The sequence below is a fragment of the Myotis yumanensis genome, unplaced genomic scaffold (genome assembly GCF_028538775.1).
Source record: "Myotis yumanensis isolate MYYU_CA2020_CCGP unplaced genomic scaffold, mMyoYum1.0.hap1 SCAF_5, whole genome shotgun sequence".
NCBI classification, from domain to species: Eukaryota; Metazoa; Chordata; class Mammalia; order Chiroptera; family Vespertilionidae; genus Myotis; species Myotis yumanensis.
The window spans coordinates 75,025,206-75,144,756 of record NW_027223756.1 but is presented as its reverse complement, the minus strand read 5'-3'; the positions used below and the strand labels follow the sequence as shown (position 1 = coordinate 75,144,756).

At 40.2% G+C, this 119,551-nt stretch overlaps 1 protein-coding gene and 1 non-coding gene across 2 annotated transcripts; both read left to right on the top strand.

Annotated features, from left to right (window-relative positions):
* The first annotated feature begins 5,110 nt into the window (after nucleotides 1-5,110).
* Nucleotides 5,111-97,558, top strand: ELP3 (elongator acetyltransferase complex subunit 3). The gene is made up of 15 exons (XM_070415539.1): nucleotides 5,111-5,192; nucleotides 8,474-8,573; nucleotides 10,924-11,062; nucleotides 18,610-18,680; nucleotides 19,464-19,527; nucleotides 21,508-21,576; nucleotides 23,717-23,871; nucleotides 40,511-40,672; nucleotides 43,656-43,782; nucleotides 51,115-51,308; nucleotides 61,410-61,500; nucleotides 64,385-64,450; nucleotides 65,910-66,137; nucleotides 67,329-67,410; nucleotides 95,860-97,558. The coding sequence occupies exons 1-15, from the start codon at nucleotides 5,174-5,176 to the stop codon at nucleotides 95,937-95,939; spliced, it is 1,647 nt and encodes a 548-aa protein (XP_070271640.1). The 5' UTR covers nucleotides 5,111-5,173; the 3' UTR covers nucleotides 95,940-97,558.
* On the top strand, nucleotides 65,552-65,685 carry LOC139011930 (U11 spliceosomal RNA). The gene has a single exon (XR_011471740.1). It is a non-coding gene; the product is annotated as a U11 spliceosomal RNA (small nuclear RNA).
* Nucleotides 97,559-119,551: the final 21,993 nt, after the last annotated feature.

The following is a 119,551-nucleotide window of genomic DNA, read 5'->3' as shown; positions in this document are numbered from 1 at the left end:
TTGTTCCACTTATTTATGCATTCATTGGGTGAATTTTGTAAGTGCTTTGACCAAGGATTGAACCCAAAATCTTGGTGTATTGGGACCATGCTCTAACCCAGTGGTTGGCAAACTGCGGCTCGTGAGCCACATGCGGCTCTTTGGCCCCTTGAGTGTGGCTTTTCCACAAAATACCGACTTCTGCGCATGGGCCACGAAGTTTCAATCGCACTGTACGTGCGTGCCCACACGTGGTATTTTGTGGAAGAGCCACACTCACGGGGCCAAAGAGCCGCATGTGGCTCGCGAGCCACAGTTTGCCGACTACTGCTCTAACCAATTGAGCTACTCTGCTAGGGTCCCACTCCCTTTGACCCATGTTTCTCTGCCAGCCACTACTTCATTTCTCTGTAGTTCTTTATGGCAAAACCCTTTCAAAGAATTGTCTGAACCCACTGTCTCAAAACCTCTTCTCTCTATCATAAACCCACTCCAGTCAAGTCTTCAGTTCTACCATCCCATGAAAATGTTCTTCTTTAAGTCCCCAATGGTCCTAGCCAACTCTCACCTTACTTGACCCATCAATTGCATTTGACCCAGTGGATCCCTCCCTCCTCCTTAAGACAGTTTCTTCACTTGGCTTCCAGGTTACCCCACACTTACAGTTTTCTTCCCACCTCCCCGGAGGCGCCTCCTCAGCCTTCTCTGCTGGTTACTCCTCTTCTCCTCCATCTAATAATAATAGATTGCCCCAAAGCTTCGTCCTTGGTCTCTTCTCTTTCTTTTCCACATTCACCCTGTTTCATAGGTTTAAACTTCCCCTCTGACCCTCAACTGGTATCTCCAGCTCCAACCTTTTTCATGTCTTACTCCTCACTAGGCTTCCAAACACATGTCCAAACACACTGGCCCCTCATCATCCCATCATCATTTCAGCCAACAGCAACATGGTTCCAGTCCCTTGGTCCAAAAGCTTCGGTGTCATCCTCGATGTTGATGTGTGTCTGCCAGGAAGTCTTGTTGAAATCTTCAAAATATATCCAGAATCTGAATACTTCTCACCACCTTCACTACTTACTATAATGATTCAAATCATAATCACCTCTGGCCTGGCTAGGTGGTTCCCAAAGTTTGCTGCACACTGGAATCAACCAAGGATCTTTAAAAAATGCGAATGGCTGGCTCTCACCCTTGACATTTTGATTTAATTGGTATGGAATGTGGCCTGAGCACTGGGATTTGTCACTACTCTCCAGGTGATTCTAATGTGCATCAAGGTTTGGGGATCACCTGCATTGGTATGATAATAGCCATCTAGCTGACCGCCCAGGCTCTACCATACCCTTTCACCACCGTCTATTCTCAACACAGCAAATAGATAGTTTAAATTATAAATCCTATCTCTGCTAAAAACTCTCCAATCGTTCCTCATGTCACCTGAGTAAACGCCAAAGGTTTCGCAATGGCACACAAGGCCTTATACACACTGCACTTGCCACCCCACCCCATCCCATCACTTCTCTGACCTCTATTAAACAAACTCAAAAAGTCTGAGGCTTTGCAATAAATAAATGGTAGAGATTTATTCAAGGGTCTTGAAGTTTGCAAACTAGAAACACAGCTAGGCAAAGCAACATCATCAACAAACAAACAAACAAACAAAAAAAACGAGGATAAAAAAATCCAAAGAAAAGTTAAAAGTTCTTATAGCAAAAAGTACATTGTTTAGTATGGTTGGTCCTGCAATCTTAGCCCAGGATTGGTCCCGGTCAGACATCAGGTAGTCAGGATGATGGATGACAGGTGGTCTGGAAGATGGGCGCCGGGAGGTCCGGTCACATCCCGTGGTCTGGATAATGGATGTCAGGTGGATATTTACAGAAGTCCTTCAGTAGAGCAATCAGATGGCCTGGACACACGAGTCCTTCAGGGGGTAATTAGAGGGTTACCAGGAGGTCTCGATGTATATCTAGGCATTGATGCAGGACTGAAAGGTTCAAAAAAGTTTAAGTTCCAAAGGCTGATTAGAACAAGAGTGGAGTCTTTCCTCATGCCTTAACCTTCATAATGTGAATAATGTTAGCAGCTTGGTTAATGTGACTCAATTTTATCTATTCCCTATCTGCACTCTTCCTTACCTCTATCACACTTTCCTTCACTCACTGCTCCTTTGACACTGGCCTCCTTCCTTTAACTGAACACACCAGAAACCCTCTTATAGGACTTCTGTGCTAAATGTTCCTTCTACCTGAAACTCTTCCCCTAGATATCTGCATATCAAGTATTAGCTCAAATATCACAGTCTTGATAAGGCTTGCCCTAACCCCTATTTAAAATTTACAGCCGTACTACCCACCCCCCTTTTCCTCCTGTGTGAAGTAAAAGAGTGATGTGGTAGATGATATTAAAAAACAAAATTCAACCAAGCCAATTTTATCTAATTGGCTTTATTAAGTGATTCATGAATCAAGCAGCTTCTCAACACTGGTTCTCAACCTTCTGGCCCTTTAAATACAGTTCCTCATGTTGTCACCCAACCATAAAATTATTTTCGTTGCTACTTCATAACTGTAATGTTGCTACTGTTATGAATCGTAATGTAAATATCTGATATGCAGATGGTCTTAGGCAACCCCTGTGAAAGGGTCGTTCGACCGCCAAAGGGGTCGCGACCCACAGGTTGAGAACCCCTAATTAGAAGGACTCTCACAGGAGTTGTACAAAATGGAAGGTTTTTATAAGAAGAAGGGTAGGGAAAGAGGGCTATTAACAAAAAATATTATTTTTAGACCAGGACCTCTACAGTTGGGGGGAAGGGAATGGCAAGGTTGTTTTTGTGTTTTAATTATTATTTATTGGAGAGAGAGAGGGAGAGAAACATGGATTTGTTGTTCCACTCATTTATGCACCCACTGGTTGATTCTTGTCTGTGCCCTGACCAGGGGTCAGACCAGCAACACTGGCCAATCAGGAAGATGCTTCAACCAATTGAGTGACTTGGCCAGGGCTGTTTTTAATTTTCATTCTGGACTGTAAAGCTGGCAAGGTTTTTATTATGCAGATTGCCTCTTCTTTCTATGGGGATGGAGAGGGCCCATGTAATAGATTCCTTTACTGGTGCTTGACAAGAATATTCCAGACTAGCTGATTAAGACTATATTTATAGGAAAAGTTGAAACAGCAATTAGGTCAGGCATTAAATCTTGGTTGGGTGTCATGGGCTTAGGCAAAAGTGATGCCATATTGGGCCCATGATAATTCCAAAAGAAATTTAAAAGAGTTTTATTCATATATGATTTGCAAGTCAGGGATGTAACCCCTGGTATGAACTGAAGACATCTTACAAAATGGAGGGGATACGTTTAGGATTTTAAAGGCAAAAGTTGAAAGGAGCTAATGATCAAAGAGATGGGTTGCTAGGGGAAACAAGGCAACAAACTTGCATTATTCATTTTCTGATTGGTGGGGACAACTGGACTTTTTAACCATCAGCTTACTCAGTGGTCAGCAGGTGGGGCTGTGCTACAAGAACAGTGGGTAACTGCCCAGCCAGCATGGCCCAGTGATGGAGTGTTGACCTATGAACCAGGAGGTCACAGTTCTATTCCCAGTCAGGGCACATGCCCAAGTTGCAGGCTTGATCCCCAGTGTGGGGTGTGCAGGAGGCAGCTGATCAATGACTCTTTCTCGTCATTGATGCTTCTTTCTCCCTCTCTGATATCAATAAAAATATACTTTTTAAAAAAAGTACAGTGGGTAACCCATGATTAGGCATTTATTAACATCCTAGTTCCCCTCAGGCTTGTAGAACAAAAAAGTGTTTGGGTTACTCATCAACAGAAGTCAAACAGCATGGACTGTTCTTTCCGCAGGCAGTTCCCAAGTCCAAGGAGCAGAGTCGTGCTCTGCAAGCAGCCTCAGAGTGCAAACTGCAGAAATACAAATGTTGAACCACAAATTATGATATTCAAGTTCTTCTAAGTCCTCATAAGGAAGCATAGAGAAAGCAGATTTGGAGTAAAATAGAATTCTGTTTCAGGCATGTCAGGTTTGAGATGCATTTTAGACACCAGGATCTAATACGATGGCAAACAGGGAAGAAGCTGGGACTGGACTTCCAGCTTCTGGAAGTAGATGGTATTTAAAGCTATGGTGCTCTGGGGATCACTTTGTCAGAGAGAAGGCTAAGAAGTGGCCCCTGGCACTGGTGCGCCAATATTTTTAGGTGAAGTAGAGGAATCCACCAAAGAGACTGTGAAAAAAAAAAAGAAAGAGGAAAAACCAGGAGAGCATGGAGCGTCCTATCATGAGAGACTTCTCCAGGAAACTAACTATGTCTGTTGGTACCAGGATGACAATAAGGCTGAATTGGCCTGATGGGGAGTCACAGAACTTGACAAGGTGGGTTACCTCACTTCTGGTGGGAAGGAACCGGAAACAGCGCGCATGTTCCTCTCTGTACGTTAAGGAGAGAGGTTCTTACATTTCGGTTCATGAATAAAGGAGATCATGGATTGGTTTCAGGAAAACTTATCTCAAACTACAAAAACTGCATGCGTGCATTTTCTGGAGACACCTCCATACTTTTCATGATGGTTATCACTGCTATGTGCCCGCCCAGCCTCCAGACCCTTATTTAGAGATCACCTACGAGTACATCCACACTCTCCTTTAGGCTTCCTGACGCAGCCTCTATGCATAAGCTTTGTCCTGTCTCTGCACCACCCAAGTCCAGCTTTTATTGATTTATTATTATTATTATTATTGATTTTGGTTTGTCTTTCTCAAGTCCATCTTTTATTGATTTATTATTATTATGATGATGATTGGTTTTGGTTTGTCTTTCCCAAGTCCAGCTTTTATTGATTTATTATTATTATTATTATTATTATCATCAACATCATCATTGGTTTTGGTTTTGGTTTTGGTTTTGGTTTTGGTTTGTCTTTCCCAAGTCCAGCTTTTTATGCCCAAGCATCAAGGCCAAAGCTTCCCCGCCTCCTCGGCTCCGGCTCCGCTAGGCGCTCGGCGAGGGGCGGGGCCGGCCTGGCGCGCACCGCCGTCTGGGAACAGCTTTACGACATATTGACTTTCATTTTACGACAGGCGGGGCTGCTTTGTGGCTGTCAACTTTCCCCGAGCTCCGAGCTGGGAGCCACATTATCGTGGAGGCTGCAGCGGCGACGGCGGAGCGATGAGGCAGAAGCGGAAAGGTGCGGCCGGGGGCGAGGGTGTGGAGGCGGCGGGGAAGGGCGGACGCCTTCGCGGTCAGAGGCTGCGCCCGGTCTCCCCCGCGGGAACCCGCTCCGGACCCCGAGCCCTCCCGCCGGGGGTCGGTCTCTCTCGGCGCCCGCCCCTCCCTTTTCGCTTTACCTATTGTGCTCGTTTAACCCGACCTCCCCTCCCTCTCTCCCTCTTCGGCAGCCAGTTGGTGGCTTTTGCATAAAAGGCAGGAAAAACTTTATTTCAAGGTGTGTTCTCTAAGTAGTTACCGTGGTCGGTCGATTTAACTCGTGCTCGGATTCTTTAATTGTTGAGGGCTTTAAGGACACGTTGCACGTGTTGTTTCTTTTTCTTTTTTCCTTCTTTTTCTCTTTTAGATTTCTTTTTCCAGCCGTAAGTTAAAAACAACCCCGAATTCTTCTTGGAACCCGTGGGACAGTTATGCCCATGTGTATTATTGCCTCCCGAGTTAGCATGGAGCAATTCCATCTTTAGTTCCTCCACTGGATGGGATCAGATTTCCAGTATTTTCTCACAGGTTTTATGATAATAGTAACTACCTTTTATTGAGCTTTTGCTAATCCTTTGGAAGTTGATAACCACTCCCATTTCACAAACGAAGCAGCGATTCAAAGAGTTAAATGACTTTCCAGCCCTAAATTATAATTAGGAAATGGAATTGGTGGGTCAGACTGTCTCTATGAACCCAAAAAACATTTTTAAAAAAAATCAGTTTTTAGTTACTATGCTTCTTGACATCAGCTGGTTTTTTGAAGCAACAAGTGTCCAAGTTACCTTCAGTTGTCTGGCATCCAGCCCTACATGCCCCAAATTAGTCATTTTCTTTAAGTTGTCCCTTAATCTGTCAGACGGGCAGCTTTACACTTTTAACTTCATCACCAAACCCTATCAGCTCTTAGAAATGCCTCTTGAAATAGTTTATCATCATTCTGGCCACCATCCTCTTAACTCAACCTTAATCAATAGCTAATATTGAATAGTACTTTGGCTTTTGTAGACATTATTTCAGTTAATCCTTACCGTGGTCTTGTGAGATGTGTATGTACTAGTATTATCCCAATTTTGCAGGTAAAGAAATGGAGCTTAGAAGTTATCGATGATCACTATCACACAGCCAGTAGGGGTTGAGAGCTGCGGAGGGAGGCTATCCAAGTTTTTTACTGTAAATCTTGAGGGTGTTGTGTGTGTGTGTGTGTGTGTGTGTGTATGTGTATGTATATTTGAAAGTATTACTTATGTCCCCTTTTTTCCCACTCTAGCCCACCTCTGCTCCACCCCATATTACCCAGATTTTATGTATTTTCACCGTCTGAATCACTTTTTGTAACCTCATTTTCTTCTGTAAACTTACTTTCTTTAAACACTACTTTCATATTTTTACACCCAAACTTGAGATTATATAATTCTCCATTATCTATTGCACTCCATTTAAATGTCTTTGCCTAGTAGCTAATGCGCCCTATAACCTAGTAGGGTACATCTTACTCCATCAGAAAGCCTGTACATCAGGGGTCCTCAAACTTTTTAAACAGGGGGCCAGTTCACTGTCCCTCAGACCGTTGGAGGGCCGGACTATAGTTTAAAAAAAAAACGATGAATAAATTCCTATGCACACTGCACATATCTTATTTTGAAGTAAAGAAACAAAACGGGAACAAATACAATATTTGTATTTGCATGTGGCCCGCGGGCCGTAGTTTGAGGACCCCTGCTGTACATTCTGGTTAGACAATGCTCCTTCGTACAAGGATAGGTAATTCCTCCTCCTAACATTGTTCCTTCTGGATTGCCATCTGTTTTGCTTGTCCAAATCCTGCTCTTTCATTAAAGACCCCTGTGCCTTTTCCTCCATGAAGCCTGTTCTTACTAATTTACTTCTCCAGCTAATTCTTGATACACTCAAGGGCTATACAGGTGGGTTTCCAATTTTTATCTATTTTTATCACCTGAATCCTCCTTTTTCCTCCAAATTCTTATGCAGAAATTAGTATTAAACAGGTGAAACTGAGCTGCTTTGGTTGAAATGGAGAAAGAGGCCCTCCCTTTCCATCCTCTCCCCCTTCCTTTACCTCCACCACCAGCCCTCCCTCTGTTACACGGCCAGTGAGGTGTCTTTCTAGGACTCTGAGTGCTGAGTTACATGGTTTGGAACGCATTTAGCCTTTGATTTTAGATGGACTTTTTCAACCCTTGCAGATTGTTTTGTTCGTGTTAGCCTTGCCTCATTAAATTAGAGGCAGCTTGGTACAGTGGAAAAAACATGGAAGTTGTTGAGAAAAGACCCGGATTTGAGTTAACTCTGTCACTTACAATCGCATCTTGCCTTAGTTTTTCACATCTGTAAAGTGAGCTAACGATACTTACCTTACAGTATTGTGAGGTTTCAGAGGAGATAAAGTAAATGAGAGGGTTCTATAACTGCCAGGCTTTCTCTCTATGCTTCTTCCTGGTGACTTTATTATCATGGAACACCAGCTTTCTGTGTGAACAGGAAGCATGGTTGCTAACAGCTCCCAAGCTGAAATCTCATAGTTTTTATCATTGGAGAGATTGTGTGTTTTTGCCTTGAGGGGAAGAGCTCACATTGGCCTGAGGTGGGTAGGTGCTGGTCAACTATAATTGCAGGGATGGCGTCATGTGAGAACATGTCAGCTTCCGCTGTTGCCTTTTAGATGAGAATGGAAGCCTCAGTTGCCATGAGAGGGTGATAATGGTGGACAGACTATATCTTAGAGATTCAGTAAGATCCTTAGTATAAACCCACAACTTTTTTGTTACAAAGTAAATTCTACTTTCTGCAAGATACCTAGGTTTGAGTTTCAACTTCACCCCTTGATAGCATTGTCATGGGACAGGCAAATATTTCTGTTCTATCTCACTGTGTTCTGAGAATCAGATGAAATAAGGCACATAAATAGAATTATAAATCTGGACATAAAGGGAAGCTATTTTAATTATTTTGGTCTTTTCCTGTGCAGATAGGTTCTTTCTCCTTGTGTTTGTCGCTTTCATTCTCGTGGTGTATGAGCTTGTAAAGCAAGCTCTTCCCATATATAGGTGAAGCCAGGTTTGTTTTAAAATAAAGAAACCAAAGATATGATCATCTTGTAAACAGAGGTTTTGTGTCTTACGAACTTGAGCTATTTATTTGGCATGGTTGGAATAATTTTGGAAGGAAAAGGGATAATACATAAAAACACCTTTACTGAATAATATGATTTTTTTACATTCTTAAATATTATCTTTTCAGGAGACCTCAGCCCTGCTGAGCTAATGATGCTGACCATAGGAGATGTTATCAAACAACTAATTGAAGCCCACGAACAGGGGAAAGACATCGATCTAAATAAGTAAGTGGATCTATAAAAAAGGTTTCGTAAGAGATCTATTACTCTCAGGTAATAGATCTCTTATGAAATTACTAAATTCTACTTGTTTCCTATCTCCAGCTTTATCTTTTACTTGAGAATTTAGCTTTTCTGCCCTGCCCAGCTACTCATGGCAAAATTGTCCCATAACTGATAATACTAACTTCTAACATTTATTGGGCGCTTACTATGTCCCAGTCAGTGCTAGTAGTGCATTGTATATATTAGCTCAGTTGATCCTTTCAGAAACTGTATGAGGAAGGTACTTATATCATCGTCATTTGATAGATGGGTAATTTGATACAGAAAGGTTAAGTAATTTGTCTAAAAATAAATTACTGTGATTGGCAGAGCTGGGATGTGGAAATATGTGCTCTGTCTTACCATATACATGACCTTTCTTAAGACCCTCTTCTCTGTTAGTTGAGATACTATAATGTTTTACCACTTCCTTGGAACATTGTGCGTATCTAATAAACATTTGCTAAAGGAATAACTATCCTTTTTTGACTATGAAGACATTTATTTATTTATTTATTTATTTATTTATTTATTTAACCTATCTATGATCCTCACCTGAGGATATGGTTATTGATTTTAGAGAGAGGAAGGAGCAGAGAGAGAGAAAGAAATATGGAAAGGTTGCCTCTCGCATGAGCCCCAACCAGGGACTGAACCCACAACCTAGGTCTGTACCCTGACTGGGACTCAAAACCTCAGTCTTTCAGTGTTTGGGACATTGCTCCAACCAACTGAGCCACACCGGCCAGGGCAAGACATTACATTTTAATCTTTTTTCTACCATGTCTTTGGCAGGTGTTTTTTTTCTGTCCTTGTTGGCTATACGACCAATTATACAACTCTCTTCTTTCTAGTGAGCATTTCTACTTCTATAAATTTTTATCATTCTCTTTTATTTAGACCTCTAAAGCTAAAGCTAGCGTCTCCTTAAAATCAGTTCCTACTCAGATGTCGTCTTTGATTAGTTGTGTTAACCTTCACCCACGCGTGAAACTAGTGTTACCTTTGAATCATTTTCCTTGGGTCCAATTAGGGTCTCATCTGTCATCCTGTCGTTTCCCTGTGCAGGAACTTCAGCATGTCCCCAGTTACTTATGGAGTTAAAGGCAGATTCCTCGGCCCATTATTAGTATGTAAGGCCACTCGGTCTGGCTTCAATCCACTTTTCCAGCTTTTTAAATTTCTGCACCTTTACATTGATAACCTTTTGCTTTCTGTCAAGTTGGTCTACCCATGTTTCTTAAAATAGGTGTATATTTGTTTTTGTGTCTTCACATAAGCCATCCTATTTGCTCTCGGTGTCATCTCTGTGTTTTCACTGCATGTCTGAAGTCTGTTCTTTTTTCTGGGCCCATTTTCTATGAACATCTCCCCAGCACACATTGAGTTACTCTCTTGAATGCTGGAAGTACTTGTGTGTGTGTGTGTGTGTTTTATCACACACATTTACTTTTGTTGATGCCTATCTGCAAACATAGAGCATGAAATGACTATGCCTTATACCTCCTGACGTACCAAGTACTTCTGTAGTCTTTGGACATTCCACGCACTCAGTTAACATTTGTAGAAAATGATGCAAACACCTCAATATTTTTTAGGTGGGTTTAAAATTAGAAGTTAACGTGACTGTTAGGGTTTGGCTAACGGAAAAGGAAAAGTTGGTAAAATTATAGAGAAGAGTAAGGGATTATTAGTTGGGATAAAGTTACTCCTGGGGGTGAGAGTAGGGTTATAATCGGGAAGGGGCAAACGGGTGTTCTGAAGGTCTTATATTCTATTTCTTGAAGTGTGGTTACGCAAGTGGTTGCCTTATAATTGTAAAAGTATATATGTTTTGTGTTCTGTTTTTATGCATACAGTCCTTTGTATACCTTTGTGTCGCTTTCTTTTGCTTTTTGTTTGTTTGGTCTAAGACAGTGGTTTGCAGCCACGTGTGACTCCCCTCGCTCCTCCCAATAGACACCTGGCAACATCTGGAGACATTTTTGGTTGTTACAACAGGAAGAGGAGTGCTAGTGAGTAGAGGCTAACGATGCTGCTACACACCCCACGACAGAATTAATCTGATTCCAAATGCCGCAGTGCCGAGGCTGAGAAAAGACAGAACCCTTTGAAGCTGGAGCACCATTTTGAATGAGACCTACATGGTGTCACTGTCCCGGGCCCCTGATATTTACAGCTGTTAAAGCCACTGTTGTCATCTGATGAAAGGGTAGAGGAGGAGTTGATGATATTATTTACAGGTCATTTCTTTTGGTAGCTTTTCTTTGAAATGCTGTGATCTCGATAATGCTAGATGTTTTACTTTCAGGGTGAAAACCAAGACAGCTGCCAAATATGGCCTTTCAGCACAGCCTCGCCTGGTGGATATCATTGCCGCAGTCCCACCTCAGTATCGAAAGGTTTTGGTCCCCAAGTTAAAGGCAAAACCCATCAGAACTGCGAGTGGGGTGAGTACCTCAATTCATGTAATACTGATTGTGTATCTGTCCTGCCAGAAATTCCTGCCTCCATGTAATGCCCAGGTAGTGAGGTAGAGATGGGGAATTTAGACTGATATAATCTGTATATTATGATATATGCGGAGTGGAACATGAGTACAGAATGCTAGGGGGGCCTAGAAAGGGAAAGAATTCATTGTGCTTAAAAGAGTAAATGATGTTTTGGTGTCTTTAAAAGTATAGATTGAGGCTTGGCGATTTTCACAGTATGATAGATATTGTTGGCCGCCATATTAAGCTTATGGCTCTCAAAATAATTGATATTTATAAAAGGTAGTTTTAAAAGGTAATTAATGGTGCAGTCATTCTACACATGGTGACTGTGAAGAGCTTGACACAGTAGGAAATGCAGTGCGAGTCCAGAAGACAGAGACATCCTTGCAGTAAAAGGGACTAGGAAAGCCGAGTAGAAAGTGTGGAGCTTAACCCTAGCTGCTTGGGCTCAATGGATAGAGCGTCGGCCTGCGCACTAAAGGGTCCCAGGTTTGATTTCGGTCAAGGGCACATGCCAGGGTTGCGGGTTCGATCCCCAGTACGGGGCATGCAGGAGACAGCCAATCAATGATTCCCTCTCATCATTGATGTTTCTATCTCTCTCTCCTACTCCCTCTCCCTTCCTCTCTGATATCTGTAAAAATATATTTAAAAAAAGAATGTGTGGCGCTTGCTTGACATAAACGATGCTCATATAAGCAGAAGAGAGCAGGCTCGATCAGTAACGGGAGTAAGGGCACAGGGAACTGAGGCGCAGAGATAGAGATGATAGAAGTGTGTGCAGGGAACAGTGAGTACACAGACTGCCTGGAATTGATCGTTGGTTTGGGAAAGTCTCAGGACATTGGATTGCAAAGTTAGTTTGGGATCAGCTTGTAAAAGTTCTTAAATGTCCCACAAAGAAACTGGACAATAGGAAACTGCTTAACGTTTTTGAGAAAGGGAGTGATATGAACAAAATAAATTTTCAGAAAATTACTTTGGATACAAGATGTAGGGTAGTTTGGAGAAAAACAAACAAACAAAAACCAAAATAAACTTGTTAAGATACTCTTGGCTTTACCTAGGTGTGAAGTGTTAAGAGCCTGAATTAGGGTAGGAGCTCTAGGATAAAAAGGATGGGTGGGAGAGATAGGATTTGGACCCTCTTAAAATATGGTACCCAAATTGAATTCTCTGTTCCTAATCTGTTCCTAATGTAATCTAGGAAGTTCAGTCTGGCCCTGCCTGGTTTGGCTCAGTGGATAGAGCATTGGCCTGAGGACTGAAGGGTCACGGGTTCGATTCCAGTGGCGGGCACGTACTCAATTACAGGCAGACTCAATTCTCGGCCCCAGCTGCCGGAGGCAACCAGTTGAGGTTTCTCTCTCTGTCTCTCCCAGTCCCTTCCACTCTTTCTAAAATCAATGGAAAAATATCCTCCAGTGAGGATTAACAAAAAAAGAAGTTCAGTCTGTTATTTGAATGAGGTATTATATTTCTAGTAATTGAAACTTGTATTGACTTCTTTGGTGGCTGTATATCTTGATTTATATTACATATATGGCTAATTAAACCCCAAAACTTCTACGTGAAATGTACCACCAATCCTGGTCTCTTCTTCCTTGTACTTAAGTGGTTTTGTTTTGTTTGTTTGTATCTAGGTAAAGGCTCTTTAAGAAAAACCGGTATTTCAAATCTCTTATTTCCTCCTCTTTCCCCCAAGGGCAACCACTTTTAACTCTTAGAGGATTTCTTAGCATTTACTTCCTTATCCCCAAATAATATGCTTTATAGATAAGTCTTGAATTTTTGGTTTTGCCATGGTTTATGAGCTTGACACTGTGGAAGACAAAGATTGAGCAACCTTTCAACCTGATATACTTGGCTTTATGACACCATTCTATCTGCTCCTCTGGTCATTTCTTTTCTTACTTTGAGGGCTACTCTTGTTCTGCTTGCATCTAAAAATTGATGTTTTCTGTGGTCCTGGGCCCACTGTATTTATGCTGTACTTGCTTTCTTTGGTGATCTCATTCATTCACATTTTAAGTATAGCCATATACTACTTACTCCCTGCTCCAGCCTCTCCCCAAGCTTCAGGCTCATTTCAGATGGCCTGTTAGACATCTCTCCTTTGACTCCATGTTGACCCTCAAGTGTATCATAACCCAAACGAACCTCAGATGTGCTCATCCATCTTTCTTGTCCATCTTAGTTTCCAGTGCCCCGCTTCACTCCGTTTCATCTACATCCTTTCCCTTCTCCCCAGGAATGAAATGCATTGTTCATTCCTATCACCGCTGGTAGGAATGTTTTATTTCTTGTTTAGATTATTTTAGTCATTTCTTAACCTGTCTACTTTGTCTTGCCTGCGCCAGATGTATTCTGCAATGTCACCAGAGTAATCTAAAAAATATCAGAAGTACACAGCTGATTTCTATGTGCTCTGCATCCTGATCTCCATGCTTTTATTTCTGCTGTTACTCTGGTGGTTCTTTGTTGTTTGTTTTTCGTGTGTGTGTGTATTTTTTAGAGAGCCGTCTTCAGGTTACAGAAAAATTGAACAGAAAGTACAGAGTTTTCATATACTTCCTTTCCCTTCTCCCCAGGTTGCCCTATTATGAATACCTGGCATTGGTTTGGAGCATTTGTTACAATTCATTTTTTTTTTTCACTGTAACAAAATTCAAATGTTTAATTTTTTCAAACTTAACTATATTAATAAAAATAAATTATATTTAGACCGTCTTCAACATTTGTGCATCATCTTTATAGAACTATGCTTTCAAAACACATTTTGTAAAATACATCAATTTCACAATTAAAACATGTTTTATAAATGGGGGAACATTAAAGAACATTAAGTTAATTGAAAATATACCTCATAATGCTGAGAGTTATGCTGTTCTTTATCAAATTAACTGTATTTGTATTCAAAATAACATGGCTTTTAACTAAAGACAATTATTTCTTGTCCCTTTCAGTGATTTCCTGAATCCAAAACAAAATTTGTGTATTTATTTCTTTGAAAACATCATTCGTTGACCGTCCTTTCACTGCCATGGAATGATTTGCCTTCTCAATCCAGTGGATTTTATTAGGAGCTTGCATTTTCTGTGCGACTTTCTCCAACAAGTTCTTTTCACACTATTATTAACTGAAGCTTACAGTTTTTACATTAGGGTCCCTCAAAGTGTTGTACATGGGTTTTACCAAATGTGTAATGTCATGTATTCACTATTAGCTGGATCATATAGGATAGTTTCACTGCCTTAAAACTCCCCTGTTTATCCTTTCCTCTGCTCCAAACCTCTGGCAACCACTGATCTGTTTACTGTCTCCATACCTTTGCCCTTTCCAGAATGTCATGTAGTTGGAATCAGTCTGTAGCCTTTTCAGATTGGCTTCTTTCATTTAGCAAGATGCATATGAGGTTGTCTTTTCAGTGGCTTGATAGTTCATTTGTTTTCGTGCTAAATAAACTGTGGATGTACCACAGTTTATCCATTCACCTATTGAAGGGCATCTCAGTTGCTTCCAGTTTTTGGCAATTGTGAACAAAGCTGTAAACATCTGTGTGAAGGTTTTTGTGTACTCCTAAGTTTTCAATTCATTTATGATTACTGGATCACGTGGTAAGACTATGTTTAGCTTCGTAAGAAACTGTCAAACTGTCTTCCAAAGTGGCTGTACCCTTTTGCATTTTTCATCAACAGTGAACGAGACTTCCTGTTGATCCACATGCCTGCCTGCAGTCAGTGTTTGGGATTTGGGCCTTTCTAATATGTGTGTGCAGTGGTGCCTCATTGTTGTTTCAATTTGCAATTCCTGAATGCCATCCGATGTTGAATATCGTTTCATATACTTATTTGCTATCTGCATGTTGTCTTTGTTGGGGTGTCTGTCCAGATCTTTTGCCCTATTCCTAAATGGGTTATTTGGTTTTTTATTGTGAAGTTGTAAGAGTTCTTTGTCTATTTAAGGAACACGTCTCTTATCAGAGAGGTGTTTAACAAATGTTTTCTTCTAGTCTGTGGCTTGTCTTTTCATTCTCTTAACAGTATCTTTCTCAGAGCAGGACTTGCAAATTTTAATCTAGTTCAACTTACCAATTTTTCTTTCATGGATTGTGCTTTTGAGTTGTATGTAAAAACTCATGGCAAAACTGAAGGTCACCTAGTTATCTTCAAAAAGTTTCATAGTTTTGCATTTTACATTTAGGTCAGTGATCCATTTTGAGTTTGTATTAAGGGTTTTGTCTGCTTGGTTTGCTTAGAACACCATGTTCGTTGTTATTCTTAGTGTCACTGTTAATTACAACTATAGCTACCACATGTTGCCCACCTGTTACATACCAGCCACTGTGCTGGTATGTTTTCTAATTTAATCCTCAAAACAGTTTTGAGGGATAGGTAGTATTGTCTTCATTTTCCAAAATAGGAAAATGCACAGCAAGAGGCAGAACCTACACAGCAAAGATTCAAACCTACACCTCTGGCTGACTCCAAAGTCATTGCTTTTTCTACTTTATCAGTAAATTTTAAGCAGTATTCAACAAAACTACAGGATTCCTTAGAGTTTTTTAGGAGCTGCTGAGGAGAATAGTATAGGGAAGCTGTGGGAGCAGGTCTCAACTCTACTTCATCCAGGGCTACTGCTTTTAATCTTATAAATTGGGGTTTTAAGTAAAACGTTACGAAACAAGAGTTCTGCTTTAAAAATGTTTGGAAACTACTGCATATTGCTTCCCTGGCCCTACACCTTGTTAGCTCAGTTAACTCTTACTCAGCACGGTTCTTAGCCCCTCCTGGAAGGCTTTCCTGACTCCCCTGGTCAGGGCTAATTAATTCCCTTCTTTCGGCATTCCCAGGATTTTCTGCATTCCCAGGGTTTTCCACATGCGTGTGGTTTTGAAATAGCCTATTTCTGTATGCCTAAGGCAGTTTTGCTAGGTACGATTTTAGAGGACGGAGGCAGTGTGTTCATATTTTTGTAGTCTCAGCCCCCCCCCCCCCCCCCCCCCCCCCCCCCTGTGGCTCTCGGTAAAACATTGCTGAGTTAGGTTGGCCTCATCGGGTATATATGGTTGTGTCTCCTTTTAAATAAAAACGTTTGTTTGAAACAATTAGTTTTGCAATCAGATCAGAATATTTATGTATTTATGTATTTTGATGTTTCTCTAGAGCAGAGGTTCTCAACCTTGGCTGCACATTAGAATCACCTGGGAATCTTTTTAAAATCCTGACTTCTGGGCCTCATCCTCTGGAAATTCTGTTTCTTTGTTACTAATGTTGTGGCCCCACCCCATAACAAAGAAACAGAATTTCCGGAGGTTGAGGCCCAGAAATCAGGATTTTAAAAAGGTTCCCAGGTGATTCTAATGTGCAGCCAAGGTTGAGAACCACTGCTCTAGAGATCATTATTGAATGTTTTACATTAAATTTTAATATTTTTTATTATGAAAAATAATCACAAGCTTACAGAAAAGTCGAAAGTCCAGTACAAAGAACATTCCTCCCCTCCCCCAGCCATTTAAGAGTAAGTTGTGAAACTCAAGCCTTTGAATACTTGAGTGCATATTTCCTACAAGTTAGGACATTTCTGTACATTGCCGCAATACAGCCATCCAAGTCAGGAATTTAACACTGATACATGACTGATGTCTCATCCTCAGACCTCATTCAAGTCTCACCAGCTGTTTCAAGAATGACCTACAGGACCCAGTTCAGAATTACGTGTTGCATTTAGTTGTCATGTCTCTTCAGTCTGGACACTGCTGTATTTCTTTGATTTCGTTACTTTGACACTTGAGGATGTCAGGCAAGTTATTCTGTAGCATGTTCCTCAATTTGGTTTAATCAGATGTTTCTTCATAATTAGATTCAGGTCATGTGTCTTTGGCAGGAGCATTAACAGAAGTGATTCTGTATTACTGCATCCCATCAGGGGGCATAATTTCATTTTGTTTTGTCATTGATGTCTGCCATGCTTCTCCTCTGTAGAGTTATTCTTTTCCACTTTGTAATTAGGAAGTTTTGTGTGGTAAAGTACTTTTGTAAATATTATGTAAATATCCTCCTGTTCCTCATCAGACTTCCAATTTACTTATTCATATATTTGTATGAGTGGATTCATGGTTTCTTATTAGGTGGGTTATAATCATTATTTTGATGCACAAATTATCCCAGGTTTGACCAGTGGGAGCCCTTTCAACCTGATTTCTGTCTTTTTTTTTTTTTTTTAAAAAGTTCCCATTATTCTTTGAGCAGTTTTTAGCTTTCTGTCATAATAAAATGTTCCAGACCCCTCTTGTACTTTCTTTGCCCGGGTTCTGGAATCAGCCTTTTCTCTCAGGAGTCCTGGCTCCTTTTAGTAGCGAAGGGCATTTAGAGGCCAAGATCTGAGCTCTAGGTATGCTATTAGGGTGTTGCTGCTTCCAGACCCCCTCAGTGGATCAAGCTAGGAAATATATATGCATGCATACATACATACATGCGCACACATATACATAACACATTTGCTTCCATATTTATTTGTATATCAGTCTGTTGAAAACTATGAGTTCACAATAGTACCTTCAATTCTATCCAGCACACAGAGTTCATTTTAGTTCTCTCCCTTTCCATATTTATTTATTTATTTATTTATTTTTATTTATTTTTAATATATTTTATTGGTTTTTTACAGAGAGGAAGGGAGAGAGAGAGTTAGAAACATCGATGAGAGAGAAACATCGACCAGCTGCCTCCCGCACATCTCCCACTGGGGATGTGCCCGCAACCCAGGTACATGCCCTTGACCGGAATCGAACCTGGGACCCTTCAGTCCGCAGGCCAACGCTCTATCCACTGAGCCAAACCGGTTTCGGCTCTTTCCATATTTATAACTTTCTTCTCTGACAGTAAGAAACCTGGCTTGCATTCACTTTAGTGTGTTCCTTTATTTGAGTAACCACTCCTATATGTAACCAGTCTCCTATTTCCACCATCCCCTTCTTTCTCAAGCATTACTCTCTTCACTCACCCAACTTGGGCTCAGAAAGACCCCTCTGAGAATATTTTGCACACACTGTGAAGTCTAGCTCCTAGTTTAATTGTCTCTGCTCTACATATTGAGATCTAGTGTGTCCACAAGGACTTTAGATGTAATTGTGTAGAATTGCATAAAGTAGTTTTTTTCTCCTAGGCTATTTTAGTAAAACAAATCAGAGAGAATAAGAATCACTGTGACTTTAAAAGTTATTTCTTATTTTTTACTTAATTTATTGTAAAGTCTAATACAAATTAGTATATACAATGCATATGTGCATTTTAGAGAGATCAATGTTATTTTCAAACAACATTGAAAAGAGATCACCCTTGTACCCACTGCTCAGCTTCAGAAATACAGCATTACCAATACCTGTGAAGCCCATGTGCCTCTCTGATTCCATTCCGCTCCCTTTTTCTGAGATATAGCCTCTCTCCGGGATTTTCTGTCAATTCCTTCATAATAGTTTTATATTAACTTTTCTTTTATAGATTGCTGTTGTAGCTGTGATGTGCAAACCCCACAGATGTCCACACATTAGTTTTACAGGAAATATTTGTGTGTAAGTATGATGATTTTGATAAGTTATGTGTGTATATATTTTAATTCAATTAATACGTCCCCTAGAGCCTTAACCAGTGCATGCTGGTAATATTTAAAACTTTGATTTAATAGATTCGTAAGTTAGTTCTTTGAAACAGCAACCATTGATAGGATATTTTGTTTTAAAAATGAAACAAAGATTTTAATTTGCTACAATATGCAATAAAAAATACATAGGTTATAGAACTCAGAACAGTATAAATTCTGTTAATTTCAGTAAACAGTTCTGTTAGCACAATAAATGAAACATGGAAATTCCAAATGTCAGAAATTTTAAATGAGTTTGGGTCAGAAAAGTATAAAAATAAAGTTTTTATAAATAACCTTTAAACTTTTAAAATTTAGATAATTGGAAAAATTAGCAGAAGAATATGCATGATTCCAAGTAAAAAGATTAAATGGGTGAGTGATATTGTTAAGTGTAGTTACCAAGAGGGCACTCTGAATATCATTCCAAAGTTAGGAAAACTTAGGTCCTGTTATTTGCCCCTAAAATCTTAAATCTTTGAAATAATAGTGATGGCAGAATTCTGAAAATGATTGTAATATTGTTCCCTTATATGTTCAACTCGTTTACTTGTTAGTAGAAAATATTATTTATAGACACTGCAAAGGTAAACTTTTCTCTTAGGATTTACAAGTAAAATTTGTTATCTGGATTTTATGGAGACAGCAATATTTGACCTCGACTGTTGAACTACGTTTTGTATCTGACATCTTCATTCTTCTGTTTTATTGGCAGATACTGCCCTGGTGGACCTGATTCAGATTTTGAGTATTCAACCCAGTCTTATACTGGATATGAGGTAAGTAATGTGAGGCTGTCCTGAGGAAATGTTACGTCGTACTTTGCCTGTGTGTGCTTTCACAAGTACTAGCTGTCTTGAAATTTTTATTTTTTCCTGATTACAAAGGTAATTTTTTCCTGACTACATATATTTTTCTAGTCATTGGAGAAGTACTTATGGGAGCATTTATTATTAAGATATGTCAGACAAGCATTTTATGACTTTGAATCTTACCAGCAGCATTTTGAAGGTAGATGCTACTATTATCCTGGATTTATGGATGAGGAAACACAAGCCTTAAACAACTGGCTCAAAGACTCACTGCGAGTCAGTGACAGAGCCAGGCTTTGGATTCTCACCACTACATTGTACTCCCTGTGTGTCCAGCAGTGGGAAAACTGACAAGGTCCCTTGTCTTGTGGAATTTACATTCTAATAGTGGGAGATAGACAATAAAGAAACAAACAAGAAAATGTCAGGTACTAGTAAATGCTAAACAGAGAAGTGAAATTGTAAGTTATCGCTGGGTGGGTAATTGAGCTGTGGTGTTAGGAAGGGATTCTCTGAGCAGGTAATGCTTTAACTGAGTCCTGATGACAGGAAGGGGCATTTCAAGAATTTCAGCAACGAGCATTTCCAGCAGAGAGAATAGCTAGAACAAGGAGCCATGTGAGGAATGACGGTGGGATGTTCTGGAGCATAGAGGGTAAGAGGAAGAATGAGTTTGGGGAGACAGATGTCATAGTGACTTGTAAGCCAGGACAAGGACTTTGGATTTTATTGTAGGTGACATGAGAAGTCATTAAGATTTAAAGGAATCGCCCTGGTTGGTGAAGCTCAGTGGTTTGAGCATTTGGCCTGTATACCGAAGGTTCTTGGGTTCTAGTTCAATTCCCGGTCAAGGGCACGTACCTGAGTTGTAGGTTCAATTCTGGCCCAGTCGAAGGTGAAACACATTGATGTTTCTCTCTCTCTGTCTCTCTTTCTCTCTCTTTCTCTCTCCCCCCTATCCCCCCACCCCCCTTTCTTCCTCTCTCTCAAAGAATCATTGGAGGAAAAAAATATCCTCCAATGAGGATTAACAATAATAAAAAAGATTTAAAGGAATGATATAATCCAGTATAGTTTTTTAAAAGATCATTTGATGGTAACAAAGGATTAGAGTGGGGGCAAGAATGAAAGAGGAGACCAGTGAGCAGGCTTTTGAAGCAGTCAGCCTCTTCAGAGGGGTCAGTAGCCAGCTAACTATGTGCCTTTTTCATATATATATATATACACATATACACACACACACACATATATATATATACATACACACTAGTATGTTTTTTAAAATTTTTACCTATCTTTCATAGTTCAGATTTTTGAAAATACAAAAGGAATTATTCAATGAAAAGGTTCCTTGTTCCTCTTGTCCCCTACTTGTCCATTTCTGCTCCAGCCCCCTCCACTCCCAGCAGACAATCAGTATTATCTTTCCTGTATATCCTTTAAAGATATTATATGGATATATAAGCACATAGTTATTCTTTATCCTACTTTTTTACATATGAGCTCCTGTATCAAAACCTTGCACCTTGCCTTTTTCATTTAGCAATATATTTTAGAAAACATATTAGTATGTTGTTTCTTGGTTGTAGAATATTCCATTGTATAAAAACATAAAGTCTTTTTTGTTAAGCCATCATTTGAAGGTTATTTTACCAAATAACTTTTGAATATGTATGTACATCTATGTCTGTGAGTAGTATAACAATTTGTGTTGTTTCCATAAGTGTTGATACAAAGATAAATATGATCTAAGAAGACGCTCTGCTGCTCAGATACTCATGACAGTGGGGGTGGAGACTAGCCAGATGCTACAGGACATTATTTTGAAGACTGAGAAAGGAAGAAAGGAGCACAGGAGAATTTTATTTTTAATACACCCTTTGAAACCATTTTTTATTTTTAATTTAGCATGGGCATAACAGAATCTTTTTCTCTTTTTTTCCTCAGCCAACCTCCATGCGAGCTATTCGTGCTAGATACGACCCTTATCTACAGACAAGACACCGCATAGAGCAGGTAAGTTTCTAAAAAGCAGTTTTAAATTAGATTTTTATACTTAGAGGTATTATTTCTTGATTTGAGTCGTACCTGAAATAAGCCCTAAAAGAGTATTTTTCCCCATTGTAAGTTTTTACTATCCATCTGAGGGAGGGAGACTATTTTGCAATACCTAGAAAATCAGAACTATCACTTCCTTTAGAGACTATTGTTTTCTTTAAATGTTTTATATTCTATAGATTTCAATTTGTAGGAAGTCATTTATGGTATGAAATTTACAGAATGTAGATGTGTGGAAACACTTAGGCATTAGGTGGATGGATTGAAGAGCTTTCCTAGGCCACATGAGTTTTGTGCTGTTTGGAGGAGTAGGAGTAGGGTATTGACTGCAAAGGGATGTGAGGAACACTGGGGGCTGTGGAATCGTACTGTATCATGATTGTCATGGTGGTTATACAACTCCAAACATTTATCCAGACTCATCCAATTTATCCTTAAAGTTAATTGTGTGTAAATTATACCTCAGTATAGCTGATTGAAAACAAGAACTTTGTAAATGGCCATGCTCTGTTCAGGAAAACTGAACATTAATACAGTTTTATTTTTACAGATTTTACAATTTTAAACTTGTCCAATTAAAAAAAATGTGAACACTGTGTGTAGTTTTCATAATAACATCTAGTAGGGCAACCACAAAATGTCAACTGGAAAGTAATATATACCATAGTCAGTAAGTCACTCTGTGTTTATCTAACTGTCACTGTTAGTGAAGACCAGCCGGTTCTGATTTCCACTTCACTGTCACCTAAGCATGTGTGGATTGGGATGGTCAGCTATAGGAGAGGACCCCACTGGGGGCAGGGAGCCTGCGTAGTTTGGAAAAGCATGTTCTAAACTGACCATTGCTTGGATTCCCTTTTTAGCCATGATATTTATATTTAATGTATTTAAAATGTTTTAATGCTGTGTGAAATGTTTTTGTTTACCAAAAAGGAGCATGGGTTTTAAAAGATTTAGAAACTACCATAGAGCAGTGATTTTTTTTTTTTTTAACTATAAATTACTAGAATCATCACAGCTTTTCCAAAACATGAGCCAGATCTTTACCTCTGGATGTTCTGCTTACTCTGGATGTTCTGCTTACGTCTGGTGTGGGGTCCTGCCAAGATATTCTGAAAAAGATATCAGGATGATTTTGTTGTGTATCCCTTGCAAACCATAGACATATAGAATGTTCTTTTAGTCTTGATTTAAATGCACATATATAAACATACTTATATATATTTAAGAGATATATGCATATGATATATTTATGCATATGGATATGTAAATATGTATACATACATAAAGATGTATATATGTATAAATTATTTGCCATTTTCAGAAACAAATATTAAGCATACACATCCTTTACTTAGTACATTCATTTGAATTCATAATTTGGTAGTAACTTAATCCAGTTTTTTTCAAGCCTAAGATATGGCAAGAAATTTAAATATTTGTTTTTGAAATTTAGAATCTTGGCTATTGTGGTTGATAAAATCAAAGATCTGTACCATTTGCATCTCTAATAGTAGAGGCATTGTATTTCATATTTTATCAATCAGATTTTTATTTTCCTCCCGGAAAGCAGGCTTGAGGTTCCACCTATGTCCACAGTCCTCACAATTGATTTAAAACTTTAAAGTTTTAATTTACAACTGCTTTCTTAATTTCTGTTTCTAATCTAGTGTTCCTTTTCTTTCATTTGCATCAAGTCCTGATTATGTTGCATGAATTATCTCCTTTGTCCCCAAGGCTTACCACAAAGCCTGGCAAAAATACATGATTGATAAATAGTTGCTTATATTTGCCTTTACTGATTTCTAGTTTATATTCTATGTGTTTTTAAAATTTCTACTCAACTCTGTAGGTATTAACATCAAGCTTCTTGTTTATTGTTTTTAATTCTCTCCCTCCGTATTTGAGCTATACTATTTTTTTTATTTCAGAATCTGGAGTCTCTTTTTTTAATCCACAGACTTGCTAAGTATGTTTAATTGCTTCTCAATTTTAAACTATACTGATGAAAACACTGCAAAATGAAATTAGAAATTTGCAGTACTCTCTTAGGGTAGTGATTGTATCTTTTTAATGTTGATCAATTTATGTCTTTCAGTTGAAACAGCTTGGTCACAGTGTGGATAAAGTGGAGTTTATTGTGATGGGTGGAACATTTATGGCCCTTCCTGAAGAATACAGAGATTATTTTATACGCAACTTACATGATGCCTTGTCAGGACATACCTCTAACAATATTTACGAGGCAGTCAAGTAAGAAATCATTATCTTGTCATATTCCCCAAAGTGGTTGTCAGTTTATCTTCCCAGCAGCAGCCTATGAGAATTCCTTTGGCTCTACATCTACATTCCTCTTCCTTTCTTCCTTTCTTTCCTTTTTTTTTTTTTTTTTTTTTTTTTTTGGTAAGGGGAAGGGCGAGAAATAGGAGATTTCATTATTTTTATGTGCATACTTTTGATGGATTGTAAGGTTAAATACATTTTTCCCAGTTTTATTGAGATATATTGACATATCACTTTATATGTTATGGTGTACATACAGCAAAATGATTTGACTTACATGATTACCACAGTAAGTTTAAGTTAACATGTATCATCTCACACATCCCTAGTTCTTAGAGTTCTGTTTTGTGGGAATGGATTATTTCTATTTAAATAATTCCTTTTTTTAAAGTGAGTATGGTTTGTTGACATTAATATTCTTAAGAGAAAGAGTGGTCCACAAGATCCCTCTGAAGCTCTTTTTAGCCTTAGGCTGGTCTAAACTGCAGGCAGGAATAGTTTTGATTGAGCGGGCTGAGTTTTTAGCCCACCACATAAGAGCCCTGGGTACTCTGAAACATTTAGCTGCTATAAAATCAACAAAACAAGTGACTAGTATTAAGTAACCATTATTTTCTTTATAAATAGCTACTTTTTAATAATTATTAAGTGATGTGTTTATGAATTGGTCATTTATTTATTCCAAAGTCTAGTTGACAAAACAGAATTATGCATTCTTTTGATACCTCATTCCTCAATTTTTAGCAAGAAGAATTCTAAAGTTTCATTTATAATTCAATGATTTAAGAAGTGAAAGTCGGTTTTTTTTTAATTTTTTTTTTTTAAATCCTCAGGGATATTTTTTCCATTGATTTTTAGAAAGAATGGAAGGGAGAGGGAGAGACAGAAACACCGATGTTGGAGAGACACATAGATTGGTTGCCTCCCGCATGGTCCTGACCAGAGTCAGGAGCCTGCAACTGAGGTGCGTGCCCTTGACTGGAATTGACCAGGACCCTTCAGTCCACAGGCTGACACTCTATCCACTGGGCTAAACTGGCTGGGGCAAGAAGTGAAAATCTTAAAATAATTTTTATTTTCAGAAGTATCAGGAACACCTGGCTAGTCCCTCTTATTGATGGGATATTTTTTGTTTTGTTTTGTTTAATATATTTTTATTGATTTCAGAGAGGAAGGGAGAAAGAGAGAGAAATATCAATGATGAGAATCATTGATTGGCTGCCTCCTGCACGCCCCCTACTGGGGATCAAGCCCACAATCCGAGCATGTGCCCTTGACCAGAATTGAACCCGGGACCCTTCAGTCCACAGGCCCACGCTCTGTCCACCTCTTGTTTATTATTTTATATGAGCCAAACCGCCTAGGATGACGGAATGTTTATTGAGGGCACACTAGATGCTATGCCCTGTTAAAGGCACTGGGAACAACATGGTGAACAAGACAGATACTGTCCTTGCCCTTGTGGTACTTAATATTTTACTAGTTCAACAAATAATCAACAGTAACTGCTATGATGGAAATAGACTACTGTGCTAGAGAATAAATAGGGTTACTCTCTAGACAACGTGGTGTTATTTAAGCTGAGGTCTGAAGTGTGAGGAAGACTCAGGCCAAGAGCAGGAAAAAATAAAATAAAGGCACTGAAATGGGGAAGAAGTTGGGCTGTTCTAGGAACAGAGAGGAGGCCAAGGCAGATAGATCCCATTGAACAAGGTAGAAAATGCCATGAGGTGAGCTTGAAAGTTAGGTATGGGCCAAATTTTATACACTCTAGGGGAACTAAAATTTTATTTGAAATGAGGTAAGAAGTTGATGAGTGGTTTTAAGCAGGAGAGTGACATATTCAGGGTGATAAGTAAGATGGCCATTCTGACTATTGTCTGCTTGATGGATTAGAGCAGTGATTTTCAACCTTTTTCATCTCATGGCACACATAAACTGCTAAAAATCTGTGGCACACCAAAATACATGTTTTTGGCCATTCTGAAAATAAAAGGTATAATTTTAAAATATATATATTTTATTGATTTTTTACAGAGAGAAAGGGAGAGCGAGAGAGAGTTAGAAACATCGATGAGAGAGAAACATCGATCAGCTGCCTCCCGCACATCCTCTACTGGGAATGTGCTTGCAACCATGATACATGCCCCTGACTGGAATTGAACCTGGGACCCTTCAGTCCGCAGGCCGACGTTCTATCCACCGAGCCAAACCGGCTAGGGCAAAAGGTATAATTTTGATTCATTCACACCAGATGGCTATTGTGTTGGCTGCTATCATTTTTTTTAATTTGATAATCTAAGGCAGTGGTCGGCAAACTCATTAGTCACAGAGCCAAATATCAACAGTACAACGATTGAAATTTCTTTTGAGAGCCAAATTTTTTAAACTTAACTTAATTAGGGAACTCCTAAGGCTTAGGAAGAGCCACACTTAAGGGGCCAAAGAGCCGCAGTTTGCTGACCACAGATAAGGGAAAAGAGGTCAGTGCTCCGGACTAAGTAGTCAGGTATTGCATGTTTTAAAAATCCTTGCAGCACACCTGTTGAAAATCTCTGGAGTAGATGGGGTACAAAAGTCAAAGTAGGAAACCAGAGAGAAGACTGTTGTGTCCATCCTGGCTCAGGTGAGGGTGGTAATAGTAATGATGGAGAAGAGAGGGTGGATTAGACCTGTATTTGTTGTTGCAACTGACCGGACTTTGGGTCGGGTTGGGAGTAAGAAAGAGGAAGGCGTCAAGGATGACACTCAGGTTTGGGTTGTGGAAACAATGGGTAGTTTCCACCAACGTATACTGAGGTGGAAAAGACAGAGGGGAGAACAGGTTGATGAGAGAAAATGTTTTGTTTTGTTTTTTTAGATAGGCTAAGTTTGAAATGCTTAGGATATATCCAATTGGATGTCAGGTAGGCTATACAAAAGATGCCTGGGCTAACAGTGCAAATTTTGGGATTATCTGCTCATAATATTTAAGGAATTGGTGCTAGGAATGTCTTTTTGTGCCCTCCTACTTCCCCTACCCCCCTTAACTTCTTTTACTCTCCTTTAGGTTTGTAAAAATGAAAGAAAGAAAAAAAGAGAGGCTTTTCATAAGTTGAAATAAATACCAACGATAGCTCGAGGGGCCTGTGTAAAGAGCTCAGCACTGGGAGAGAGTGTGTGAGCATCCTACTTTGATCGCCTCAGATACAGTGACAGGTTAATTCTGTATCCATGAATTTAGACTTAACAGCTGGCCAGTGTGATCTCTTCTGCCTGCAGGGGACATAGAAGCAGGATGAGATGGTGACCATATTTTTATTGCTCATTCAAAACCTTGATCATTCATGAATATGAGTCATGCTTATTATTAGTCAAGTGCTGAAGTCTTTCAAACTTTAGAGGAGTAATGATGTCATCCAACTCATTCTTAATAATACTGAAAATCAAATGATAGCTTAGAATAAGATGTAATTTGAGGAAAAAGAATCTTAATTCATTCAAGGCCCTGTGACATTGGAATAGGAACAGTACTTCAGAGGGTTAGTTACTAAAATTAATTCCCTAGCAGGATAATCTATCAAGACTATAATTTTTCTACCTACGCTTATATATTACCTACTTTTTCTTTTCAGTGCAGCTATTCTTGTGTTGCAGACCTTGCATATTAAGTGGAATTGAACTATAAAAATATATGGGATTTGCCTTGCCCCCCAACCCCCCACAAGTCCTATAAAAGCTTGCCACAGTGCTTTTCAGTCTACAGTTTGGGTCCCCTGAATCATATGAGCTAGGCCTACTGAAGAGCTGCATAATGAATTTTTAGGATGCACCTGGTTTGACATTTTCATCCATTGAAGCTTTAAAAATTTCTCTCTATTCTTGGTGTAAAGGTTAGCTTTATTTTTGCAGAAATGTTCTGATGCCTAGTGGTATTTGCAAATTATCTGTTATTGGGGTGAAAATGAGTTTTATATTACAACTAGCTAGCTTCAGAGCACAATATGTTTGTAGAAAAAGCCCTTTGGAGAAGAAAGCTTCTCTCTGTAATGTTCTAGGCAAAGATAGCATTGTTTTCTTTCTGTTCTTCAATTTACCTCAAGAGGGCAACAGACACTACTTTCAGATTAAAATTTATGTATAATTTGAGTCATCATTGCAACAAATCTCATGAATGGCTCTTGGGAAGTAAGAAAGTACAATCTGGGGGCCATTAAACCCTGCCAAACCATACTGGACGGGTTTTGCTCTTTTCTCCTAGTCTCTGTGCTTTTATGAGATAATCTGAAAAAAAAAACAAAACAAAAAAGCCGATTTGTGGCATCTTACTTGCTTTGTTAAGATAAATGTTTGTTATAATAGAGTTGGTATTTGTTTTTGAGGGAAACGTCATATAATTTGAAGAAACAGTAGCCTGGTTTGTGCTATAGCACTTAGAGCAGCGGTTCTCAACCTGTGGGTCGCGACCCCTTTGGGGGTCGAACAACCCTTTCACAGGGGTCGCCTAAGACCATCGGAAAACACATATATAATTACATATTGTTTTTGTGATTAATCACTATGCTTTCATTATGTTCAATTTGTAACAATGAAATTGGGGGTCACTACAACATGAGGAACTGTATTAAAGGGTCGCAGCATTAGGAAGATTGAGAACCACTGACTTAGAGATATAGAAAACTATTTTCAGATCTTAACATCTTTGTGAAATGAAGAGCAGCCCAGAGATACTGTGTTTTGGGCATAACGTGTTTTCTTCAACATTTTTAGATGCGATATTTATCTTGTTCTCTGTTATCTTGCCCAGAGCATATTCCTGAAAACTGGTTGGGTTACCCAGGGTAGCTGACCTCTCAGGTGGAAAGTGATGAACTTCATATTTCTTTTACTATTCCTTGATATTAGTTCTTTTTGCTTGCTAACTATACAGATGTAATAGTTTCATTCGCTTAGCGGAGATTTTTAGTTCAAAGATTAATTTTAAATTCAGTTAAAAATTACATATTCTGATAGATGAGTCAACAAGGTTTACAGTTAAAAGTCTGTTCAAATTAGGGTTAGCTTGTGTGTCCCTGTTTTGTTATGTGTCTGATCTGATTAAGTTTTGTTTCTTATCTAAAAGATTAAAAGTTAGAGTAAGAAAAAGCCTTATAAAGGTGAACCTAGTTATTATTGATGGCAAGTTAGTAGCAAAAAGTATGCTATAACCTTGCAGATGAAGAAATTGGAAAGCTGAGTGAATAGGAAGTTCAAGGACAAAGCAGGTAAGGTTTCTGTGCAGGCTTATTAAATCAAGCAAAGTGATAATCACTGATTTCTGTCAGCTAGACGGAGACTCTGCAATCGTCTCCAGAGAGCAACAACTGCTGGTGACTATCGTCCTCCAAAAGTCACAGCTCTGGAGATGAAAAGGACCTGCAGTGGGATCTGAGTCACGCATTCACCAAAATGCAAATTTTGCCAAATAACTCAGAACAACCTTTTAAAATAGTTTTATTCCTTTTTAATCAGCTGTGCCCAGAAGCAGTTTTACATTCAATCTTTAATGCTCCTTGGCTGTTTTCACAAGATGCAATTTAAAAGGGTAGTTACCCATCAAGGAGTGGGTGAGTCACACCTTCTCCCTGTGGAATTTTTAATTCCTTTCTGGTCCTTCCTCCCTCCCCCTCCGACCCCAATCAATGACTTTGAATCCTTCAACTATGTCTTACATTTATTAGAAAAGCTAAAGTGCTAGGAAATGCTGGGTACCAGGCCTAAATGATAATTCCAAAGACTTGCAGAGTTATGAAGAAAGCAAAAGCCCCCTAAGAATGTCTGAAAGTGCTGCCTTGCTGCCCTGGGCCGTGTTTCTGGCTGACATCAGAACCTCCTTCGTTTCTGGGCTTTGGCTCTAATACTTCCCCACCCCTCACTTGATATATTGACCACTTTTACTTCCTCCTTTGGTCAACCTGATTTGTATAGATGCTGACCTGGATCCTTGTCATTGGCAGCCCAACCTAGGATACAATCCTAGTCATCTTTAAAAGATACATTCGTTGTTTTTGTTTCACCATTTTATTGCAAACAAATAAAAATTGAATTTTCCAGTGAACACCACATACTAGTACATATGGTGGTGTTCTACAGTATTTGTTTAGCTTATCATATATTTATTCAACTATCCATTCTATTCATTCATCAGTTCCCCGCGCCCCCCCTTTTTTTGAGTTGCATTTCAAAGTAAGTTGCAGACTTCAGTACACGTCTCCCCAAATACATCATCATGTCCATCATTAACTAGTTTGCTGTTTGTGGTGTCTTTTGTATTTAGTATACATACAATGAAATGCAAAGATCTTAAATGTATCATTTGATGAGCTCTAGCAAGTACAGAAGATACTGGTGCAGCAAAACCCTTTTTAAAATATAGACCATTGCCATCATCCCAGAAAGTTTCCTTGTACTCCTTCCCAGTAAATTCCCCTCTGTACCTCCCAGAGGCAGCCATTGTTCTCTTTTTTTTTCCCCTCCTGTAAATTTGCTTTGCCTATTCTAGGACTTTATATAAAGTAGAACCATACAGTATACACCTCAGATATACTGTAGGTTTGGTTCCAGACCACCACAATGAAATGAAGAATATCGCAAGAAAGGGAGTCACATGCATCTTATTTCCCTGTGCATATAAAAGTTATGTTTATACTATACTGTAATCAATTAAATATGCAACAGCATTATATCTAAAAAAACAATGTACATACCTTAAGTAAAAATACTGACTGTCATCTGAGTCTGTTGGAAAAATGGTGCCAATAGACTTGCTCAAATCAGGGTTGCCACAAACCTTCAATTTGCAAAAAATACGGTATCTGTGAAATACAATTCATTGAAGTGCAATAAAAGGAGGTATGCCTGTACTCTGCTGTGTAAGGCTTTGTTCGTTGCACACAAGATTTTGAGGCTCATCAACATTGTTGGATATTTCAGTAGTTGTTACCTTTTGAGTGCTGAGTGGTATTCCATTGTCTGCATAGAGGTCAGTTTGTTTATTCGTTCTGTTGTTGGACACTGGGCTGTTTCCAGCTTGTGGCTATTGTGAATAAAATTTCAACAAACATACTCATAAGTCTTTTGTGAATATATGCATTTATTTCTCTTGGATGATAACTAGACGTCAGATTGTTACATCATGTGTTTAGTTTTATAAGAAACTGCCAGACGTTTTCCCAAAGTGGTTGTACCATTAGTACTCCTACCAGTAATATATGAGCATTCAGTTGTTCCACATCCTCACCAACATATGCTGTTGTCAATCTTTAATTAGCCATTCTAGTGGGTGTGTGGTGGTGTCTCATTGTGCTTTTAATTTGCATTTTTCTGACTAATGATGTTGAGCACATTATTATATGCTTATGTTTCTGTATATTTTCTTTGTGAAGTGTCTTTTAACATTTTCCTATTTTTTAGTCAGCTGTTACATATACCCGAGTAGCAGTCTTTTGTTAGATCTCCATTTTGCAAATAGAAAACCCAATTTGTGGCTTGTCTATTCATTATGTTAATGATAATCTTTGAGCAGAAACTTTTTATTTTGATGAAATCTAATTTAACAGTTTTTCTTCCACACTTATTGCTTTCTGTCTCATCTCTAATAAACCTTTGCCTATCCCCAGGGCAAGAAAATACTCTCTTGTTTTCTTCTAGTTTTTGTGTTTAGCTTTCATTTAGGCTTATGATCCATCTTGAAATAGTTTTTATGTGTAGTGTGAGGTAGGGGCCCATGCTTCTTTTCCCCTATATAGAGATCTGATTATTTCAGTATCACTTACTTAAAAACTTTCTTTTCCCACTGAGATTGTATTGGCACCTTTGTCAAAACTCAGTTGGCTGTATAAATGGAAACCGGGCTCTTCTGTTCCACTGGTCTATTTGTCAGTCCTTTTGACAGTTACCACACTGTCTTGATTACTGCAGCTTTATCGTGTATTTTAACGTCAAATAGTATAAATCTTCTCTGTCATTGTTATTCAAGATTGTTTTGGATATGCTAGGTCCTTGGTATTTCCATGTAAAATTTAGAATTAGCTTGTCCATTTCATTTAAAAAATGTGATGAGATTGGGATTGTGTTAAAACTTTAGAACAACTTGGGAGAAAATTGACGGTTTAACAATACTGAGTCTTCCAACCTGTGAACATAGTCCATCTCTTCATTTACTTAGATTTTATTTAATTTTTCTTAGCATTAGTCAGAATAGAGATATTATAAGCCTTTTGTTAAATTTATTCCAAAATATGTTTGTTGATGCTATGGAAAATGAAAAAATTTTTAAAAATTGTTTGCAACTAGTATAGTTGTTCTCAGTATCCATGGGGGAATTGGTTTCAGGACCCCCCTGCAGATACCAAAATCCACAGATACTCAATCCCTTATATAAATGGCATGATGTTTGCATATGATCTATGCACGTTTCCCCATATACTTTAAATCATCTTTCCTGTATACTTATAATACCTAATACAGTGTAAATTCTATATAAACAGTTGTTAAGGGGATAATGACAAGGAAAAAAGTTTGTATGTGTTTAGTACAGACATATCCAGCAATCATCATAGGCCTAACTACATAGTACATGTCAACAATAACATAACTTAAAAATTTTTTTTTTCAAATATTTTTCATTCATGGTTGAGTCTGCACAAGTGGAACCTATGGATACAGAGGGCCAACTGTATATGGATATGCAGTTGATTTTTGTATATTAACCTCATATTATATGATCTTATGAAATTCATTACCTAGTTCTAAAAGTTGTTTCTGTAAATCTAAGATTTTCTTTTTAAACAATCATGTAATCTGCAAATGTAGTGTGTTTTCCTTTTGGATTTGCCTGCTTTTCTTTTTCTTGCCTTATTGCAGTGGCTATGACATTCAGGACAGTGTTAAAGAGAAGTCGTAAGAGTGGGCCTCTTTGTCTTTTCACAATAAAATGGAAAACTTTTAATATTTTAGTATTAAGTGCAGTGTTACTTGAGTTTTTTTGTAGATACCTTATTAGATTGAAGAAAGGCTTTTATCATTAACTCATTTGTCTAATGATTTTACTGCATCATCTATTTAAATGATTATATGATTTTTCTGCATCTATTTAAATACTCACATGATTTTCCTTTATTCTGAAATGTAGATAACTTAGGTTGATTTTTTAAAATATTAAACTAATCTTGTATTCCTAGGATAAACCCTGTTTGGTCATAATGTATCCTCCTTTTTATATATCACTGGGTTCAACTTGCTGATACTTTGTAAAGCATTTGTGTCCATGTTCTTGAGAGATAAGTGGTCTGTAATACCCTTATTTGTAATTTCTTTGTCAGGTTTTGGTATAAGTGTTATGCCAGCCCCATAAAACAAACATGGGGGGTATTTTCTTTATTTTCTGAAAAGTTCCATATAAGATGAATGTTATGTCTTCATGAATACCTGTAAAAACTCACCAGTAAAACTACCCAAGGCTGGAATTTTCTTTATGGGAGGGCTTTAGATGATTAATTCACTGCTTCTAATACAGGGGTGGGCAAACTTTTTGACTCGAGGGCCACAATGGGTTCTTAAACTGGACCGGAGGGCCGGAACAAAAGCATGGATGGAGTGTTTGTGTGAACTAATATAAATTCAAAGTAAACATCATTACATAAAAGGGTACGGTCTTTTTTTTTTTTTTTTAGTTTAATTCATTTCAAACGGGCCGTAGTTTGCCCACGGCTGGTCTATTCTGTATTATTTCAGTTTTTTTTAAGTTTTTTATTAAAACTTATTTTGTGGCATATATGGTGTCTCTTGGTAAACATACTATACAGTGGGGCCTTGACTTACGAGTTTAATTCATTTCGAGACCGAGCTCGTTAACTCAAATTACTCTATCAACTCAATGCAAAAAATCAGCTGAGAGACAGCTGGTATCTCAAAAAAAGTTAGTCAGGACACTCGTAAGTCAAGGCCCCACTGTATGTATTTGCAAGAATGTGTGTTCTGCAGTTGTGGGATATAATGGTCTATAAAATCAGTTAAATCAAGGTGATTGCCCATATTGTTCAAATTATCTTTGGGCTTTTTGTTTTGTTTTGTTTTCTGTCTAGTTCTATCAGTTGCTACGAGAGGGATATTAAATATCCAACCATGGTTGAAGAATTGTCCGCTTCTCCAGCAGTTATATTATGACCATTTATTTTGAAGATCTGTTTTTAGGTGCAAATACACTTAGGATTGCTGTTTTCCTGATATCTGAGCTTTATGTCATCATGAGAGCACCTTTCTATCGTGTGAAATGTCCTTTAGTCCTGAAGTTTTCTTTATTTGATGTTAACTTAGCCATTACAGCATTCATGTGCTTACCGTTTTCCCTATGTATTATTTTTTCCATCCATACACTTGTCCCCATATATGTCTCTATAATGAGAGTGGGTTTCTTGGGACAGCATCATGGGTCTTCTTGTTGTTTTTAATCCATTTTTACAATGTCTGCCTTTTAGTTGTCTGCCTAAGTTTACTATAATTATTGATAAAATTTCATTTTCATTTACCAATTTAATAGTTTTAATGAATACTGTTATTGTCTAATTTTGTATAATGCTTTTTTCTATATCCCTTAAGGAAATGTCTTCTTGAGAGAGAAGATTCCTTAAGGGATCTAGTACGATGCCTTAAGAATACAAGGTGCAGCCCTGATCGGTTTGGCTCAGTGGGTAGAGGGTCGGCCTGCGGACTGAAGGGTCCTGGGTTCAATTCCGGTCAAGGGCATGTACCTCGGTTGCAGGCACATCCCCAGTAGGGGGCGTGCAAGAGGCAGCTGATCGATGTTTCTCTCTTGTCGATGTTTCTAACTATCCCTCTCCTTTCCTCTCTGTAAAAAGTCAATAAAATGTATATTTTTTTTAAAAAGAATTCGAGGTGTTGTTAAATGAGTGAAATGGGAAGAACTGTGCATTAAGAATCAAGAGACTTAGGTTCCACATTTACTTTTGTTATAGCTTACAATACGACCTGATTTAAGCCACTTATTTATTCTGTGCTTGTTTCTCCATCTATAAAAGTGGGAAGTGGAACTAGATTATCTCTAAAATTACTTCTTTCTCTGACATTCTGTGATTTGAAGATTTGTATTGGAATGAGAATTTCTATCTAAAATATATGTTCACAAGTTATGATTCATCTAGCAGTCACTTTCTGACAATGAAGAATTTCTATAATGCATTTTTATATATAGCCCTTACATTTGAATGTGAATATAATAGTAAAAGAATGTGTAATAACTGTGATTTTTTTCCTTTCTAATAATAGGTTCTTCAGATGTCTTTAGGAGTATAAAATTGTAGCATTCTTGTCAATTATTGAAAAAATCAAAACTCAGAATGTTATGGGTTGTTTTTCATATATGTTAAACCTTGTCAACTAGCATGAAAGAGGGAGCAGGGGCCCCTGATTAGTCCTTAAGCTACATTGCCACCAATTTGGTTTTTCATAGGTAGTACTCATTTAAAAATCAAAATTCTGTTTCTTTCTATTTCTACAGTTTGTGTTGGGCAGAACCCTGTTATTTTATAGGCCCTCTTGGCATAACTATCAATATCCAGGAAGCAAACTTGACTACCATCTCAAAAAAAGAGGTGGGGAGATAGTTATTTTTTAAACTTCTTAAGACACCAAACATTTAGCTCAATCATTCTTAAGTGTATAATATCACTAGCACAGCATTATCAAGAACATACAATTTTGAGATATTTTTCCAGATATGATTGATTATATAAAACAAATGTGTTCTTTGGTGCTACTTCTTAGGAAGTACACCAATAACTCCAGATGTTATTGAGCAGTTCAAACAAATCTTTGGCTGTCCAAAGAAGTTAACAAAATCTGCTTACTCATTCTGGGACTGTTGATGCAGGGAAGAGTTTGTACATTGTGACTAATGAAAATTAATATTTTACTTATTATCTACTTTAATGTTATTATTACTTCCTCTAGTTTTTTATTATTTAATTTAATAACGGTAAATAATATTTGCCATTATTATATATTTTGCAGTTTGGTTTGAGCAGATTGAGTTTGAGGTAGAGAGATGTCCACGTAGGAAACTTTCCACAAGCCTTTCATGAATGTGGGCTGGAGCTCCAGTGAGGATTCACACAGGACCAGACTGAGGCACATCCGACCTCTTTTATGACAGAGGTTTTTAAGGAGGTCTGCGGCATATTGATAGTAATGAGAAGTGCTCTTTGATGCCACAGCCTTCTTGAGTGAATCAAAGCACAGTTTCCAGATGATTATAAAGAGACTTAACATTCAATGTGCTGTATTTCCTCATGTCCCTTAGATCAAGGACAGAGGAAAACACTTTGAGAGGCCACTTTCTTCCTTTCTGAAATAGAAGTATGCTTCCCAAGAAAGAATCTATATCCATTTATATCTCTGCCACTTCTAGCTTTGTTCTTGGGCCTTGGTTTTATCTGCCTGTCTTATCCCTGCAGCTAGATTGTTAAGCATGTCTGGGATAGGAACTGTTGTATATTTACTTCCTGTAGCATATCTGACCTAGTAGGTATCTTCTAGGGTTGACTATTTGAAAGATGAAAGGTAAGCAGTGGAATTATCTAGATCAGCGGTTCTCAACCTGTGGGTCTCGACCCCTTTGGGGGTTGAATGACCCTTTCACAGGGGTTGCCTACGACCATCGGAAAACACATATATAATTACATATTGTTTTTATGATTAATCACTATGCTTTAATTATGTTCAATTTGTAACAATGAAATTGGGGGTCACCACAACATGAGGAACTGTATTAAAGGGTCGTGGCATTAGGAAGGTTGAGAACCACTGATCTAGATGCTGCTCTGGGAGTGAAGAGAGACCTCCTTTGTCCTCAGTTATGGCTAATTCATGTGTTCATTCTTCATATTTGTATTTTTTATATTGAAGGAGTGTTTTTGGTGCTGAAGCCTTTAAGCAGTTACCTTTAAATGTGTTGGAGCTTATACTGCCTTCCAGGAACTTCCTGTCACAATGGGAAGACAGGGGTATCCACAAATAGCGAGGCAAGCTGTACTTATGTGGACAAAGTGCTTTAGGAATGGAAGCACATGGTTGTTACTGAGAGGTGGTGGGAAGGTGTCAAGAGAGGGGACGTATTTGTCCTATGTTTTGAAGGTTGGGTAGCTTTTGATTTTTGTTTGCTTTTAAATTTACAGGTTATTGTCAATCTTCACCCCTTTCCCCAAACTCCCCTTGTTAAAAATGTTATCAACGTAAATTATTGGTTTAAGTTATGCTTTGCGGAGAACATTAGCATCTTTTACAGTTGGTGCCCCTCCTATGGCATACAGAAAAGTGTAGGATGCAATATAGCCGAGGTAGAGGCTCTTGAGATCCTGTACTAACCCAAAAAGAGCAGTGAAATTGGAATCAGGAGACCTGTGTACAAGTCCTGACCTTTGTTACTGCAGGCCTTGGTACCCATCTATTTGTGAGGCATGGTGCTTTCTGATTTCCTAAATGCCCAAGAACTTAAGAAGCCTGTGGCTCCTGGAAGGTGTAGGAGTTGAACTAGGTCCTTAAAGATAGCCATACATTGATGACTGTCTAAATGATATCAAGGATTATAACAGGCCATAAAATGTCAATTCAAATATTTTACTTAGATAAGACAAAAAGCTTATGCACATATTTGCATATTAATGAGCAATCATATTAATATGTCCACATCTCTGTTAAATGAAGAGGCAGATTCAGTGATATATAGGACTAAATATAATGTTAACAAAACATTCTAATAAAAATACAGCAATCTTATAGGAAAGAATACCTTATACTTTGTTCTTTAGGAAAATATTCCATTGTTTTTACATTCAAATTTGTTAAGAATTTCTGCTTGTTGCTTTTCAAATGCAAATAAAATTTTGAAAAGAAGATAGTAGTAAAAGCCTTTTATAAATAAAATAATTGGCTTTTTAAAACTTGAATTATTTTTTATTTCTCCATTTTTGCTCCTGCAAAGGGTAATGATATTTCTCCCCAGAAGAAAGACATTTTTGAAATGGAGTTAGATTATTGTTTGAGAATAAGATTTGCCTCTACGTCCTATGCTGTGTTCTATCTGTTTATGAAGAAATCCTATCATCCCTGCAGCAGTTTCCTCTACACGTCTTGGTTGGGCCTTTAACGAGCTGTGCAATAGAAGATTAGCTAGTGAATTTTCTCTGTCTTCTAGACAAATTCCATTTGTGCTATTGCCTACCCTCTAGTTTTTTCCCGGTGGTGCAAGCTACTCTTGTGCTATGAGCTTGCTAACTTCATGGTATCCTTTAAGTAATACTGTCAGCTTTATTAAAATATGGATTAATAGGAAGGTTATGATATGATTTTGGAATGTCTGATTCTGAGATGTTCTCATTTACTTAATTAAATATGCTCTGAGTTTTTCTGCTTTTTGTTTCTTAAAGCATCCTTCATGCAGTTTTCTTTCTCCATATGTGTTTGTTTTAATTTTAAAAAATAAGTTTTCCCCCAAAACAGTAACTGATATTTAAAGAAGGTGAGTTACATTTATCGTATGGCATTACATACCTTTGTTACTGCAGGCCTTGGTACCGTCTATTTGTGAGGCATGGTGCTTTCTGATTAGATTGTTTCAGAAAAGTCAAATGATTTAGTATTCTTTCTTAGACTATTTTATAAAATCTGAGCCCTTTTTTTGTCTTATGATTCTTGGACTAGTTGTTTGACTTTAGTCTTATCGCCCATATAATTCTATACAGAAGAACCTTATAGAATACAGTAATAAACAGTACAAAAGAATTTGAATGTCTATAATGAAAGACTTCAGAATCATTCTTCCAGTTCTGTAGTTCTTAACTTTCTTAATAGTTATTACTAATATTAACATTAAATAAGTTTTTATTGACAATAAAGGAGTAGTCTTAAATGATGGAAATTTTATGATTTTTTACTTTTCAAGGAAGAGCTATGAACTTCTTTGGAAAGGAGGAAATTAAATTTAATGGCAAAAAAAGAGGCTTGTCTAACCCTCCCCAAAGAATCGAGGAAGTTGAGAAAGGGTGCATCATGAAGAATTATTGGATTCTAGGACATTTAGAGAAGTTGAAAAGGAAATCTGATGTCTAATGAATTGTTTAAGCACTGTGATAAAATGAAATATAGAGCCTTGACCAGGTGGCTCAATTGGTTGAGAGGTTCGATTCACCATCACGGCACATACCTAGGTTGTGTGTTCAATCCCCGGGTGGGGTGGGTACAGGAGGGCAACCGATTGAGATCTCTTTCTCTCTCTCTCTCTCTCTCTCTCTCTCTCTACCTTCCCTCCCCCCACCTCGCCCCTCTTCTCTTTCTAAAATCAATTAAAAAACAATAGCATATCCTTGGGTGAGGATTTAAAAAAAGAAAAGAAATATAGAGCAAAGATTTTGAAGTCAGATAGACCCAACTTCAAATCCTGACTTGAATTTTATGAGCTGTGTACCCATGAACAAAGTATTTAATCTTAATCTTTGATTTTCAGTTTCTGCATCTGTAAAACTGATAATAAGACAAGCTTCATAGAGCTGATGCGATCATTTGATATGTATGGAGTATATATAGCATAGTGCTTGGCCACAATGGTCTCTGAATATTAGTTTCTATCCCTACATCAGTAGCTCCCTTAGCAGGTCATTTTTACTTATCTGAGTTTTGGCCAGCATTACGGCCATTAACTCATGCATCTTGCATCTAAAGTGGTACTCCCTACTCTGGTATGTGATTTTAACAGAAGAGAAAAGAAGATTCTTAATTTTGTAAATCATTGGCTAAGATTAATTGGCTTGGCAGAAAGACTTTTCTTGTATGTAGAAGATATTTCCCCAAAATTATTCCTACGATTATTATACATAACTTCCTTCCCTTCTTTAATTTAACATGACAAAAATATAGAGTGTGAAATAAATAATACAAGTGGTTTTCATTTATGAAAAATCGTTGCTAGGAATTGAAAAATAGGGTTTTGACCATTGAAATCACTGCTTTCAAGGAGAGTATGGTTGTAGCATACTGCAAAAGAATGATGATGATGATGACAACATCACTGTATGCTAGTTCAGTCACGTCAGTTCTGTGAGGCATAGGCCCTATTATCCTCATTTTGCAGATAATGACACCAAAGCACAGAGAGGTTAATAGCATTCCTGTTTGCATAGTTAGGAAATAACAGAGCCACGATTTGAATCTAAATAGTCTGACTCCAAAGCCCATGCTCTTAACCACTATCTTTTCCTGGGAGGACGAAAAGAATACACTCCTTTAAATCAGTGGTTCTCAACCTTGGCTGCACATTAAAATCACCTGGGAATCTTTTTAAAATCCTCATTTCTGGGCCTCATCCTCCGGAAATTCTGTTTCTTTGTTATGTATCGGGTGAGGCCACAACATTAGTAACAAAGAAACAACATTTCTGGAGGATGAGGCCCAGAAATCAGGATTTTAAAAAGATTCCCAGGTGATTCTAATGTGCAGCCAAGGTTGAGAAACTCTGCTCTAAATGGAAGCATAGTCCTAAAGCTGTGGCAGGTGGTTTACTTCCGGATTTGCTCCACAGGTATTCTGAGAGGAGCCTCACAAAGTGTATTGGAATTACTATTGAGACCAGACCTGATTATTGCATGAAGCGGCATTTAAGTGACATGCTGACCTATGGCTGTACCAGGCTGGAGATTGGGGTGCAGAGTGTCTACGAAGATGTGGCCAGAGATACCAACAGGTGAGACGCCACCAGTATATCCATGTTCCCTTCTTCCTACCACTCTTAAAGAAAGAGGTGTAGGCATTCCTCCTTTTAGACTCATTTTTCTATCTCTGCTCTACCCCGCTTTCCTTGACTTTCAGTCTTTGTCTGCAGACTTTTTCCAGCTGCCTATACACATGCTTAGTAGATCTCTTCCTCGTCTTGTCATAAACAGCCTTCCCAAAAGGTTAGCAGAAGTTAGGGCTCAAGGTCAGTAGTTAAAGCAAGAGAGAAGGCAAAGGAGAATGGGAACAAAGAAAAGAGTTTGAACAGAAATGAAGTCAGGGTGAGTTTTAAGAGAGATGAGTGTTTGTGAAGCAGATGCCAGTTGACAGGGTAGTGGGAGAAAGGTTGGTGAGGTAATGGGTGTAAACGTTGAGAAATTTGGGGGTGTAAGGAAGGAAAGAAATACAGGTTGAGAGAGCCATGTGAGGTTCTCTTCCTTCTAGAACAGTATCACTGAGTTGCGGGGAAAAGGTACAGATGAAAGGTTAGCCGTAGAAGGAACTTTGTGATTAATTGGTAAATTTGTAAAAATAGATTTCAGGAGTTTATTAATCAGCATTGATCACTGACCTAGGGTGGTGAAGGCAGGCTTGAGGGAGTAGGTTTGTGTTGATTTGGACCTTAAAGGCTACTTGAATTCGATTTGTGTAGACGTGAGTGGGGGCTGTGCTAGGAGAGGGAGGTAAAGGGGAACTAGGGAGACATGCATGGTCAGCATCTTAGAGCCAACCACGAAGGATGCCAGGCTAAGGAGGGTGGGGTCTTTCTGATAGGTAATAGAGGTCTGTTGAGTCTTTTTGAGCACAGGGGAGACTCTGATGGGTGTCAGGCTTGAGAAGATTAACCTAAATAGAATGCATTCTTGTAGGGGAAGGCTAGCCAGGAGCACTGGCTGGACTGCTGCAGGAGTGGAGAGCTTGCTGGAGAGGAACCTGTGGTGATGAAAAGTCTCTTGAAAATTAGGGGAGCTTTCTGAAGAAAAGGACATAAGCTGATATCTAACTTGAAGAGTATGACTTAGATGTGGAAGAGAAAAATTATTTCAGGCAGAAAGAAAAATATGCGCAAACTGCTGAGGATGGGAGCACATGACACATTTAGGGAATTCAGAGTGGTTTAGTTTGGTTAGAGGTGTAGAGAGTGAGGTAGGAAAGTAGTAAGAGGGGAGACTGAAAAGGAAGGCAGAGGGGCCAAATCAGGGGTCCTCAAACTACGGCCCGAGGGCCACATGCAAATAGAAATGTTGTATTTGTTCCCGTTTTGTTTTTTTACTTCAAAATAAGATATGTGCAGTGTGCATAGGAATTTGTTCATAGTTTTTTTTTTAAACTATAGTCCAGCCCTCCAACGGTCTGAGGGACAGTGAACTGGCCCCCTGTTTAAAAACTTTGAGGACCCCTGGGCCAAATTATGAGGAGCCTTCGAAATTAGGGCTGTAACCCAAGGACAGGTTGTAAGCTAAGTTGTGATACAAGCATATCTACATTTTAGAAATATTACTTTATGGGGAGCACAGTATGGGGATGGATTAAGAAGAAGCCAGAAGGAAGACCAGTTCACAGGCTGTTGCAATAATTTAAGCAAGAAATGATGCCCTGAAAAGTGAATGACAGTGTTTGGTGACTGAGTGGAAATGAGGGTAAGAGAGACTGGGTTGAAGAGGAAGCTTGGAGGAAAGATGAGTTTCATTTTACATATACTGAGTGTTAGATATTTGTGGAACATCCAGTTGAAGCTTGTTTTAGAGCAAGGCTGTCCAACAGAACTTTCTGTAATGATCGAAATGTTATTTACCTGTGCTCTCCAATATGATAGTGCAACTGAGGAACGGAATTTTTCATTTTAATTAATTTAAGCATAGACTTGAATAACCACATGTCCCTAATGAACTGCAGTGTTGCACAGTGCAGCTTTATAGAGTATTGGCTATCCTGGTGTGGTATCAGGAGAGAGGTCCAGCCTAATCACATTAATTGGGAGGTTATTAGCAAAAAGAGGTGAGAAGTTGAAGTCATGGAAATGGAAGAGACCATCAGCGCGTATGACGGAGCCCCTGGTCTCCAGGATTGCTTGGTGGTGAATGGGAACGTTTTGGTGGTGAAAGGATTGACACAGACTTCAGTCTTCGGTAGCTCCAAACTCTTAGTAGAGCTTGCTTCCTACTTGCCTAGGGCCCTAGAATGGTAAGATGATCGATCCACCTGGCCCAAATGATTCTGTCTCGTCACTAAATTATTATGTCTTTTCACTTTTTAAAGGACCCTCCAACCCAGCAGAGAGAAATATGTTTTGTATATAGGTATGTGTGTGTCTCCTCTCTTCCTCTCTCTCCCTCTCTCTCATTTCAAAAGATTTCAAAAGGAAAAGAAATAATAGGATGCTGCTTCTGCATGGTTTTGAGCTCATTAATGTGGTTTCTAAGTTAGATATTTACATTGGTAAGCTTATATTGCCTTTGTTGCTAAACCAAATAATTTTAGTGTCAGAACCTTTATTGGGTGCATAAGGGAATTTCTGAGAAATATCCCAAAAGTAAAAACGAGGCCCTGGCCTCATTTCAGTTGATTGGAGTGTTGTCCCACCATGCCAAGGTTGTGGGTTCCATCCCTGATCAGGGCACATAAAAGCACCAACCAGTGAATGCATAAATAAATGGACAACAAATCAATGTTCTCCCTCATTCCGTCCCTCCTCTCCTCCCCATCACTCCCTCTTTCCCTCCCTTCCTCTCTCTCTTTAAAATCAATTTTTTTAAAAATCTGAAAAATAAGTAGAAATGATTTACTTCCAGACTTTCTCAGAGGTGGAGATTAAAAATGACTGTCTGAGATATTCCCCTCCCTCCCCCCAACTGTATTATTCTTCATACATGTCTCAGAGATTGTTTTTTCTCTGTTCCTTGTGTTAACCTTGTTGCCCATTTATTTGTGTAACATGGGTTTTCTCTCCTCAGGGGCCACACTGTGAAGGCAGTCTGTGAGTCATTCCACCTGGCCAAAGATTCAGGTTTCAAAGTGGTGGCTCATATGATGCCTGATCTGCCAAACGTGGGACTCGAGAGAGACATCGATCAGTTTATAGTAAGTGTCACCTTACACCCGGCTAATTTAGAAGGCCCCTGCATGATGTTCTATCCCAGGGGTCCTCAAACTTTTTAAACAGGGGGCCAGTTTACTGTCCCTCAGACCATTGGAGGGCCGGACTATAGTTTAAAAAAAAACGATGAACAAATTCCTATGCACACTGCACATATCTTACTTTGAAGTAAAAAAACAAAACGGGAACAAATACAATATTTGTATTTGCATGTGGCCCGCGGGCCGTAGTTTGAGGACCCCTGTTATCCTCTCTGCTCTTTTTTATTATTGACTGTTGATTATTTTTCCCATAAAAAGACAGTGCATTCCCATTATAGAGCAGTGGGAACACAGTAGAAAAAGAGGGGTCACTCACAGCCCAACACCAAATAAAGCCCTAACATTTTCATTTACTCCCTTTTAGGATTTTGTTGGACTTCAGGTTTTTGGGGGGATGAGCTGGTTTATACATGTATACACACAGGCACAGTTATATATGTGATAAATAATTCTTTTAATAGCTTTTCCACTTGACACTATTACAGGCATTTATCCTGTTATAGCCTGGTCTCTGTTAAAATGCTTATACTGAAATATCTGCTTAATTTCCAGTGAATAAATATGCCATACTTTGCTTAATCACTTCCAAATTTTAAAAAAATTGAAGATAATACCAGTTTTTGATAGTGTAAATAATACTTCAGGTAAACAATTTTATGCCTATAACTTTGTGTAATATTTAGGATGATTTCTTTTTTAGAAAAAGTACGTTTCTGTTGATTTTGAGAGAGAGAGGGAGGGAGGAAGGGGAGTGGGAGAAGGAAGAGAGAGATAGAAGCATCAATGTGATATGAGAGCAGAATATCCATCGGCTGCCTCCTACTCACCCCTCTTGGGGACCGAGCCTGCAACCTCAGCATGTACCCTTACCAGGAAACAAACTAGTGACCTCTTGGTTCATGGGTCGACACTCAATCACTGAGCCACACGGGCTGGGCAGGATTATTTCTTTAGGATAAATTTCTGGGGTAGAATTATCAGGTGAAAGTATTAATACTTTAAGAATATCATCATATTTTTTATTTGCTTTTTAGAGGGTTGTAACAATTTACACTCATTTCAGCAGGGTTATCTTCTCCCCCAAACGGTTGTCTCCTGTTTATGTATTTTCTATATGTATATGTACATATAATATTTTTATATTTGCTAACCTGATGGATGAAAGTGCTATTTCAACTTGCATTTTATAATAGTAGTAATATATTTTTCAAATTTATATCTAATAATTATACTTCTTTCATCTTTTTGGAATTGGTATGTTTTTGTCCTCTGACTATTGGATATGAATATTTTTAAAATTAATTTAGATGAACATCCAGGGAAGGACATTATGGACTTAATTGTTCTTTATATTTTTTACAAATATTTTCCCCACCCTATCTTTGGCCTTTTACTTTTGCTCCTGTTTTCAGATCTTTTTCTTACTTGCTTGATGATTCCTTTAGACACTTCTAAGGTTAAAACTTCTATTCTCTTTTAGAATTTCATTAATCAGTGAAAGAAAATACTGTTTTCTTATACTTTTCTGTTATTTGAATTTTAATACCTAGTTCTGGGATTTGGTTGTGTGTGTTTTGGAGTTTTTTTTCCTTTTTACTCTATCGTATGTTAACTTAATCCATGTTAGCTTTGTTTTGGGAAACGAGATTGGTCAAAACTTTTCTTCAGATCCATAGACAGAGAATGTCTTAGGAACCTTTTAGAGAAGATGATGAAAATATTTATCAAGTTACTTCATCCGCAGAAATACTTTTATTTTGCTCTGTTTATAAAAGATAGAATTTACCATCCCTTATTTGTGAAGCTAATAATACTTTCCTTTTAAAAAGTTTATTATTTTTAAGCCAGTGAATTACAACTGAAAGCCTATTTATAAGACAGCATTAATTCACAGATGTCACTGTTACTGATTCCCCCTTATTGGCTGTGTAATAGATTTTGAAGCTGATACCCCTTAAGTAGTTGATAGCCAGGAACTCAGACTCCAAACCTAAAAGGCACCTGAAACACACTTTTCTTTAACACAGTTCCTAGGTGGGCAAGTGGGATAGCCTGCATTCATAATTTTAAGTGCCTTTGGAAAAAATGTGTCATGTTTCAAATAATAGCGAATATCTGAGTCTCGGTGTTCATTTCCTTAGTGTCTTCAAAATATAGTAGTTCCCCCTTAGCCATGGGGGATACCTTCCAAGACTGCAGATAGTACTGGACCCTATATATGCTGTGTTTTTTCCTACACATACGTACCTGTGATAAAGTTTAATTTATTCATTAGGCACAGTAAGAGATTAACAATCCTATATAATAAAAGTCTAATATGCAAATCGACGGAACAGCAGAACAACCAGTCACTATGACATGCACTGACCACCAGGGGGCAGACGCTCGTTGCAGGAGCTGCCCCCAGCATGCAGGCCCCAGGCCAGCCAAGGCAGGTTTCAGCGGGGGTCTCCCCCTCCCCAATTGCCCTGCCAGTCGCCCCGCAGTGGGAGGCAACCAGCAGCAGCAGCAGGGCGCGGGGCCGGCAAGTGGGGGGTGCCAGGCCGGCCAAGGCAGGTGCCAGCGGGAGTCCCCTGGTTGCCCCACAGATCGGCCCTGATTTCCAGCCAGGCCCAGGGACCCTACTCATGCACAAATTTCGTGCACTGGGCCGCTAGTAACTAATAATACAATAGAACAACTATAGTAGTATGCTGTAATAAAAGTCATGTGAATGTAGTCATTCATTTTTTTTAATATTCACCCAAGGATGTGTTTTTCATTGATTCTAGAAAGAGGAAGGGAGCGGGGAGAAACATCAATGTGAAAGAGAAACATTGATTGGTTGCCTCACATATGCGCCCTGATAGGGGATCAAACACAAGACCCTTTGGTGCATGGGACAATGTCCTAACCAACCAAGCCACACCGTGGCTTTAGTCACTCATTTTAAGGGATCCCTTGCTGGAATCTTCGTGTAGCCCCAGTGCTTTCTTGCACAGCACACTGCTGCCATTCTTTTTATATCTCCTACCCACAAATTTCTCTTTACTAAGCACTTATTATGCACTGTGGACCTAACTTTTGCAGTATGAGGTGCAACAGCAAAACCAGGATAAATTTCTTTTTCCTTTTTCACAATTTCACAGATAGGTCTCAGCAACCTCAGAATATGATTATTTTTCTTTCTTTATTAAGTAGAGAACTTTTATCTTTCATATGAAAGAAGCACTTTACGGCTTCTTGGCACATCCTAATTGCCAGCATCACTACTCTTGCACTTTGGGTCCATTATTAAGTAAAATAAGAGTTACTTGAATACAAGCACTGCAATACCTGGCAGTTGATCTGATAACTGTGATGGCCAATAAGTGACGAATGGGAGTGCATTGTATACAGTGGACATGCTGGACAAGGGATGAGTCATGTCTTGGCGAGAGATGGCATCACACTACTCAGAACAGCAAGCAGTTTAAAACTTATGTTTATTGAATTGTTTTGTGGAATTTTCCATTTAACATTTTCAGACCATTAAAATTTCAGACTGTGGGTAAGTGTAAGGGAAGCCACAGGTAAGGGGGGCAACTACTGTAAAGAATAGTTTAATAATAATATTGCAAAGACAGTCCTTCATGTAAGTAGATTTATCTGCTTGTTTGCAATCTTGAGAGAAACCTACAGGGAATATGAGCAGACCATATACCTTTTCTACCTGCATCCTAGCAAATGAGTGACAAAAGAGCTAAAATGAGAAATCTGATTCCTCCCTAAAGAAAAATTCTCTGCAAAATTAATTTATAAATTGCCTTAAAAGAAATAATTTCTACAAATCAATTAGAAAAAACAAATAGCCCAGTAGGAGAATAAGCAGAAAAACTTGAACAGATACTTCACAGATAGGAAATTCAAATAGCCAACAAACCTATGTTTTATTAAGAACCACAATATTGTTTTTAATCTTATATTCCTTATTCCTGAATCCTATAATGTATGTAATTTGGTTTTTTTCCACAGAGATATTTTAGGAAGTTCTCTTTATCCCATATGTAGTGCAATTTCACAGAGGTATATTTTGGCAAGAGTTTTAAAATTAATTGTGTTTGATATTAAAGGACCCTGTCATTGGGAATTTTCTTTGTATTATAGTGGTCCCTTGGTATTCTGGGGGATTGGTTCAAGGAACCCCTCTAGATAATGAAATCCGCAGATTCTCAAGTTCCTTATGTAAATTGTGTGGTATTTGTATATAACATGCACATATTCTCCCATCTACTTTAAATCATCTCTAAATTACTCATAATACCTAACAATGTAAATGCTATGAAAATAGTTGTTATATTTGTATTGTTTAGGGAATAATGACAAGAAAAAAGTTTGTACGTGTTCGATACAGATGCAACCATTGTAGGCCTAACAATACAGTACCTGTCAGTAAGAACATAACATTTTTTTCTGAATATTTTTAATCTGTAAATGTAGAATCCTCGGATACAAGAGCCAACTGTACAGGATAATGTTCCCCCTTTCATTTTTTTATGTTCTTTTTCTAAAACCTACTAAGAAATGTTGGATTTCCCAGACTGATAATATAAAATTCTTTTCTAGTTTTATCTGCCTTTTTTTCTGCTTTCTTATTTTCTCACCCTTATCTTTCGGCCTTTCTATTAAATGATTTTTGTTATAGTTTTCATTTCTAAGAGTTCTTTCTTTTATGCTGGCTGTTTGATTTCTCTAGTATCTTGTTCTTGTTTTACAGATTAATATGTCTTTTCTTAGCTCTCTGATGGAATTATTATAGTTGTTTTCTTTATGTTTTATTTTCCTTTATGCGTTGCTTTCCTCCCAATTCTTTTTTCTCCCTTTGTTTTGGTCTGCTTTTTATGTTCTAGGCTTCTAGTTTCTAATGATCCTTAGCCAAATGGTCATACTTTGAAAGTGAGGGGCTTAAAAACCAGATTGCAAGCTCTATGTAGCTAGCTGCCAGTATGCCTCACTGAAGGATGTTCATGTAATGTGCTCTCCTTTCTTTAGGGAATTTCCAGATGTCAGTATATGGAGCTCTTATTTAGAGCCATTTAATTGATCCAGAGATAACTCTCAGCTTCCTCCTTGGGAGTGGGTGTTGTGCGCACATCACAGGAAATTGCAGCAGGGAGTCCACCAGTCAGCGTGCTGGCCTTCACTTCATCTCCCTGTTTTCGCTCTGGGTCCTCATCCAGGCCTTCCTTTGTACCTGGAATCTCAGAGTCCAGAGGCTTTCCAGTCTCTCCAGCGAAAATCAGGCGACTGCCTGTAGGAAGGTGATAAGGGATAAGGAAAGGGACAAATCCCTTCATGTACAGATTTTGATCACGTGTTCTCTCCCACCTGCCCAGTTCCTGGTACTTGTGATCCATGAACCTTTCTGGGACGCGGGTGTGACTGAGCTGGCCTTTCATTAGTATCTGTCCCACTTTACAGATACTTTATTTGCAGTTCACGTCACTGGCAAAGTCATTTACCAATCTTCCATCCATTTTCCGTCTTTCAAAAATGTATTGCCATCACCTGTTCCCCTCCTGTCTCCTTTGATTTATACTTTAAAAAATTGTATTATTTCCTGTTATTTTAGCATGGTTTTGGAAGGCCTTGGCTGGTCTTCCAGACCTTGGTTGGTTGTAGCATCATCCTGCACACCAAACAGTGGCGGGTTTGATTCCCGGTTAGGACACATACCCAGGATACAGGTTCCATCCCGGTTGGGGCGTGTGCGGAGGCAACCGATAGATGTTTCTCTTTCTCTCTCTCTCTCTCTCTCTCTCTCTCTCTCTCTCTCTCTCTCTCCCTCTCCCTCCCCCTCTCCCTCTCTCCCTTCTCCCCTTCCTCTCTCTAAAATCAATTTTAAAAATTTAAAATTAAAACAAAAATTTAGCATGGTTTTGGAAGGAAAGAAACACATATTTAAATTCTTAGTGTTTAACCAGAAATCTAGAACCAATTTTACCTATTATTCTTTTTAAAGGAGTATGTCAGCCTATATATCTCCTAAATTTATTATACAAGTTTCAGAAGTATTTTTCTGAAACCCCATGTTTCAATACGGAATCAAACTAGGAAGAGAATGACTTGCATGCATGCTCTTTGTGGATGGCTATAGAATATTTATTAAAGACCTGATGAATCTTTACTATATAAATATTACAGGGGAATATCTTTAAGACCAAAGTGTGCACAAAGAATATAGCATTTTAAGAATATGACAAATCAGTGAGAGAGATCAAATACCCTGCAGTTACATTTCTTTGTAAAGCAAGTTAAATAATGGATAGCTCTGCAGGAATAACAGAGCACAAGATAAAAAGCATTTTACAGTTCAGAAGATATGGTACTGCTGGCTGAATAGATGCTAAAGCTAGGGTGGGGATGAAGGGAACTGTATGAGTCCACCTTCATTCCTCCACCATATATCCTGCAAAATCAAGATAAGAACAAATTAGGAGTGCAGAGTCGTGGAAGGGAGACTGCCTTATGTTTTCCTGCTACATCCCAAATAAAGAAATAAGGCAGCCAGCTGGGATGATATAGTCCAGGAAATGGCTATGTCACAGTAGATGAATTAGATGTATCGCTCAGTGTCCAGATAACAAATGGAGAGTGTATGTCCCAGGTTAGGAATGGTGCCAGTTGGTCTGAGGACAAAATAGTCCCATCCAGGGATCGGTACACTTTCTGCATAGGGCCATATAGTAAACATTTTAGGTTTGCAGGCCAGATGGTGATCTCTGGGACAATATGTTTGATTATTAAAAGATTATACAGTCTAGCGGTGAAGGTAGGCACTGGATAAATTGTCAGTATGATGATGTTAAGAAAGTGGTAATAAAGAACTCGATGGGATTTTTTTTTAAGTCAGGCAGTTTCTATTTGAAGGTCAGGAAGGCCTCTCTGAAGAACTGACATTTAAGCCGAGGCCTGAAGATTAGCCAGATGAAGAAAAATTGAGGGACTTTCCAGGCAGAGAAAATTGCCTGTGTAGGGGCGAAAAGGCAAAGTGGTGAGAGTGGCATGCGGTGACATTGCAGCAATGGACAGGGGCTGTGATGAGGGCCTTGGGTCCAGCAAACATGCTTTGCCCTAGTGAGGCTGTAAAAACAATGGATTCCTGTTCTGTCTGCATCTCCTCCTTGGGTGGAAAGGAAAGGCATTCTAAGGACCAGGCAGGTATGTGAGAAACGCTGGCCCAGGTTTGAAACTTTGCATGCATTTGTAATCTCTACGTAACTAATGGAGAAGTAATCTTCTGTTCTCTATTCACAGGAGTTTTTTGAGAACCCTGCTTTTCGTCCCGATGGTTTAAAACTTTACCCGACCCTGGTGATTCGTGGAACTGGGCTTTATGAGCTGTGGAAATCAGGACGCTATAAGAGTTATTCGCCTAGTGACCTGATCGAATTGGTGGCTCGGATCCTTGCCCTTGTGCCTCCGTGGACTCGAGTGTACCGCGTGCAGAGGTAGTGTGTGACCTTTTATGCCAGAAATAATCAGTGACTACTCTGTTCACAGTTTCTAATGAGAATAGTCTGCTTTCATATGGAGAGGTTTGAATTCTTTTAAATTAAAAAAGGGACACCTAGAATGCTATCTATAAACAGAGAGGGATAGAAATGAAAGGAAACCAGGTCCAAGCCACTTTGCCAGTGTCATATTTATTCAGGTATGCCCCTTTCCCTTCATCCATGAGCCAGGACGTGGAGTCATGAGGTGATAAATAGGTATGGTGCCTGGTTCCTGGAGCGTATGCTCTAGATCAGGGTTTCCTTCTCCTGGTTAACTTCGGTCAGGTGCAGAAGTCGGTGTGGGAGCTGGAGGTGTGGCCACGTGTCTGTTATCCCTGACCCAGAGCCTCTGAAAGTGAAACGAAGAGTAGCAACAATCATTGTTGGCAGATAATGTAAATATGGAGAAAGAGTGACATATTCCTGATGGCATGAAGGAAATCAATTGTTTTTTTTCATAGGAGAAAGAAATTATGATCTCATTTGTAGTTATGGGCCTTTTAAGAATTTTTTTTTGCTGGAAATAGAACATTGAAAAAATTCTAGAAGCCATAAAGTTACCTATTTATCTACAGTCCTAACAAAACCGTTCCTGTATTTGGTCATTGGGCACATTTCCACCACCCTGTCAAAAGCTGCCTGATTCCTGTATTATAGACACAGCTGTTCCCCTTCTCTGCGGGGGATTTGTCCCAAGACCACAGGCACCAGTGGATGCCTGACACTGGATAGTAGTGAACCCTATGTATACTGTTTTTTCCTACACACATACACCTGTGATGAAGTTTAATTTATAAATTAGGCATAATAAATGATTAACAACAATAATAAAATAGAACAATTATACCCATATACTGTAATAAAAGTAACATGAATGTGACATTATTAAGTAAAATCAAGGTTACTTGAACCTACTCACTACAATGTGACAGTCAGTCTGATAACCAAGACAGCTGCTAAGTGACTAGGGAGTGGGCAGCGTGTACATCGTGGATATGCCAGACAAAGGGAAGACTCATGTCCTGGGAGGAAGGGGATGGCACCGGCAGCGTACAGTTTAAAACTCAGGGATTGTTTATTTCTGGAATTTTCCATTTAATATTTTTGAATGGAGGTTGACTGCAAGTAACTGAAGCTGAAGAAAGCAGAGCCTCGAATAAGGGGGGAATTACTGTATAAGGTCAAAAGATGACAGCAAATACATAAACAGTTTTCTACTGCAGCTAGTATCCACTGAGCACAAAAATTGTGTTACTAATAGTATAAAACAATGACTACTGTGAACAGGCAGAATCACCAACCAAAGGAAAATTACCAAGGCTTTAAAATAATGGAGTTGCTTAAAGGTCAAAGGACATTTAAACCATACTTCTGCCACAACTTCTTAACTTCTTTACGTTATTGGCCCAAATTGCCTGGCTGGTGTGGCTCAGGGATTGAGCATCAACCCATGAACCAGGAGGTCATGGTTCGATTCCTGGTCAGGACACTTGCCCGGGTTTCGAGCTCGATCCTCAGTCGGGGGAGTGCAGGAGGCAGTGGATCGATGATGCTCATCATTTGTTGTTTCTATCACTCTCTCCCTCTCACTCCCTCTCTCTGAAAATCAATAAAAACTTACTTAAAAATGAAGAAGTATTGGCCAAACTTAAGGATCTAAATTGCCTATATGATCTGTGTATTTTAAAATACTTAAAGATACTAAGGAGATAGTGAGTAGAAAATTCAGCTGTCAGAATTGTTTGCACTGTCCTTCCCCTTTTTCTACCTTTCCAGAACAGTTGAGTTCAGAAGACATAAGGAGGTGCTGAACAATGCAGGCGTCTCACTTGGAGAAGTAGGGAGCTGCAGGGCCAGAGCTGGGGGAGAAAGAAGCGTGTTCTTGTGAAGGAGGCAGTGGTGTGGTGCAGGCTTTGACAGCCCAAATGTGGTAAAATGGGCATTCTCGCGGAGGGCTGATCTGGCACAGGCTGTCAGAGCTGAGCAGGGTGAGGAGGATGTGTCTGAGAGGGTGCAAAGAGGACAGCAGCAAAAGATTGGTTACTTGCAGAAGGTTGTTCTTATAGGTATGCCCTAATATTAAGGATAATGGGAGCTAGCTAGGTTTAAGGAGATAATTAGAATGTACTCTCCATAGTGTTTTGGAATAGAAGTGTGTGTGTGTGTGTGTGTGTGTTTATTTAATGGCCACATTTTGCATTTTTATGCTGTTTGTTGGTGACTGTACTGTTTAAAATGACCCCAGGTGTGATAATGAAGCGTTGTGTAATGTTCCTAAGTGTAAGCAGACTACAATGTGCCGTATGGAGAAAATATGTGTTAGATAAGCTTCATTCAGCCATGAGTTATAGCACCATTGGCCTCAAGTTCAATATATATGGTGTCCCGACACAGAAACGTGTATAAAACAAGTTATGTATTGATCATTTGATGAAAATGTTGCACATAGGAACCTAACCCTGTATTTCCTCTAGGAGCAATGTTATGATATTCACTAATTAAATGTTCATGGCAACTTTTTAGAACATAACTACCACAAATAATAAGAATTGACTGTACGTTGTTTCAAAGTGCCTCCCACAATGTCTTTATTAATTAAAGTAGAAAAGAGTAACTTGACCATGGAGAAGCCTGGCAGCTGATCAATGTGAATATTATTAGGAACAGTACAAATCCTGGTTGTGTGCCACCTGATATCACTTCTGTATTACGCAGCCAGAACTCCATAATCTGAATCTCATCATGAGGAAACACCAGACAAATCCAAATTGAGGAACTTTCTAAAAAAATACGTGGACTATAATCTTCAAAAGTAGGGGATCGAGGGAAGAGTTCCATTTTGAAGGAGACTAAGGAAACGTGACAGCTAAATACAATGCAGGGTTTTCCTGGATCCTTTTGGTGTAAAGGACAAAGATCTTGAGGCGCTGGTGAAGCTAGAATGGAGTCTAAGCTTAGACAGTAGTGAAGTGTCAGTGTTAATTTCCTGGTTTTGGTGGTCGTATTATGCCTATATAAGAGAATATCCTTGTTGTAGAAAATACTTAAAGTATTTTGGGAGTGTTGGGACATTGTGTTTCCAGTTTACTTTGAGATAGTTAAGGAAAATAATTATTTGTACTGCATTTTGGACTTTTTCTGTAACTTTAAGATTGTTTCAAGAAATTTAAATTAATACAATAGAAAATAAAGATGCAATAAGTATTATTAGCAAAGACAAAAGAAAACGATTATTTGCATTTAGCTGACTGGGGCAACCAGAGATCGGTGAAGAAACTTCTTCCCAGGAACAGAGTGTGGCAGTATCACTGTCGCGTGGCTCTCCGCCTGCTGATAATGATGCTGTCTGCTAGGAATGCCCGAGGTACTTGCTTGGCCCGATTACTTGTGGTGAGCTGGCACAGACATTTACCCCACTTTGGGGCAGGGGCTTGGGGGGAGGTTAATATAGTGGCAGGACCAGCCCCAGGCTTTCTGTTATGGCTGCAGGATGCGCTGCACCAAAATCATCAGGGAACTTTGAGGAGCAAGATTTATCACTCACAGGTCCTTGAGGGTACCCAGCAAGCCCAAGGGGCACAGCAGGTTTGGGGGCATGGGAGAGAGCACAGACCTAGAGCTCTGCCTTTGTTAGGGTTCTAGGGTGGGGTGCCTAGGTTTTTATGGATTCACTCTCTATTGGCTAATTTAAATAATAAGAAAGGGAATTAGGGTGCAGGAAGGGAGAAATGGGGCTACTCAAATGGTCAGTTATCCAGGTTACCCAGGGCTTTCTGGAAAAGTGAACTTCATGAGTGGGGCAGCCTAGTTCCTTGTGTGGTTGTTTCGCTGGTAGCTGTCATACATACGTTTATTCAGGATGGATGCCTTCGGAAATGGATGCCTTGGCAGTAAAAAACTTAAAATGTCAAGCGCTCATACTACAATCAAAAAGCTTAATGTCAGGCACTTATATTACAGGGTAACCAAAAGATGATACCTCCCAGCATGGTAACAAATATCACAGGATAGAAATTTCACAGCCGTAGACATCAAAGCTTTCTTATCAGAAATAACAAGGCACAGATCACACAGGCAATCAGATGGGGAATTTGCATCCTCCTCTTCATTTTGAGCTTTAAATTTCTTACTGCTGTAATCAGTGAGTCAAAAGCAACAGAGGCACTGCTATAACATTAAAAGCTTAATTTTGTAGACTTTATGAAATATCACTATAGGACATTATCCCAAGAGGATTTCAAGAAAACAGCAGCAAATATAGTCTCTATAGAAAAATTGTAAAGGGGTGATGACAGGAAGAATTAAGAACATGCACATTAGCCCTGACCAATTTGGCTCAGTGGATAGAGTATCGGCCTTCGGACTGAAGGGTTCTGGGTTTGATTCCGGTCAAGGGCATGTACCTTGGTCGCAGGTACACCCCTGGTGGGAGGTGTGCAGGAGGCAGCTGATCGATGTTTGTCTCTCATCGATGTTTCTAACTCTCTATCCCTCTCCCTTTCTCTCTGTAAAAAAATCAATAAAATATATTTAAAAAAAAAAAGAACATGCACATTATATTAGCCAAAAGGTTGTATGCTAAGAAAGGCATGATCATGGAGAACCCGCATGAAGCTAAAGAAACCTCCCTGTACTCAGTTCTCCTAGCATGACCCCACCACAGATCTCTCTCTGGAGAGTCAGCCTGTAGCAGAGTTCCCGGCTGTAATTCCAGAAGGCCAACTGCGTGCTATATAGGGTGTCCCCCCAAAATGTACACCCGCTTTGAATAATTATAAAGGCAGTCTTTATTAAAATACATTTCATTTTCAAAATTGAGCTATCCGCTGTTAAAGTGCGTATACATTTTGGGCGGACACCCATCTTTGAAAGGGTTCCTGTGGGCTTAACATTTAACTCTGTTACTTTACAGATGTGTGGGTGAATTAGAACTTACTGGAATACATACTGTAAAATAGGTTAAATCTCCTTAAAAATGTGTAGTTAGGAATGTCTTCTGTGAGTTTGAGGACAGTGTGTTGTTTGAAGATGGTGATGACTCAGTTCCTGACAATAAATGCCTTTGGTGGAGAGTCATCTGGCTGTGATATCAGAGTTTCGTGCTATGGGACTGATAATTTACTTAACTTTGAGATTATTCTCTAGGTTTCTTAGTATAAAAATTAAAATTTTATTATTATATTTTCCACTTTATATTTTTTGTTTTTAATACAGCTATGATATTGTTATACAAGTTTCCATTAGAATTCTAGCTTTTTAAATGTAGCTTGCTGTGGACAAATGTTCAAGTTAGCATTTGTTTTTCTATAAGCATGGGCAGAATTCCTTCAAGTGTATTATGTTACTTTGTTTTGCATTGAATATTACTGTGACTAACTGCATAAGAATTCATTCAAATTAATTATATTTTGCTACTTACTTTCTGCCCACTTTTACTTACATGCTTTCTTTATATATATTTATACTGCATAAAAATGATTCACATTTATTTTATACTACATGCCTGGTGCATGAATTCATGCACGGGTGGGGTCCCTCAGCCTGGCTGGTGATGGGGGCCGATCGGGGCATCTCACACAGTCCTGATCGGGGCTGGCCAGCCAGGCGGGGGCTGGGGGGGGGAGGGGCCTTGCGGGAGGTTGGCTGGCGGAGTAGGGGGAGGGAGGTTGGCTGTGGGGGTGCACTGACATCAGGGAGCAGCTCCTGCATTGAGCATCTGCCCCCTGGTGGTCAGTGTGCATCATAGCGACTGGTCGACCAGTTGTTCGGTCATAACAGTCGCTTAGGCTTTTATATATAGATAGATTGGCTTGCTTTTTGTTATTGGTAATCATTGAAATGTGTTTCTGCTCTCTGTACCACCGTTCATTTGTCCCAATAGATTTCTTTTTTATTTTGTGATTTTATACATTTTCCAACAGTTTGTAGAATATTACTAATTACCCAGAACTTACATTTTCTTAATTTCCAGTATATTTATATGGACAAAATAGTATTTTCTCTATAAAGCTACTTTAAAATCACTTTCAATGTATGTATTAATAACAGGCTTACATTATTTTTCCAAAAAATTCTTTGTATAATTGGGATGCATCTTTATACAGCAGTACATTTTATACATTGGCAAATATAGTGTTTGCATTTCTTGTTAAAGACTTAGAATAATACTCATAGTTACAATTTTAATGTAGCATAGTAGTCTAGCATTTTAATTTGGGAACAGTTTTATTCAGTAAACTGTTCCCTAATATTGGATATTTAGGTTGCTTCCAATTTTTTGTTTTCAATTTTTAATCATCCTGGCCTCTGCTACAGGTCAGAGTCATGTACACGGAACTTTTACTTATGTTGAAGTTATCTGTTAGAGCAGTATGATCTAACAGAGTAAGATAAAAGATCTAAGCTTATTTTATTATTATTATACTTCTGGAACAAGAGGAGTATAAATGAATGTTTTAATTTTCAGTAATTATATTGATACACTTTTCCAGAAGGATAATACCAGTTTAGAGTAAATAGTTACTGGTTTTACCACAACTCTGTACATGTGAATGATTAAATTTTTTATTTCATTTACGTAGCGGTATTAATTTGCATTTCTGTAGGTATAGTAAGGATTAACATTTTTCCATGTAACCGGTTATTTGTGTTTCTTCTTATACTGATTGTCCGTTTATATATAACTTGCCAGTTACAGAATTTGGATCAGAATGGAGATTCTTTTTTATTGAAATGGCTAAAAAAAAAAAAATCATAAATTTTACCTTTACCTTTGAGGGGTCTTTTGAATTGTCTCCTCTCTCCTGCACAAGTAAGAAGACCAGGGAACCCAAAAGCCATGTCCATGTTCACATAGTAACACTAATAATAGCTTGGTAAAACAGCTTCATATCTAACTGAGCAAGAGAAAGATAGGTGTTTAGACAGTGTTAAGTGGCTGAGAAACCTTCTGATTTGGGGAAGGAGAATCACAGGGCTTTGCCTCTGCATTGTTTCTTCTTCAGTTATAAACTTTTAAAACCGTTCTTAGAATGTGGAAAACTGATATTAGTCTAATTTGGAAGCATTCAGTTATGTCTTGCTAGAAAGAAACCATTGGCAAAGGTTCTCCCAGAGCGTTTAATCCATACAATTTTAATAATCATAGTTGATTTATTTTTGTTTTAAATCATACTAAAGGAAAGTCATATATGCCTTTTGAAAATCTGGCCATTTCATTTCTTTAAAAAAATGTTTTGATATCAGAGAGAGGAAGGGAGAAGGGGAGAGAGATAGAAACATCAATGATGACAGAGAATCATTGATTGGCTGCCTCTTGGGGATCGAGGCTGCAACCCAGGCATGTGCCCTGACCGGGAATTGAACCAGTGACCTTCCGGTGTAGAGGTCAACACTCAACCACTGCGTTATACCAACTGGGCTGGCCATTTCATTTCTACCTATGACAGCTTTTACCAAGTATAGGCTATCTACTTAATGTTGATTAGTGAATCTAACTGTGTACATGGCGAAGATTTTAAGAACTAATTTTTAGACAAGTGTCAAGAGGGAGGGACAGGAAGGAAAGTAGAAGGGAAGGTATTTCAAGGGAAAACACGATGTCTTTTTTTTTAATGCTATATTTTACTAATATATTACTTGATATTTTTAATTGGCCATTTCCCCTCCCCTTTCCTCCCCCCCCCCCCCCCCCCCCCCCTTTAACTAATTTACTCTCTTAACTTTATGACATCTGAGTCAATAACATCTTACTGGGTGTTTTTATGAACCACCTAATAGATGGTTCTGTATTGCAGGCCTGAGGGTGCAGTCAGTGATTAAATGTAAGATTCTGTCCAGACATATGATAGAGCCACATTAAACTGCTGCTGCCCACAGGCTGTTTGACAGCTGTCTGCCTCGATGTGATATTTAAATCACTGCAAAGCATTAAACAGGAATGCCAATTTGCAACCAAAACATGCTTCTGGAATGTGAGAAACTTCAGACCAAAAATTCTCTAGACATCCTTTTAAAGGTTTTTTGATGAGTAAATTGCAACTATTAGCACCACTAAGCTTGAAATAGTACCCCTTGAAATAGAAAAGTGAATATTCTCAAATGCCAGCCTGAATTCATGCCCACTGGCCAAATCTAACTTAATCAACAAAATAAATGGGTTAATACCAGGTTACATCTCATTGAATAAAATGGGAATCTATGAGTTCATAAATAAATGAATAAATAGGGAAAAGGGAAAGCTCTTCCTTCAATACAAGCTCAGCTAATAAATGCAGATGGGATGATAGAAATAATCACCATTAACAACCATTATAGGAAGATGCTGTAGACAGGAGTCACTGGTAAGTGGTAGACTGGTAGTTGGAGGGTTGATGAAGGAGTAATAGGATATTGGTGCGATACTGTGTACTTGTTTCAGCTCTCATGCTGTAAACAGTGTCCTTTTCACAGTCTATTCAATAATAATTTCTTACCTTTTTGTTGATTTTGCTATTTAAAATGGCCCCCAGGCATAGTGCTACCTATCTAGTTTCCTAAGCACAAGAAGGCTGTAATGTGCCTTATGAAGAAAATACATGGTTAGAGGTTTCACTGAGGCATGAATTTATAGTGCTGTTGGCCACGAGTGCAATATTAATGAATCACTTATATGTTAAATGAAGTGCCTTTAAACAGAAACACAAATAAAACAAGGTTATGCATTGATCAGTTAAAGAAAATGTGACTAAAGACTTGCAGGAAACCAACTCTGCATTTTCCCTAGGATCAATGCTTCAGTATTTGCTAATTAAGTATTTTGGCACCTTTATAAAACATAACTTGCTGTGCATAACAAAAATCAAATGTCGGTCATGTGTGGTACTAACAGTGGTTGCCATTGGTTTTATTAATTTCACATCATATATAACAATGTTTTATACTTTTAAGTTGTGAAAGTGTATGCATATGTATTTGTGAGTTATTTATACCATATTTTAAAGTATAAAAGGGCACTGAGAAGACTTTAACTTTGGTTGTTACTCTTGCTTTGGATTTCCTGGGGAGTCATCTTAAAGAATTTTGACTGGTCATTGTTTTATAGTGTCTTTATGGAAACTACTGACTTCCAGAGCCCAATAGACTTATTCTGTATAGTTTTTAATGCTAATTGATTAGCTTTTGATACTTTTGAGTGAATGAGAAATATCTTAGAATTAATGGATGGAGGAGCTAATTGTACATACTTAATATTTGAAAGGATAAGTAACAAGAGAAGGAAAAGACTCAAATTGATTCAAAAGCAAAAAATGAGAAGATAATTGGTCTATTCTGCATCTTTCTTCGAATCTACCAGATATTAGACAAAACAAATTGGGATCTTGTCTTTAAATAGAAAGCAGATGTGCTGAGCATATTCTTCAGATTTTTAAAAACTGCTTGTCTAGAAGAGGGTGTTTGGGGCTACTATATGGAACTTCAACTTTTGATTGAAGTCTCCTTGATACCAGGCACTTTACACTAGATTAATGCCAGGAAATCAATTTTCTCTCCTCTCACCTTTAGGCAAGTTATTATTCTCCTACTACAGAGTCACTTCTCATTTAGGTTTTTGGGAAACAGGAAAAAATATTATTCTTTGAGACCAGTTGTTGGCTAAGATGGGCTTTTGGCTACTTGTCATTCACTAACTATAAAATTGGATTAAAAAACACACAACAGTTTTATTTCTTGTTTTGTTTAATACAAATGTCTCTTCAGCCAGAAATCATTACTAATGGTTATTAGATATTTATTTTGCACTTTATAATCTTATAAAGTGATTTTTATCAAGTGTTTCTCACAGAAACCCTGAGTGGTAGGTGAAAATCATAATTTCATAGATGGGAAAACTGAGGGATAGAGAAGCTCTGAACCCTGCTCCCTGCTTAGAATCTTCAGCCTCTGCTTTTCCGATTTGTATTGTAGGTTGTTTGGGTTTGAGTTTTTGTTTTCTTTTTTCCTTTTTTAAGGTCTTCTTATTCTACTGCTGTAAAGAATGATTTATACTTGACAACAGCTGATCTTTTTCTCCTACAGGGATATTCCAATGCCCTTGGTCAGCTCAGGAGTCGAGCACGGTAATTTGAGAGAGCTGGCATTCGCAAGAATGAAGGACCTGGGAATACAGGTAAGAGTCTGACTGTAACTGTTGAGATCAAAGTAATCTGGAATGCAAAAATACTTTTACATTCTCACAAGCTTAGGAGTTTGGTCAAAGAGCTTTCATATATTGAAGGTATTCTTACTGTGTAACATGTTGAAGTTGAAGCTAGTGGTTGCAAAGGCTGCATCCCATCCCTTACACCCCTTCTGCTCCCTTCTCAAAGAGTGTAATTTTTTTTCTACCTACCCAGATTGCCCACTATGGACTTAACTCACTTTTTGAAAAACATTTTTCTTTTGAAGTATTGAGTGTTCGATTCTTGACTAATGGTTAGAGAAGTGTATGAGGATACGATGTTTGAAAAAACAAGGATACGTGCGTGAAGTAATTACCAGACAATGCTATTGCCACATACAACAGTCTCCTCATCCCACTCCACCCTCACATCTATTCAGTCAGTTTTCTGAAAAGTTTTCTCCATAGTAATTTGGCTAAGAGAATAAAATGCCTTGGGTAAGTCTTCAAACATGATACAAGGTCCTCAAAACAATGTGTTTAAAGTGCAGTCCATGCTCACATTGTGCACGAGGACATTCACAGCCCCATCCCACACCCAGTGAACAGATGTTTACTAAGCACTTCCTTTCTGCAGGCCCTAGAAGTACAAAGAGCCCAGGAATCTGCAATTTAAACCTCTGTAGGTGACTCTTAAAGGATTATGAGATTTAAACTCAGTGCCCTAGAAACTACTACTTAGAACTGAACTGCTCAAGAGAAAAAGCCAGGAGTGGTAGTGGCCTGAGCACTGGTTCCTGGGCTCTGCCTTCAGAGATTCTGGCTCACTGGGTGTGGGATGGGGCTGTGAATGTCCTCGTGCACAATGTGAGCATGGACTGCACTTTAAAAGACATCGTTCTGAGGGCCTTATATCATGTTTGAAGACTTACCCAAGGCATTTTATTCTCTTAGCCAAATTATTATGGAGAAAACTTTTCAGAAAATTGTTTGTACAGAGGAGAGTTTGTGAACATTATTGGCTTATTCTATCCTCCTCCCCAAATTAAACGATTTTAAGTTCTAGAAAATCAGCTCACGTATTTGAAATAATTAATAAACCAAACAGATTGTGGGCCTGTTCTGCTTCCCATTCAGCTGTTCTTTATTTCCACCTCCTCTCTCTCTTGAAAATGCCACTAAGAGTGACTGATCTGGCCTGGTTATCCTGATAACCTTATCTTCCACCCATTGTCTTTAGCCCTGTACCCTCATAAACCTTGATAGCCTCTCAGTAACTGGGGTTGAGTCTAAAGACTGGAATTCAGTCATAGCCAAAAGACATCTAGTTCACAGAGGCAATGTCTATACCAGCAATTAAGCAAATACCAATCTCTGCCTTTTAAAAAGCATTCCCCACTCCCGCAAAAAAAACACACCCCAAAAACCCAGAAGCATGCAGGTGATCATTAAGGTCATGTAAATACAGTACATTCACATGCAAGTTACTATATAGAACTGCTGTAGTTAAAAGACAACATACAAAGGTAATAGACTTATAATTACAGAGACTTGTCATCCTTGTTTGCTATACAGTTTTTGAGTTCATGGAATCCACATTAGCAAAGTCTTATTGTCTTGGACTGGTTCCTGGGGCATGCAGCTTTTAGTGTTTCTTATGGAATTTTACCTATATATAGCAATCCTTCGTAAATACACTGTTGGTGATTTAGCTTGCATGAATGACATCATCAAATTTCCTAGGGTGATCTTCCTCACTGGTAGAAAATGTTAGAATCCTGAAAATAAGTTTTACAGTTAATTCTGTAGGGAAATATGCCATAAGACCTATAACTGAATACTTTATGGGTTTGTAATTATAAATGTCAGGCCATGGAGCATGTGGAATAGAAGTGAGAGTTGCATCATAGATGTTTGGCTATGCAGACCAGACATTGCATCCATATCTGCAGGCAACTCTGTGCCTCCCTGGGACACTAGAGCAGTGATGGCGAACCTATGACACGCGTGTCACAGGTGACACGCGAACTCATTTTTTTGGTTGATTTTTCTTTGTTTAATGGCATTTAAATATATAAAATAAATATCAAAAATATAAGTCTTTGTTTTACTATGGTTGCAAATATCAAAAAATTTCTATATGTGACACAGCACCAGAGTTAAGTTAGGGTTTTTCAAAATGCTGACACGCTGAGCTCAAAAGGTTCGCCATCACTGCTCTAGAGCCATTTGTGACTGGAGTTCGGGTTATATAATAAATGAGTCTAGGTCCCTTTTTTATTTTATTTTTTAGAAAGTTTTCCCCCACCCCTTTTTTCTTCTGTCCTTCCTCCCGCCCTCCCATCCTTCCTTCTGCAGTGCCCTTCTCTGCAGAACAAATAAACAACAACAAAAAAAAACTCAGCACTCTTCAGCATCCCTCTTTTTGACAACATTTCCAAAGTGATACAGATATGATGATGCTAAAAATATTAACTGCCATAAAGTGGTGAGAGTTTTTAAAAGTAAGGAATTTGCTTTTTACTCTGCTATATAAATAGTTTTGGATTGCACTTTCAAATACAGTTATATCCCCTAGGTAAAACCGTTATCAGGTTTTAGGATGTATGTTCTTTACTTCCAATATTACATTATATATCGATCTTTTTTGAATTCTAAACTTATTTTAAAAGCAGTACTGTACTGCACTAGCTTAATACATTTTCATTCCATGGTTCCCATCCTCAGATTTATTAAAGATAGCTTCATTTTTTAGTGCAGTTCTTTTATCTCAATGTAAATTGTATCCAAACTTAATTTTGAGCCTGGGGTTTGTGGAGTGGTTTCAATAAAAATTGAATTAGTTACCAGTTTTATAATTGCTCCCTCATTTACTTTTTTTTTTCCTCCCCAGTGTCGAGATGTGAGAACCAGAGAGGTTGGAATTCAAGAAATTCATCACAAAGTACGGCCATATCAGGTTAGTTTCTTCATTTTATAGAGAGATTGGGTCCTGTTCATAAATCTTTTTTTGTCAAGCCTGAACCCACATCTTCTTACCAATGGATTGGACCCTAAAGTTAATGAGTAAACTACGAGCAAAGGGTAATTGTGGATCAGATACAGATGTCAAGCCAGGAAAGAGCCAAGTATGAGGGGATGAATTCTAGAAGAGCCAGGTTAGGAAAACCAGATCTGAACTTCATTCTAGACCAGCACTGTGCAATAGAACTCTGCAGTGCTGGCGATGTTCTATAATCTGTGCCATCCAGTAAGGCATCCGCCAAGTCACGTGTGACTATTAAGCAGTTGAAAGGTGGCTAGTACAACTGAGGAACTGAGTTTTTACTTTTATTTAATTTTAATTAATTCAAATGTAAATAGCCACATGTGACTTAGTGGCTATATTCAGATAAAGCTGGATGGACCTGCTCATCTCATTGTGTGCAACTGTTAAATTATTGCCCATTGGTGGTAATCAAATGAATAGATTAGCCCTTACCAGCAGACAGGGGTTCCACAAAACTTGAGCCTGATGTCCACATATGTAGGTTTGGCTTTTCTGTGTATGTATGCTTATATTTATGCAAAGTACAAGGGCACTTGAACAATAGGTTGAATCAAAAGCTATGTAGATTGCTACCCACAAAAGTCTCCTCCAAAAAGCCACTCTTCCAGTGATTGAATTTTCTTTAATGTATTAATCTCATAACTAGACGTAATAATTTAAGGCCCTATGGAATGCTGTCTAGGAACAAGTAAGTGACACATACCCCTCCCCCCCAAAAAAGGGTTTTAATGGAGGAAGAACTAGAAAGTCAAACCATTGAGCATCTGAAAGTTCTGGGGCCCAGGGGTTCTCCTAAGAGCTATGCATGTGGCATAGTGTATAATTTTACTTTAGAGACTCTTCCTGGAGCAGCAGAGATTTAACTGCATGGAAGCATTTACTAAGCCATGCAGATTATCATTCAACCTAGTATTATATTCCACTTGCCTGAGTGGAATCTCAAGATTAATGAAGTTCAAATGTTTATGAAACTGTAAAATTGTCTTTTTTTTATAATAGTTCATGAACATCAAAAAGGGCTTCTGTCATGTGTGGCACACATAGAGCAGCTTGAGTGCTCCACATGCAGAATCAACATGAAGAGATTTCAGAAGCATAATTTTTTGGTATCTGGGCAGCTAGTGATCATTGGCCCTGGCACCCACCAGGAGGAAAAACAGTTCATGAACAATGAGTGAACTCTGATTTAATTGATGTTCAAGATTGGACAAGTAAAAAGAAATAATTTGTGATTGTTTTTTATCCTTGATTGTGGATATTAGCCTAAGTAAATACATATATTTATAAAAATGAACTCTGTTCTCTAATTTTTAAAAAATGTGGTTTTGTTTGTTGATTTTGTGTTGTTGTTGTTGTTTTTATTTAACAGGTTGAGTTGGTAAGGAGAGATTATGTTGCAAATGGTGGCTGGGAAACATTCTTATCATATGAAGACCCAGATCAGGACATTTTGATTGGCCTCCTGCGATTACGAAAGTGTTCAGAGGAAACCTTCCGTTTTGAATTGGTTGGAGGTGTCTCCATAGTCCGAGAGCTGCATGTGTATGGGAGTGTAGTCCCTGTGAGCAGTCGGGATCCTACTAAGTTTCAGCATCAGGTATCCTGTGTTTCATTTCTATTTGGCCATAATTATTGAAGAAATTCCCCCAAGGAGGGAAAGAAAAATGGGATGAGAGAAAGACACAGAGAAAGGTGAAAGGGAAGTATAGAAACAGGAACCAATATTTTAGTTGTTCAGAGATGTCTTCTCTTCAAATTGCCCACTTTTGGGTATGAGGGGGGAGGAGTAAGAGACAAAGTGAGACTCAGGCAAGTGGAATATAATACTAGGTTGAATGATATGAAATTGCTGTTTTTGAAAGTCAGAAATGGTCCAATCCTGGCAGTTTTGAATGATCTACTATTATCTCATCAAAGGAGATGATAATGTGGAAGCCCTTAAGAAGTATTAAAGCACTTCATAAATGCGAGTTATATGACATATATTGGAACACTGTTCCACTCCCCCCAAACAACTTAAATAAATAAAAAACTCACCTTTTAAGTTTTAGGAAAATGGGTTAAAGGCACTAGTGGTAGATTTAGCATAGACTCCAAAATTAGTGAATTAAGAATATTGCCTGGGGCCCTGGCCAGGTAGCTCAGTTGGTTAGAGCATTATCCTGATACACCAAGGCTGTGGGTTCCATCCCCAGTCAGAGCACATATAAGAATCAACCGTTGAATGCATAAATAAGTGGAACAGCAAATCAGTGTTTCTCTCTCTATCTCCACCTCCCTCCCTCTCTCCTTCTCTCTCCCACTTCCCTTCTCTCTAAAATCTTTTTTCTTTTTAAGAATATTACCTGGCAGTTTTGACTAAGTGCTAGGCTAAGCAGACCAGCACTCAAAGCCTCTTAGAAACTGGAGGGGTGACTAATAAATACAGGTTAGATGCCCTAGACTTCATCATCTTGAAATGGCCTAGAACTTGTTCAAAAAAAAGACAGAAGTGAAGGCAGTTACCCCGTTGCTGTGAGTAGATTACATCAGCCACAAAATACCTGTTGGCTTTTGTTGCAAAGTTATTCCTTTTTTATCCCCCCCCCCCCCCCCACTAGCCTGCTGTAGTGTACTTTCAGTATAATTAAAAGATTTCTCTTTCCTTACTTTCATAAATGGGTTTCTTTTTGTCACTCTTATTTTAACAGATTTAGCAAGTACTAAATATTAGCCTTCTTGTTTTATAGATTCCCTTAATGACTTCTTTTCTCCTTAATTCTCTCACCCTCTTTATTGCTCCTTATAGGGATTTGGCATGTTGTTGATGGAGGAAGCAGAAAGAATAGCTAGAGAAGAACATGGGTCTGGGAAAATAGCTGTTATATCAGGTAAGTGGAGGGGGGGAGGGGGGGTTGACGGCAAAGCTCATGACTCGTTCACATTTTTAACTTGGTACCACAGTTAAAACTACCCCAGGTCTCTTTTGTGGCTGTTTATGTTCAAAATGGGACAGAACTGAATAGTGAAATACTTGTGCTTAAACACAAAGAAAACTCCTATAAGCAGTTTGCTGGAATAGAGCGTTCAGAAGCAACCCGTCTCTGAGTGGCAAGACCTATAGTCTGTGTGCTGTCTTCCTCGCTGTCACACTAGTCATCGTGTTCATCTCCTCTCTTGTGCTTTGTGCTCAGTTACTTTGTCTGGGAAAATGAATTGTGATGATATGGATCCAAGAAAAATGTAAATCAATGTGGAGATTATCAATATTGTTGTTCAGGAAATTAAAATAGAATCTCAGTTGCCAGTACAAGATGTTTAAAGGCAGAGTTTCCTGCTCCGTAAATACCGTTCGCAGTGACTTTGCTCTTGGGGAAGCGCTTGCCCTGTGTGGATTCTCCATTCCTGATCTAGGACAGCAGGTGATTGGGAAGGGGCATGAAAAGGATATTGTAGATGAGTGGGACAGAAAGTAATGTAGCGCCCTTTCACGCTTGCTTCTTGGTATTGTATCCCTACACAAATTGCTGTTCCCATTAAGAAGCTAACATGGTGAAAGCCATGATCAAAATGTAGGTTATTTTTCTTCCAGTGTTTGTTTTCTTATAGACTACTACATTCTAAAGGCAGATTATTTCCTTTTAAGAAAATATTCTTTTCTCTGAAAATGAAAGTTGAAATGAGATTTTTCTTTTTTAATTAGTAAGTTGTTGCCCATCAGTAAGTCAATACCTTTGCCTAACTTTTAATGATTATAATTATGGAAATGTAATGACCCAGCCTCACTCAATCATTTATTCAGGCCATGGTTTTTGGCATTATCCAGACAGATTAATAAAGCACTTCTTAACATGGCTAGCTTTATAAATTTTTTTCTGTTATCTTTAATCCCACTAAAGAAGAGGGAACTAAATGAGGCTCACATGATTGATACTGATATATGTGATGATAAATGATTACCTCTCAATGGTTTAATCTGTAGTTGACCAGAAGTCAGCCTTTCCTGGTGGTACTAGGAAAAGGCCAAACCTACGCAGAGCTCATGCTCCACATGCATCTGAAGGGCAGCAATCATCTGAAATTTCAGTGGCCTCTTTTCCGGAGCACTGTCAGTGTCTGCAGTACAGCACTCACACTTTCATGTGCTTGTGAATCACCTGGAGATTTTGTTAAAAATGCAGATTTTGACTCATTAGGTCTGCAGTGGGGCCGGAGAGCCAGCATTTCTAACCAGCTCCCAGTGACACCCAAGCTGATTCTTTTCAGACTGCACTTTGAGTAGCAGGGTTTTAGTATTCTCTTCCAAATGTAATATCCTCTTCCAGATCATTAAGGTAAGGGTACTGCCTGTGACACTGGCCGTGCCTGCACTCTCAAAGGCTGATACGCAATTACATGATTTTCTGGTATCTGTGGGAAACCTAATCAGTCTTAAAACTGAGAGCATCGGTACTCTATCACTTCTGCGTGTTATTTCATTTGGCTTCATGATATCTCTCTTTTTGGAAATAATACATGCATTGCCTGAGGTCACATTCAGTTGCCCATAAGAGCCTCAGTTTCTGCTTTTTATGAGCAGATAATGGAAATCAGCATCTGTACTCTTTCTAGCTTTTTATCATAATCTAAATAATAGCTCAATTTCAGATCATCTGCTTGTAGACTTTTTAGAATAAGAGGGAAGAGCCTTTCTCCTTATCGGCTCCTACAATAGGAACTACTAGATTTCCGTACGGGGGTTTCTTTTGGTCAGTGGGTTTCTGGCCTGAGGAACAGCCCTGGAAGAACTGAGTTCTGTGGGAGGAAGAAAGTGGTACTTCTGTCACTGTGGCCTGTACGCCCCACATTGCTTGCTTTTGGGAAAACCACATAGGGCTTTGACTTTCTGTTTGACTCAAAATCTGGTCACCCTTCAAATGAAAAAGCTAGGACTTCTGTCTGTGTCTGATGCATTTGATATCTAATTAACTAATATGTTACTGTTCTGTTTAAATTTCTGAATCAGACATCTGAGATGTCCATTATTCAGAACTTCAAGGAAGGCAGATTTAAAGTGTTTGTTTTCACATGTTTTTTATGTTGTTGTTTTTTGTTCCTTCCATGTTTGTTCATTTTGACTTTGGTCCTTTTTTTTTTTTAACAATTTACTTTCAATTTTATTTTGTATTGTTTTTAGGTATACTGCTTAGTAATTAGTCATACACTTTTACATAATTTATTTAAGTACAGTGGTGTGTGTGTGTGTGTGTGTGTGTGTGTCTTTGTTTTAATTGGTTTTTATAAGTTGATTCTTAGAATGCAGGTCTCTGGTATTTGTGTGCTGCATTCATTCACAATACGCCATTAGAGGTAGTACATAAGAAGAGACACTTAGGCAGGGTATGATTATGATTCCATTTCTGCATGGACAGTAGGTATTGTGATCTTGGATAATTTCACTTGATCTTCATGGACCTTTATTTTCTTACTAAAAACATGTGGGTCACGTTATCTTTTAACAGTCTGGAATTCTGCCCCTTAGTGTCTTAATTTAAGTTCTCCACAGGGCCAGTTGTTTTACATTTACATTTTAAGTAGATTCTTTTCTGAAACTGTGGTAGGATACCCTTTAATTTCATCAGTAACTGATCTCAGTCTCATTGTGGATTGGGTATGTGATGATAAAAATAAAGTTTACCTTAGGTGGCTTAGTCCTATCAGTGATTTGTGGATGCCTGTTAACTTCATCACGACTGATGGTACTTTGTGACCTAAATGTCCTACTTTTTCTTCTGACTTTGTCATCAATGTGTATATCCGTTCTTGTTCTGAGCTTTTGTAACACTCTAACCCAGTGATGGCCTAAATATTCTGTCCCTACATAACTGGTAGCTTGAGTCAGAGAGAAGCAGCTTATTTATCATTCTGGTTACTCTGACTAAGAATGCGTTTATGTAGAATTTGTTTTTAAATTACATTCTGATTCATTATGACTTCCCTTCATCATATTAATAAATACACTTAGTGATACATATCCCTATGTATACATATAAATACACTTAGTGATACATATCCCGACATATCCCTTCAGCAGATTTTTTCCGTTACTTAGATTTGTAATCTTTGATTCTGCCTCTAGAAAATATTAACTACACAGTAGATCTGATTTACATCTAGTCAGAAAAACTAGTATATACCTTCTATAAACAAAATATATTGAAGTAACAGATAAAAACACAATTTTTAATAGAAAAAAAGAATAATTGGTATTATATAAAGTTTATAACTGATTTATCTTTTTTTAAAGATTAATTTTACAGCTACATGAGAAAATTAAAAACTTCCTTGTTTATCGGAGTGAAATGAAGCACTTTCTTAGACTTTTGCTTATTCTATTTTTTTTAACTACATGTAATTCTTCGTAAGTAAGCTGGGTGTTTTAAAGTTAACCATCAACTCTAAATGGGAAATTAAACAAAGCAAAAATGAAATGTTTAGTTTCATCGACATCAAAATCACTAAGTGTATTTATTAAGTCTCCTATGTGCAAGGGACCCAGGGCTGAGCGGGCAGAGAGAAGTGCGCACTGCTGCCTGCCTGTGAGGATGTCATATTGGGCTGGACAGCTCTCTAGCTTCACCCTAGAGATTGTCCTTAACTATAGAGGAAGGCTAAGTTTTTCTCCCAACTTACACTACTTTCCCTACACGTAAAAAATGGGTAAATCCGTGGTATAAGAACAACCACTTTATAAAATAATGTGTAGACGGAAAATGACAGTTAATTGCTGCTAAATACCTAAGCAGTTAATTAGTCCCTGTCAAGTCCAAGTGCTTTAGTATCTCTCACCAACTTACTCGTTGTACCAAGTGCTTTAGTATCTCTCACCAACTTACTATCAGCCCACATGTTTAAGATGAACAGATCGTATCTATTTGGATGATCAGCATTCTTTCCTTTAAAAATGTTAAAATTGCCGAACCGGTTTGGCTCAGTGGATAGAGCGTCGGGTTGTGGACTGAAAGGTCCCAGGTTCGATTCCGGTCAAGAGCATGTACCTGGGTTGCGGGCACATCCCCAGTAGGAGATGTGCAGGAGGCAGCTGATTGATGTTTCTCTCATCGATGTTTCTAACTCTCTATCCCTCTCCCTTCTTCTCTGTAAAAATTCAATAAAATATATTTAAAAAATAATAATAATAAAAATGTTAAAATGAAGCAGTTCTTTCTCTTCCCTCTCTCATGGGATACAGTGGAACCTAACCACAACATTTGAAATGCCATCACTAATAGTCACCATGGAAACTGAAGATCTCTGATGTCACACTGCTCATACCATTTCCAAAAAGGCAAATGTAGCCACTATTTAAAAAGTCACTCAGGACCCCCAGCAGAATGATTTTTCCCCCCTTTGGCAGTTTGGCTAGGTATCAGGTCCAATCATGTTACTGTTTCTATTTGCAAAGCTAATTGCTATGCATCAAGACTAACAGCTATTCCCCAAACTCCCCCTCCTACCTTCGTCATAAGCAGTATTCTATTTGTGTTCTTTCAAGTAGAAAATTAATATGGCCATTGGCCAAGAATTGTACAAGGTTGATATCATACAGTGATGATGAGAAATGAGGAAAATGCCTGACTGGTTGATGATAGGAATCACTGAAGTCAGAGACTGATAGCCATTTTGTTTAAGCCTATTAAAAAGACAAAAAAGGAGAGAAAAGAAGCTTAAATTTAGGGTGAGTAAACGAATCACTGTGGCGATGAGGTCATTCTAAATCATGATGCTCAGAGTGAGGACTGTAAAGCCACATCGCCAATTCCTACTAGTGAAAAAAATCAATGTGCCTGTGCCGGACATAGTCCAGTGTGGCTTCTTAGGACTGAAATGAATGGTCTTGTCCCCAGAACCCCTGATTAACAAAATGATATGTGGGCAGGAACTAATCATTGTTTGGTTTCATTAAACTACAAATAGCTGAGATTTACTTTACGGGGCCCCAGAAACTTAACCCGTGTTCCAGGATGCAGCTTATCTCCTCTGTTTGAGGTGAAGGCAGTTTTATTCTTTGCATTATAATCTACTTGAAGGATGCGTTTGTAACTAGATCTGTCTGGTAATGGAGTCATAATCTAAAATGCCTAGGAAAGCTTTTCCTCATTCTGGCCTATCTCTTTGCTAATGGACACCGGAAGCCTTCCAAATGCAACCAGCGTGTGCTGCATGTGTTAATATAGGGCTTCTCAGAAAGGAAGGAAAAAGATTGTTTGCTCTCTTATGGTTTCTGTTTCATCCCTGTACATAGTTTATCTTTCAATAAATTATTCCCCAGTTAAATGCACATTGTTAGGGCTCTACATATTCCTCACTTTCTTCCATTTGGTATTCTAACAATGTTCATACATATTTATTTTGTGCATGTTCCAATAGGATTTTGTTATGGTAGGGGTTAATATCTCTCTTTTTAAAGATAATAGATACAAAATAAAATATTGCTTTTACAAGAACTTTATTCATTTCAGCCTCATTATTAATCAGATCAGCACTAATGACATGGAATACTATTTTGTTAGATAACAAATGTTTGCTAATTGGTATCTGCATTGTAACTGGACTCTGAAGGCATTGTTGCGTAGTTTTTCTCAGGACTCTTTATTCCCTGGCTTGATATTTATTTATTTATTTGTGGCTGAATCGGGTACCAGTTTATAGTACATTGCATATCAAGTGCACTAGAGACCTGTTCTTCCCATGGCATCACATGACTATTAATTAATGCATATTTTTCAAATATTTATAAATAGGTTACTAGTGAATTTCCACTATTTGGATCTTGTGGTTCAATTGAATATTTGGTGAAGTTTCCTAGGCAGAAGCTAGTGATGCCAGTAGTTAGTGGCTCGTTGACATTTGAGGAGCAGCAGTTGGCAAATGCTATTGCTCCTCCCAGGTCTATGCTGTCAAGTCATCTTGTGTCTCAGAAACAGGCACATTAAAGTCACAGAGGAAAGCCCTGCTAATGTTGACACACACATTTGTAGACTTTTTCTCCATTTTTGTTCCTCCTGGTGTATTGCTATTGGAAATGATGGTTGTATGCTTTTTCTCGGGAAGAGGAATAGGTTATAGCATGAGGTTCCTAATAATATTCCCAAAAGATCTGGGAGCTTTGCTATCTAAGACTGCCTTTATTGTAAAGTTAGAAACTTCACAGACTTTTTTCTGAGCCAGGAAACCTTCTCCAAGGGCTCTAGCCTATATTACTCACACTACTAGTCTGATTATAGTCAGTTGCAGTGTTAACTCCTTTTTAATGTAACTTACATATAATATACTATTCTTTTCTCTAAATATGTGCTGTAATCAATTTGATAAAATGTTTCTCTTTTATAGCTACTAGAGGCAGGGATTTGAGAGAGTTTTCCCCTTTGAGTGAGCAGATAACTAAAGTAATGCGGGAAAATATGGATGCTGCCTTTCTTAGCAGCAACCGAGATACTGGTTTCTATAGAGCCTTTTTGTTTGGGCGTTTTAATTCCAACAGGACATACACAGACAATTTCTTATTCTTTGGTCAGCCTGGCTTAAACAGGAGCTCACATTTCCAAGACATTACCTGGTAGATACAGGGTTTTAGATTGTGACCATGGGAAAACGTTTTCTTATGCAACCACGTCTTCTACCTCCCTAAGCATCCAGTTGTCCAGTTACCCATCATTATGAATGAATCACTGGTGCTCAGTATAGCAGTCCAGAAGCCCCAGATCTGGACCTGATGGGGTCTGTTACTTATTACTGCAAACCCTACTGGTTAGTGGTTGTTTGGGCTATTCATTGTTGTGTAACACACCACCCCAAAATGTAGGGGCTTAACACAACCACCTTTCTATTTGCTCATTGATTCTGTGGGTCAGAATTCAGAGGCTGGCCCTAGCCGGTTTGGCTGAGTGGATAGAGCGTCGGCCTACGGACTGAAGGGTCCCAGGTTCAATTCCGGTCAAGGGCATGTACCTTGGTTGCAGACACATCTCCAGTAGGGGGTGCGCAGGAGGCAACTGATCGATGTTTCTCTATCATCGATGTTTCTAACTCTCTATCCCTCTCACTTCCTCTCTGTTAAAAAATCAATAAAATATATATTTTTTTAAAAAAGAATTCAGAGGCTGGCTCATCTCTGTCCTATGGTGTCTAGGGCCTTGGCTGGAGTGGTTTCATTGGCTGGCAGCTGGCTGGATGGCTGGTCTGAAGTCTTAGTTCTGGCTGGTAGGGGGTGCTCAGTTGAAACTGTCAACATGAGCACCTCGGTTCTTCTTCACGCGCCTTGTGCTTCTGATAGCATGAAGGCTGGGTTCTAAGAAGAAGGAAGGGAAGCCCTGGGCTTAAAAGTCTCCGATCACCTTACATGTGTTACCTATTGCTGTGTGTTAAGTTACCACAAAGCTTGGTGGCTAAAAACAACAAGCAGCTCTCTCCAAGTAGCTCATAAAGCTGCAGCTAAGGTGTCAGCCAGGGCTGTAATCATTTCAAGATTCAGTTGGGATTGAAGAATCCACTCCCAAGTTCACTGTGGTTTTGGCAGGCTTCAGTTCCTCACCGTGCCACAGGGGCTGGTCAGCACATGGCAGCTTGCTTCTTCCAACCGAGTGATCATAGAGACCGAGCTTGAGATGGAAACCATAGTCATTATAACCTAGACTGGAAGAAAGTCAGTGAGTCCAACCCACCCTCAAAGGAAAGGGATTACACAGACTGTTAATCCCATTAGACAGTGAGATATTCGGGGAAGAGGATCATCTTAAAGACTGCCCACCACAATGTGACTGCCCCATTTTGGTGGTTAAGTCATTGAGCCCTAGATAGTTTGGCTCAGTGGATAGAGTGTCGGCTTGCAGACTGAGGGTCCCAGGTTTGATTCCGGTCAAGGGCATGTACCTCAGTTGCAGGGTCCTCCCTGGCTCAGGCCTTGGTCGGGGCTCATGCAGGAGGCAACCAATCAGTGTGTTTATTTCACTTCATTTAGCCTTCTCTCAAGGTCTTAAGATGTACCTTCAAGGGTTCTTGTCCTAATCAATCCCCATATCAGATTTGTATATGCCAGTCCTGGAAGCACAGTTATACCTAACACTGTCCTAAGCAGAGTTTGGCAGGCCCCACAAGTAGCACCTGCATCTGACCTTTTGTCTGCCATCTCGCTTCCATGAGGACATTTCTCTATTTCTCCTTACACGCCTAAGTGTCTGATGCTTTAGGTCTATGTACTGGCCACTTATATCTTCTAGGTTATGGAATGTAGAAGACCATCTTTGGCGGAAGGTACCTGATTTTCCTCTGGAGATATCTTACCTTAAATCCATAGCCCCTTCCTTAAAAACACCTGAAGATAGTTAATGCATTTTAAAGTCATCTTTTTCTATTTAGGGAGGTACTAAACTGTATATAACACAAAATTTGTCATTATAACCATCTTTAAGTATACAGTTCAGTGGTATTACATTCACAATGTTGTGCAACCATCACCACCATTTCCAAAACATCTTCATCACCCCAAACAGAAAGTATACTCATTAAGCAATAACTCCCAATTCCTTCATCTCCCCAGCTCCTGGTAACCTAATCTATTTTCTCTCTCTATGAAATGGAATCATATAATTTGTGTTCTTTTGTGTCTGGCTTATTTCACTTAGCATAATGTCTTTAAGGTTCATCCACACTATAACATGTATCAGATTTTGCTTCCTTTTTAAGGTGGGTAATATTCAGTGTGTGTACACACACAGACACACAGGGTCAGGCAAAAGTAGGTTTACAGTTGTGAGTACTCAAAACACAAAGTTTATTCTTCATCTGTTTCTTCTTGCTTCTTGAACATCTGGTGCATGTACTCTAGGAACCTTATTCTGAATTCTTTTTTCCGTCATGTTGCATATCTCTGTCTCACTTAGCTGCTTTTCTGGCGAGTCCTCCTTTTCTTTCCTTTGGGGGTTTCTTTGCCTACCCATGTTTGATCTCGCTGACATATGTAGATGTTGAGATGTTCAGTGGCTGCTCCCTGGGTGGCAGGGGCTCCTTGGGTTGTGGTTGCTGCTCAGACGGTTGCGGTAGCAGCTGCTTTCCAGTTGGCAGCAGCTCCTCTGGTGGGTGTTGTTCACAGCTGTGTTGGCTCTTCTGGCTGGTGGGGGGAGGCTTCACGTACAGCTGCTGTTCCACAGACAGAGGGTGTGGTGATCAGGAGGCTGCGGTGATCAGGGGGCTGCTGTTGCTTGGATCTGCGGTCTGGGAAACGCTCCTCTCTTACCAGCACTGCATGATCTGGGAAACGCTCCTCTCTTATGGACACTGCATGGTCTGATCAGTTCCTCAGGATGCCCCCTTTAGTCTCAGTTCTCCGCAATCACAAAATCCAAATCTCAAATCTCCTGGCGCCAGCAAACCCGCGGAACTCCTTACCCCGGTCAGGGTCTGTGTCTGTCCCAAGAGATGCGGCTGTCTGCCACGCGGTCTCCCTCCGACCCTCTGGGCTCAGGTCTGGCAAACTTTCCTGCCCAGATCCCTGGTTTTTAACCTTTCCAGGGGAGGTCTGCCCTTCCCGGCTGCAAACCGTCTCACCAGCTGAGTAAATTTGCCAATTCGGGGTGGGTGTTATTAGTTTCAGCTGCTTACTCCGTTTGCTCCGGGACAAGACCTGGGACGCGTCTGCCTATATCGCTGCCATCTTGCTTCTGCAAAGTTTATTCTTGTATTATTATTTATTGTATTATTTTTCCACATAAACAACTCTAAACCTACTTTTGCCCCACCCTGTATTTGGGTAGTTTTCATCTTTTGGCTATGTGAGTAATATTGCTATAACATTGGTGTACAAATATCTATTCAAGTTCCTGCTTTCAATTCCAGAAATGGAGATACTGAATCAAATGGTAGTTCTGTTTAAATTTTTGAGGAATTGCCAAACTGTTTCTTGCAGTAGCTGCATTATTTTACACTCCCATCAACAGTACATAAGGGTTCTAATTTCTTCACATCCTTGCCAACACTTTTATTTTGTTTTATCTCTTTTTCTTAATATCTGTCTTGTTGGGTGTGATGGTTTACTGGGGTTTTAACTTGTATTTCCTTAATGACTAATGATGAACATTTTTTGTGTGTTTGTCATTTGTGTATCTTTTTTAGAAAAATATCTATTCAAGTCCTTTGCTCATTTTTTAATTGGGTTGTCTTTTTGTTGTTGAGTTGTAGGAATTTTTTGTAGTTTCTGGATACTAGACGCTTATAAAATCTGTGAATTATAAATATTTTCTCCCACATATATTTATAAAGGATAGTGGTCTATATTTTTATTTGTAGTGTCTTTGGCTTTGGTATCAAGGTATTGCTAGCCTCATAGGATGAGTTGGGAAGTGACTCTCATCTTCAGTTTTTTGGAAGGATTGGTGTTAACTCTCTAAACATTTGGTAGAAATCGCCAGTAAAGCTGGGTCAGACTTTTCTTTTAGGGAAAGTTTTTGGTGACTGATTCAATCTCCTTACTTAGTATGGGACTATAAAGACTTTCTGTTTCTTCTTTTTGTAGTTTGTATTTCTAGGATTTTTCTGTTTTATCTAGGTTATCCAGTGTATTTACTGTACATACACATTCAGATTATTGTTCTTAATATTCTCTTATAATCCTTTCTATTTCTGTAAAGTCAGCAGTAATGTCTCCTCTTTCATTTCTAATTTTACTGATTTGAGTCTTTTCTCTGTATTTTCTCATATTGTGTATGTTTTCAGTCCTTTAGGTTTTATTTTTTTTATTTTTTTAAAAATATATTTTATTGAGTTTTTACAGAGAGGAAGGGAGAGGAATAGAGAGTTAGAAACATCGATGAGAGAAAAACAGCGATCAGCTGCCTCCTGCACACTCCCCACTGAGGATGTGCCCGCAGCCAAGGTATATGCCCTTGACCGGAATCAAACCTGGGACCTTTGAGTCCGCAGGCCGACGCTCTATCCACTGAGCCAAACCGGTTAGGGCTTTAGGTTTTATTAAGACTTGTTTTGTGGCCTGATATATTATCTGAATTGGAGAATGCTTCATGGTTTCTGTGTGTATTCTGTGGTTGTTGGGTAATGTGTGCTGTATATGTATGTTAGGTTTAATTGGTTTCAAGTGTTGTTCATGTCCTCTATTTTCTTATTGACCTTCTGTCTGATTTTTTTATTCATTATTGAAAATAGGTATTGGAAAAAAAAAATAGGTATTGGAGTCTCCAACTCTTACTATAGAGCTATCTATTTCTCCCTTCAGTTCTGTCCATTTTTGTTTCATATATTTTGAGGCTCTGTTAAGTTTATAGTTATATGTTTATAATTATATGTTTATAAATTGATGAATTGCACCTTTATTAATATGTAACATCTTTTTTATGGTAAACTTTTTTGACTTAAGTGCATTTTATTTCATAGTGATACAACCACCCCAGCCCCCCCTTTTTTAAAAATTTTATTTTATAGCCAAAACCGGTTTGGCTCAGTGGATAGAGCGTCGGCCTGCGGACTGAAAGGTCCCAGGTTCGATTCCGGTCAAGGGCATGTGCCTGGGTTGCGGGCACATCCCCAGTAGGAGATGTGCAGGAGGCAGCTGATCGATGTTTCTCTCTCATCGATGTTTCTAACTCTCTATCTCTCTCCTTTCCTCTCTGTAAAAAATCAATAAAATATATTTTAAAAAAAAATTTTTATTTTATTGTTTAAAATATTACAAATAGTAGTACATATGTATCCTTCTTTCCCCATTGACCTTCCCCCAGTCTCTCCTACCCCCCAGCACATGCCCTCACCTCCCCATCCCCTGGTGTCTTGCGTCCATGCTTATATGCATGCATACAAGTCCTTCCGTTGATCTCTTACCTCCTCCCCGCCCCCCTCCAAGGTTGCCTTTTACATTTTGTTGATCATTTCTTTTTCTGTACAGAAGCGTTTTAGTTTGATATAGTCCCACTTGGTGATTTTTGTTTTTGTTGTGCTCTATTAGTTCTTCGATAATGGTTCCCTTTAGCTTCTGAGCATCCTATATAACAAAAGCCCAATATGCTAAGTGTCCGACCGTTTGACTAGTTGCTATGATGCTCACTGACCACCAGGGGGCAGATGCTCCGACTGGTATGTTAGCTTGCTGCTGGGGTCCGGCCTATCGGGACCTGGCGAGGTGGGCTGGACACCCCCTGGAGCCCTCCCACGGTCCTTCCCTGTCCCCGATCGTGCACTGGTGGGGTCCCTCAGCCTGGCCTGCGCCCTCTCACAATCCAGGACCCCTTGGGGGATGTCAGAGAGCCTGTTTTGACCCCCGAAGGCCAGGCTAAGGGACCCCACTGGTGTACAAATCCGTGCACTGTGCCTCTAGTATTTAATAACTTGACTTTGCCTAGTAATTCCAGTGTCTAGGCTTCCTCCGGCGTAGTTTCTCTCAACTTCCTTTTTTCCTATGAATGACTCCTATTTTCCTGTTTTCTGCATTTGAGTATTATAAAAGTCAGGATTCTTCCCCTCCTTGGGGATTACTCTGGAGGATTATAGCCATCCATTTGTAGAGTGACTTTTATAGAGTCAGTATTCTATGTTGCATGTGGCCACTAAAGTTTCTGTTCTGTTACCTCTGCAGTCAGCTTGTGACCTGATAGGGATTTCCTTAAATGTCTGGATCGTTAAAAGGGGAAGGGGAGGGATTGATGTATCTTCAAATCTTACAATAGATACCCTAGGGAAGAAGGACCACCCCAAATTTTTGGAGGACTAGGGCTTACTGCTCAGCCTAGCTCCAGCCAGTCACTCTAGGAATCGGGGAGATAGGTGGTTCACATCCGCTCTCTTACCAAAGATCAAGCACTCCCCTGGTGCGTTAAGTGTTTTATCAGGTTCTAGAGCCCAAAACAGTTGGTTCTGATTGTTTTTTTCCAGCTTAATGTTTGTTTCAGTGGAGGGAATTATCTCTGGAGTTCCCTATGCCACCATTTTCCCTCTTAAAGTCTATTTAAGACTGTAAATAGAAGGGATCCCTCTTCCTTCTGGGTTATAGATGGCACAATCTTTAACTTCTGCAGAGACACACTAATGATTTGGACATGGGTGAGGTAGTGAGAACGATCTGGGACATAGCAAACATTCCACCTTGGTAGGAACAGAGCCACTCCATTTTGAATTAGATGATTGTGGGTCCTCCTATGTCAGACTCCCTGTGAGGAAAAAACCTAAGGACTATAGGCTAACCCACCAGCATCACACTATTGTAAGGTACCACAGTAGCTTCTCCATGCTTGCTCTTTGTAAGTTACCTACTTTTATTTTTTGTTCGTATTTACTCTGTTATTATTCTAGCATACTACTACAAAATGCATAGAGGAACCTTTAGGCTGCTGGGTAGCAAATTGGATCCTTTACCTTTCCTGCGATAGTTTCCTGTCTTCCCAGGTAATGGGGAATAATGTACTCAGGTGCTGTGATAATGATCTGCAATACCAGCTACTTTGAAGAGCTGAGATTATATGTGACCTTGTAAGAGTTTTTTTTAACAGCAGAAGAAAACATTTTTTCTTTCAGAGATCTAGGGTCATTGAGTTAATTGGTTCTTTTTCAATTGTCCAGAATAGAAACCTTTGCTCAACTCTCTTATCAGTGTTGAAGAGTGAAATGTTGCCATCATAGTAAGATCAATGAGATGTAATAGTCTCATTTCAGTATCTAATGAATACATTTGCCTTGAATTAATGCTGCTAGGCATATATCAAGCACTCAAATAGTTGATTAATTGAAATCAAAAGTAATTAAAATAGTTTTTTTCATTTGTTTTTATTTGACTGATTTTTTTATTAAGTAATCATGAATCGTTATATCAATCTTTCATCTAATAAAAAAATCAGATTTAGTGTCAAAGGCTAGAATTAGCATGTTTTCTTTCTCTTTTCAAGTTTGGCTTTAGGAGTGTATGTGGGCTCAATATTAATTCAGTCCAACACATAAGTAGGGATGAAGGACGGCCTCATGTCCTAACAAAGGTAGTGTCAAAGAACCAGGAATGTATATGCACCCCTATGTTCATAGCAGTGCTATTTACAATTGCCAAGATTTGGAAGCAGCTCAAGTGCCCATCTGTAGATGAATGGATATAAAAGATGTGATACATTTACCCAATGGAATACTACTCTGCTGTGTTAAAAAGAAGGAAATCTTACCTTTTGTGACAGCATAGATTGACCTGGAGAGTATTTTGCTAAGCAAAATAAGCCAGTCAGAGAAAGGCAAATACCATATGATTTCACTTATATGTGGACTCTAATGAATAAAATAAACAAAATAGAAACAGACCCATAATACAGAAAATAGACTGGCAGTTCTTAGAGGGGAGAGGGCTGGGTAAAAAAAGGTGAAGGGATCAAGCAAAAAAAACAAACAAACCAGAAAACAAAACTCAGACACATACAACAGTATAGTGATTACCAGAGGGGAAGTGGGATAGAGGGAGGCAGGAGTGGGTATAACAGGAGGATAAATAGTAATGGGAGGAGTCTTGACTTGGTGAACACACAATACAATATACAGATGATGCATTATAGAATTGTACACCTGAAACCTACATATTTTATTAGCCAATATCACCCCAATAAATTCAATAACAATTTTTAAAAATTAAAAAAATTTAAAGAACAGAAATGTACCTCCAGATTTCTAAATCATTTTCCTGCTTCAGATAAGAAAATGTCTAAATTATATGGCCAGAATTTTTCTTTCCTTGAAGAATTCCAAGAGATAAGACTTTAATATCCAGGCTCCCAGTACTGACTCATTAAATACTTGATTGATTTTCCTTTATTATTTTGTCCTCTATTAAAACACATTAGTAATCTACACTAATAAAAGAGAAACATGGTAATTGGCGTACGACCGCTACCCTTTTCATTGGCTAATCAGTGAGTATATGCAAATTAACTGTCAGCCAAGATGGCGGCCGGCAGCCAGGCAGCTGGAAGCAAACATGAGGCTCGCTTGCTTCAGTGACTACAGACTGCAACGTTCCCCGCCTCACTTTCCGGCCTCTCAGTTGCAACTCTAAGCAACTATCTACTATGTTGCAAATAAGAAAATAAACAAAAGCCCAGAAACCGGCTTTCAGTCAGCCAGGCTTTAGCAACATTGTATCGATGTTTTCAGCGGCGAGGCCTCAGAGCTAAAGCTGGCCCAGAATAAAAAAAAAAAGAAGAAAACAAGGATCGGTTGGAAGCTTCAGTCACTCGCTTCAGAAAAACAGCCTTCAGCCCCTCACCCAAACTGGCCAGGCACCCCAGTGGGGACCCCCACCCTGATCCAAGACACCCTTCAGGGCAAACCAGCCGACTCCTACCCGTGCACCAGGCCTCTATTCTATATAGGGAAAGGGTAATATGCCTCCCAGCACCGGGATCAGCGGAGCAGCGAGGCTCCCGGCACCGGGATCAGCGTGACAGGGAGCAGCGCCCAAAACCCCTGATCGCCCTGTGGCTCTGTGTGTGACAGGGGGCGGGGCCACAACCTCCCTATCTGCCCTGCTCTGTGCCTGATAGGGGGGAGCTCCCCAATCCCCTGATTGCCCTGCAGCTCTGTGTTTGACAGGGTGCAGCGCACCAACCCCCCCCCCCCCCCATGGGCCCTGCTCTGTGTGTGACAGGGTGTGGCACGCCAACCCCCCCCCCCCCCCCCCCCCCCGCCACGGGCCCTGCTCTGTGTGTGACAGGGTAGAGCCATAACCTCTCCATCGGCCCTGCCCCGAGTGTGACAGTGGCGGCGCCCCAACCCCCTGATCGGCCCTGCTCTGTGGGTGATAGATGGTGGCACCCCAACCCCCCTCCACGGGCCTTGCTCTGTGTGTGACAGGGTAGAGCCATAACCTCCCCATTGGCCCTGCCCTGAGTGTGACAGGGTGCAGCGCCGCAACCCCTGATCCGCCCTGCTCTGTGTGTGACAGGGGGCGGTGCCCCAACCCCTTGATCCGCCCTGCTCTGTGTGTGACAGGGGGCGGTGTCCCAGCTCCCCTATCGGCCCTACTCTGTGAGTGACAGCGGGGAGCTCCTCAACCCCCTGATCAGCCCTGCTCTGTGCATGACAGGGTACAGCACCCCAACCCCCTGATGGGCCCTGCTCTGTGCGTGACGGGGTGGCGCTGCAACCTCCCCATCGACCCTGCCTTGAGTGTGACAGGGCATGGTGCCCCAACCCCCCAATTGGCCCTACCCTGAGCGTGACTGAGGGTGGCATTGCAACCTCCTGATCTGCCCTGCTCTGTGCATGATGGGGCGGTGCCCCAACTCCGCAATCGGCCCTGCTCTGAGCCTGACCAGGGGCTGCACTTAGGAATTGGGCCTGCCCTCTGCCACCCGGGAGCAGGCCTAAGCCAGCAGGTCGTTATCTCCCGAGGGGTCCCAGACTGTGAGAGGGCACAGGCCAGGCTGGGGGACCCCCCCCCCCCAACCCCGGCCCCGAGTGCACAAATTTTTGTGCACCGGGCCTCTAGTTTTATATATTTTTTTGTGGAGTTGGAATCACTAAACCCAGTTTTGTTTGAATTTCCATATGCATGAATTATTTCCCCATTTATAGGAGCAGTCACATAGATGAAATTACATAAATCTTCTCTTTTTCGTTTTTTAAAAGTTGACATTAAAAGTTCATCAAATGTTAAACAAGGTTGAGAACATTACCAGCACCCAAGAAGTACCCACCTGTTGACTCTTCTCAATCATGGTGCCTTCTCCCCGCTCCGCCCAGGAGCCTAACGTTTTTGGTATTTCTGTCCATGATTTTATTTATATTTCACTACCTAATTATGATTTCCTTACATATATAGTTTTGTTGGGATCATTTATAGCGTATTTTTTTTGTTCTACTTTTGTACAACCTTGTGAGATTGAGCCACATTGTTTGTAGCTGTGCTCATTTTTATTGATATGTAGGATTCTATTATGCAGATATCTCATAATTGATCTGTTGTACTCTTGCTGGGTATTTGGTAGTTTCCAGTGAATATTCTTGTATATGTATCTTGGGACCCAAAAACATTTCTATGGAATATATACCCAGAGGAGTGGCATGGCTGGATTGTAGGGAGTATGTATGTTCAACTGTAACAGTCTGCAGAGTAGTTTTCTAAACTGCTATCCGTTTTCACTCCATCTATTTTACTATCAATGGGTATTTGGGCAATGTGCAAGTACTGTTTTCTTTGTGCCCAAACAATTTATTTTAGTAATAATCTGCTGGTAGCAAATTATTCCAGTATTGACTGTATGAAATGCCCTTAATTTGCTACATTCTTAAAGGAAGTTTTCACTGGGTATTGAATTCTGAGTTTGTATTCATTTCCTTTCAGCACTTTTTCTGTAAGCTTAAATACTCCTGACTTGTCTGCTCTTCCTCTAGGATCTAGTTCCCATCATTATTCCATCTTTATTGCCCCCCCCCCCCCCAAAAAAACCCTATATTGCATTTATCTTCATTTTTAAAAGGATAGCTGCAATTTATCAAGTTATTGAAAAGTATCCCCCTCCCCAGTTGCTCTCACCTTTGTAAGCCATATCTGTTTACAAAGTTTTTTATTGCCTACCTATATTATCAGACCCTTGTATATGCCTTATTCTTCTATTTCTTACTGAACCGTTAGTGAAGTGGAAATAAGGTCCCTATGTTTGTTTCATTTAGTGATCTATAAACAAAGGAGAAAAACTGGACACATGTAGAGGAGGTAAAGTGATCAAGACAAGTCAGATGGCCTTTCTGTTCTGTAAAAGAAAGGGATGTGCTGTTACTAGAGCAGACTTGATGTTTAAGGACCGAGTTGGGGGCGCGGAGCAGCCATTTCCATAACACAGGTGCCAGAGCTCATTAGAAATACTGTGAGCCAAGGTGTCAGGCAGGCTGGGTCTGAGTTATGTTCTACTTACTGGCTGTGTGAACTGGAGTTATGACTCTTTCTGGCACGTGTATACTCAAAAAGTGTCTTCCTCCTCTAGCTTTATACGTTAGTATAAACAACTATACAGTTGTTGCTCCATTTGTTTGTTTTTAAATGAAGTTGTCAGAATCACAAGCACGTTTGGTTTTAGGCTCATTTCCTGCTCCTGACTGATTTTTCTCTTTTAAAAGCCTCTCCTCTGGTGTTGGATCTGTCCCCTTAGAAAGAGGGCTGTAGTGATGTGGAGAAGCACAGTTGCTTTGCAGCCAGTTTGGGTACCGCATTGACTAGTTTACTCCTTTTGCCTGCTCCTCCCTTTGTTTTCTAATCCAGAGTAGAACTTAAATGAACAGCTAGGTTTGTTTCATTTTCATCTTTGATTAATCTTAAGAGGCCGTTGGCATGTACATTTTCTGTGATTGCCTTTCTTCCTCAATATTTAGATCAGTGGTTCTCAACCTTCCTAATGCCGCGACCCTTTAATGCAGTTCCTCATGTTGTGGTGACCCCCAACCTAAAATTATTTTCGTTGCTACTTCATAACTGTAACTTTGCTACTGTTATGAAACATAATGTAAATATCTGATATGCAGGATGTATTTTCATTGTTACAAACTGAACATAATTAAAGCATAGTGATTAATCACAAAAACAATATGTAATTATGTATGTGTTTTCCGATGGTCTTAGGCAACCCTTGTGAAAGGGTCGTTCGACCCCCAAAGGGATCGTGACCCACAGGTTGAGAACCGCTGATTTAGATGGGGCTTGAGGCTTGAAAGGCATTTGGTACAGAAAAAGGATTAGAGAAATGCTATAGCCCCAGGTCTCAGGTTCAGGGGGAGGCCAGCAGCTCCTGGCAGCCAGCCTTGGGAAATGGAAAGGAGGCTTTCTCCCCTGGTTCACACTCTCTCTACTCCTGTCATCCCACAGAGTGGACAATAGCCTGTAATTTAACACTCTGCCCAGGGGCTGCATTCTGTCCAAGGTACCTGCTGCTGAAGTATCACCTGTTCTTTTAATAACTTAATTCTTAATATCTAAAGTTTATACATACACAGAAAAGTTTGTGCTTTTCTCCCAAAAAGAGATGTATGCCCTGGGCAGAGGTGGAGGCCAGGAAGGGAAAAACAGGCTGGTCACTAAAGCCCAATCTCAGAAATCACTCTAGGCACATGTCAAGGTATTCTTTCCATCTTACTCATTTTATCATCATCCCAGCTGGTAAAGTGGTGAACATAAAAACGTTTATCCTGTCTCCAAGAAGAGAAGGAGGCCCCCGCAACACAGGCAAGTTCTGGTTGTGGGTTCGGCAGCTTGGAGGATCAGACAGGGCAAGCACTGGACTGCCTCACTCCTCCTGTCCTCAGTGCTCTAGCAACTGTTGCCTCTGCTGATAGAGCCCCTGAGGACTGCTGCACAGGTTTAACTCCTGCCCACCACCCGCCCAGGGGCCAGCAGAACCACACACGGGCCATCAAGCGGAGAACGTGGTTACTTGTACACCCGCTGCGTCTCTCCTCAAGGGCAGGAGCAGCGTTACACTGAGGCCTGTGAGACAGCCTGCCCACGTCAGTCCAGGAGGTTGGCTGACGTCAGCTGTGAAACATAACTGCTTTTTCTTGGCTGGCTAACAAAAGGAAAGTTACTGTGACCAGGGCTGTCTAGGAGCCCGAAAAGCATGGAGAGGAGACAGAATGTGGTCTCCATCCAGCCCAGGTGTTGGTGTGTTCCTTTCTCAGGGGGCTAACAACACTAATATTTTTTTGCCAGCCTGTTCTGTAGATTGTAGAAAGGGCGGGGGGGGGGGGGGGGAGTGGGGGCGGGGAGAGATTTTTTTTTTTCCCAAGCAAAAGGCACAAAGAAATACAAATGAGGAATTTTTAAGTAAAAAGAGGTTGGAGTCCAGACTGGCTAGAGGTCAGACATCTTTCCCCAAAATGTTCAAAGCTTCCCAAAGGGTCCAGAAATAGACTTTCCATCACAGTGCTACGGCATGTTATTGAAAAGATAAGAAGAAGGATAAGAGCTCAAAAATAAGCCTTTTTTTCAAAAAGCCCTGGTGCCTCTCAAGTTGGTGCTAGCTCTGGGCCCACCGCCTGTGAAAGGCGGAAGCACAGGTGGGAGTAGAGACCTCAGGGCACCTGGATGCTCGGTTAGAATCATTCCTTAGTTATGCCCCAATAAAGATATTTTAACCGGCAAGCCTGGGAAATCAGGGCTCTCTCCATCACTGCACTCTGGGTATCTAGCAGCTGTCTAGTCCCATGTAAGACATGGGAACTGCTTCTCTCTCACCGCTGCTGCTGTTTGTGGTAGACATATGTAGGTTGTGACATATTTTGGGAAGTATTGTTGACCCTTGAACAACACGGGTGTTAGGGGCACTGACCACCACCTGCACAGTCGAAAATCAATGTCTAACCAAGTCAGCCCTCCATCCCCAACTGCAGATCCAAACTACAGTTACCCCTTGAACAACACCTGTTTGTGCAGGTCAAACCTAATTATTTAAGGGACAATGGTAAAGTATTTTATTTTTAATTTAAATTCTTTATTGTTTAAAGTATTACATGTGTCTCCTTTTTCCCCCATTGACCTCTCCCTGGCCGCTCCCACTCCCCAGCACATGCCCTCACCCCCCTACTATCTGTGTCCATTGGTTATGCTTATATGCATGCATACAAGTCCTTTGGTTGATCTCTTAACTACTCCCCTACCCTCCCCTGCCTTCCCTCTGAGGTTTAACAGTCTGTCTGATGCTTCTCTGTCTCTGGATCTATTTTTGTTCATCAGTTTATGTTGTTCATTATATTCCACAAATGAGTGAGATCATATGATATTTATCTTTCTCCGACTGGCTTATTTCACTTAGCATAATGCTATCCAGGTCCATCCATTCTGTTGCAAATGGTAAGAATTCCTTTTGTATGGCAGCGTAGTATTCCATTGTGTAGATCAGGGGTCCTCAAACTATGGCCTGCGGGCCACATGCGGCCCACCAGGTGTTTTTGCCACCGCTGCCTATTGCTTAGCAGCTGACTAGTTTTTATTTAAACTATAGTCCAGCCCTCCAATGGTCTGAGGGACAGTGAACTGGCCCCCTGTTTAAAAAGTTTGAGGACCCCTGGTGTAGATGTACCACAGTTTTCTAATCCACTCATCTGCTGATGGGCACTTAGGCTGTTTCCAAATCTTAGCTATTGTAAATTGTGCTCCTATGAACACAGGGGTGCGTATATTCTTTCTGATTGGTGTTTCTGGTTTCTTGGGATATAGTCCTAGAAATGGAATTACTGGGTCAAATGGGAGTTCCATTTTTAATTTTTTGATAAAATTCCATACTGTTTTCCACAGTGGCTGCACCAGTCTGCATTCCCACCAGCAGTGCACCAGGGTTCCTTTTTCTCCACATCCTCGCCAGCACTTGTCATCTATAATAATAAAAGCGTAATATACTAATTAGACCAGACAGCCGAATGACCAGACGTCCTTCCAGATGACCTTCCGGACAAAGCCGGGGCTGTTAGGGCTGAGGCAAGCCTCCACAGCTGGGAGGGCCGAGGCAAGCCACTGCAGCTTCAGGGGCCAAGCTCCTTGCACGAATTTCGTGCATCAGGCCTCTAGTTTGTTTATAATAGCCATTCTGACAGGTGTGAGATGGTACCTCATTGTCATTTTGATTTGCATCTCTTGGATTATTAGTGACATTGAGCATTTTTTCATATGTCTCTTGGCCTTATGTATGTCCACTTTTGAAGTGTCTATTTAGGTCCTTTGCCCATTTTTTATTGGATTATCTTCCTTTTGTTAAGTTGTAGGAGTTCCCTATAAATTTTGGAGATTAAACCCTTATTGGATGTAACATTGGCAAATATGTTCTCCCATGCAGTGTGTTCTCTTGTTTTGTTGTTGGTTTCTTTTGCTGTGCAGAAGCTTTTTATTTTAATGTAGTCCCATTTGTTTACTTTCTCAGTTTCCATTGCCCTAGAAGCTGTATTGGTAAACATATTGCTACAAGATATGTCTGATATTTTGCTGCCTATGAATTCTTCTAAGATTTTTATGGTTTCCTGTCTTACATTTAAGTCTTTTCTCCATTTTGAGTTTATTTTTGTGTATGGTGTAAGTTGGTGGTCTCTTTTCATTTTTTTGCATGTATCTGTCCAATTTTCCCAACACCATTTATTGAAGAGGCTATCTTGACTCCATTGTATGCTCTTGCCTCCTTTGTCAAATATTGAGCATAGTGGTTTGGATCGATTTCAGGGTTCTCTGTTCTATTCCATTGGTCTATATGTCTGTTCTTGTGCCAGTATCAGGCAGTTTTGAGAACAGTGGCTTTGTAATATAGTTTGATACCTGGTATTGTGATCCCACCAACTTTGTTCTTCTTTCTCAGGATTGCTGTCGCTATTCGGGGTCCTTTTTTATTCCATATAAATTTTGGGGGAGATTATTCTAGGTCTGTCATATGCCATTGGCATTTTAATGGGGATTGCATTGAATCTATAGATTGCTTTGGGTAGTATGGACATTTTAATGATGATTCTACCAATCCATGAACACGGAATAATGCTGCAATGAACATATGAGAGCATATCTTTTCAAATAAGTGTTTTGGATTTCTTTAGATAAATACCCAGAAGTGGAATTTCTAGGTCATATGGTAGTTCTATTTTTAATTTTTGGGGGCATCTCCATACTGTTTTCCATAGTGGTTGCACCATTTTATAGTTCTAACAGTGCACAAGGATTCCCTTTTATCTATCTCCTCTCCAACACTTGTTGATTTACTGATGATAGCTGTCCGGACAGGTGTCGGGTGATATACCTTATTGTGGTTTTAATTTGCATTTCCCTGATGATAAGTGATCTTGAACATCTTTTAATATGTCTTTTGGCCATTTGTATGTCCTCTTGAGAGAAATATCAATTTTGAGTTTCTCTGCTCATTTTTTAGTCAGATTGTGTTTTTTTGGTGTTAAGTTGTATGAGTTCCTTAAATATTTGAATATTAACTCACCATATGTATCATTGGTGACTATCTTTTCCCATTCAGTGGGTTGTCTTTTTTGTTGTTGTTGACGATTTTTTTTGCTGTGCAAAAGCTCTATAGTTCAATAGCAAACATTTGTTTGTTTTTTCTTTTGTTTCCCTTGCCCAAGGAAATATATAGCTAAAAATATGTATGTTACTAAGAGCGATGTCAGATTATTTACTGCCTGTTTTCTTCTATGATTCCCGGTCTTAGATTTAAATCTTAAATCCATTTTGAGTTTATTCTTGCATGTGGTAAAAGAAAGTGGTCCAGTTTCATGCTTTTGCATGTGTCTCCAGTTTTCCTAACACTATTAAGAGATTATCTTTACCCCCTTGTATACTGGTATATTCTTGCCTCCTTTGTCATAGATTGAGCATATAGGTTTGGGTTGATTTCTGTTCCATTGATCTGTGTGTTTGTTTTTATGCCAGTACCTTGCTGTTTTGCTTAATGTAGCCTGTAGTATAGTTTGATATCAGGTAGCAGGATACATCCAACTTGTTCTTCTTTCTCAAGAGTATTTTGGCTATTTGGGGTCTTTTGTGGTTCCATATAAATTTTAGGGCTATTTGTTCTAGTTCTGTGAAAAAATTCATTAGTCTCTTATAGGGTTTGCATTGAATCTATAGATTGCTTTGGGTAGTATGGACATTTTAATGGTGTTAATTCATCTGCCTTCAGCGAGTCATAATCTTTTTGCTGGTGGAGGACTTTGCCTCAGTGTTGATGAAAACACAGTCTGTGAAGTTCATTTAAAGTGAAGCACAGTAAGACAAAGCACAATAAAACGTGGAATGCCTGGGCAGTAAGTCTGCAAGCACTTACTGCATGTTGATTACCTGCTAGACACTGTGCTAAGCCCTAATGATGGACATCATTGACTTCAAAGAACTTACATTCGAGGGGAGGTAGACAGTATGGAGGTGCTCCCCAAAGTGAAATAAAGCACAACATGAATACCAAAACGATAGACCAGCTAGCATCGAGACAGGTTTATGAATCCCAGCTTCTTTTTGGATAGGGAAAGGTCATTTGTGGCAGGAACTAAAGCTGAAGGGCAAACCAGACTGGGCATGAAAGGCTGTATATCAGGCCAAGGAATTTGAGCTTTATCTTGGGACTCGCCCTTAGCAGTTTTAAGTAGGAGAGTAGCATAGTCTGATTTACCCCCTATGAATTCTTTTTTTTTTTTAATCCTCACCCAATGATATTTTTCCATTGATCCTTAAAGAGAACAGAAGGGAAGAGAGAGATACATCGATTGGTTGTGTCCCGACCGGAGCCAGGGATCAAACCTGTATCCCAGGTACAGGCCCTTGACTTGGAATCAAATCAAGCCCACGACCCTTTGGTGTGCTGGCTGCCACTCTCACCACTGGGCAACACCAGCCAGGGCTGAATTCTGATTTTAAATGGTGACGTGACCTCATGTGTTTATCAGTTTCTGCCCTCAAGCTGACGTGCCAGTTGTAATATTTCCAGTAAGTAATAGAAAACTCAAAATGGCATAAAGTCAGCGTGGAGGAATCTTGAAGATATAGTGAAATAAGCCAGTCACAAAAGGACAAATACGTATGATCCCACTTACAAGAAGTTCCTACAGTAACCAAATTCATAGGGACAGAAAGTAGAATGGTGGTTACCAGAGACGGACGGGGAAGAAGGATTGGGGTATGGAGTTTGTTTTACAAGATGAAGAGTTCTGGAGATGGATGGTGGTGAGGGTTGCACAGCAATGTAAATGTACTTAATACCACTATACACGTGAAAATGGTTAAAATGGTAAATGTTATCTATTTTACCACAGTACAAAAAATTACCCCCAAAAATGGCTTAACCCAAATGGAAAACATTATTTCATAACTTCATCGTTAGAGTAGCTTCAGGATTGGGCGAATTCATGGTTTCAGCAGTAGCAATAAGAGACCCAGGTTGTCTTCATCTGCCTACTCTGCCATCCTCCACACATCTTCATCCTCAGGCAGGTCCCCTTGCAAGACATCTGCCCCCGGCAGAAATTACTTTCCAACACAACGGCCATGAAGAGAGACCATCTTTCTCCATCTCTCTTTTTAAGACCAAGAAAGTCTTCCAAAGTCACATATTGCTCAGCATCTCCATTTGAATATCTAACAGCCATTTCATCAGCAGCATGGCCAGCACCGAGCTCCTGATGTCCTCCTACATCCCTCCTCCTCACTGTCTTTCCAGTCTCATAAGTGGCAAGTTCTCTTGTCTCCCAACCCTTCCGTCACTCAGGCCAAAAGTCTTTGGGTCATTTTGGACCCCTCTGTTTATGTCACACCATATACATCAACAAATTATTTTCTTTTGACTCTGCCTTAAAAATGTTTCCAGACTCCGCCTACTTTTCACTACCATGACTTTGCTCTGAGCCAATTCCATATCTTCCTAGATTATCCCAGTAGTTTAACCGGTCTCCCTGTTTCTGCCCTTGATCACTTATTCATTGAAAAAAAATATTGGAGTTTTTAAATATGTGCCAGGTATTGCTCCTGGTACTAGCAGTTCTGCAGTAACTAGAACAGATCAAACTCCCTGACCTCTTGGAGCTTTCATTCTGTTCTCAAAACAGCAATCAGACTGATCTCTTTCAAATATAAGTCAGTTCTGTCTCTCCTTTGATCAAAATCCTTAGTTCACCTGCCCATGCTAATAGTATCTACCTGTAACTGAAGATGAGGAAAAGTCAGGTTTTAACATTGACGTTCCTGTTCTCTATTGAATGCTGCTGTGCCACAGAGCCCAGTTCAGTTTGAATGTGGATTTTCAAGTGGGAAAAAGGGAAGTGGAAGAATCGTTTCTAGCAGGTAGGACTCTAGAAGTGGAAAGCGCTGCATTGAATGACTCCAGGGGCATCTGTGTGATAGAGCGATCATTCTGACAGTGATTTCTCAACCATCTGACTCTCTTCCTGCTCCTCCTGCCTTCTTTCACAGAATTCTTTGGGCAAAATAGAGCTTTTAAAACATATTGAAACCTCTATTAAATGGATGTGAGTTTTTTAAATTGAGATATAACATACATGCAATAAAATATATTTTAAGTGTACCACTTAGTTTGTGCATGTGTATGTTCCCATGTAACTACCAATTCAGATCAAGATACATTTTGAGAACTCTCAGTCCATATTATCTTCCAAATGTAACCAATATTCTAATTTCTGTCACCATAAAATTAGTTTTGCCTTTATCTGATGGAATCTTTTTTTTTTTTTTTTAATGCTCACCCAAGGTTATTTTTTCCATTGATTTTTAGAGAGAGTGGAAGGCAGGGAGGAGGGGGAGACAGAGAGATACACCCTGGCCAGGGCAAGGATTTAACCTGGGAATCAAACCCTTAGGCCAACCTTCTATCCACTGAGCCAAACTGGCCAGGGCAATGGAATCTTTTATATCTGGTTTCTTTCATGCAAAACAAGGTATGATACTCACCCATGTTGTTGCAGATTGCTGCACAGTATTCCATTTTTTTAAAATACCACAATTTATCTATTCTATTGATAGATTTTGGGGATATTATGAATAACATGTCATTTGTTGGATGTAAGAATTCTTCTCTTCACTTGACAGTATAAATGCTGGGTCATAGGATATGCTGATGGATAGAGGATCTGATAAAGTGTCCGTACCCCTCTGAGGGTTTTGAGAAGCCTTCCTGTATTCAGTGGTCTGAGCTGTACTGCCTGACACATTAGTCTTCATGTCTTCTCCTCGCTCTAGCCCAGGCCACAATGTTGAACAGAGTAATGATTAGAATGCAAAGACAAGGTGATATTGTACAAGGTTATGAGTAACAGCAATCCTTGGATTAAAAGGGTAATTCTCCAGTGACCTGTTATCACAAGATATGGTTCTGTTAGCCCCATTGCATCAGTTTCGTTTAGTACCTGAAAATTTTTGAAGGGGGTAGGAAATCCTCTTCCTAAATAGCAAACGTTTAGGCCAAAGAATTAGGCCAGACTTGAGAGAACTAACAGTTAACTTGATTTCATGCACAAAACTGATCACTAGCAGTACAAAGTGATGAACAAGATACATGGAGCTTACCCTGCGGAAGAGGCAGACCAGCCATCACTGTCCATTGTGGAGGGCAAAGCACTGTAAGGAACACTCTGGTTTTCATTTACGTCACACAAAGTGCTCTGAATACGACCCCACAATACTGACCCGTGACGTACAGGTTTCCACACATCAGGCAGTTCTGCAACACTACCTGGGCGTCCTACAATTTAGCTCAATTCCGACACTGTCTCCCTGGAGATAATGACAGATCTCACAGCTGAAGGGCTCAGTCCCACAAGACTGCTCCCACTTCAGATTCCAGTCACGAGTCTAGGTTGTTACCTACCAAAGGGCTATAAATTGTAGGTTCCCACAACTCCCTCCTGAGGTTCAGTTAATTTGCCAGAGGGAACAACATGAGGAAAGAGGCAGACACTCACAGGAACTTAGAAAAATTAAAAATTCACTCCAGCCTGGAGCATAGTGTTTAAGGAGAGAGTAGTTGCAGAAGATGGAAATATAATCAGATACTAGATCATGAAAAGCTGTAAAATAATAACAATATCAGCCAATGTTTCTGAGGAATTGGCCTTTTCCAAGCTAGACTAATCACATTTCATGGACTACCTCATTGAATACTCAGCATCCTTAACACATAGGTACATCGTTACAGACGATAAAATGACAGGTCCAGGCCTTCTCTAACAGATCAGAAGCCCATTCTCTTAACCACCCTCTAAGAGACTATTACATAAGCCATCTTTATCTTCCTATGGGCTCAGCTTCTTGATTGTGTTGTACTTTGGATTGACTTAAATTAGCTAATGTTCCTTCAATGTTTGCAAACATAAAACTGGTATAAACTCCAGGTGCTTATACTGATCATGTATCAAAATAAATCAATAAAAACAAAACTATAAGACTAATGAAATTAAGTTGCATTAATTTAATGTGACTGATGATATTTTGCTGAAGTTGTCACCCGCGAGGAGTGAGTAGGCCCTGGGAGTAAGCGCAGCATACCTTCGCTCCTGGCGCTCTGTGGAAACCCCGTTTTCCCGCACCTCTTGTCTCTCAGCTTCCTAGAAAGCATACTGCTGTTGGGCTTCATTGGAGTGAAGACATCTCACATATGCAGCCTCTGAAAGACAGCACCTTGAATTCAAAATAATAGAAATGGTCCAAACTTATTAAAGTAAGATTCAATCTGAAACACAGTGTGGTATGTGAGTGGGAGAGGGGAGAGTGGCTAGGAGGGAGTGTTTGGTGGCTTTTGAGGGTTGCTATGGTTATGCATATTAGAGATTCTTACTTTTATAGTTTTGCTTCTTCACAGGGGTTGGCACCAGGAATTATTACAGAAAGATTGGCTACCGGTTACAAGGCCCATACATGGTGAAGACGCTAAAATATTAGCTTCAATCGTCCACCTGATGCAGTGTTTCTGGCAGGAAGTGGAGATTCCAGGTGTCTTGAATATTCAGTGGAGAGGCTGAGCAAAGCAAATGGACCTACCCTGTCCCCTTGGCGAGAAGCTTCACCCTCATCCTGCAGCTGCGGAGACTGGAAACTGCTCTCAGGGCACGACCGGGCGTCTGGTGACCAAGCATGGAGCCTCTGGCGCTCGGCGCTCCTGTGCCCCGACCTGTGTGTTCAAGAAGTCACTCCAGTTTTCAGGGCTAAGTCATGTACCCAGTTTCTAAATCCTGCATGTGGCCAGCAAGTGACTTACTCAGACTGACAAAAGCAAACTAGTCAACTCATTTGGGTTCCATACTTCATGAAATAAAACTAGATGGTGGGTAGGAGCAAAGTTAGGAGAAACTTATTTATATGGTATAGGGACAAAAAGGCAGGTTGAACACATGAAGACTGACCAATTTTGAACTCTGGACTTAAACACAGAAGCATTCCAGCACACAAAAATGAGCTTTCCTTTTATGGCAAGTCATTCTGGTTACTGTGATGTTTGCAGTAACTGTGTGATGGAGAGAGGAGTTGACATATGTTTATGTTTCAAGCTTGAAGCCAGCCCTTTTCATTCTACAGTGGGCCATTACGAACGTCCTTAATTTCACAGTTTTTTTGTCTCTACTTCCTACTCTCTTTACAACTGCAGAACAGTGTGGGCAGCACCTACGCCCAGAGAAATGATTGGCTTCTCCTTCTGTCTCTCCTGAGCAGGTGGAGTCGGGCATGCGTGTGTCTTAGGTGGCGTGGCCCTAAGTGAAGATGCCCTCCCACAGGAGCTGTTCCCTGCATTTTAATTTTTCAAGATGAATTTCGGTTTGCTTTAAATGGATAAAGATAAGAGTTCAACTCATATGAAAGCAAAACTAAAAACGGTAATGCGGAACAGGCCCAAATCTAAAGATAGGAAAAAGACTGGCTTCTCCCAGCTCCACCTTGTTGAACTGTCTCGTAAGTCCCAGGTTATCTAAGGAGAGTCTGCCTGGAGAGGGTCAGTCCATGAGAGCATGGCTGAACCCTATGCCCCTCGGCTGCTGTGGCGTTTCACAAATGGGATTGATTCTTCTCAAAGGTACAAAAAATAAAACCGACAAACAGAAGGATCATATAAGGCAGTGGTTCTCAACCTTCTGGCCCTTTAAATACAGTTCCTCATGTGACCCAACTATAAAATTATTTTCGTTGCTACTTCATAACTGTAATGTTGCTACTGTTATGAATCGTAATGTAAATACCTGATATGCAGGATGGTCTTAGGCGACCCCTGTGAAAGGGTCGTTTGACCGCCAGAGGGGTCGCGACCCACAGGTTGAGAACCGCTGATCCTCTCCCTGTAAATGCGGTGGCATTTGCCATGAATTTGCAGGGTTGTCTCCAGCCTGTGACACTGTTCGCTTCCCCCTGGGGGCTGTCAGCCGTTTCATTCAGCTGCCACGAGGCCAATGCACTGCCTTCCCGTGGGCTCGGTGGAGCCAGAGGCTTTCCATGAGCGTAGTTTAGGGTACTTAGCTGCTTCTCAATTACGTGTGTGTTTCCTTTAAAAATAAAACTGTTAAGCTAACAAAGCATATACTGTGATGGCTGTTAGCACACATGACGAGCTAGGAGAGCGGGCTGGCCCAGGCTTGCCTCCACCGAAGTCTCTGCACCTCCAGTTTCTCATCTGTCCTCTTCACCTGTCAAACTGTGTGAGGTGCAAGCAGGTCCCTTGTAAAGTTGTAAAAGGACTTTCACATGTAAGGTTCATTGTAAAATGACACTTTAGAGCAAGTTTTTAAGACAAAATTGCCTGTTTCTAATGGATAAGTCATTGTTTCATCTGGATTTTCATCTCGGGGCTCAGGAGTACCTACCTAGCTCATCCCCAGCCGTGCTAGGAGTGAGTCTCCTAGCCTTGAGCAAAGATGCGGAGCTTCTCAAGCTTCCCGGGGGTGCAGTCCCTGCAGCGTTCTGTCACTAGTACCAGCTTCTCTGCTGACTGCCAAGGACCTCTCCTGGCATTCGTGGCACTTGGCACTCCGGTGGCCTGGCCGGCCTGGCCCTCCCAGAAATGGGTGCTCCTCAGTAGAGCAGCCGCCTCATAAGAGAGATCCATTAGGCAGGACCCTGCGGCCTCTGTATTAAGCCTTGAAAGCTGCACCTTGGGTTCCTGATCTGTATCGAACAGCTGAGCAACCACCTCAAACCAGATAGCTCTGCTTAGTTCAGCTTCTTGTGATATCACCTGGAGAGTTAAAAAAAAAAAATTCAGAACAGACTGAAATCTATTTGAATAGAAAATGAGATTTAAAAAAAAAAAAAAAGATCCATATCACCCAGTGAAAGAATAAAGCTCAGTTTCTCAAATGTGGGAAAGAATGAACCCCCTTTAAAGGAAAAAATTTCCACAGGCTCAAAAGAATACTGAGATGGCCCTGGCCGGTTTGACTCAGAAGACAGAGTGTTGGCCTGCAGACTGAAGGGTTGTGGGTTCCATTGCAGTCAAGGTCACGTACCTCAGTTGCAGGCTTGATCCCCAGCCTCAGTCTGGGTGCATGCAGGAGGCAACATACTGATGTCTCTTTCACATCGCTGTTTCTCTCTCGGCTGTCTCGCCCCCCTCCCTTCCACTCTAAACATCAGTGGAAAATATCCTTGTGTGAGGATTAACAAAAAACAAAGCCTGTTCTCTAAAAATATCCTTCAAATAGCAAATTTTCATTTCCAAAGATTTTTTGTGAGACTCATTAAATTGAAAAACATCTATTCATAAAGAACTCACAGACCCCCGAGTTTATGAAAGACCTTGTGATCTAGGCTCTACAAACCTGGGCTCCTCTGTTAACTCGGGGTTTGTGGGCAGGTCCCTCACCTTGAGCAGCAGCTTCCTGTTTCCCGCGTGAGATGCACACCCATCTCTCAGGGTAAATGTGAGGGTCAGATACGGTCACATTTGAGAGGCTGCATGAACCATGCCATTTGCTATAGAAACAACTGTTACTCTGATGCAGTAGCTTCTGTCAGATGTGTGCCCTGGGGCCAGTAAATCCCTGGCTCTCGGCACAGTTCCTCTCTCTAAAATGGAAGCCATACGAGTACCTCCCCCATACAGAGACCTGAATGAGCTCATGCGTGTAAGGTTCTGAGAGCAGGGCCTGTGGAGTGTAAAACACCAGAAGTCCCAGCTGTTACTAACATCTAACAGGGCAGACTCTGGCCCGTTTTAACAAAGTTCTCTATTGGCAGTAGAATCTGACTTTTTGCCAGTGTCAGAGAATAGTATCTGGTCTCTGAGGCCATTTCTTCCTCCTGTCGGTCCTTCTGTTTCATTCACAGAAGTCTGGAGTTGCAAATTGACAAAACCATACTGTGAAGGACGAGAGACCAGCTGAGACTCCAACAGCAAAAAGCATGTTTAAATATCCCTACAGTTCTGGGGGCTCCCCAGCAAGTTGTCTGATGTCAGTGTGGCTGCTGGTCTCCCCTGTGTGCTGGCAGCTGTGTCCCCATAAGGAGTCCTGAGGGCTGGGCAGAGGGGTGGGACCACATCTCTGTGGGTTAGAGTTCTGTATGCCAGCGGTCCGTTTGTGTTTTTTTCTGTGAAGAAGCTCCAAAAACTAGGTTTACAGGCTTTTTAAGGAAACAAATAATCAAATACATGCCTGCAAAAGTAGCAAACCATCCGCATCCAAGTTTGCAGCATTATCTCCTACCTCTGTCTTCACAGGCCTCGAACACTCTCCTTGTGCACCCGGCACACTCCTCCTTCAGGGGAGAAACTACCACCTCCTCAGGCCCACTGTGCGCTGCCCCTGCACCCGGTCCCTGGTGTCCTTTACTTATGTGATCCCCACTGCAGCCCTAGAGTGAGCTCTGTTCTCCCCCAATTAACAAGCAAGGACACCGGCCCAAAGTCAGACCGGGCCACCACGCTGCCCCGTTCCAGTCGGAACCAGTTATAAAATGTCTGTGGCTCGCACACTCACACGCCTCGTGCCCCTGGAGCGGCCCAGCGGGCAACCCCATCTCAGCTGCTAAATGGGTTTAGGAGTCAAACCTGAGCCAGTGACTCAGACTGGCTCACTCCTCTACCTCACATTTCCTTTCTTAGGGAGAAAAGGTTTCAGTCAGCGTACGTTCAAGAGGACCCAACAGCTCCTGTGATTTCACCCTCAACCACCAGCCTGCGAGGAAAGTCCTATCTCAGGGTTTATAGTGGTAGGTAGTGGGTGTGAGTGGCTTCATCAGGAGAGAATGCAAAGCAGTCTGCTCTTTCTATTTAAATGAAAACAGCTTTTTCTAAAAATTACATATGCTCATTGTGGAAAAAATTTGAAGTAAAACAGAAAAGCCCAAGATAACCTGAAGTCTCACCATCACAGGCAACCGTGCTAAGCATGTGTTGCTCTGTAACCTTTACTTGGCAAAATAATGGCAACATCTCATGGCTCTACTTCGTCCTTTTTAATAACTACCCACTGTTCCACTGTCTGCAGCTGCCACAGCTTACTTAAGCAGGTCTTTCATATCTTATATTCTTTCATATTCTTATTTTCACAACAGCTAGAATCATTAAGCATGAGGGCTGCACACATTACTGACTCATAAGATTTGCTTTAAGTTTTTGTCTACAAGCAGTCACACAGCCACGGCAGGCTACCTTCGTGTCCCTTCCTTTCCTTCGACCGCCAAGTCTTTCAGTCCTGCGTTGGTAACTCACGTCCAGGAGAAACCTGTCTGGCAGCTTGGCCTTTTCCATTAAGGCAGCAGCACGTTTGATCGTGAACAAGTCCCATCAAACAAAATGTCAAGCTGCCGGTTCACTGAAAGGTACTGGAGCGTAACATGATTTTATTGAGGTTAGAGGTGACGGTACCTTACGGTTTCTCCCCTGATAGACATTAGTGCTTCAAGACAGATTCCCTTGCCAGCTAAAGCCTGCAGAGAAAGTTATCTGCTTGCACAGGGCTCATATTGTCCGGAAGATTAGCAAATGGGAGCGCCAGGAAGATGACAGTAGCTACTGTCCCAGCCAGGACATGGTGGGGGACGAGGGGAGGGCTCAGCACTTGGACTCCTCACGAAAAAGCAAGCCTAATGGCCAGCTGCCTGGGTTTGAGGCTTGCTTCTGCCTCTGTCTGGCTTTGCAAGAACTAGGGTCTTGGATCACTGCGTGTTTGGGGTGTTGGGGCAGCAGGCAAAGGATCATTTACATCTACCTGAAGAAAAGGGAAGGAAGGAAATGGGGAAAAGAGGAAGAAAGGGAAATAATATCTGTTGAGCAGTTAGGCCTAGTCTTGATCTCACAACTATTTTCTGAGGCAGGAATTACAGCCTCCATTTTACAAATGAGAAGCCAGGGTTCAAAACAGGTAAGTAAATTAACCAAGACCACAGCTAGTGAGTGAAGAGCTGAGTATAAAGGCAACACATTGACGTTTGAAAACTCACAAAGCTTCAAGGATTCTAATACCTATGGGCAATGGTGGCTCTAGAATTTCTAAAAGAAAGGGTTTGGGGCTAGCAATTGGATTGGGAAAAGGTATGGGGTTTTTTGAAGCTACATTTGCCTAGCAGATACTGTCTGCCCTCCACCCCACCTTCCTTATGCCACTTCTTGGCACAACTTGAAAAACTACTTGATGAAAAAATACTGCCAAGAGATACATCCAAATAAAGAACTGGAGAATAGGGACAATGTGGAAAGAAAACCAGCAGTAAGTAATCAACCTACTTAGAGAACTGAAACTAAGGTACTGTCGTAGAAAAGAAGGAAAGCTAGAGGACTGAATATTCCTCTAGTTTTGCTCCCACCCTAAGCTCACACAAGACTAAAGGGGATTTTAAAAGAAACAAACACCACAAATCTCCAAGAACAGGAAGAACAAAAGACAAAAGGGATAAGATTTGGAAGCTGTACAGCAGGTGGACAGTAGGAACAGCAGTTACTGGGCAGTGGAGAAGGTTGGAGCCAATACAATTTATACCAGCGGTCGCCAACCTTTTGACCTCACAGACCAGCAGTTGGCGACCGCTGATTTATACCACGGAAACTTCAAAGCCCCTGAAACTGACACCATCACACGTTGGAGAGCAAGGGTAGCCGCCAAAACAAGGGAGACTGATGGCAGTTGTTTGACAGCAATTAGGTCCCCATACCATTTCCTCCACGGAGCAGACGTTCTGTTCCCACCCCAGCCATAGTCTGCAGTTTACTCTGAAGAGAGTCACACAGACCTTGGGATGAGAGAACTCTAGACAAAGTTGAAGGTCAGGGTAATAAAACAGGATGATGAAGTGAGCCCATGCATACTAACTAGTCCTGACACTTGAATCCTCCTCCCCAAATCCGTTTTCAGAATGCTGGAGGCTAGACCTTTTCCCTTCAGGCCAGAAATTGAAAGGCTCTTCAGGAGAATCTAACCCGTGCTAGAGAAAAGACCCCAAAACACCGTCCTATATAAGCTTCTCAAGAAACAACCCCAATGACCACTGCACAGCATCAGTAAACTCCTTGGTTAGGGACTGAATGTGCCCCCCGCAAGTTCATATATTGAAGCCCCCTCCCCCTCCCCCCCCCCCCCCCAATGTGACTGTATTTGGAGATAGGGCCTTCTTGGAGGTAATAAAGGTAGAGCCTTGATCCAAAAGTAGTAGAGAGATCACAGGAGAGTGGGGTCACCAAGATGGTGACATAGGTCCCTTTTGACTTTGCTCCCTCTCACAAAAAGAATGAACAACTCTTCTTGTCAAACCGGACAAGACACCACTGCGAGAATTCTAGAAAACGGGTGGGCTAAAGCCTCCCCTGCACCACAGAGACCAAAGGGTCACATTCGCAGGATAAGAGGAGCGGCTTCCCGCTGGCTACGTTGTCCCTCCCCCAGGCCCGTGCAGGACCAAACCAAGAGGTTGCCTCTGAGCCTAGGTTCTTCCAGCGGGAAAAGAGCCCAGGGCCAACATCTAGCCTCCCCGGAATTGAGGTCACTTCATGGGGCCCTACTCTGGCCGTGCCCCATAGGAATTGCAGGGGCACCTGTGGGGCTTGGGCACTGGGAATCTAATTGTGATGGAGAAGGGAGGAGGGGCTGGTACCAACCAGCACTCAGATCTTGGCAGACCGAGCTCCTACCTGCAGTGCCCAAGGAGCAGTCCCAACCACTGCAGCTGCTTTGCTCATCTGCAGGGCCAAGGCAGCGGCAGTCTGGCCAGGGAGTCAGTGGGATGCAGGTCTGCCTGATCCAGGTCTTCAAACAAAGAGCTTTGCCAGCTCTAGAGCCTGGTCTGCCCCACCCGGCAGGGAGCTGAGTCACAGGCTTGCTCACAGCTGAATGTAGCTCCCAGCTCCTCAACCAGAAGGCCTCATTGGGAACACCTAGAAGCTGCATAGCCGGGCAATGCTTGAGCAGAGGAGAACCAGCAGAGCTGATCGCAGAGCAAAGCCAGGGAACTCGGGGAACAGGTCAGCTTGAGTCAAGATCTCAAATAGCCTTGTCACCTTTGGAGCTGGTTCTCCTGCTCCCCCTTGGCAAGGAAACTGCTTTGTAGCCCTGCTCACTGCTGAGTACAGCCTTCAGCTACCCTACCAGGGAACCTAGTCAGAGCCCATGGGAAGCTGCAGAGCCCATCTAACTGCTCTGCTCACACAGGCACTTGAACAGAGAGCAAAGCCCGTGGCTTTTTCCATCTGCAGAGCAAACCTAGTGGCCCTGACTGGCCAGGGAATTCAATGCAGTCTTGTCTGATTCAAGTCCCCAAACAAAGAGCTGTGCAGGGCATGAGGCCTGTCCTGCTGCCCTGTGAGGGCGGGAAAGCTAATCCATAGCCCCATCTCCTGCTGAGCATAGTACCCAGTTCTGGCTAGTAATCCTGACCAGAGAACCCAGGCAACTGCAGAAAACTCATCCTACAGCCTTGCTTGGAACCAAGTCAGTAGTCCTATCTCATGGTTTTCAGCCAGTGAGCAGAAACCCTCCACCCTAACCTTAGAGTTCAGGTGGTGGCCTCACCCCAAAATGGACACTTTTAGCAAGCCCCACCTGCTCAAGGACATTGCCAGCGGACACAGCCAGAAGCCACACTGAGCTGCTGAGGATGAAGTGTCTCTGCCAAAGGGTACCTGGAAGTTCTGGAAGAGGAAACTACTTACTCAAATGCTCAGATATCAATAGAAGGAACCAAGGATTACAAAACAGGTAAACAAAGGAAGTCAATAAAGCCCCAATAAACCTAAAGGAAAGGAGATCTAGGAACTGTCCAACCAGGCATTCAGCATAATCTTCTCAAGGAAGTTTAATGGACTACAAGAACACATGGGCAACTGAACAAAATTAGGGAAACAATGCATCAACAAAATGAGACATTCAACAAAGAAATAGAAAGCATGAAAAAAGAATACTTGAAATATTAGAGCTGAAAAATACAACTACAGAATCCAATAGGCAGCATCAAAAACAGAACCACGCAGAAAAAGAATCAATGACTTAGATGGCAGGACATTTGAAACGATCCATAGAGGAATAACGGCAACAACAAATTGAATGAAAAAGAGTGACGAAAGCCTACAGGACTATGGGACACAAGCAAAACCCAGAAGAAATGGAAAATATTCTTAGGAATATACAACCTACCAATATTTAAGCAGGAAGAAATAGAAAATCTGAGCAGTCCAATAACTAGTAAGGAGATTGAATCAGTAACTTAGAAAACAAAATCTCCCAACAATAAAAACTCAGACCCAAATGGCTTTATTGGTGAATTTTACCCAACACTTAAAGAAGAATTAATGCCAATCCTTCTCAAACTCTTCAAAAAAAAAAAAAAAGGGAACACTCCCAAACACATTGTATGAGGCTGGAATTACCCTGATACCAAATCCAGAAAGGGACCCTACCAGAAAAGAAAAACTACAAGCTAATATCCTTGCTGGATATAGATGCAAAAAGTGTCAGTAAAATACTAACGAACGGAATTCAGCAACACATTAAAAGGATAATTCTCCATGATTAAGTGAGATTTATCCCTGGGGTTAAAGGATGGTTGAAAACATGCAAGTCAATCAATGTGATACATCACATTCATAAAATGAGAGAAAAAGGTATGTGATCTCTATAGATGCAGAAAAAGCATTTGACAAAATCCAACATTTGTTCATGATAAAAACACTTAACAAGTATAGAAGGAACTTTCCTCAACCGAATAAATATAGGCTAAGCCCACAGCTAATGTCATAGTCAATAGTGAAGGTTGAAAGCTTTTCCTCTAAAATCAGGAACAAGACAAAAGTGCCACTCCCACCATTCCTATTCCACACAGTAAGTGGAAGTCCTAGCCAGAGCAATCAGGAAGAACCAGACATCAGAACTGGAAAGGAAGGAGTAAAACTGTCTCTATTTGCATATGACATGATTATAGATAGCCATATATATAGATATAGATATATATAGATATGTATAGATATAGTCCTAAAGACTTCAAAAAACTATCAGGTAAAAATCAGTAAGTTCAGTAAAGTTAAATTATGCAAAATTAATATACAAAAATCAGTAGCATTTCTATACAGCAGGTCCCTGAATAATGCCATTTCATTCAACATATATCAAGAGATATTCACAAAGGTAAACAAAATCACCGGGGGGTGGGGGGGGCGGCGGGGGATACACACACACAGCTAAAATGAAAAACTCAGAAAATCGGGGGACCAATCCATGAGGTCCAACAACTGAACATTAGGAGTTACAGAATGGGACAGAGAGAAATAAGAGAGAAGGGACTCTAACAAAACCATTCAAGATAGTCTCCCAATTCTGAAGGACATGAATTTCCAGCTTGAAATGGAATTGTGACTTTCAAGTGTGATAGCTTGAAAACACCCCCCCACCAAAGTATGGACTGTGAAACTTCAGGACACTGGAGAGCAAAAGAAGATACACACGGTTCAATGGGGCTGTGGGACAAGTTTTATATATAGAAAGGGTCAGGAATGAAAATGCTTTTGGACTTCTCAACAACAATACTGAAAGCAAGAAAAAAATGAAGCAATGCCTTCAATTTCTAAAGGGAAAAATTTTCCAAATTCTGTTGTCAGCCTAATTATCAACTAGGTATAAGGGCAGAATAAAGGTATTTTCAGATATTTATGGTCTCAAAAAATTTACTTCCCATGTGCTCCTTCTCAAGAGGATACTAAGGATGTGCTCTACTCTAGCAAAGGAGTGAACCCAGAAAGAAGATGCTATTAGAGACAAGATAAAGGACGATAGAGGAGACCAAATCCTCTGGATGATGATGAAGGACAATTCTAGAATGATGACTGACCCCACTGCCCAGGGGAACAAATCCAGATAAAAGCAAGGAGACTCAAGACTCACACATGTTGAGGAATGTCACCCCCAAACCCCCATTGCAATAGTACCCTTTGTAACCTGAGCCCAGAATGCCCACGTGAGCCTGTTCCCGATCCTCATCTGTAACCAGCTTGTCTTTGCCACATGCTGATGAAGTTTGTGCTCACCCCTCCTTGCCCTGCCGCCCAAATCCTCTGAGGTCAATCATGATGAGATTAGAAAGAAAACACAAAGCAGCCTCCTGTCCCTTCTGCCAGACACCCAGTACCTGCCCCAAACGGCAGTCCTGCCAGACACCTGACGATGGGAGTCCTATATTCCCAGAGACTCGCTCATACGCCTACTCAGTGACTTCTCCAGAGGAGGCACTTGGAAAGCCTCAGGGTAGCTGAAGCCACACTATGGCCAGTCTCTGGTCAGCTCATCTTCTCCTGGGAGCCTTCCTCTCACAGTAGCAAATCGCCTTGGCCTTACACAGCTGGGGAAAGCTATAAAAATGCATCCGCACAGATGGACAGACAGACATAAGGGCAGATTAGCACAGAGTCAGACAGATGGAGAGGTAGGGAATTGTGATTGTGGAGGTACATCCGGGGGGGGTGGGGGGGGGGGCTCTTCTAAAGTTGTGATGAGAACACAAGTCCATTTACTTCTCTTCATACTTTATACACTCTAAACTTTCTAACAGGTCTTTGTTATTTAAATGGTTAAAAAATACAGTATAAGAGAAATGTAATCTATACACATATAAAAGCGTAAGTGACCGTTATGACTGGACGACTGGAACAACCAGGTGACTGGCCAGTAGCACTGACCCAGCCCGGAATCTGGTTCATCTGCACCCTGAACCCAGACAGGAGGGAGGAGGGAGCCCGATTCCTCGTGGAATTGGCTGTTAGTTAGCTTGCTGCTGGGTTCAAGCTCCCGCGGTCCCTCCCCACAGCTGGCTAGCCCCTCCGTTGCCCTTGGTTGGGAGAGGGTGAGCCGGCCAGCCAACCTCCCGTCATCCCTCCCCCCCCCAGAAAGCCGCTCCCCCCGTTCGCCGGCCAGGCTGAGGGACCCCACCTGTGCACAAATTTGTGCACCGGGCCTTTAGTATAATAATAATGCACTGGGACAGAAAGTCAACTAAAATAGATTAGGAAATAGGAGAAACAGGGAAGAAAGGCATGAGTACACTAATTTCCTCATAGTTCATAGCAAGAATCAATACATTCAACTTCATCTTTTAGCTTGATAAATCAAGAAACAGAGGTTAGAGCTAGAGCTGATCATTAACAGAAGAACTAAAAACAGTCTATAAACTTTGAATTTGCAAGAAGAACAGCAGGAAGGATGGTACAGGAAGGACCACAGAGCATAAAGAATGAGGCCAGGAGACCTGCAAAGGATACAAACTTTACTGCATTATTTTATTTTACCTGGGAAAATAAAATTGTTAAAAAAGGAAAATAATAATGTAAATAAATTACAAGGAAGTATTAAAGACAAAACAAAACAAAAAGATAACAGTATTAAGACCAAACATACTTGCAATTTTAACAAATGTAAGTAGAACAAACCCACATTAGATCAAATAATAAAATTCAATTATATGTTGATATGAGGTATTTAAGATAATGGGAAATGGAAATTAACAGGCACCTAACCCATAATGTATTAAATATCAACCCAAAACAAAAGTTGGTATTATTTTCATATCAGACAAAGCTGAATTTGAGGCTTTAATACTTTAAATAATACTTTTAAAACATTTTACAAATATTAAAGCTGTAGAAGAAAACTTTATCGCCAGAGAGCTGATGATCTACAAAGAGGTCATAACTGTCATAAATCATTATATGTGAAGTTACAGTATCAACATTTATAAATGGTTAAAGTGTAATTTTCATAAAGGTCAAAATTCTGACTCTCAGGCAAATATAAAAAGAACACCTGGCAAAGAATTCATTTAACAAATAGGGAACCAAGAAGACATTAAAACCAGTCAAAAGACCATTTGAGAAGCTAAGATAGGTATAGGTAGTTAACCAATTATGAGTTTAGATACAAAACTGGTTAATGTCCAACAGGGCCATAAACCATAACCTTGGGTTTATCTATTCCTCTGGACAGCAATGATTTCCATCTCTACCTGAAAACCATCTACAAGTTAACCCCTGCCCTGTAGCCTTGTGAAACACCCAGTAAACAGAGTCAAGTCCCATTACACTGAAAGGACAGCTAGCATCTCTTCTGCCTATTTCCAAGTTCCCGATAACTCTTCCTGCAAACATTAAAAAAAAACAAAAAAACAAAACCTAGACGTGCAGCAAAATGGACAAAACAATAGCAGTGGGAGATAGTCACCTCTGTCAGAGTCAAAGCAAACATTTTTTAGTAAGTAAAAATATAGAGCAGAGGTTAAAATCTCAAATGCCTGCAGGGCCAAGGTTTAAGAACGTAGGTTTAAGAAAAAGAAACACCATCACCAAAAGTACAATACGCTACGGTTGAAGTGCGTGCTTTAAGCAAGTTGTGGTGATACTCTGCCTGTTGTCTCCGAATTTTGGCTGAAGTCCCCAAGCTGAGGGTGGTAACGACAGTGACCTCCACTTCTGCAGAGAGCTGAAATTCAACCAATGATAGGAGCTGAATAAACTATAGCAAAACCAATAATGCAGTAAACTAGAGCAGAATCAGCTAGCTGGGCACCTCCAGCCTACAAGGAGAAGACTGAACCGGGAAAGAAGAATTCTTTGAAGGAAATCCATGGGAGGAGAAAACGGAGGGAGAGGCCTCCCCAAGACAACTAAGGGGTCTTCAAGCCAGCCACTAAGCAAGATGGGGAGTGCCTGGGAAGGGAGAGCCAGATGGCTCCCTCCAGTTGTAAAAACTCATGGGCTGATCTTGGTGGGACCTACTTCAGATTGAAAGATACACGTAGAATGAAAGTAAAGGGATAGAAAAGATTTCATGCAAATGGAAATTTTAAAAATCTGGGTAGCAATACTTACATCAGACAAAATAGACTTGAAAACAAAGGCTATAACCTGGCTGGTGTGGCTCAGTGATTGAACATCAACCTATAAACCAAGAGGTCACGGTTCAATTCCAGGTCAGGGCACATGCCCAGGTTTTAGGCACAATCCCCAGTGTGGGGCATGCAGGAGGCAGCCAATCAGTGATTCTCTCTCATCATTGATGTTTCTATCTCTCCCTCTCCTTTCCTCTCTGAAATCAATAAAAATCGATTTTAAATAAATAAATAAATAAAATAGGGCTGTAACAACAGACAAAGAAGAGTATTTCATAATGACAAAGCAATCAATCCAACAAGAGGATGTAACTCTCATAAACATCTATGCACCGATGTAGGAGCACCTAAATACAGAAAGCAAATATTGAGAGACATAAAGGAAGAGATCAACAGTAATAGTCACAGTGGGAAATGTTAACATCCCCATTGACTTCAAAGGATGGATCAGCCAGACTGAATATCAATAAGGAAGCAGTGTCCTGAAATGACACTTTAGACCAAATGAACTTAATTGATCAAACTTAATTGATATTTTCAGGACATTTCACCCAAAAGCAGCAGAATATACATTCTTTTCAAGCGCACAAGGAACATTTTCCTGAATAGACCATATGTTAGGCCACAAAACAAGTCTCAAAAAATTCCAGAAGACTAAAATCATATCAAGTATCTTCTCCAACCACTGTGGTATGAAACTGGAAATCAATTACAAGAAGAAAACTGAAAAACATACAAACATGTGGAGGCTAAGTAATATACTACTAAACAATGAATGGGTTACCAACAACATCAAATAAGAAATAAAAAAAAATATTTGAAACAAATAAGAATGAAAACATGATGATGCAAAATCTATGGGATGCAGCCAAAGCAATTCTAAGGGGGAAATATATAGCAATACCTTAAGAAAATAGAAAATCTCAAATAAACAATCTAACCACACTCATAAAGGAACTAGATAAAGAAGAACAAAGTCCAAGGTGATTAAAAGGAAAGAAATAATAAATACCAGAGCAAAAATAAATGGAAGGAAAAAAAAGTGAAAAAAATCAATGAAACCAAGAGCTGGTTGTTTGAAAAGATAAAATTGTTAAACCTTTAGCCAAACAGAGAGAGAGATGAGAGATGAGAGATGAGAGATGAGAGAGAGAGAGGAGAGAGGAGAGAGAGAGGAGAGAGAGAAAGCTCAAATAAATAAAATAAAAAATTAAAGAGGAGAAGTGACAACCAACATTACAGAAATACAAAGGATTATCAGGAAATACTATGAACGATTATATGCCAACAAATTGGAAACCTGGAAGAAATGGATAAATTTCTAGAAACATAATACAATTTTCTAAGGCTGAATCAGGAAGAAACAGAAAAATCTAAAACAGTCTAATAACAAAAATGAATCAGTAATCTAAAAACACTCAATAAAAGCAAAAAAGCCCTGGACCCAGCTTGTTTGATAGGTGAATTTTACCAAACAATCAAAGAAGAATTCATATCAATTCTTCTCAAACTATTCAAAAATATCAAAGAGAGGGAAAGCTTCCAATCTTATTTTATGAGTCCAGTTTACCCAATACCAAAACCACACACAAAAAACTACAAAAATTTACATAGGCCAATATCCCTGATGAACATAGATGCAAAAACCCTCAACAAAATCTTAGCAAACTAAATTCAGCAATACATTAAAAAGATCATACACCATGATCAAGTGGGATTCATACCCAGGTTGCAAGGCTGGTTCAATATCTGCAAATCAGTTAATGTGATTGAAAAAGCATTTGACAAAAACAAGCATCCATTTATGATAAAAAAAAAAAATTTTTGCCCTGGCCAGTGTTTCTCAGTATTAGAGTGTCAGCCTGCACACCAAAGGGTCATGGGTTCAAAGCCCAGTCAAGGGCACGTACTTGGGTTGCAGGTTCAATCCTTCGTCCTGCTTGAGGCACATGAGAGAGGCAACCAATTGATGTATCTCTCTCATTTGATGTTCCTCTCTCTCTCTCTCTCTCCCTCTCTCCCTCCTTAAAAAAATTGATGGAAAAATATTCTCAGGTGAGGATTAACAAAAAATCAATAATTCTCAGCAAAGAGGAAATATACCTCAACATAATAAAGGTCATATATGACAAACCCATAGCTAACATCATACTTAATGGTGAAAAGCTGAAAGCTTTTTATTTAAGATCAGGAACAAGACAAGGATATCTACTTTCACCACTTTAATCAACACAGTATTGGAAGTCCTAGCCACAGCAATCAGACAAGAAATAAAGGCATCCAAACTGGAAAGAAGTAAAACTCATTACCTGCAGATGATATGATACTGTATATAGAGAATCCTAACAATCCCACCGTAAAACTATTAGAACTAATAAATGAATTCTGTAAAGTGGGAGGGTTGCATTTTATACACCAATAACAAACTATAAGAAAGAAATTAAGAAAACAATCCCAAAAGGAACAAAATACCCAGGAATAAATTTAACCAAAGAGGTAATAGACCTATAATCAGAAAACTGTAAGACATTAAAGAAAGAAATTGAAGAAGATACAAATAAATGGAAGGATATATTGTGCTCATTGAGAAGAATAATTAACATAATTAAAATGTCCATACTACCCAAAGCAATCTACAGATTTAATGCAATCCTTATCAAAACACCAATGGTAATAGAACTAGAGCAAATAATCCAAAAATTTATATGGAACCACAAAAGACCCCAAATAGCCAAAGCAATCTTGATAAAGAAAAACAAAGTTGGAGATATCACGCTACCTGATAGAAAACTATAGTACAAGTTTATAGTAATCAAAAAAGTCATGGTACTGGCATAAAAACAGATACATGGATTAATGAAACAGAACCCCCAAATAAACCTATACCTATATGGTCAGTCAATCTATGATAAAGGAGGCAAAAATATACAATATGGGAAAGACAGTATCTTCAATAAATGGTGTTGGGAAAACTGGACAGGTATATGCAGAAGAATGGAACTGGATCAGGTCTTATACCATATACAAGAATAAACTCAAAATTAATTGAAGGCAAGTGAAAGATCTGAAAACTCCTAGAAGAAAACATGGGCAGTAAATTCTTTGACATTGCTCTTAGTAATAATTCTTCTGGATATGTCTCCCCCAGCAAGGGAAAGGAAAGGAAAAATAAACAAATGGGACCACATCAAATTTAAAAGGTTTTGCACAATGAAGGAAACTAACAAAATGAAAAGACAACCTACTGAATGGAAAAGATGTTTACCGAAGATACATCTGATAAGGGATTCATATCCAAAATATATGAGGAACTCATACAAATTAACACCAAAAAAATAAAAGTCAAACAATCTGACTTAAAAAAAAGTGGGCAGAGGACCTGAATAGACATTTCTCCCAAGAGGACACACAGATGGTCAATAGACATATGAAAAGATGCTCAACATCACTAATCATCAGGGATATGCAAACTAAAACCACAATGAGATATCACCTGACCCCTATCAGAATGGCTATCATCAATAAAGCAACAAACAACAAGCATTGGCAAGGGTGTGAAGAAAGAGAACCTTCATGCACTGTTAGTGGAATCGTAAATTGGTACAGCCACTGTGGAAAACAGTGCGGAGGTGCCCCCCAAAATAAAAAATAAAACTACCATATGACCCAGCAATTCCACTTCTGGGTATTTATCCAAAGAAGTCCAAAACATCAATTCTGCGCCACGCCAGCACGTCCATGGGTGAACCTGAGTTGGGGGTGGGGGCGGGGGAGGGGGAGTGAAGGATTAGAAAAGACAGACAAGAGAATAAAGCTGGGGCTAGATGGGATGCTCCTTTCTGATGGAGAGACAGCACCACGGCCTGCAAGCCGAGTCTTTATTTTATAGCCAGATTCCACAGGCAAAGTAAGGGCACGGTCAAGATGTTTACAATGTTCTCCTGGGTCTCGAATCTACTCGATTACATGCACCTGATCAAGCTTTGTTTACTTGCTGCACCTCCGGCAGCCTGTATCACTTACCACGTGGAACCACAGGTTCGGACCATAAGGTCAAGCTTACAACTGTAGCCTTTGGCTATAATTGTGCTGGGACTTGCATGTGGCTTTGCCACGAGAGGACCGTGCCCTCTTATTTGTCTGAGGCTTGAACCTGTCCAAACACTGTAGCCGCTCTCCACACAATTCAAAAAGTTATGTGCAGCCCTATGTTCACTGCAGTATTATTTACAATAGCCAAGATATGTAAGCAACCTGTGTGCAATGATAGACAAATGGATAAAGAAGAGGTGGCCAGGCCGGCATGACTCAGTGGTTGAGCGTTGGCCCATGAACCAGGAGGTCATGGTTTGATTCCCAGTCAAGGCACATGCCTGGGTTGCGGGCTTGATCCCCAGTGTGGGGTGTGCAGGAGGCAGCCAATCAATGATTTTATTTCATCATCGAATGTTTCTCTCTCTCCCTCTCCTTTCGTCACTGAAACCAATAAAAATATTTTTAAATATTTTGGAATATTACAATGGAATATTACTCAGTCATAAAAAGAATGAAATCTTGCCATATGTGACAGCCTGATGGACCTAAATATAGGGTATTACGCGAAGAGAAATCAGTCAGACAGAGAAATAAAAACTCATAGACATAAAGAACAAATGGATGGTTGCTAGATGGGGTGGTTTGGTGGGAGGGGGCAGGTAGGGAAATGGGGGAAGGAATTAAGATATATAAAACTGTCAGTTGTAAAAAAATTGTCATAATGAGGGAATATAATCAGTAATACTGCAATCACTATGTATGGTGTCAGGTGGGTACTAAACTAATGGTAGTGATCACTTCATAAGTTATATAAATGTCTAATCACTATGTTGTACATCTGAACGAATATAATATTGTATGCCAGCTGTAATGGAAAAGTAAAAAAAAAATTTTTTTTAAAGATAGTGACATTCTGTTCATGCTCCATTCACTTAGTGTATTTAATTAGCATGGGCAACACCAGATTTCCATTTTAAATTGAAAATTAAAGAATTTAATAACAAGTACTTAACTATCGCTTTGTTTTAATAATTCATTAACCCCTTTAACAACGGACACATTTTCTTCTGCACCAAGATATTATGCCCAGGGTAGAACTTGACATTGCTCTGTATAGAGAATTTAGCCTTGACTCCTTATACTAGGATGACATGATGGATGAAATCATTTTCAACCACAGGAAATTTAGAATGAAGTAAAATTCATACTATCAATACTTTTGGGTTACGGTTAGAGATCATGTATGTATTTGGTGTTTAAAGTCTCACTTTTCAGGATATGTGACATTTTAGATGATTTGACAGTTTCGTTTGTTATTCCAATTTAAAATATGCAACTGAAATCTAGACTTATGATTTCAAGTTGAAAGGTATGAGAGAGTTTGACTACATTTCTAAGCAATGCTGGAATATTGAAGACAACGTGAAATTTGCCGCATTTAAATTATTACATATTAGATTTATAAGAAATTTTATAAATATTTAAAGTGGTCTAAATCACTTGGGAAGGTTTAGCTTGCTGAGATCATAAATGGCCCAATCAGGCCTTTGCAGTGCACAAGAAAAAAAAAAAATCAACCCTATTGATGTTCTAGCAGTTTTAAAATGTGACTTAAAACATGTAAGCGCATTTTATTAACGGAGTTGAGAATGGGACCGATTTAGAAGATTTGTGCTTAAACCACACACGCAGTACAGAGAATCACAGCACAGGCTCATGATCTGCCATCTCACTGGACACTCTTCTCCCTCGGGGGCTCTGCAAGTTGCAGAGCAAGTTTGGCTACACTGAGAAGGTCAGCATCCCACAGCTCCCATGGGGCCAGCTGGCGACATTCCTTTATTACCAAGAACGGACCAGAGCTGGGAAACCTAGGAAGCCTAGAGCAGTGGTTGGCAAACTGTGGCCCCTTGAGTGTGGCTCTTCCACAAAATCCCACATGCGGGCGCGCACGTACAGTGCAATGGAAACTTCGTGGCCACACTCAAGGGGCCAAAGAGCTGCATGTGGCTCTCGAGCTGCAGTTTGCCAACCACTGGCCTAGAGGAATGCCCGCAATGAGCGGAATCCAGAAAGCCCTCTAGGTAGGGTGGGGGCCATGAAGGATGAACAAGAGTTTGCCAGGGGCGCAGGGAGAACCACCAGCCGGCACAGAGAAGCCCAGAGAGCAGTGTGCAGCTGGAGCGGGTGGGAGGGCTGGCCCAGCCTGCGACGGTTACTCAACCCGGGGTGGAAACACGGGTTTTTGAAAGAAACTGAACAAAAATAAAAGAGAGCCCTAGGCGGTTTGGTTCAGTGGATAGAGCGTCAACCTGTGGACCAAAGGGTCCCGGGTTTGATTCTGGTCGAGGACACGTACCTTGGTTGCAGGCTCCTCCCGGGCCTTGGCCCTGGTGGGGCACTTGCAGGAGGCAACCAACTGATGTGTTTCTCTCACATCGATGTTTCTCTCTCTCTTTTCCTATCTCATCCCCTCTCTCTCAAAATCAATGAAAAAAAAAAGTATCCTCAGGTGAGGATTAACAACAACAAAAAGAATGAAGGGAGAGCAGCTAATGGGCAAATGAAATGGAGCAGCTAATGGGCAAAAAGGAGGGGGAGGACGGGTCACAGAGCTGCAAAGGCTGCGTCCTTAACTCCATTGGCTCAGGCACAATGACACCAGTGTTTTGACAAAGTAAAGAAGCAGGGCCTGGAGGCTCACCTGCTGCCCTCCAGGCTGTGAGCTGCTCCGGGCCTGGGACCACACCTCCTCCCTTCCTCTTCCCAGAGCAGTAGGATGACGTAAAGGCTGCCCATTGTCTGTAAGATGTAGGCTGAACAACATCTTCCCCAAAGAGGCCTCCACCTCATTCTCTCTTCTTAGCTTATATTCACATCAGTGAGACTCTTGCCTTTCCCGTGTTTTCTCTCTCCTGCCTCCCAGATCCTCCCCCATCCTCTCTGCCCTCCTGTCCCACCCTCCCAGGCACAACTCCACCAGCCCTCCTTCCATACCCGCTTGGCCATCTCAGATCTCTGTGGTCTCTGCTGCCTCTGGACTCTGCTGCTTCTGTCAGCGTCTCTCCTTAGCACTGCAGTGGTGCAAACGGTATCTTTCTTTTGGGGGCCATAGGTCCTCAAGGGGGAATTCTGGCATGGCTGATTTGAGGGGCCATCTTGGCATGGAAGATATTTTGAAGCAGCAGGAGCCAAACAGTCATATCTAAATAGAAATGCCTATTGTTTTTGCTTGTTTTATATTTTATTATATTCTTATTACCAAAAAAATATTTATAATAGACATCCTGAACCCTTACCCTTTCCCTATCCCTCAACCTCTCCTTGAGCCTGGCTGTGCTCAGAAATGCAGGGGGGCGGGGTCTGTGGCACACATGACTTGATCTTTTATCCCCCTTAGATACTTTCATATTTTTAAACTAGGATATGCAAGCACGTGGTACAAAATTCCAAAGGTGAAAAGGCTAGATCATAAAAACTAAGTCTCCTTTACCACCCTGTCCTGTCCCCATCCTCTCCCAGAGCAATCCCCCGTCTTCTTAGAGAATTCAGTGCATGTGCAAGTATATCAGTGTATGTGCTTAATTTTTTTAAAAATGAAAGTTCAGTCATTTTGCTTTCTGACATTGTGATTAACAAGACACAGGCTTTAAAAGTTATCTCGATGTTGGGGGAACTAGTGTTTAATGGGTACGGCGCTTCAGTGTTGCAAGATGAAAGAGTTCTGGAGATATGCTGCACAGCATTGTGAATTAACACCACTGAGCTGTACACGTGAAAATGGTTGATGGTAAGTTTAATGCTCTGTGTTTTCACCATAATTTTAAAACGTGGTCCTGATGTCAACATGGTGGCATTAATATTGTTAGATAGGACAAGGGTCTCCAGGGCTGGGCCATTCTTACTAAATGCTATTCTTGCTAAATGTTAAAATGTAGCACAGTATTTTGTAGACCAGCTATAAACGGGATAAGCTTGACAAGAACTCAGCCTGATAAGTGTAGCCAACTGCAAAGAAGTCAGCGTGTAATTGACCAAACAGTATATATAAACAATGGCTAAGCCTCCCTGTGGGGAGGCAGAGCTTTGGATAGGAATCCCCTGGCTCCTTTACTTACTATAAGTAAAAAAAACAAAACAAAAAACAAAAAACAAAACAAAACAAAAAACCCATGAAACTACAGCCATGTCTGGTTATTTTTTATTTTTTAAATATATTTTATTGATTTTTTACAGAGAGGAAGGGACAGAGATAGAGTTAGAAACACCAATGAGAGAGAAACATCGATCAGCTGCCTCCTGCACATCTCCTGCTGGGGATGTGCTTGCAACCAAGGTACATGCCCTTGACTGGAATCGAACCTGGGACCCTTCAGTCCGCAGGCCGACACTCTATCCACTGAGCCAAACCGGTTAGGGCCATGTCTGGTTATTTAATAGAGACCCCACGTGATGAACCCCTGGAGTTCAGTAACAATATGTCCGGCATCTCCCCTCCCAGCTCTCTGTAAAAGTGACTATGTCTTACACATTTCTGTACCTCTGCTCCCCAGCACCCGGAGCTGGCCCAGGGTCTGGGCTCATAGCAGACACTCAATAATCTGATTTAAGGAGGTGGGGGTGCTTAAATCAGAAAACCCCAGTTTAGAGCAAGGGAGGGAGGAGCAGAGTGGGAGGAGTGGGGCAGGAGAGGGGACAGGTGAAGGAATGGGCCCAGGAGAGAAACCGAACGTGGATGGCACTGCCCGCGGGTGCTCACCAGTCCATCCCCCACTATGCTGATGAGCCTGGCAGCTCACCCCTGGAGAGGCCCCCGTTCCTTCCTGCTGGGGTCTCCCTCACCCAAGCCTGACCTCCTGCGGGAAGCGGCCCCGGCTTGGCCCACCTTCACTGCAGTCTGTTCACTTTGCGGAACGGGGCTCTGCTTGGCTTACCAGGCGACATTCCCCTTGGAGGATCATCCCTTTGAGGAAATTGCTTCTGTAGTGACTCACCATGAAGGGGCCATAAAGCACTGAGTCACCGATACCCCCTCCCACCCCGCCCTGTAGCTTCTGCTCCGCGTTTTCCTTTCCAGAGACGATTTAGGATTTAGGATCTGTTTCCGTGCTTTTGGCCCCATACAGCGGCTGCAGCTGCCAGCTGAACCGAAATCAGCAGTAACCTTTTCTCCAACCCATTGTTCACCTGAGAATGGCTGGCACTGATAGATGCCCTGCCCTGCCTGGCTACTAGCCAAGTTGAAAAAGGAAAAAATCAGACCCACAGGAGAGAAGATCGTACTTGGCCGAGGCCCACGCTGCTTCTAAATGATAATCAAATAGTCCATGCCCCTGGCTGAGACTGAAAAAACCTTTCTCTAGTTGTGTCTGAAAACTGTTTAAGAATTAGTTTGATTGATGTAACTTTGAAAAGGCCCCACGGTAAATAAAACATTCCTTTAAAACATATACATTTTTTCTAAAAAATACCCAGCAATCCACATGCAGACAAAAAAAGAAAAGAAAAAGAAAAGGAAAAGGGAAAGAAATCCAGACACAGAACTTACAACCCTTCCCCAAAATTAACTTAAAATGGAACGAAGACCTAAATGTAAAATGTAAAACTATAAAACTGCTGGAAAATTACACAGGAGAAAACCTAAATGATTTGGGGTATGTGGTGACTTTTTTTAGATAGGACACTAAAGGCACAGTCCATGAAAGAAAGAATTGATAAACTGGACTTTATTAAAATTAAAAACTTCTGCTCTGAGAAAGACACTAAGAAGAGAATAAGAAGACAGGCCACTGACTGGAAGAAAATATTTTCAAAATATAGATCTGGTAAAAGACTGTTATCCAATATATACAAAGAATTTTTAAAACTCAACAAGAAGGGGCGTGGGGGACAATTAGGCAAAAGATCTGGACACCTCACCAAAGAAGATACACACATGGAAAAAAAAAAATATATATATATATATATATATATATATATATATGCCTAATATGCAAAGTGTCCCCTCTGGAGTTCTACTGACTGGGAGTTCGATCACTCGCTATGATGTGTGCTGACCACCAGGGGGCGGCACAGAACAAGCAAGGCCCCAGCTGGCAGCCCGCAGCCGGGAAGGGAGGCCCGACCGGCAGCCAGCAGCTTCTAGGGACCCTACCTGTGCATGAATTTCATGCACTGGGCCT

Excerpts from the sequence above, each read along its gene's own strand:
- ELP3 (XM_070415539.1), top strand. Across the intron at positions 23,872-40,510 it reads AATATTTACGAGGCAGTCAA|GTATTCTGAGAGGAGCCTCA; the intron begins GTAAGAAATCAT and ends TTTGCTCCACAG. Across the intron at positions 40,673-43,655 it reads GTGGCCAGAGATACCAACAG|GGGCCACACTGTGAAGGCAG; the intron begins GTGAGACGCCAC and ends TTCTCTCCTCAG.